General features: G+C 46.4%; 2 protein-coding genes across 3 annotated transcripts in view; both read left to right on the forward strand.

Annotated features, from left to right (window-relative positions):
- Positions 1-20515: 20515 nt before the first annotated feature.
- On the forward strand, positions 20516-61211 carry SP4 (Sp4 transcription factor). Of its 2 annotated transcripts, none has more exons than XM_075315387.1 (6): positions 20516-20821; positions 22423-22508; positions 25226-26780; positions 37495-37723; positions 57757-57956; positions 59968-61211. In XM_075315387.1, the coding sequence occupies exons 2-6, from the start codon at positions 22440-22442 to the stop codon at positions 60213-60215; spliced, it is 2301 nt and encodes a 766-aa protein (XP_075171502.1). In that variant the 5' UTR covers positions 20516-20821; positions 22423-22439; the 3' UTR covers positions 60216-61211. The 2 variants fall into 2 exon arrangements, with proteins under 2 accessions (XP_075171502.1, XP_075171501.1); XM_075315386.1 differs by lacking the exon at positions 20516-20821 and adding an exon at positions 20926-21212.
- Positions 61212-110764: 49553 nt separating this feature from the next.
- DNAH11 (dynein axonemal heavy chain 11) overlaps positions 110765-144179 on the forward strand; it is a 498772-nt gene continuing 465357 nt past the window's right edge. The window contains exons 1-2 of the mRNA XM_075315388.1: positions 110765-110995; positions 118904-119047. Coding sequence (XP_075171503.1) covers positions 110765-110995; positions 118904-119047 — 375 coding nt within the window. The remainder of the gene's footprint in view (positions 110996-118903; positions 119048-144179) is intronic.

A 144179-nucleotide genomic window follows, 5' to 3' on the forward strand; every position in this document is an offset into this window, starting at 1 on the left:
CGTCCCGTGCCCGCAGTTTGTTTTTGCGTATTAAAGACGCAGATACAAATAAATAGCGGTGCGCCAACCCCCCTTCCACCCCCCCCCGAAAACACAGCTGATTTATTAGACTGTCTTTACGGAGGGGGAGAGGATGTGAAGAAAAAAAAATACTGACAGGTGCCTAGTGGCAAGTATGGCCCTGGTGGTGGGGGCCCCCTTGGAAGCTCTTTTGGTGGGGGCCCTGGGGCTGAAGCCCCGCCTGCCCCGCCTATAATCCGGCCCTGGGAGACGGTGTTGGTTAGGGTGTCCCTGCAAAACTGCAGGTCTGTGAGGAAAGTTCAGGTGGAGACATGATGTTGCCTTCATCCAAAGGTTTGCAGCATTGTCGCACACGGCCTTACCAGGCTGCAGGTTGAGTGGAGACAACCATTTATCAAACTCAGTCTCCAGAGCTGCCCACAACTCAGCCGCTGTGTGACTCTTAGTTCCAAGACATTTCAAGACAAAGACCGCCTGATGCCATTGCGCTCTGCTGCCAGCATAGTAATGAGGGGTGCGTGATTCCTTCTGCGCAGTTACAACGCTGGTGGCCTGACCAGGCAGGCTTGGGGCGGAGGTGGAGGACCCAGATGAGGTTGAGGAGGCAGAAGCAGTGGAGGAACTTGGACAGACAGAGGATTGACACACAAGTCGTGGGGACGGCAAGACTTGTGCAGCAGACCCTTCACCATCTATCACCATAGTTACCCAGTGCCCAGTCAGCGACATGTAACATCCCTGTCCATGCTTACTGGTCCAAGTATCGGTGGTGAAATGCACCCGTTCACACACAGAGTTTCTCAAGGAAGCGGTGATGTTGTGTGCGACATGCTGGTGTAGCGCAGGCACACCTTTCTTAGAGAAGTAGTGGCGACTGGGTATCTGGTACTGGGGCACAGCGACAGACATAAGGTCTCTAAAATCCTGTGTGTCCACCAGGCGGAAAGGCAGCATTTCGGTAGCCAAGAGCTTACAGAGGGATAAAGTCAACCTCTTAGCTTTGTCATGGGTCGCAGGAAATGGCCTTTTATTTGTCCACATCTGAGGGATAGAGATCTGGCTGCTGTGTGTAGACGGTGGTGAGTAGGGTGTCCCTGGAAAAATGCAGGTTTGTGAGGAAAGTGCAGGCGTAGACATGATGTTGCCTTCATCCAACGTTGGTGCTCTCGATGTCTGAGAGAGCTGTACACCAGCACTTGTTTCCCCTTCCAAACCAACTGACGACCTACCAAGCAAACTGCCTGTTGTGGTTAAAGTGGTGGAAGGTCTGCGTGGAAGAACAGGTGTGACAGCTGTCCCCACAGTCATAGAAGATGAAGAGCGCCCGCATGCACTGGAAGGGGCAGGCGGTGGATGGTCCGCTCCGCTAGGCTGCATTGTAGCATGGTGAGCTTCCCACTGGGACTTATGCTTGTTATTCATGTGACGATTCATGGAAGAAGTTGTCAAACTGGTGAGGTTTTGGCCTCTACTTATAGATTGCCGACAAATTTTACAGATCACATGATTTGGGAGATCCTTTGCAAGGTCAAAAAAGGACCAGGCTAGGCAAGGCTTAGAGGCAAAGTGGTGGCTGAGGATGCACTTGTAGACGTGCTTCCAGTACTCCGAGTCTGTCCAGGAAGGCGCAAGGTAACTTTGTCGTCAGTTGCATCCTCCTCCAGCGCCTCTGGTGACCTCCTCGAGTGCCCGACTGAGGGTTGACAGTATGTGGGATCTAGAACTTCATCATCAATCGTTGTGTTTGCACTCCCCTCGCCCTCAAACCTAACCTCTTCCTGCCCTGACTGAATATTTAAGTTGTCATCCCAATCTGGTATCTGCGTCTGATCGTCATCAGTATGTTCCTCATTGTCTCCACCAACAGGTGTTACAGTTTGGGAATGAGGGCCAACATTATGCTCAGAAACTTGGTCATCAGGGCCTGAATCTGACTCACAAAGCTTCTGGGCATCACTGCAGACGATTTCCTGGTCTGTACTCACTGTGGCTTGGGAGCAGACCTCTGATTCCCAGCCTATAGTGTGATTGAACAGCTCTGCAGACTCAGCCATCTCTGTTCCACCATACTGTGCAGGGCGGGTGGAGACTTGAGAGCTGGCAGAAAGCAAGTGCGATTGACAACTCAGAGGAATGTTGTGTTTTGGATTTTGAAGTTGAGGTGGAGGAGAGACTACTTGTTGGAGCACTTGAGATCCATTCAAGCATGTATTTTTTTTGTGCATCGTCTACCTGGGTTCCAGTTGTTTTGTTTCGTAAAAAAGGGAGCACATCGGATTGTCCACGGAAAGTAGTAGAAATCTTACTTTTGCTGGAAGATGGCCTATCTTCAGCAGATGTTAATGTACCTTTCCCACCTTCCCCACGGACACAAACTTTTTTTCCTTTTCCAACACGCCTGTTCCCCTTTCCACCAACATCTGTCCTTTTGCCACTCATTTTGTTAGCGACAAGATTGGACACTTAAAATGTAGTAGCAAAAATTGAGAGGTGGTGTAGATTGCAGAGGTGGTCTAGCTTTATTGACAGCTGAAGAACCAACACTGACTTTCTCTGACAATGCAACTATGGCCCTAAAACTGGCAGCACTGTTTACTATAAAAATAGCGTAGCAAAATGGGCAAGAAAGTAGAATGCAGAGGTGGTGGAACTTGCTTGGCACCAGTGGGACACTAAAGCCTGCTTTACACGGTACGACCGATTGTGCGATTTCACAATCGATCGTACCCGCCCCCGTCCTTTTTGCGTCACGGGCAAATCGCTGCCCGTGTCGCACAAAGTTACTAAACCCCGTCACACATACTTACCTCTCGTGCGACCTTGCTGTGGGCGGCGAACGTCCACTTCCTGGAGTGGGAGGGACGTTCGGCGTCACAGTGACGTCACACGGCCGCCGGCCAATCAGAGCGGAGGGGCGGAGATGAGCAGGATGTAAACATCCCGCCCACCTCCTTCCTTCCACATAGAGCCGGCGGCGGCCGCGGGAGGCAGGTGAGCTGCTCATCGTTCCCGTGGTGTCACACGGAGCGACGTGTGCTACCACGGAAACGATGGGCGACTAAAGTAACCGATATTATGGAACCTAACGAGCAGTACCCGACTCACGATTTGTGAGCGATACTGCGTCGCTAGGAGGTGTCACACAGGCCGGCATCGCCAGCGATGCCGGATGTGCGTCACAAAAACCGTGACCCCGACGATCTATCGCCCGATAGATTGCCTGGTGTAAAGCAGGCTTAAGTCACTATAGCAGACACTTTGTGGATGCCACTAAGTTTCAGCACTGTTTGCTATAAAAATAGCGTAGCAAAATGGGAAGGAGGGTAGAAGGCACAGGTGGTGGAACTTGCTTGGCACCAGTGGGACACTAAGTTAGTATAGCAGACACTTTGTGGATGCCACTAAGTTTCAGCACTGTTTGCTATCAAAATAGCGCGGCAAAAGTGGGCAGGTGGGTACAGTGGCCGGGTTCTGTGGGTCAGTGGACAGGAAAGGAACACTAAATTAGTATTCCAGACACTTTTAGGATGGCAGAAAAAGTGTCAGCTCTTTGGGCAAATAAAATAGCGTTCCAAAAAAGGCAGGGGAGTACAATGCCCGGGTTCTGTGGGTACCTGGACAGGAAAGGAAAACTAAGTTACTATTCCAGACACTTTTAGGATGGCAGCAAAATTGTCAGCTCTTTGTGCAAATAAAATTGCGTGGCAAAAGTGGGCAGTTGTGTACAGTGCCCAGGTTCTGTGGGTACCAGGACAGGAAAGGAAAACTAAGTTACTATTCCAGACACTTTTAGGATGGGAGCAAAAGTGTCAGCTCTTTGGGCAAATAAAATTGCGTGGCAAAAGTGGGCAGGTGGGTACAGTGCCCGGGTTCTGTGGGTACCAGGACAGGAAAGGAAGCCTCACTTTCTATCCCTCCTAATGATGAAATGCAGCAAGGAATTCCCTGAGCTTAGGTACACAGACGCTGTTATCTGAAGCTGTATACAGCGTTTCCACGGACCTGCCTGTCAGTTATGGCTCTAAGCGCCTGGAAATCAGCCCTGAAAAGGGCTGAAAAAAACTGCAGTCCCTAATCTCTACAGCGCTGTGTTTATAGCGCACACAGCAGGAGCGGCGGCAGCAGCAGCGAGAGCGGTGACCGTCACCCACACGCATAAAGCAGATAATGGCGGCGTGAGGGAAAATGGCCGTATTTATAAGGCAAGGACATGTGACATTCACAGCCTATGACACATGCCCTTGCTTGTCTGGCAAAAAGTACACTTAGCTGTGTGTGTGTCTGTGATTGGCTGGCATCCTGGCCCGCCCCACTGCACGCGTGCTTAGGAAAAAAAAAATGGCGATCGGCATTATCTTAGCACTCAGCTGCAGCACAGATCTAAACCGCGTCCCCCCGCACACTATACGCTGAAATTTGATAATACTGTGAATCACAGTGACTCACACTATTACAGTGAAAAGCCAGCTAGTAAATAGCTAGGCTTTTTGCTGATCGAACCGTTCTCGAACGTAACTCGAGCTATCGAGCTTTTAGCAAAAAGCTTGTGTTCGAGTTCGATCTTGAGCACCCCCCAAAATCACTCGAACATGAAATTGGCAACCCTCGAACCTCGAACATCGCTCATCTCTACACAGCAGGTCAACGCCCGAGTCTGCCTGCGTTGCTCCCAGACATTAGAGAATCTCTCAGGTACCTGAGTCTCAGAACCTGTAGTAAGAACAGAACCTGACACCGCCATGACAGTCAGTTGAAGTTAGAGAAAATTTCTGTGTGACACATTGTGCGCACATCACCTAATCCGGTCATCTGGCATTGAGTTCAATGACTCCACCTCAGGTCAGTTCACCTGAGGCCACAGCTGGGGAACTTTGGCAACCGTCAGCTGTTACGTCAGGTGAACTGTGTGCCACAGTGCGCAGTCAGGTTTTCTAATGTGACTGCGCACTGCGAGCTCAGATGTAGCAGAGCTGGGATCGTCATGTCTGTGGATTACATTGGATCGACCGGCACGTGGTTAATAAATTGGAGAAAAAAGGTGTTTTGGTTTTTTTTTAATAAGAAATTTTTCTCTATATTTTGTATTAATTTATTTTGACTTACAGGGTTAGAAATGGGGGAGCCTTATAGAAGTTTTGAGGATGCAAATGTGGCGCCCCTGGGCTTCAGGCGACACAGGGTATTACACCACTTTTAAGGGGTAATATCCATCCTGGGTCAAGAGGGGGCTAACTACCAGTGCCTTCACAAAACCACACACACAAAACAATAAGGTGCTTCCCACAGGGGGGAAGACTAGGGCAGACAGGGTAGTTACCCATCACAAAGCATGGGACTTCCCCAGTCACTAGGACAACCACTGGGGTGGGTACCACTTGGGGTAAGAAGTAGGTGCAACCATCTCACAAGAGCAGTCTTTTCCCGGGCACAGCTTGGGCTAACATCTGACACATACAACGGGAGTTGAGCGTTCCTCTCTCTACTTGGGCCTGTGGCTTGGAGCTGGAGGCTCAACCCGGGTTCCGGATAGCAACCGAGGGACACTTCACTAAAAAGACTTTCACGGGCACCAGCGGTGACCGCCAACTATCCGGGATCGGCTGGAGCCCATCATGGCAGAGATCGGTACTCTGGGGCAGCGCCTGAACTACCTGTGAGTAAAAGACCTCGAATCGCAACCCCTGCCTCTGATTTGCCAGCGCTGTGGCCCATCGCTGCCGCGCCAACGGGGACTACCACCAACCCCGTCCGTCCTCCGCCATCCTCCCCGGGGTAACCCCACTACTCCTGTGAGGAGCGACACCATCCCGACTGCGACCATTACCATCAGCCCCGGAGAGCAGCACCCGCAGCGGCGGCCCAACCCTTGCCGCATACCACAGGTGGCGTCACGATCTAAAAACACTTTCCTCACCGTCACTACTGCCCCGATCCTCCATCCTTCCTCCCATACACCGCCTTCCTTCCCCTCCTGTATGTCTCGGGGTCACGAAACCGGGTCAGGTTAACCCGTGACGATGCAGAGGATCTGCACCCCTGGCCCGGCGATGTGTCGGGTGAAAACCCCTTGACCACGGGGTGTTACACAATTACACAATGACAATGGCAGTAAAGGTAACTCCCAACAGAAAAATATTTTACACAAATAAAAGAGTAATGGTGGTATGATAAGAGAACTGCATAAGTGATTATAAAATGATGGATTAATACAAAGCAAAGGTATAGAAGATCTGAATTCAATCTTCCTATACGCTGTGTCTTATAACACTAAGAAATTAATATTACTAAGGTTAACTTAGCCCCCATCTCTCTGTCAGGGAAACATCAGCGTCACCCCAGCTTTTGTCACAGTTCCACTTATCGAAGTAATTCAATCTATCATCATACAGGCTCTAAAGGGACTGCAGTACAATCTGCTAAGCCGCAAGTCCAATTTTAGTGGGTAATTCCACCTCATTGAGTACCGTACGTTTGAACAGAAAGTAACAGACCAGCTCACACGAATCCTCCTCTAGGAACGATGTTCAGTCTTCGGTGTTCAGTCTTCGTGTACCTCATGAAGTCAATATTTGGTGTTCTTCCCAAAGTCATTATTCTGTATTAGGATCAGATTACTTCCAGGTACTTCTGCTACAGTGGTGACCACAAACTTGCCCTGCTATACACATGTCCGCTTCCCTACAAATCTTGACGACAACTCCTCCCCTAGAAGTTGTCCCAACCTTTTATATTTTGTAACGGCGCCACAGCTGTCACCTGACCTAGCATCCCCTTCCCAGTCTTCCCTAGAGGAAACACTCTCTCCAGTCTTCAGTTTCTACCTGCTCGATCCAACCAGCAGAAGGTGATGTTTACTTGTGAATACTGTGAGGTGTTAGTGTGGAGCCCAGCCCAGGTGTAGCGGTGCATTACCTTCAGGGACTCCACGTGAGATGGTCTGGTCACAGGTAGGTTGCTTCTTTAGGAGTTTTGTGACGCCACTCTCGGTATTGCGGTCAGGGGACCGCCACTGCAGATTAGGGGACGCCTGGGGCTGATGTTGGATGCAGCTAGATGTAGTGGCCTCCTGAGAGTGAGGCGGGCCCCAGGGACCTGTGTAGGTGTGTGGAACCATAGGTCGCAGAATGACTCGGGCGCAGTCCAGACAGTCTTTCAGGGTTTTTACTCACAATAGATGGCAGGGTAAGTACCCGGGCATAGCTGGGATTAACCAGAGGAAACCAGGCACTCCGTCAGGCTGACTTTTGAGGGTGACTACCGACTTGCCTTCTCTAGCCCTGATGTTTTTGGAGTGACCCCGACTTGAAGTCCCTACGGGGGTCACCCAGGTAAGTTGCTGCTGCCTGTTCTCCCCTCTTTTTGGCCCGTTTGCTTGTAGCCTGGACCAGGTCACTCCGGCTGCTTGCCTCTTGAGAGCTATGGGCGCTCTCGTTGCTACGTGGCTGCAGACTCTGTGGTGTTGTCTTCGGGGTCTGAAGTGCCCCCTCAGGCAGGTTTGGCAGGGAAAATTGAATGAATCTCTGCACTGGGAACTGTAACCCTTATGGGTCTGGTACCTCCCTGGCAGTCCCCGTACTCAGCCACCCCTTTGCTCTCTCTAGCCTTGGGTGGATTTCGGGTGGCACTACCAGGTGACCAATCTCCCCAGTCGATAGTCACTGGACATACGTTGTCTGACTAGTGGCAGCCTCAGGTATCCTCTTTGCGTCTGCTCTCCCTGAGCTCCACTTCAGACTGGCTCACTACTTCCTCCCCACTGTGCCTGCCTACGCAACCTAGCAACCAGGCTCTCTACCACACCCCTTGAGTGGACATGGAGGCCACGCCCTCTCCTGGATTCCCCAGGGGTCCCTCAAAGGTAGATGTGGGAGACCTGATTACTATGCCCGTGTAACCACACCTCGGTCAGCCTTCTGGATTACCTGTGTTGCACTGCCCCCAGTATGGGTGCAGTACTCAGTGGTGTCTGACCAGGTCAGGGGCGCCACATTAGCTGTGTACATGTGTATCTTCTGTTTACCACTTCCTTAGACAGCTAAGAACACTCAGAGCCAGTGGATGTTTTAGTGGGCGGCCATTGCATTATCTTAGGGTGCCAACATCTGCGGTCAGGCAGGGACAAATTTAGGGCTTCTCCTAGTCTGAATAGGGACCTGTGGATTGGAGGGATTACTGCTCTTTTGGTTTGTCCCTCCCTGTGTGAGTGGTAGGGTTCAGTCAATACTGTTTTATTTATTCCTGTGCCCAGAACCGGATTAATAATTGGAAAAACTGGGATATACCAAGTGGGCTGGTCCATGAGCATCCCTGAGCATCCACAAGCCATAGACTGCTTCACACATCTGGCCACAGGTTGAAGGGAAAAGGATCAGCTTGTGATGGGAGCAGGGCGAGTTGAGTTTCAGCTCCTTTATATTTATTCCTTTATTGTCAGAGCATGAGACGATATATGGGAGGGCAGAACTACTATTGCATACCTCCCAACTTTTAAAGAAGGGAAAGAGGGACAAAGTTTGTGGCGCACAACGCGCGCCGCGGCAATTTTTAGGCCATGCCCCTAACCACACCCATTTTACAAACGGACACACCCATATCCACTCCCCATCTACACCCATCCAGCAAACTGAAACTGCAGAAGCTGTCCGTGATCGCTCTGAGCCACCACAGATCAGCAATGTGCAGAACAGGCAGGGAGTTAACTACAGGGTGTGCAGGCAGCTAGGACCTAGGAGGAGAGCTGAACAGGGTGTGCAGCTAAGGGTATGTTCATACATCAGGTTTTTGCTGTGCGGCACAATACGGCGCTCTGCAGGAAAAACGCAACCGTTTTTTTTTGCCGCCGGTTGCGGTTTTTCCTGCATAGACTTACATTAGTGCAGTATTGTGCCGCATGGGCTTGCATTCGGTCCGGTTTTTGCCACATGCGGCAGATTTAGCCGATTCGGCGGCCGGATGGAACGGTGCCTGGCATGTTTTTTTGTCCAGCAAAAAAAAACGCATCGCGCTGCATCCGGCCGATGCGGCGTGATTTGCAATGCATGCCTATGCACGCCGCATGCGGTTTTTTCCACTGCGCATGCTCAGTAGCCTGTTGCAAGCAGCAAAAAACGGACGGGCCGCATGTAAAAAACTTATGCAAAGGATGCGGTTTTGTCGCCGCATCCGTTGCATAGGTTTTAGAGCCGGATTGGCCGGCTCTGCAAAACCGGAGGTGTGAACTTAGCCTAAGATGCAGCAGCTCTGCCAGGCAGGAGATCATGCGGACGGTAGCTGATAGAAGCATTGGCAATGCTTCTATCTTTGCATATTACCGGCCAGTGCTGTGCACCTGCAGGAGAGGACACAAGTGGTAAGTACACACTGTCCTGTCCCCAATGTCCTGATCTACTGTGGTGTGCCTGCAGCATTGAGAGGCAAACACTGCACACACGATAGATCAGGACACAAACACATGGGAGTCAGAGAAACAGCTGGAGGAGCACAGGCTCCGGACCGGAGGGGAGAAGGAGGGGGAGGGAGGGGAGGGAATCAGCGCTGGGGACATTCATTACCTTAGCAGCAGCAGCACAGAGACTAGCGCGCTCTGCTCTGTAATGCTCAAGACACGTGTTAGGATGGTAGGAGGGAAAAGCAGCGAGGCAGGGAGAGAGTGGGTGGGCGGAGCCACGGGATACAGACCTCCCGCCCGTGGCAACGGGACAAACTCTGCAAAGCGTGATAATCCCGCTGTATCCGGGACGGTTGGGAGGTATGCATTGTATAGAGGCACAAAGGGCACACAAACTGTAGGAGATTAAATTCCACAGCCTTCTGCATTTGTCCCACCATCTACCAATAACCTTCAATGGCAATTCAGGGTCCAGAAAGCTCCATCTTGTTTTGGTAACAAAAAGGCTGATCAGGATCATACTGCTGCTGTAAGCTTTTTACTGCTACGGTCCAAAGTCAGCTTGGATCCGTGGTTCTGGTGAACTCCATCCTGATCAAGTCTGCTCAGAAACAAGTTTCTTTTCAGCAGGTATGGACACTTCATAGGACTCCTGTGTTCATAGACATAATCCCTCCGACAGTGTGATCGAATACAACCCACATCCTTTCTATGTAAGCAGACTATAACACTGGTCCCCTACTCAGCCTAAAGTTGCAATTTCTGTGGTCCTAGGATCGCCCCTCGAATGCAATGTTCAATCGTGGGCCAGTTTTCCACTGCTTATAGAGTCATCTCACTTCTTTCTCTAGCCAGAAAGTTGTCTCTCTCCATCCTGGGTGAGGTACTGATGCTCTAGAGTTGCTATGCCTCAACGGAACCTTTGTCTAAGGTTCTGTATCCTGCTCTTCCTCTTCTGGCTCTTGTTCAGGGCTCCCAAACCACATGAATTCTTGGACAACTAATTATTCTAACTACACTCCATGTAACATGATGAAAAAATGTAGGCATAGCCTGATAACCCCTTGCTGCAGCCGGGTGGAGATTCTTCATCAACAGGAGGATGTAGCAGTGCTGGGTGAGACAAAATGACACTGGGAGGAGCAAAGTGGTGCCCGCAGTGAGTGAGCAATAGATGTGACACTCAGACACCTACTGTGTGTATCAGTAGACCTTAAAAAACCTTGAAAGATGAAGTCAGATAGGCTCACTGAGAAACTTGTGAAATCTGGTGTGAAGAACAGCAAAGGGTGGTGGTCATAGGGAAAGGGAGCAGAGCCTAAAGCGGGCTTTACACGCTACGAGATTCCTACAGCAATCTAGTTGGGGTCACGGATTTTGTGACGCACATCCGGCAGCTGTAGCGATCTCGTTGTGTGTGACTCCTAGGAGCGATTTTGGATCATTGCAAAAACGTCCAAAATCGCTCCTCGGTGACATGGGGGTCCGCTCCCAATTATCGCTGCTGTCGCGTGGGCGAAATTGATCCTCGTCCCTGCGGCAGCACACATCGCTACGTGTGACGCCGCATGAACGAGGAACCTCTCCTTACCTGCCAAACGCCAGCAATGAGGAAGGAAGGAGGTGGGCGGGATGTTTGTCCCGCTCATCTCCGCCCCTCCGCTTTGATTGGGCGGCCGCTTAGTGATGTCGGTGTGACGCCGAGCGAACCGCCCCCTTAGAAAGGAGGCGGTTCGCCAGTCACAGCGACGTCGCTGAGCAGGTAAGTACGTGTGACGCTGCCGTAGCAATAATGTTCGCTACGGCAGCGATCTTCACATATCGTTATAACGATAGGGGCGGGTGCTATCACGCTCGCCATCACTAGCATTGGCTAGCAATGTCGCAGCGTGTAAAGCCACCCTAACCCTGGAGTTGAGACACATATAAAGAGTGAAAGTACTTGGCAGACAGGTATCGAGAGTGGAGGGAACAGTGATGGTATATAGAGACAAAGGAGGTGGTGGGGAGGCTGCTAATGGAGTGGAGTGCATGGAGAAGAGAGGAAGCTCACATATGGAGAGGGGAGATGACTAGTTCGTGGGGTGAGTGTCTTCTAATTTTAAATGAAGGCTAGATATGTGGAATGGTAAGATGGAGTAAAAGTTGTCAGATCCCCCTATTTAAGGCCTCTTTCACACGTCCGTGAAAACCACGCACATTTTGCAGACATGTAAAAGGGGAGTATGGCCCTCCATGTGCCGTGATTTCGGCACACGAATGTTCTCCGTGTGCTATCCGTGATAACACACGGAAAACAGGAATTTTATGCTCAACTCTCCCAGGCACTGCTGTCCATGGTGCAGATGCCTTCCGCGCTGCTGCTTCCGGTCCTCGGTGCAATGAATATGCAATGAGCATAATGAGTGGGGGTCAGAAGCAAATGACAGCAGCGGCAGAGACAGTAGCGCTGGAGAAGGTGAGTGTAGAAATTCATTTTATTTCACAGAAATGTGGTTTTCTCCAGTACGCGTCATACTGATGTCACATGGATCACATCCGGTTGGACCATGTGACACTCGTGCTGCCGGAGAAAAACAGACATGTCAATGTGTGGCGCACACAGACACATGTATGCTCCAAACGGACACACGGTCCATGTGAAAACATACACGTGTCCGCAGATCCAAATTGTCTCTCCAGGGAGGAAGGAGACAAACTCTAGTGCCACCTATTGGAAGTAGCAATCCTAAAAGTAAAAAGTGGCTCTTTAACAAAACTTTTCATATGAGCTATGATTTATGCCAGATCAGAACCTCAATTTGCAGACACGATGTTTCAGGATGATTGCCCCTTGTCAGTGCAAAGTATGAGATCTGATCTGGCTATATGAGAAGCTATAGTGAGGTATAAGGGGAAAACTGTTCTCCAGTGATTTTTTTTTTTTATCATAAAGGTTTTTATTGAGTTTTCAGAAAAATACAACTTCTCATACAACAACATCAAGAACAGGAGCATTGAGTAGCAAGAGGTGGAATAGCCTCGAGCCATTATCAGAATATCAATCTGGGACATTAAATACCCCTTACAACAACAACCTGAACATAGGAGCAGGGAGGGAGGGGGGAAAGAGAGGGGGTGGGGGAAGCAGCTCTACAAGACATTCTTAGGCATAATCAATTTATTTATGGTGTAGGTGTCGGTATCTGGGGGAGGGCCGTTGCATAAAGGGAAGTGGCCCACGGGTGCCATTGTTTAAGTCTCACCGTTCTCTTCTCTAGGTTGGGGGCCAAGTTGGTTTCGTATAGCCAGTGTAGGTTGATCCTCTCAATTAGATCTCTTTTTGTAGGGGGGCTCACCGACCTCCACTTGTATGCCACACAGTACCTGCCAGCTATGAGAATGTGAGAAATGATGTTTTTTAAAAGATCCGGGATCCCATCTAAGCCAATGTGTAGCACCGCTAAGGTTGGGTTTGGAGAAAGGCGGAGACTAGTAACCTCATGGATTAGATTGAACACCTCCTGCCAGAAGTTAGATAACTTAGGGCAAAACCACCACATATGACATAAGGTGCCCCTGTGGTTGCAGCCCCTCCAGCACAGTGGTGACACATGTGGGGAAAAAGAAGCCAGTTTAGTAGGGGAGTTGTACCACCTCAGATGAACCTTTTTTAATTGCTCTATATGATTAAGACAAGAAGAGAACTTGTGGATCCATTTTGAGGCCGCGAACCATTCTTGCGGCGGAAGCGGAGAAGCTAGATCTTTTTCCCATTTGAGCATATATGGCAATTGTTTGTCCGGTTGTGGGGAGTTTAGCATATTATGGATATATGAAAGGCCTTTGATTTTGCTATTTTGAAAGAATTTTTTAATTGAGGCGTGGTCAGCTGTCGTGGGAGCCGGGAGATGAGGAGCGGACTGAAGAAAGTGACGTATTTGAAAAAACTGGAATAGACTGTGTCGGGGAAGGTTAAATTTATCACACATTTCTGAGTACGGGAGTAGGACGCCTTCTCTATAGAGATCTGCTAGGGTGATTGGACCTCCACGTGTCCAGGCGGCAAGATTCAAGTTTGGAATGAAGGCTTCTAGCGATCTAAGGGGAATGCTGGGACCTAAAGCATGTGACACTGGCTTGCTCCACAAGGACCAAGCTTTCTTTAGAGCTGCTGTGGTGGGTAGAAGATCGCCGGGGGACGAAGGGGTTAGGAGCAGGGAGTCTATGAATTGTTTAGGGGAGTGGACCTGTGCCCAGGTGTACTCAATCTGTAACCATCTTAAGTCTGAATCATTCCTCCACCAATCTCGAGCCGGTTCCAGGATAGCGGCTCTGTGGTATGTTAGAATATTAGGAATACCCATTCCTCCACCACTTAACGGGGCATGCATGCATCTCAGGGCTATTCTAGGTTTTTTCCCAGCCCATATAAATTTACTCATTAGCGAATGAATTTTGGTGAGATACCGTTGCGGAATTGTTAGGGGCAGGCACCGAAGTAAGTAGATAATTTTTGGGAGGCAGATCATTTTAAAGGTCTGCATTCTCGCCACCCAAGAGAGCGGGAGAAGAGAAAGGCGAGTAAGTTCTCTATCCAGTGAGGTGTGCAGGGTCAGCAGATTTTTCCGGATCACGGAGTGTAGCGGGGCCAGTATAATACCCAGGTAGGGGATACCCTCGTCTTCCCATTTGAAAGGGTAAAGATGAGAAAGAGTGGCTCTAGTTGAGGCGGGCAGGAAGAGCGGAAAAATTAAGGACTTGGTAATATTAAGCTTGTAATACGAGACTTGAGCGAAGGAGGACAGGATCTCCATTACGTGTTTTAGGGACACCTCTACATTAGTGCAGGATAAAATCACATCATCCGCATATAGACTGATCACATGGTTTGTACTCCCCACTCGAATCCCCGAGATCCGAGGGCATTCACGGATAGTCTGCGCCAGAGGCTCTATAGCAAGGGCATAGATGATAGGGGAGAGCGGACACCCCTGGCGTGTCCCATTGGATAATTCAAAACTCCGAGATATAAATCCGGATGCCAGAACTTTGGCGTTAGGGTTAGAGTATAGTGCCATTATGGCGGTAAGTATTGGGCCTTCAAATCCAAACTTGGCCAGTACAGATTTCAGATATCCCCAGTGCACCCTGTCAAACGCCTTCTCTGCGTCCAAGGACAGGAATACACTGGGGATTTTCCTCCCCTCAGCCACCGCAATCAGGTCCAGCATACGTCTCGTCCCATCTTTCGCCTGCCTCCCCGCCACAAACCCCACTTGATCCGGGGAAATCAGTGATGGAAGGACTTTATGTATTCTAGCTGAGATTATTTTGGCGTACAATTTTAAGTCGCAGTTTAGGAGGGATATTGGCCTGAAGTTTCCTGGTGATGTAGGGGGTTTTCCTGGCTTTGGCAGGGTAGTTATAATGGCCTCTAGATTATTTGGTGAAATATCTGCTGTGGCTCGCCAAGAGGAGAAAAGTCTCAGGAGGAAAGGAGACAGGGTTTCAGTGAATTGCCTATAATAGGAGTTAGTGAGGCCGTCTGGGCCTGGAGCTGAATTTCTTTTGGCTGTGATCACCGCCTGGCGAACCTCTTCCAGGGAGAAAGGGGAATTTAGTTGCTCTAGATGTACTGTAGATAACCGAGGAAGATTAATATTGTTTAAGAAGGAATTAATTGCCGATTGGGTAGGCTTTGGGGCAGTGGGGTCATTTTTAAGGTTGTAGAGAGACTGATAAAAATCAGCGAATGCATTGGCTATTTCCGTTGGGTTGCGTATTGTGGCATTAGAACCCGTCACGAGGTATTCAATTTTGTTTTGCATTTCTCGTTTTTTAACCCTCCTGGCTAGTAAGGCACCCGCCCTGTCACCCATCATATAGTACCGCTGTTTGAGGGATCTTAAATTTTTCTCATAGTCTACCATCAGCAATTGGCGGAGCTGTGTTCTTAGTTTCCTGAGTTCGTCAGATGTTGACATGTTTGGGGCAGATTTATTGTGGGCTTCTAAAAGCGCTATGTGGGACAGTAGAGCTTTGGAAGTTGCCTGACGCCTCCTTTTCTCCCTAGTGGCAATTTTGATAAATGACCCCCTAATAAAGGCCTTGTGTGCAGACCATAGCGTTTCCTCTGTCACCTCCTTGTTGTCATTAAATTTAAAAAACTCTGCGAGGTCGGCCTGCAACTCCTCAGAGATTTGTCTACAGGCCAGGAGGGAGTCATTCATGCGCCACCGGGTAAAAACGGGCGTGCGGCTTTGCTCCTGGACTGTCAGGTATATGGGGGCATGGTCCGACCAAGCTATAAGTCCAATTTTTGAATCTGAGCAATCCAAAATAAGTGAGCTTTCAACCAGAAAGTAGTCCAATCTGCTGTATGAGGTGAACCGAGGTGAGAAGAATGTGTAGTCCCTCTCATTTGCATGTTGGTATCTCCATATATCATGGAGATGCCTTTCTGAAATTATTGTGCTCATTTCCTTCCTCTTTACAGCAGTATTGGAGCAATCCAGAGTGCTGGACATTAACATGTTAAAATCCCCGCAGATTATTTGCTTACCCTCTGTAACGGATGAAAGCTTGGAAAGAAACCTCCGCAGAAAGCTGATCTGACCAGAGTTGGGGGCGTAAAGGGTTGCAATAGTATACTTAGAGCCATTTATGGAGCAATTAATAATGGCGTATCTACCTTCAGGGTCTAAATGTTGGGAATGTAGTGTGAACGCAACAGTATTTTTTACACAAATGAATACTCCAGCCTTTTTTTTTTTCCCACAAGCCAGCAGTATGAAAGGAAATTTAGCATTATTTAACCTGTGCGAGTCCCCCTGGAGGAGATGAGACTCTTGACCACAAATCACGTCACATTTGGATTTAACCACTTCCCGCCAAAACATGGATCTCTTGGCCGGCGAGTTCAGGCCCCTAACATTTATAGACATACAGTTCAGTACCATTGTACATGAAAAAAAGTCTCTTGCCTAGAGCTGCGGGGGGAGAAAGGAAGGTTAGGCAGGAAAGAGGTAACACTGACAACATTAACATCACTAACATTACTGATGTAGGGAGCATCAGTCCACATAGAAAAAAGCCCAAAAAGGGGGCCTGCGGTATGGTGGAAATGTACCGCCATGGGGGCTCAGGGTCCTGGTTGAACAGAACCAGCGGACCTTAAAAGTAGCAACTAAGTCTCAGCCGCGACTCAGACATATCACATAACTCACGCAACAGACCAATCTTCATTCACTTTATCCCTTTGGGATGATCCTGTGGCTCTTGGAGATCTGGCCGGGAGATTTGCCATGTTCCATGAGGATAGGAGCCTTGCCAACTGTTGTGGGGAATGGCAGACGTGGGTGTTTCCTGCACGGAAAAGCAGGATCTTTACAGGGAAACCCCATCTATAGGATATAGCTTCATCCCTGAGAATTTTGGTATAAGGGGCAAATTCCCTCCTTTTTGCCAGGGTTCCTGCAGACAGATCCGGAAAAATGGACAGGTGCCGGAATTGCTCAGACAGAGGCGGCCTCCTTCTCAGGGCTTGCAGCAGGGCTTCTTTGGTCTTGTAAAAGTGCAGGCGAGCCAAAGTGTCCCGGGGGGCATCAGCACTGAGGGATTTAGGCTTAGGGACTCTGTGTATTCTGTCCACCAGGAAATCAGTTGCAGACAGGTCTGGGAGCAGCTCCTGCAGCAAGGAGCCTAGAAAGCTCTGCAGCCCCTTGTCTGGTATGGCCTCTGGAATTCCTCTGATTCTTATGTTGTTTCTGCGGGACCTGTCCTCTAAATCCAAGACCTTGGTATGGAGCTTTTGCACTTGTTCCTCCAGTGCTGCATTAGCATCAATGAGGCTATTGTGTGACTTTGTCAGCTCCTGCATTTTAGTTTCAATGTGTGCTGTGCGACTGCCTATGGCAGTGATATCTCCCCTCAGCTCAGCCACCATATCTTTCCAATCCTGCTGCAGTGATGAGCGAAGGGCACTGAGCAGTTTCTGCATGGTACCCTTGGTAAGCGGTATATCTGCAGCGTCTGTGTCCAAGTCTGGGCCTGCTGTGGATCCCCTCCTGGATGAGCGTGAGGAAGCTGTGGAGGAGGATGCTGCTGCCATTTTCCCTCGTCCCGTGCTGGAGAAGAAGTCTGTAACTTTCGCCGGGGACGGCTTCTTCTGAGACTTTCCCCTTGGCATGCCACGTTCCTGGGTACCTCCGCAGCACTTTCCCCCCGTGTGCAGAGAGATTGGTGCCACTGGTGAGCCGCAGTGAGCCGGTTAGGAGTCGAGGTGGCTGGAGCTCAGCAGCTAGGTGACCGGTGCCATTAGCAAGCAGGCCACGCCCCCTTCTCCAGTGATTTTAATGGGTCTACGTGTGCCCGTCTCTCCAGTGCGTGTGAAAACGGACGTCACAAGTACCGGAGACACGTATATGTGAAGGAGGCCTAAAATGTACAACTCTCCGTGGCATGGTGCAGGAGGTGAGATGCAATTGCTTCCTGGGAAGAAGGTATGCCATTAGAGGAGGTGCTGGTTGCAAGTTTATAATCTGGTGATCTGGTATTTCTTGTGAATACAAAAATCTGCCCCATTTTTATTTCCCAATAATCCAGTATTGTTAGGCTGCTTTCACACATCCGGTTTTAGCAGAGCCGGCCAATCAGGCTCTAAAACCTATGCAACGGATGTGGCGACAAAACCGCATCCTTTGCATACGTTTTTGACATGCGGCCCGTCCGGTTTTGGCCGCTTGCGGCACGCTGCTGAGCATGCGCAGTGGAAAAAAACGCATGCGGCGGCCGCATGCGGCGTCCATAGGCATGCATTGCAAATCACGCCGCATCGGCTGGACAAAAAAACGTGCCAGGCAACGTTCCATCCAGCCGCCGCATCGGCTAAATCTGCTGCATGAAACCGCAAAAACGGGACCGAACACAAGCCCATGCGGCACAATCCGGCACTAATGAAAGTCTATGCAAAAAAAAACGCAACCGGCGGCAAAAAAAAAAACGGTTGCGGTTTTTCTGCAAAGCACCGGATTGTGCCGCACAGGAAAAACCGGATGTGTGAAAGCAGCCTTAGGAGAATCCGCAGCATAATCCAAACAATATATTGTAGCACTTTTATAAGAATTGCTGCTTGTAGAGCCTTCTCCTCACACAGATATATTCCAGGCCACCAAGTCACATTATATTGTGGGCTGTGAGGCCAGAGAATCACTAAACACAGGGACGCAGCCGCCCAGGTGTCTGCAGGCTGCAACTGACACATGGGGATGTTTATCAGTGTCCGAGGTTACACGAGGAAAGGGAGGACATTGGGAAGATCAACTCCCTCTTCTACCACCCCCTGGAGCAGCCCTACTCCCACTGCTGACAGCTGGCCCGCCTCGTCCATGCCTCCCAGAGAGGACAACACCTCAGTCCCGCCTGCCAAACCCTGACACTGTCTACAAGCAGAAGAAGACCTGCGTCAGTCCATGGAACTACAGTTCCCGGCATGCAGTGCAGTGCCTCCATTTCAGCCAATTCCTAGTCAGGATGGCTGTGACGTCATTTTTGTCACTTGATGGTTAAACTCCAGTATAGCAGGGGCGGCGCAGGCTGACTGTACTTCTACGTATAGAACATGGCTCCCCGTCACTGACTGTACTTGTAATGTTCCCGCCTGCAGCCATGTCTGACATCCACCATATATATGTACGCACAGCGGGGACTGAGGCACGACTGCCCTGAATAAATCCTATCTATACAACACAAACTGCTCCTCCGTGGTGTATAGTATCCATCCCCCATACACCCCGCAGGTGCTGAAGCCTTCTCTATCCTATGGTGGGTACCCAAGCACAGGGATCCCTACAAAAAACGACCAATCGGTTCCTATTTTAGAGAAAAATCGTCCAAATCTGCCAATTTCTGTGTAATTAGCCCTCTGTCTTGTGTATGGCACACAGGCGGAACTATGGTGGGTGCCAGGGGCCCCCCAGTAATATTGAACCTTGGGGTTCATTGTTCAAAGGAAACAAATATTACATTACCCTAACCTGTGTATAAATATAGACATGCCGCTTCTGTCTGTACATAGCGAATCAAGTGTATTGTGACAACTACTGCTCATACAGAGGGGGCCCCCGGGAGATTGCCCTGCTCACCTGTGGGCCAGTCCGAGAACAGAGGTCGCATGCATACCCTGACACAGGAGCCACAGAAAGGTCTGCAACTTGTGGATGTGACTGGCCTGATTTGCAATATGGTCATCTAGGCCTGACCTTGCCTGTTGATCTCCATTATAAAATAATTTATGTATGATGCTTGCTTATATAACGCCATTAATTCCTCAGCGCTGTATAGTCATCACTGTCCCCATTAGGGCTCACAATCTACATCCCCTATCAATATGTCTTTGGTGTGTGGGCGGAAAGCGGAGAACCAGGAGGAAACCCAGGAAATCTCGGGGAGAACATTCACCCCTGTCTTTAAGGAGTCTGTAACTACAATAGGTGCTGGGGTTGCAATTGCACCAGGGTCCTGGAGTCTAGGGGGGATGGGGGGGGGGGGGTCAAAAAGTCCTTTTGGCCTATAGAAAAAGACAATACTGTTGAATAACTGGGCCCCCGCTGGATCTTTTGCCTTGGGGCCCCTGAGCTTTACACTTGCAGATGTCCTTGGTGGGATTTGAACCCTGGACCCCAGCGTTGCAAAGCAAGAGCTAACCACTGAGCACATACCACACTGTATACATTTTATTATGGGATGTCGCCGCAGTAATTACAGTCAGTCATGATATATAATTTATATATTTTTATTAATTAAAAAACGGGTGTGCCATCTCTCAGCGCCACCATTGTGCCAAACCAGGACTAAGGGGCCTTGGGACAACACTTGGCATATGGAGCTTTCAGTTCACCCTTTGTGCAATGCAAATGAAGTGTGAATTGAGCTTTAAATAAACTTTATTGTTTATTCACATTACAATAAATACAATATGGTGCAGACATAATGTGAGGCTGTTGCTTACAGCAACCAATCAATTTCCTTCTTTCATTTTCTAACTTTTCCCTTATGCATGAAAGCTGGAAGCTGATTGGTTGCTATTAGCAACTGCTGCACTCGTACTTCTCCCTGACCTACACATCAGGCTGTAGCGCAGCCGGGAGGGAGACGGTTAATGTTCCCCTCCTCCTCCTCCTCCTCCCCCGGCAGTGGAGAGAGGGGGAGGGCGCAGTGTGCGCCACTACCGCCCCGCTCTCTGTATGTGTGCGGAGGAGGAGGAGCCGGGGAGGGGACTCGCCCAGCAGCTGCTGGAAAATAATAAAATAAATATTATTGCTCCACGACCCCTCGGAAAAAAGCCCTAAAAGCCCGCGGTAGCCTGCAGCAGCGGGGGCGGCAGCGCACCGAGACCGGCACTGAGGCGGAGAACAACAGGGAGGACGTGCGGTAAGCAATGGCGAGGAGGGGAGGGACCCGGGGAGGAGGCCGCACCACACACAGGGTTAGGGGCTGGATGGAGGCGATGGATCCCGTGGCGGGATGGACGGGGGAGGGTGGGAGGCAGAGGGGTGTCCGCCCCGGCCCTGGGCCCGGCCCCTCTCCGGGGCTGTCACTCAGGGGCCCGGCTGCGGGGAGAGACGGAGCTTGTACGCCACAGCCCCCTTCTCCAGCCAGCCAGCACCGCCGCCATCCGTACAGGGAGAGACCAGGCCCCCATCCCTCCTCCTCCACATCCAGCCGGCCTTTTATCCTCCCCCGTCCCATCCCCTCGCCTCTTCCCGTCCTCCTGATTATCAGTGCCACGAATAAGTAGTCGCATTATAATACAGCATGAGCGGTACGTAACACCCCCTCCAGCCCCTGCCATCCCGCAGCAGGCCCCCCGGAGACCCCCGGGCTGACAGAGGCTGACAGCAGCCATGGCTGTACTCCAGCATGTGTTACCATACTGTCCTGGGGGTGGGGTCTCATCAGACAGGTGCTGGGGATGACAGCAGTACAGGGGGCTGCCGGTGGGACGTGGTACAGGGGCTGCAGGCGGGACATGGAGCTGCCAGCTTTACGTGGGGCTGCTGGTGGGACGTTGCGCTGCCAGGTTTACGTGGGGCTGCAGGCGGGATGTGGGATTGCCATCTTTATGTGGGGCTGCTGACGCTACGTGGCATTATGTGGGCACTGCCAGCTTTACGTGGGACTGCTGACGGGACGTTGCTCTGCCAGGTTTACGTGGGGCTGCAGGCGGGATGTGGGGTTGCCATCTTTACGTGGGGCTGCTGGCGGGACGTGGCATTATGTGGGCACTGCCAGCTGTACGTGGAGCGGCCGGTGGGACATTGCGCGGCCAGGTTTACATGGGGCTGCAGGCAGGATGTGGGGCTGCTGACGCTACGTGGCATTATGTGGGCACTGCCAGCTTTATGTGGGGCTGCTGACGGGACGTTGCGCTGCCAGGTTTACGTGGGGCTGCAGGCGGGATGTGGGGTTGCCATCTTTACGTGGGGCTGCTGACGCTACGTGGCATTATGTGGGCACTGCCAGCTGTACGTGGAGCGGCCGGTGGGACATTGCGCGGCCAGGTTTACATGGGGCTGCAGGCAGGATGTGGGGCTGCTGACTCTACGTGACATTATGTGGGCGCTGCCGGCGGGACATTGCGCTCCCAGCTCGACATTGCACTGCCAGGTTTACGTGGGGCTGCTAACGCTACATGGCATTATGTGGGCACTGCCAGCTGTACGTGGGGCTGCCGGTGTGACATTGCGCTCCCAGCTTGACGTTGCGCTGCCAGGTTTACTTGAGGCTGCCGGTAAGATGTGGGGCTGCCAGCATAACGTGGGGCTGCTGACGGTACGTGGCATTATGTGGGCGCTGCCAGCAGTACGTGGGGCTACCGGCAGGACATTGCATGCCCAGCTTGACGTTGCGCTGACGGTACGTGGCATTATGTGGGGCTTCCAGCAGTACGTGCAGCTCACTGCAGACATCCCCTCCATCATTGTAATGTCTTGTGGAGTGGGTGACATATGTCAGTGTTCATTATGTTACAGATCAGGCGGAGGAAGACATGGCCAGCGAGGGAGGAAAAACCAATGAGACGGAGAGCAAGAAAAAGGGCAAAGGGTCCGGCTCACAGGTAATCTCCCTAAACATCTGCCATCACACACAAGATTGTCTAGACTTCCCAGAGACCCCAATGTCCGCAGTCACAGCCAGCTATAATATATATTCCTTCCTCATCTTAGTGTATGAATACAAGGACATATCACACCTGCTGCCTAATGTACATAGCCAACCGCACTAATGGTCCCAGCTAAAGTTGGTGCCAAACGATGGATAGGGCCCAGTCCATAGACCACGTCAATCTGTGGCAGGAGCGTTCAGAACCACTTATTTCCTCCCGACATCCGCTGCTCTTCTTTTGATTAGCCAGCCTGGCGCAATGTCATGGTCACAGTATGACGCACCAGGCCGGCTGGTCAAAAGAGAAGACGCTGATTTCTATCAACTCTAGATTCAGCATGAAGACCAAATTGCAGCAGAATATATGATAAAAGCTGAGGACGCATGGAATATGCAGAAGAAGAGGCCTATAAGGTATTATGACCATTAGGGCATACTGCACCGCCCACTCTGTATTTGGGCATGAAGAGATGCTCACTGACAGCTGTGCAGTTTTACCTATACTGCTTGGCTTGCAGATGTATTTCTTCTTGCTCAGTGTCAAATGGGGCAGGAGAGTATGATGCATGACAGACCAAAGATCGCTCTGTACCGTGGATACATCGCAGCATAATGCAGGTGAATGGGGTCACATTGCAACCCCCAAACTGCTATGACAGCCGCAAGCAAATCGAAAAAGTCAGGAACCACTTTGGCTTGTTGGGCCTGATTTATCAAGACCAGCATTGTTCACGCCTCAACACAAATCCATCTCTAGTCCTTGCTGGAGTAAGATTTGTGGTGTAGTGACCGCTGCTCATCATGAATTTGATGAGGGACTGTCCCCACCCCAGCTACACCCCCTTCGTTAGAGCTCAGTTACAATGGCGTGAGACCGCCAAAAGTCACAAAATTTAGCGCAGCCTCGACTTGTGCCAAAATGATGTCTTTCCAAAGGTTTTTACTCCACAATACTGGTGTGAAAGCTTTAGTAAATCGGGTCTTTTGCTTCTTGCAGTCCTAACCACCTGCAATATTCTGCAATGTAGCCGTGGCATAGAGCAATCTTTGGCCGTACTACCTGTGTCTTGGCCAAAGTCACATAGCTCCAGCCCCATAATCAGCAGTTGGAATATTGGTCAATATTCCTTCTAGCGAGTCTATCTCCTTTGATGCAGCGTAGACCAATTTAAAGGAGACCTGTCATCAGATTTGGCGACTATTATTATTATTATTTATTTATAGAGCACCATTAATTCCATGGTGCTGTACATGAGAAGGGGGTTACATACAGAATACATATACAAGTTACAGTAGACAGACTATAAGCTGCGGCCACCACCAGTGGGCTCTTATATAGAGCATTTTAGAATACGGTGTATAAGAGCCCAGTCCTCTCTGTAGAACGTAAAAATCACTTTTAGAATACTCACCTACAGGGTGGTCCGGTTCGACGAGTGTTGCTGCTCTCCGGTCCGGCCCCTCCTCTCTGTGGCGATTGCCATCCTCCTTCAACCCAGACCAGTATGGATGACGTGTCCTTTATCGCGTTGCGGTCCTGTTCAGGGCAGATCAAAGTACTGTAATGTGCAGGGGCAAGCAAAGGTGAAAGACCATATGCGCACGGACCTCAATGCTGGCTTGTGTGGATGACATAGGACACATCATCCATACTGGGCTGGGTCGAAGGAGGATGGCAATCCGAGAAGAGAGGAGGCGCCGAATCGGAGAGCAGCAATACCCATCGGCCCAGACCACCCCCCTAGGTCAGTATTATAAAAGTGATTTTTACGTTCTACAGCGCAGCATGGGCTGGAATGCTGTATAGAAGGGCTCACTAGTGGTGGCCGCAGGTTAGTCACCAAATATGATGACAGGTTCCCTTTAAGAAGATTGGTCAGCTCTTCTGCACACCGCTCTGCTGACCGGAAGGGTACATAGTCTATACATAAAAAAAAAACCAAAAAAAAAAAAAACACAACAACCCAAAACTAAAACCCATTGCTTTTGAAAAATGACAAAAAAAAAAGCAGTATGACTATATCAAATGAATAAAAACCACATATGAGGCCAGTTTCACACGTCTGACATTTGCGGTTTGCGTACGGACTGTGAGGTTCGGCCCGGCTGCTGGTTTCTCTGCCTGAACTCGGCAGACTTGGGCATATTTTTTGTGTTTTGAGACCTAAAACCCTCATCCAGTCCCCACATGATGGTTGTCAGACGTGTGAAATTTTGCCTAACCCAATATTTTTGCCTGATCAATAATTGTGGTGTCTAGGGGGCGCTAATGAGTCATTACTACAGATATGGTGGAGCAATGTAAAAGTCGTTTATTTAAAAAATGGATTAGCACTATGTGAGTGGCATAGCAGTGCCAGCTCTGAGCGTGGGCAGGAATTGTTGGTGAGGCATCTGGCTATGTATGTAGGAATACATCTTATAGTTTTCCTTCTTGAGACATGTGACAGATGCACGTCAATGCGTTGCTGTGACAGTTTGCATCTTAAATAAGTGAACGGTTTCTTAGTTTACTTCTTCAGCATTTCATTTTCTGCCTCTGGTTTCCTGCACTTGCAAATTTGCAGAAACCGTTCTAGGGCCAGGAGATATTTCAGAGGCTGCGACCACTTCCTGTGATGTTCGATCTGATGTTACTGCCAATCTAACTCCTCCTTTCTTTTTGATTAGGACTCGCAGCCCTCGCCCTTGGCTCTACTAGCTGCCACCTGCAGTAAAATAGGAACCACGGGGGAAAACCAAGGTGCTGGACAGCAGCAGATCATCATTGATCCCAGCCAAGGTTTAGTTCAGCTTCAGAATCAACCACAGCAACTGGAACTGGTGACCACTCAGCTGGCTGGCAGCGCTTGGCAGATTGTGGCGGCTGCACCCCCGGTTTCTAAAGAAGGCAGCATAGCACAACAAGGGATATCCATAGCTGCCAGTACAGCAGCGTCCTCAAATAATACCAACGAGAACGCATCGCCGACAAAATCCAAACCAAGCAGTTCTATTGCCACCCCAGGACAGTTCCAGGTGATCCAAGTCCAGACTCCCGGGGGGAACGTACAGTACCAGGTTATCCCGCAGATTCAGACTGTAGAAGGCCAGCACATTCAGATCAGCCCTGGAAATGCTACGGCACTGCAGGATTTACAAGGTCAAATACAATTTATTCCTGCTGGCAATAATCAGGCCATTATCACAGCTGGCAACAGAACAACATCTGGAAATATTATTGCGCAAAACTTAGCAAACCAAACTGTTCCTGTGCAGATTCGTCCTGGAGTGTCCATACCATTACAGCTGCAGACCATTCCTGGGGCTCCACAAGTGGTGACAACCTTACCCATAAACATAGGAGGAGTGACGCTCGCCTTGCCAGTGATTAATAGTGTAGCTGCTGGAGGAAGTTCAGCACAGATTGTTCAACCCACAGATGGTGGAGTCACCAATGGAAATCAGCTGGTATCCACACCCATCACAACTTCCTCTGTCAGTACCATGCCTGAATCTCCCTCCTCCTCCACATCCTCAACCTGTACGACCACAGTGTCTACAACTCTGACTAGCAGTGATACTCTCGTCAGCTCAGCCGAGACCGGCCAGTTCACCAGCACAGCGGCAAGTGGTGAACGGGCCACAGAAGAATCCCCGTCCTCTATCCCAGAGGCTGAGAGCCAGAGCGGCAGTCAGCTGCAGGCAAATGGACTCCAGAACGTGTCCGAACAATCAAATTCTCTGCAGCAGGTGCAAATTGTAGGGCAGCCCGTCTTACAGCAGATCCAGATCCAGCAGCCTCAGCAGCAGATCATACAAGCCATACCACAGCAGTCGTTTCAGCTGCAGTCAGGACAGACCATACAAACGCTGGGGCAGCAACAGCTGCAAAATGTTCAGCTCCAAGCACTAAGCCCAACCCAGGTTCTCATAAGGGCCCCGACATTAACCCCTTCTGGTCAGATCAGCTGGCAAACCGTGCAGGTGCAGAACATTCAGAGCCTTCAGAACTTGCAGGTCCAGAACGCTGGCTTACCGCAACAATTAACCATAACCCCTGTGTCCACAAGCGGTGGCACAACCATTGCACAGATTGCACCGGTTACAGTAGGTGGCACTCCGATCACGCTCAATGCTGCCCACTTTACATCTGTACCCAATCTGCAGACAGTAAGCGTTGCTAACCTTGGTGCAGCAGGAGTTCAGGTACAGGGAGTACCGGTTACAATTACCAGCGTTGGAGGTATGTGAAAGGGGCAAAACCTTGTTGAAATCCTATAAATTCTGTATGTGTTTGTATATGATTAGTTTGGTTACACACTTCCTACCTTCATGGGCTGAGTACAAATTGCAATGTCCGGCTGGACCCAGCCAGGTGTCCTGACACAACTCCACATCTTCATAGGCGATTATGAGGGTACGGAGTTCGAGTCAGGAGACCCATGACCGGTCCAGACACCATTGTCCATACACAGACTGTGAATGGCCATGTATTCATTGTGCGTAATGGGAAAAAATATATATTGTTCTGCACGCCATGGTTGTCCGGCTTGGACTCTAGCTGAGGCCTTGTTAATGTGGATGTCAGCAGTCAAATAGTATTAAGGGCCTTTTTTTCCCGGGGCACTGATCGCCTGTGCAATCATTTTGCGTGAAAATAATTTCAGTAAGCAAACAATGTTTGATCAGATAATTCGCCTTATTGTTTTAGTTGACCTAAAAATCATTGTCAGTTGACAGCACAACCTATGTAAACAAGGGAAGTGATTCTGACGATGATGTAAATGATTTCACACTTATTTTAATGCAAAAACTTCAGAATTACTGAAAAAAATCGTGAATGAGCATGATTAAAAACCGCTAATTTCACTATTATCTTGCTGTGTACAGGATGCTGATGAACGAGCAAAACGCCTCGTTTATTGGTATAATTATCTTTTGTGCTGAGTAAAAAATTTAATTCTCGGACGCGCATCATCCTGTGTAAACGGGACGTGCGCATCTCAGAAACATGGCAGACTATGCGCTCAGATCTATTACTGCTCAGTGGGCATCGTTTGCCTGCATCTGCCTACCTTAGATATGAAGTGCATTCATTACACACCGGCAGCTCACCGAGCCAAAACTGGATGAAGTAGCCTCAACTTTAAATGGACAAGCATTACTAAACTTTCTATGTCAGGTCAGGACACATTGCAGGCAAATTGTGAACCTGTGTTAAAAGAAAACAACATGTATATATGTGTGACCATGTATGTACGTGTATGTATATAATATAGGTATATACAGTGGATCCTTGGTTAAAGAGAACAATCTGTTCTGGGAGTGTGCTTGTAAACCAAGTTACTCGTCTAGCAAAGCAAGATTTCCCATAGGAAATCATTGGAATGCAGACAATTCGTTCCACAACTTGTTCAATGTCACATCCTGGTCCCCTATTGTGCCATTCCACACATGCACAAACACGCACAAACCTATGATGCTCACCTTACCTTCCGTTCCATCGCCGTCCTCCTGGTTCTTGTAGTTTGCCCGTACAGGAGGTGTATCGGGTAACCATCGCGACCGATGCCGCAACTTCCACTACCAGAGCGCTGATGTCAAAGGCAGGAGCCGCTTGCCTCTGATTGGCCATCGTCGCGATGGTTACCCGATACACATCCTGCAGCGGCGAACTGCAAGGAGCGGGAGGCCGGCGATGGAACGGAAGGTAAGGTGAGCATAATATGTGTGTGTTTGTGTGTGTTTTGTGCGGACTGCAAGAGCAGGTCAGAGCGCGGTGAATGTACGAAACCGAAAGTGTGTGCGGTGACTATTTGCTCGTATTGCAAAGCTTGCTCGTAAACGGAGTTACACATTTACAGCAAACGTTTTGCTTGTTAAGCGAAATACTTGCAAACTGGGTTACTCGTTAACCGAGGTTCCACTGTATTTACAGTATATCACACACAAATCCAATTCCGGTCTCTACGGCCAAGTGTCATAAAATGAAATTTTTACATAGCATGGGAGTTTGTGCTGTAATGATATTGCAGCCCTGCACTTCTCGGGCTGTTATGTCACTTGTACGAAATAATTCATTTAGCTTTTTAGGGTTTTTTTAAGGAACAAAACTTTGTTGAGAAGCAGTAAGTAGACTCCACTTACAGATCAGTATCTACAACGGCTGAAATGTACAGATGTGAGTTTGTCCTTAGGCATGTGATATCGGTGACATCAGCTAGGGCACTAAGTGATATTTAGCCACCGCAGTCCTGGTAATTAGAGATGAACGAACCCGATCAAAATCAAGGGTCGCTGATCGGATGCTGAACAAAATTCGTTCGAGCAACGCTGTGCTCAGGTGCGCTCGGTGCTCAGCCCAGTGTGAGCCGCTTGCAGTGTTTGAACAGCGCACACTGGGGGTAACAGCAGCGTGATTGGATGTAGTGTATAACGAAAAAAAAAAAGTTCCTAGTTCCTGGGTTCTTATTCCCTTAGGAATACACTAGATTGGTGGTGATGACTCGGCAGTACCTCATTGTCGCCATCTTGCAGCTCCAGCTTTCAGAAGCATCAGTCAAATGTTAAGCGATGGAGCTTGCAGACTTTAGGCTACTTTCACACATCCGGTTTTTGCTCTGCGGCACAATACGGCGCTCTGCAGAAAAACCGCAACCGTTTTTTTGCTGCTGGTTGCGTTTTTTTTTCATAAACTTACATTAGTGCCGTATTGTGCCGCATGGGCTTGTGTTTGGTCCGTTTTTTGCCGCATGCGGCAGATTTAGCCGATGCCGCGGCCGGATGGAACGTTGCCTGCAACGTTTATTGCTCCGGCAAAAAAAAAAACGCATCGCGCCGCATCCGGCCGCTGCGGCGCATTTTTCAATGCATGCCTATGGACGCCGGATGCGGCGCGATGCGGAAAAAAACGCATCCGGCCGCCGCATGCGGTTTCTTCCACTGCGCATGCTCAGTAGCGTGCCGCAACCGGAAAAAAACGGACGGGCCGCATGTAAAAACTTATGCAAAGGATGCGGTGTTTTCGCCGCATCCGTTGCATAGGTTTCACAGCCGGATTGAGCCGCACTGCTCAATCCGGATGTGTGAAAGTAGCCTTATCCAGTGCGGGCTTTCATCAGTCATGTTCAACTTTGCTCAGAAGTAATTTTTAGATCACAAAACGGACCAGTTTGAGGTGCAAGCCCTAATAAATATTCTTGAGAAACTCTACAACTGTTGCGCAAAATAATTTATCATGGTTTGGCAAAAAGTGGATTATTCAGGTTGCATGTTGTTTTTTTTTTTGTTTTTTTGCTGTGTGTGTGTGTTTATATGTATATATGTGTATATATATATAAAATAGAATGTATTAATAAAAATTTATTCTGCACACAATATCCGCTGCCTGGGATAGTAACTGTCTCTCTGTTTCTCTCCCATTCTCTGTCTGTCTCCCCCTCTGTATATATCTCTCTATCTCTTTGTCTGTCTGTCTCTTTCCCTGTCTGTCTATCTATCTCTGTCACTTTCGCTGTCTGTCTCTTTCCCTGTCTGTCTCTGTCCCTCTCTTTCCTTCTCTTTCCCTGTCTGTCTCTTACCCTCTCTCTTTCCCTGTTTGTCTGTTTCCCTGTGTCAGTCTGTCTCTTACCCTGTCAGTCTGTCTCTGTCTCTTACCCTGTCAGTCTGTCTCTGTCTCTTACCCTGTCTGTCTCTTACCCTGTCTGTCTCTTACCCTGTCTGTCTCTTACCCTGTCTGTCTCTTACCCTGTCTGTCTCTTACCCTGTCTGTCTCTTACCCTGTCTGTCTCTTACCCTGTCTGTCTCTTACCCTGTCTGTCTCTTACCCTGTCTGTCTCTTACCCTGTCTGTCTCTTACCCTGTCTGTCTCTTACCCTGTCTGTCTCTTACCCTGTCTGTCTCTTACCCTGTCTGTCTCTTACCCTGTCTGTCTCTTACCCTGTCTGTCTCTTACCCTGTCTGTCTCTTACCCTGTCTGTCTCTTACCCTGTCTGTCTCTTACCCTGTCTGCATTGTGACACGCCAACATTCCATATAAGGGCGTGGCTGCGCATTCTTCTGAAGTTCTGGCTGCACTGTGGCTCCCAGCTCCATTTGCTTTAATATAGGCAGGTCTTTTGGCGAATAACTGTAAAGCGCGGGGTTAAAACTTCCCCTCAAAACATAGCCTATGACGCTCTCGGGGTCCAGAGCGTGAGTGTGCAAAATTTTGTGGCTGTAGTTGCGACGGTGCAGATGCCAATACCGGACACACACACACACACACACACACACACACACACACACACACACACACACACACACACACACACACACACACACTCAGCTTTATATATTAGATATATGTGTGTGTATGTATATATGTCTGTGTGATATATAAATATATCATTGTGTACATATATGCAGTAATTGTATGTGTATGTATAAAATATATATTTGTATAGGTGTATGTATAACATAGATTGTGTGTGTGTGTGTATATATATATATATATATATATATATATATATATATATATATATATATATATATATATATATATATATATATATATATATATATATATATATATATATATATATATATATATATATATATATATATATGTACACAAAGGCCAGAGTTTAACAAGTGGTGCATGTTTCTTAATAGGTGTGGATCTTGGGCAGATAGTGTGTCCCAAAGTGTAATCTATGCCTGCTGTGATCTGGAAAAAATTTCTGCTGTGTTTTATGCCAGTTCCCCTTTTATTAAAAAAGGACTAAGGGCAAAAAAGAACAAAAAGATTAACGTCTACCTTGTAAGGCAGTATGACTTGGGCAACGCATGCAAATTTTTATTGGTCATGCACAGCTCTTCATAAATTCCATCTTCCCCACCGCCTTTGCCTTGAGGCTAGGATGACACTACTTCTTTTGTGAGTCCCAAGACATCCCTACCTCTCTGCGACTTCATTGTTTCCTTATAGCTCTAGTCTAAATTTTGCTTTTTTGCACTGACAGGTGAATAGTGAGCATTAATAAAGTGCTGCAAAGCTGGATCTCCAGAGCTACTTCTTCTCCTGTGTCCTCCACAATCATCAGACCTCCAGTTATAGCTTTAGTTTTTGAAAGTTTATTCATATCTCAGTTTCCCTGTTGCAATGTTTTCTGCATTTTTTTTTTTTTTTTGCTCATGCGCACGTTGCGTTTTTCCTTGCGTTTCCGCAGCGTTTTAAGTAGCAGCGTCTCATTGTCAAAATGGATGCGTTTTGGTATTCAAGCCAAATCTATGGGATTTTGATAAAATTCGTGCGCACGATGCTTTTTTTAAACGCAGCGTTTTTAGTGTAAAAAATTTGCCAAAATCTCTGCGTTTAAAAAAGCAGCATGTCAATTCTTTTGTTCGTTTTGGTAGCGTTTTATCATTGAAGTCAATGAGATTTTAGAAAACTCATCTAAACACAAAAATACTGCGTTTTACATGCATTTGTTACAATCTGCATGCTTTATTGACATCAAAAAAGCATGCGTTTTGGCCTGTAAGGGAGGTCAAGAGGTTTACTGTTGACCTCACAGCCAGCCCTAAATAAAATTAGAGTACTATATTTAATAATTTTAATCATTAAATATTATTATTTAATATACTTTTTCTGAATATTCACATTTATAGTGAATGAGTAGAATCAGGAAATGACATCAGTAGGTTTTTCCTTTTTTTTTTTTTTTTTTTTTTTTTTTTTTTTTTTTTTTCATGTTGATTGATTGAAGAAACTTTATTTTCCATTGACAAAGTTTTGGAAACGTATCAAAGTTTAACCATGGAAAAAGTGCTTAAAACGCACTAAAAAAGCATGCGTATTTTCAGCGGGTTTTTTTTTCCACACAGAATTTTGACTGCCAAATTCTGCCAGACGATGCATTAATTTCTGCAAGGTACAGGACGCAACATGCGCAGAAGGCCTGAGAGATGAGACATGAGGGTTTGGACACAAGTATCAGTTATGGTCTTGTTCATGTGCAGTCATTATAGGGCAATTGTGCAGTTTCACCACTAAATAATATTGGCTGCATTTCAATCCCTATGTGTGCCTGAACCTGAAGTGGATTATAAAGAAGCGTAAAACTTAAACAATCTAAAGATGATATATTCATGGGTTTAACAGTTTGCAAAGGATCTGTTTTAAAATTGGGGAACCCTTGTACAAAGAACTTTTCTTAGGTAATGATATTTTTCAGATAACCAACACTTAAAGGGAACCTGTCATGTGCCATATGCACCCAGAACCATGAGCAATTGTGGGTGCATATTGCTAATCCCTGCCTAAGGGGTATTTTGCACACTATGACAACGCAGGTGCGATGTCGGTGGGGTCAAATCGAAAGTGACGCACATCCGGCGTCGCTGTCGACATCGTAGTGTGTAAATCGTTTATGATACGATTAACGAGCGCAAAAGCGTCGAAATTGTATCATCGGTGTAGCGTCGGTCATTTCCATAATTTCGGAAGGACCGATGTTACGATGTTGTTCCTCGTTCCTGCGGCAGCACACATCGCTGTGTGTGAAGCCGCAGGAGCGAGGAACATCACCTTACCTGCGTCCCGGCTGCAATAAGGAAGGAGGTGGGCGGGATGTTTACATCTCGCTCATCTCCGCCCCTCCGCTTCTATTGGCCGCCTGCCGTGTGACGTCGCTGTTACGCCGCACGACCCGCCCCCTTAGGATGGAGGCGGGTCGCAGGCCACAGCGACGTCGCAGGGTAGGTAAGTGCATGTGAAGCTGCCGTAGCGATAATGTTCACTACGGCAGCGATCACAAGATATCGCAGCTGCGACGGGGGCAGGGACTATCGCGCTCGGCATCGCAGCATCGGCTTGCGATGTCGTAGTGTGCAAAGTACCCCTTACTGTCTGTGTATCTAGTAGCATAGATAAAGGGTTCTTTAGAAAAAGTATTTCTAAAGATCTTGTATAAAAAAAACTAAACGAAGATCTTCTATTGTACGCTAATGAGCGAGGGCAGTAAGCCCAAGGGCGTTGGTTCCCTTGCTAGTCGCCCCCATTAGCATGTTAGTACGTCCCTGTGGTTGTGCTAACATGCTAATGAATGCGCAGGGTCACAGGATGATCTCACTCACCTCTCCGCCGCCATTGCCGCTTGATGCTGGATTTTGTCTGTGTGCATGACCCCGGAGTTCATGCGCACTATGAAGCTGGGTGTACGCGTCCTGGCTTCAAACTGAAGTAGAACACATGATCAAACCCCCGGGGTTATGCGAACAGAGCCGAAATCCAGCATCAAGCGGAGAAGACTAATATAAAGAGTTCCACAGGATATTGAAAACTTATCCATAGTATATCGGTTGGGGTCCGAGACCCTCACCAGTCAGTTGATGTTGGCTTCTGGGGTGGTTGGATGTGAACAAAATGAAGAAAACTGCACAGTAAAGCTCCGCTATTGTGTAGCCGCTACTACTAAGTGCTGCTCTCCTAAGTTCATTGACGTGACATCTGACTAGACTGCACCTTTCATGAATTGTGACAGTTGGGGCCCTGTTGGAAATATTGCACTTAGTGATTCTATTGTTTATGATTTTAAAGAGGACCTTACACCAGTTTGAGCATGTTAAACTGGCCAAACCCCTGAATAGTGGCTGCAGGGCTGAGTGAAAAGTAGTTTTTAGTTTCGGATTTTTGTTTTTATTTTTTTTTAATTTTCTCTTTTCCATTGTTTGGATATTGGCTTGCGAAATGTAGCTTTTAGTTTGTTTTATAGTAAAACTGAGCATTACTAGAGATTTTTCTTTGAGGACGTGTACTTTTTCTGCTGTATGAGTATAACCAATAATCAGCGGGCAGCAACATACAGGGGAAAAAATGAACACACCCTCCTCTCCTCATTGATCTGTTTAGATAATGCATAACTCAGTTTTGTTGTATATTACAAACACTTCCAGTTCTCGTCTCACAGTACTGTCAGTTCTTGCCCTCCTTCACACACTGACTGCCATAAGATGAGTTCTGGAAGTGTTTGTAATAATACATAACTCAGCTCTGTTGTTCGGTATTGTGAGTTGTGTAGCAACAGGGCCTACCTCCTCTCCTACTACTCCCCAAGATGCCAAATTTTGGGATCAAGGGTATATCGACATTGAATACCCTCTCTATCAAGTTGCCTACCTTTTTCCCAGAGGTCTGTTTAAATAGGAGCACGACCAGAACATGTGATACAAATGTGCACCCCCTCTACTGCACCTTGGACATTTATCATCAGCTCTAAGGTTCATTTTAAACACTTTTGGGGTTCTGTAGACCCGGTGGACCAGAAATAATTGGGACCTCCTCTGGGGCGTATCAATGGAATGTGATTAAACACCTTCACGGCCAACCAATTTTGCACTTTCAGATTTTTATTTTTTTTTCGCCATTTTTTTTACAAGAGATGTATTTTTTTTTTATTTTTCAGTCAATATGGTCATGTGAGGGCTCGTTTTTTGCGGAACAAGCTGCACTTTTCAATTAAACCATAATTTTTCCCATATAATATACTGGAAAATGGCAAAATAAATTCCAAATGTGGAAAAATTACAATAAAAGTATGATTTTACTATTATTTTTGAGATTTTATTCAATGTTCACTAAATGGTACAACTGATGTTACTGTGATGCCTCAGGTCGGTGCAAGGTCATAGACAGCAAACATGAATAGGTTTACCCTTCTCTAAGGGGTTGAAATAAAATTAGAAGTTTGTCCAAAAAAGTGGCGTACATTTTGCGCTATTTTCCGCGAACCGTATCGTCATTTTTTGGGATCTAAGGCTCAATGAAGGCTTATTTTTTGCTTGCGTCTCGCGCTGATGTTTTTAACCGTACCACTTTTACGCAGATGCTACATTTTGATTGCCTGTTATTGCATTTTGCGCAAAATTTGTGGCGACAAAAAGATGTAATTTTTATTGCGTTTGGAATTTTTTTGCCTCTACGCCTTTTACCGATCAGATTAATTGATTTTATATTTTAACAGAACAGGCATTTATGAACGCGGCGATACCAAATGTGTGTGGGGGGGGGGGGTGGGGGTTTGTGTGGTGGTTTTTCTTTTGTTTTTTTTTTTTTAACTCTTTAATTTTCAATGGGGGGGTGATTTTAACTTTTTTTTTTATAATTTATTAGTCCCCCTAGGGGACTAATAATCAGCAGTCTGTTTGCTCATTCATTTCTCCTGATCAGAGCAGTACCGCTCAAACCGGGAGAAGTGATCATCTCTTGTAACAGCAAGTACTCGGCTGTTTTTGTTTTTTTTTACAAGACCTTAGTCATGTGAGCACAGGAGTCATCACATGACCTTGTGCTACCATGACAACCACCGGATCTACGTGATCATGTCACGTGACTTCCGGTGGAGGCCTGTGAGTAAAGTTATAGCACGATCGCTATTATAATGGCGCTGTCACATATTGACAGCGCCATTTAAGGCGTTAAAAGACACGGGCGGATAGCGATTCAGCTCCTGCCTGGCAGGCGCATATGTCGGCTGTACAAATCAGCTGAGATGTGTGCCAATCTCCACCGGCTGCCGGCAGCAGCCGTGGGAGATTAACACTATGACGTAATTTTACTGCTCGCGGTCATTAAGGGGTTAATGGACTCTAGAATACTTTCCCATTCATCTGTGGTAATAGGACCAACATCTCTCCCACCCTAACTTTGTGCTACCCCAAGATGCCCCTCAGCAAGGAGTTATACAAAGCTGAGCATCTTTTAATGATGATAACCTGCAGATAAATCTATTAACCTGCAGATATAGGATTAATCTAAAGTGACAGGTACCCTTTTATTTCTCATCTCCATTGTGGAGATATTGTCCTAAATTTAGATTCCAATTTCCCCTTCAAGTTAGCAGATTCGTCTCTGGGGGAGTATACTTTTTCCCCTGCGTGACACTGACCAATCAAAAGCAGGAGATAATGTGCAGGGGAAAAAAAACAAACAAACATCTCCTCCTTTTAGAGAAGCTTGGAGCAACTTTCTCCTAGGAGACATGTCACCACCCTGTGATCTCTGTACCTACTGTGCAGTGCGGAGCTGTGTGTCATTTCAAACACCTCTTGCATCTTTCATGTGACAGCAGTCAGTGTGGAGAAAAGCGGAGTAGAGCAGAGCGGACAGAGCCCTGAGATGAAAGCTGCAAGAGATGTTTATTATTACAAACCACTATGCTCTATTCCCCTCCCCCACCTGTAATCCCAGTGGATGCCGGCAGTCAGATCAGTGAGGAGAGCAGAGCTGTGTGTCATTACATGTCTATTTCAGAGCATGCCAGTTTTAAGCTTCTCTATGGCCAAAAAAGTAACCACCCGAAGTGAAGAATCTCTGCTAATGCCCTTTGGTTGAAGGGAAAAATTAGAATGTAATCTTTGCAAGTATGTTGTATTCAGCTGTGCAGCCTCTATTCCAGGATGTGGCCGGTGTAACATGCTCAGACTGGTGAGAGGTCCCCTTTAGCGGGCTGTTTCAGGACTGATCGCTCCTTTTTACATTGCTGCCCCTGAGGCTACAGCTTCACGTATTGCACTTCCAGGAAATGGCTGATTTTGTTCAGAAAATCCTCAGCCGGTCAGACATTTCTTCAATAGGTGCTGCTGAAGGGAAAATGTAGTGTTACATGGCAGCCATTCAGCTATATTACCATCCATGTAATACAAGAGCAGCTCCAGTTTGCCAGGCTGTGAGCTGATCTCCATTGGATCTCTATAGATGGGGAGGGTGATCTCAAGGAAGTCCACATGCTCCAAGAGGGAATGCATTTTGTTTAGGCTACATGGATCTTGCCTTCACTTTGCATGTGTACATGCCCTTTTGCCATATCATTCTTCAGTCAGTTCCAAGATGTCATACAAATAAACCTGTGACAATCTGCCATGTTGTCCTTCTACATTGACCTGTTCAGACCGTTATTTTTGTTTAATTCCTACAGGTCAACAGCAAGGGGCTGATGGCGTCAAAGTTCAGCAAGCTACCATAGCGCCGGTGACCGTGGCTGTGGGCGGACTAGCGAATGCCACCATCGGTGCGGTCAGTCCTGACCAGATAACACAAGTGCAACTTCAACAATCCCAACCATCCTCAGATCAAGAGGTGCAGACAGGAAAGAGATTAAGAAGAGTGGCGTGTTCATGTCCTAACTGCAGAGAAGGAGAAGGAAGGTATGTAGCACTGCACATGCAAAGGACATGTTTACCTTCCACGTGGCTGATGGATATGTCCTCTAATATTCTAATTTGGTGTCTAAATCTCACTCACAATGTTTGTTTGTTTTTTTTATTCCTTCAGACATACCTGTACATATTACCATTATACCATTTTAGGCTGCTTTCACACATCCGGTTTGAGCCGTGCGGCTCAATCCGGCTGTGAAACCTATGCAACGGATGCGGTGAAAACACCGCATCCTTTGCATAAGTTTTTTACATGCGGCCCGTCCGGTTTTTGCCGCTTGCAGCATGCTACTGAGCATGCGCAGTGGCAAAAAACGCATGCGGCGGCCGGATGCGGTGTTTGCCGTATCCGGCATCCATAGGGATACATTGGGAAAAGCGCCGCATCGGCTGGATGCGGCGCGATGGTTTTTTTTTGCCGCACAAAAAAACGTGCCAGGCAACATTCCATCCGGCCGCCGCATCGGCTAAATCTGCCGCATGCGGCAAAAAACCGGACCGAACGCAAGGCCATGCGGCACAATGCGGCACTAATTAAAGTCTATGCAGGAAAAACGCAACCGGCAGCAAAAAAAACGGTTGCGTTTTTCCTGCAAAGTGCCGGATTGTGCCGCATAGCAAAAACCGGATGTGTGAAAGCAGCCTTAGTCAGACTTTTTTTAACATCCGTCATGAACATTTTTTTAACGCAAAAACGGATCCAGTGCAAATGCGTTTTCATTTCAATGCATTTACAATGGACTCGCGTCAACATGCGTTTGCGTGCGTTATAGTGAGGATCCAGCGGCTTGCAGTTTAAGTTTTTGGTTTTTTTTCAAAAACGCTACTTGTAGCGTTTTTGAGCTGCCTCCAAATACAGCAAATTGCTGGATCCTGACTAAACAGCACGCAAACGTATGTGAATGCTGGCATGCTGATAGACAGGATCCTGATTGCTCTACTGAGCATGCCCAGAAACCAGCCTCGGGTGATCAGTCTCTCCCCCTCTCCCCCAGACATATAGAATACACATAGAAAGCAAACGGAAATATAGAAAACAAAACACGTGGGCTCCACTGTATATTTACCATCCAGCCGAGGTAAGCACACAGCAGCGGCCCGGTATTCTCAGGCTGGGGAGGGCGAGGGGCAGGGTTAATGTCCCCCGCCTCCCTCCCCCCTCCCTCAGACGAGAATATCAGCCGTAGCTGCCCTGGGACTGTCGCATGCATTATGCGGCAGTACCAGAGTGTTCCCAGCTCTTCTAGATGCCGTGATGCAGTGGCGATCCAGGTAATAAGGAGTTAATGGCGGTGGATCGCCGCCACTAAGTCCAGGCTTGATCATGGCAGCGTCTATGTGACAGCTGACATGATCAACACGTAAGTAAAGTGAAAAAACACACACACCGAAAAACCCTTTATTTTAAATAAAACACAAAAAAGCCTCGTTCACCCGTTTATTAACCCCCTCGAACAAAGCTCCGACGTAATCCACAGGTCCTGCGCTGCTTACATCCAGCCGCGACTGACACTGTGGTGAGGGGTGAGGGGACTTATAGCTGCAATGCCCCTCTGGGAATAGCTGTAAAAATTGTATTAAAGTAAATCTGTCAGGTCCCCCAAGCACACAGAACCAGGAGCATTTCTGAGTGCATATTTCTAATCCCTGCCATACTGTCCCAGCATATACCATCATACATGAAGAGACTTTAGAAAAGCTATTTCTAAAGATCCTTTATGATATGCTCATGAATGCAGGAATTAGTCTCAAGAGAGCTAGTTCCTGCGCTCATTCCGCACTCTCGGCCGAGTGCACTTCCAGTCATGTGCAGTATGAAGCCAGGTGTGTGCATCCCAGCTTCCGGTCATGCGCACAAGCTGTCTCTGAAGTGCCGGGCGCTCTGATTATGCGCACTGACTTTAAATCCTGTGTTCTGAGGCGGTGACAATGGATACGGGTATGCACGTAACCCTGATAACGCTGGGTAGTGGGCATTGAATAGCATGTTAGCACACCCCTGTGTGAACTTGATAAGAGCGCGGAATGAACGCAGGAACGAACACCCTTGTGACTAGTCCCTGCACTCATTAGCATATCATAAAGGATCTTTAGAAATACTTTCTAAAGATCCCTTTAGCTATACTACTAGATACAGGGACAGTTAGGCAGGGATTAGCAATATGCACCCAGAGCTGCCCGTGGTTCTGGGTGCATATTGGACCTGACAGGTTCACTTTTAAAGGCCTGCAGGTTAAGTTAGATCAAAATTGGGCACATGACCTTTTGTGGTCCTGGGTGTACATTTCATAGTTGTACTACTTTGCAATAAAACTTTTAAATTCTATACAATAGATAGGTTGGAGTTCCCCTTGTTAGAAGAATGTGTGTCCTTTTGGTACTTTTTCTCACTCCATCAAGGCAATCAGCCTTGTAGCTTCAAGAAGTTACCATATTTTCTGCAACTATCTTGTCCCTTCCTAGAGTGCCGAAGAGTGGAACAGCAGACCCATTTTCCTAGAATCCTTCACAACTTTTAGCCGTACAACTGCTGAGTGAAAACCACAGCATGGCCGCATTTTCGTAGATATAGTGTGACTGCATCTTTTGCCAAAGTTGTAGAAAATTCTCCTAGAATTAGTCATATAGACAACTACAAAAGGAGTTCATTAACCCCTTAATGACCGCAGGCTGTAAATTATGCCTGTGCCGTTTAACCCCTTAAATGGCACTTCAATAAGTGACAGCACCATTATAATCGGGATAAACATTTACAACTGCCGAAACCGGAAGTCACGTGACTTCCGGTGGTTGTCATGGTAGCACAGCTACGAACTCACAACGACCTCAGGCATCACACCCACTCATCAGTTTTATCATATCGTGAACACTGAATAAAATATCTCAAAAACAATACTTATTTTGCAATTTTTTCACATTTGGAATTCTTTTTGCCGTTTTTTTCAGTACACTATATGGTAAAACTCATTGTTTCATTTAAAAGTACAGCCTGTTCCGCAAAAAAACGAGCCCTCACATGACCATTATTGACCGAAAAATAAAAAAGTTACGTCTCTCGGAAGAATAGCAAAAAACGGAAAGCACAAAAATGGCCAGTCGGGAAGGGGTTCAATTATTGCCATGCCATAAAATGTTGACCGTTAAATCCGCTCCTCCACCTTCCTGGAATGTGGGTAAAGCTTTGCAAGAGGGCATAGCCTTTACCTACAGATTCAGTATAATTTGTATGCTACAAAGTGGCGTACGTTATAGAGGCGATGTGTTCCGGCCCATGACCGAGTGCATTTTATAACTTTGGTGACCATTCAGACTGAGTCACCAAATTCATGAAGGGGGGTGTGCACCTCTTATTACATCTTGCGCATCTTCATTCGGTGGAATTTTCATATTAAACACCAGTCTTTATTGTCTCGCTACAATGTTTTTTTTTTGTTGGTGAACTTTTTTCTTTTTGCCTTACAAGTGAGATTGTCATCAGCCCTAATTACAGCTGATTAATGCTGCTGGACAGGAGAGCCCCTGCTTGTGTTTCCTTTGTTTCCCTTGCAGATGTGAAACTGTACCCCCACCCCTTTAATAACCTGCTTGTTACAGGTGAAGCAGATCTGGTGTCGGGGCGTGGGGGTTTTTTGTTCTTCATGGTTTTGGAAATGCACGCTTCTCTTCATTCACACCTGTGTCTATTTTGTTTGGATGCCACTATATATAGATAGACTATATTCTGCACATTCAGAGTTTTCAGGCTTTTTTCCCACCATCACATGGTTTACTTCTTGCATTTGTAGAAATTCACAAGAAGAAAATTAAATTCTGTTGTAAAAGCAGCCAAACTTCGTGATATACTGTAATTGTGATTACATGTCTTTGCAGGATTTTTTTTTTTTGTTTCATTTGTAGCTCCCTCATTATTGCTAAGGCTGGACTCACACGAGTGTATGGCATCGGATGTAATATGCTAATGACCCCTCCCCCCTGCTCAGTCATGACTGTGACCAGATCTTGCAATCAGGTCACAGCTGTGAAGCTGAGGGCGGGCACTGCGGAGGAGAGGGAGGAGTTAACCCCCCCATCTCCTCTATTATCAGCCTGTGCGTATATCGCACTGCACTGCGATAACATCCGAGTGCAGTCCAATGTTTCTCTTGCACCCATACACTTGAATAGGTGCGAAGGATACGGCTCTATCAGAAAATCGCAGCATGCTACTTTTTTCGCATCCAGAATCTGTATACGAGAAAAGCTGACAATCTGCTCTCCCTCATTGAGTAACATTGGTCAGACTGCAATGCAAGATTTTCTCGCATTGCACTCGTCCGATTTCAACGCTCGTGTGAGCGTACCCTTATAAAGGGACTCTGTCATCAGGTTTTTGCTCACCCTCCATCTGAAAACAGCATGATGATGGGGCAGAGACTGATTCCAGCGATGTCGCTTACTGGGATGCTTGCTGGACGTTTCATAAAATCCGTTTTCTCTGCTTTAGATCTGCCAGTTCTATAGAGACAGAGAGCCTGATTCCAGTGTCAGTTGCTAAGCTGCTTGCTGTAATTTTGATCATTTCCTGCTGATAAAACAGATTTCTTTGTCGCTCCTAATTGGGAGACCCAGACAATTGGGTGTATAGCTACTGCCTCCGGAGGCCACACAAAGTACTACACTTAAAAGTGTAAGGCCCCTCCCCTTCTGGCTATACACCCCCCCGTGGGATCACGGGCTCCTCAGTTTTATGCTTTGTGCGAAGGAGGCCAGACATCCACGCATAGCTCCACTGTTTAGTCAGCAGCAGCTGCTGACTATGTCTGATGGAAGAAAAGAGGGCCCATACGAGGGCCCCCAGCATGCTCCCTTCTCACCCCACTTTCTGTCGGCGGTGTTTGTTAAGGTTGAGGTACCCATTGCGGGTACGGAGGCTGGAGCCCACATGCTGATTCCTTCCCCATCCCCATTAGGGCTCTAGGTGAAGTGGGACTTTACCGGTCTCCGGGCACTGAGGCCGTGCTCCATCCACAGCCCCTGGAGGATCTGCTGGATACGGAGCAGAGTTTCCTCAGGGACAGGACCCTGCTCCATCAAGGTACTCCGTGTCCCCGTGCTTATCGCACGCACACTGCAGCATTGCTGGGTGTGTTAGTGCGCCGGGGTAAACAGCGCTGCTGCGCTTGTGCCGTTACTCACTACAGCTCTGCTGAGTGAGGTGACTTAGTACGATCGGCCGATCCGGCCGCGGGGGTCAGTTTTTACTGCGTCGCGGCTGGGATTTGTGGTGCGCCGGGGACTTCCGCGCTGGCCGTGCATATATGACGGCCGCGCTAGATTACTACAGTCCCCGGCTTTTGCGGCCTAGTTCGTATCGTTCCCGCCCCCAGACCTGCCAGTCAGGAGGAGGGCGGGACGCTGTACAGACCAGCAGCGCTAAGAGCTGGAGTCTGTTTTACATACTCCAGCCCTCACACTAGGCACAGTGGGACGCAGTTTCCCGCACTTTTGTTTGTGACGCCCACGGTCCGCCCCTCTTCACAGGACGCCGGCAGCCATTCCTGCCTGCACGCTGAGCTGCAGAGGGGAGACGGGGAGACTCAGACAAGGGATTCTACGACCTCACACCCGCTTTTCAGCGGGCGGTAAGCAGCCCTCAAGGGCTCTCCCCCACTTGTGCCATAGTGTACTTTGTATTTTGTGCTGGCAATACTTTGCACTGTACAGTCGCTGGTGATTTTCTGCTATATACCCTCCTTAGATTTCTCAAGGAGACAACAGCATGTCGTCCGCAAAAAGAAAAAGTGCCAAGGCACGGACTTTATATGCTGCTTGTACCGCATGTGGGGCTACTCTACCGGCAGGTTCCACTGACCCCCATTGTGTGCAGTGCTCGGCCCCTGTGGCAATTGCTCAGCCGGGGCCGCTGCTAGAGGTGACCCAGGGAGAACCACCTGTGAATGCTGTCCAGGTGACAGGGACGGAGTTTGCAGCTTTTGCTGACAGATTGTCTATGACTATGTCTAAAATTCTTGAAACATTGCAGTCTAGACCAGTAACTCAGACCATGGGCACTGTTGATTCATTGCCACCTTGTCCCCCTCAGCTGGACCACTTCCTAGCTCCGGGGGTGTCACATGCACCCCAGGGTGACGGCTCTGACTCGGACGACAGTCCCAGACAACCTAAGCGGGCTCGCTATGAGCGACCCTCAACTTCATCACACTGGTCAGGGTCCCAGCGGGACGACTCTCTGTGTGATGAGGCGGATGTAACTGATCAGGAGTCTGATGCTGGGGCCGCTCTCAATCTAGATACCCCGGATGGTGACGCCATAGTGAATGATCTTATAGCGTCCATCAATAAGATGTTAGATATTTCTCCACAAGCTCCTCTTGCGGAGGAGGCAGCTTCACAGCAGGAGAAATTCCATTTCAGGTATCCCAAGCGTAAATTAAGCACTTTTCTGGACCACTCTGACTTTAGAGACGCAATCCAGAAACACCACGCTTATCCAGATAAGCGTTTTTTCCAAACGGCTTAAAGATACACGCTATCCTTTTCCCCCTGACGTGGTCAAGGGCTGGACACAGTGTCCCAAGGTGGACCCTCCAATCTCCAGGCTTGCAGCCAGATCTCTACTTGCAGTGGAAGATGGGGCGGCACTTAAAGATGCCACTGACAGACAGATGGAGCTCTGGTTAAAATCCATCTATGAAGCGATTGGAGCGTCGTTGGCGCCAGCATTCGCAGCCGTATGGGCACTCCAAGCTATTTCAGCTGGCCTTACACAGGTCGGCACGGTCACACGTACATCTGCTCCGCAGGTGGCACCCTTGACCTCTCAAATGTCTGCATTCGCGTCTTACGCGATTAATGCTGTCCTAGACTCTACGAGCCGTACGGCGGTGGCGTCAGCCAACTCTGTGGTTTTACGCAGAGCCCTGTGGTTGAGAGAATGGAAGGCAGATTCTTCTTCCAAGAAGTGCTTAACCAGTTTGCCTTTTTCTCGTGACCGATTGTTTGGTGAGCGTTTGGATGAAATCATTAAACACTCCAAGGGTAAGGATTCATCCTTACCTCAGCCCAGACAAAACAAACCCCAACAGAGGAGGGGACAGTCTGGTTTTCGGTCCTTTCGAGGCTCAGGCAGGTCCCAATTCTACTCGTCCAAAAGGACTCAAAAGGATCAGAGGGGCTCAGATTCTTGGCGGACTCAATCACGCCCAAAAAAGCCAGCCGGAAGAACCGTTACCAAGACGGCTTCCTCATGACTCTCAGCCTCCTCTCTCCGCATCCTTGGTCGGTGGCAGGCTCTCCCGCTTTGGCGACATTTGGCTGTCACAGGTCAAAGACCGTTGGGTGAGAGACATTCTGTCTCACGGGTACAGGATAGAGTTCAGCTCTCGTCCTCCAACTCCAACTCGCTTCTTCAGAACTTCCCCACCGCCCGACCGAGCCGATGCTCTGCTACAAGCGGTGTCCGCTCTAAAGGCGGAAGGAGTGGTGACTTCTGTTCCTCTTCAGGAACAAGGTCACGGTTTTTACTCCAATTTGTTTGTGGTGCCAAAGAAAGACGGGTCGTTCCGTCCCGTCCTGGATCTTATGCTGCTCAACAAACACGTAAAAACCAGGAGGTTCCGGATGGAATCTCTCCGCTCCGTTATCGCCTCAATGTCTCAAGGAGATTTCCTAGCATCAATAGACATCAAGGATGCTTATCTCCACGTGCCAATTGCGCCAGAGCATCAGCGTTTTCTACGCTTCGTTATAGGAAGCGAACACCTGCAGTTCGTAGCTCTACCTTTCGGGCTGGCGACAGCCCCTCGGGTCTTCACCAAGGTCATGGCAGCAGTAGTAGCAGTCCTGCACTCGCAAGGTCACTCCGTGATCCCGTATTTGGACGATCTACTTATCAAGGCACCCTCTCAAGAGGCATGCCAACACAGCCTGAACGTGGCACTGAAGACTCTCCAGAGTTTCGGGTGGATTATCAACTTTTCAAAGTCAAATCTAACCCCGACCCAATCACTAACATATCTTGGCATGGAGTTTCATACTCTCTCAGCGATAGTGAAACTTCCACTGGACAAACAGTGCTCGCTACAGATAGGGGTGCAATCTCTCCTTCAGGGCCAGTCGCACCCCTTGAGGCGCCTCATGCACTTCCTAGGGAAGATGGTAGCAGCAATGGAAGCAGTTCCTTTTGCGCAGTTTCATCTGCGTCCACTACAATGGGACATTCTCCGCCAATGGGACGGGAAGTCGACGTCCCTCGACAGGGAGGTCTCCCTCTCTCAGGCAGCCAAGGAATCTCTCCGGTGGTGGCTTCTTCCCACCTCATTGTCAAAAGGAAAGTCGTTCCTACCCCCATCCTGGGCGGTGGTCACGACAGATGCGAGTCTATCAGGGTGGGGAGCAGTGTTTCTCCACCACAGGGCTCAAGGTACGTGGACTCGGAAAGAGTCCACCCTTCAGATCAATGTTCTGGAGATCAGAGCAGTCTATCTTGCCCTACAAGCCTTCCAACAGTGGCTGGAAGGCAAGCAGATCCGAATTCAGTCGGACAACTCCACAGCGGTGGCATACATCAACCACCAAGGGGGAACACGCAGTCGGCAAGCCTTCCAGGAAGTCCGGCGGATTCTGACGTGGGTGGAAGACACGGCATCCACCATATCTGCAGTTCACATCCCAGGCGTAGAAAACTGGGAAGCAGACTTTCTCAGTCGCCAGGGCATGGACGCAGGGGAATGGTCTCTTCACCCGGACGTGTTTCAGGAGATCTGTCGCCGCTGGGAGATGCCGGACGTCGACCTGATGGCGTCACGGCACAACAACAAGGTCCCGGTTTTCATGGCACGGTCTCACGATCACCGAGCTCTGGCGGCAGACGCCTTAGTTCAAGATTGGTCGCAGTTCCGGCTACCGTATGTGTTCCCACCTCTGGCATTGTTGCCCAGAGTGCTCCGCAAAATCAGGTCCGACTACCGCCGCGCCATTCTCGTCGCTCCAGACTGGCCAAGGAGGTCGTGGTACCCGGATCTGTGGCACCTCACGGTAGGCCATGTCTATAATTAATAATAATAATAATAATAATAATAATTTTATTCACTTATATAGCGCTATTAATTCCACAGCGCTTTACATACATTGGCATAAGAAACTGTTTTAGTTCAAGCAATCGCTCAATCGTTAAATAAGTGCTGCCCCACAGAGTGGCTTAATCGACTATTGCCCCTTTCCCAGCACGTCTCTTCAAGATGGAATCAATTTTAGGGCTTCTGGCGGCAATAACCAATTTCCTCACTTTTCCAATTAGATTTCCAGCATGTCCCTCTTGCAGACTCTTATTGCCAGCTGCAGCGTGTGCACAACACAGCGCATGTGATGAATATGAACATGTTTTGAAGCAGCTTCAACAAGATCATCTAATCCTAAAGTATCATTTTGCTGTTCTTCTGTTGTAATATCTGTTTGTTCCTCAGTTACATGAACAGTACTGTGGCTCCATCTCACACATACTGAATCCTAAACTTTCTTCTAGCTGTTGTTCATTACTCTCATTCTTCAGTTTAAGGCTATGTGCGCACTAGAAAAGTGATTTTTCTTGAGAAACTTCTGGGAGTTGAAAATTACCGCACCTGCGGTAAAAAAACACGCCAAATTCGCTGGAAAAAACGCATGCGTTTTTGCCGCGGTTTTTCCGCAGGTTGGTCCCTGCGGTTTTTTTTTATGCTGAACAGAAATAAATAATATAGATAATCGATAGATAATGGATAGAGGGAAAGATAGATGAGAAAGACCTATATAATGTCCCACCCCCCCCTGCAAGCTGGAACCCTTTAGTGACTTTCATGTGGCACTAAAGGGTGCCTAGCCTTGTATTTAGCCAAAAAAGAAATAATAAAAAAAAAAATGACGTGGGGTTCCCCCTATTTTTGTAGCCAGCTAGGGTAAAGCAGACGGCTGCAGCCTGCAAACCACAGCTGGCAGCTTCACCTTGGCTGGTAATCCAAAACAGAGGGCACCCCACGCTGTTATTTTACATTAAATAAATAATTTAAAACAAAAAACGTGGGGTCCCCCCCAAATTGGATCACCAGCCAAGGTAAAGCGGACAGCTGGGGTCTGATATTCTCAGACTAGGGAGGTCCACTGTTATTGGACACTCCCCAGCCTAAAAATAGCAGACTGCGGCCGCCCCAGAAGTGGCGCATCCAGTAGACGTGCCAATCCTGGCGCTTCGCCCCAACTCATCCCGTTGCCTTGGTGCAGTGGCAAACGAGGTAATATATGGGGTTGATGCCAGATGTGTAATGTCACCTGGCATCAAGCCCTGGGGTTGGTGAGGTCAGGCGTCTATCAGATACTTGACATCACCAAACCCAGTCAGTAAGAAATATAAAATAGACAACAAAAAAAGTTTTATTTGAAAAAAAAAAACACTCCCCACATTCCCTCTTTCACCAATTTATTGATAAGAACAATCAATTCCACGTCCGGCGTAATCCAATAAAGGGGGGGCGTCCCACAGCGATCCATAGTCACTGTCCCAGTCCATGAAGAACAGAATGTTCCCCATTGGCTGGGAGAGCAATGCAGTGACCTGAGCTAACATCAATAGCCCAGGTCACTGCAGGGGATGACGAGCGCTGCTGTCAGGAGGATAGATGAGATCATTACCTCCTGCGATGATCTCCTGCAGTCCTGCCATCAGCGCTGTCACTGCCTTCTATGCCCGCCGCATTGTCAGCAGTATCGCGAGAGCCCGTGACGTCACCGCTAGTGATAGTCTCGGGCCGCAGGCATAGACTGCAGTGACAGCGGTGACGTCAGGAGGCAGGAGATCGTCACACCAGGTAATGATCTCATCTCACCTCCTGACGGCAGCGCTCGTCATCCCCGCGGCTGCACGCACTGCTGTGTGTCAGTCTCTGCCTGCGCTGGAGGGTGACAAGCTGCTGACACTGCGGGCAGACACTGACACTGCAGGGTAGGCAGCGGCGGGGCCGGAGCGGGACACAGACTGCACGGGCACCTGGAGGTCACACGGAAGTGCTTCTGTGCGGCGTCCAGGGAGTGTGACGTGTGTGTTTTACTCTGCTCCGCTTCATCACTTCCTGCAAAACCGCAGGGAGCACTGAGCATTACCGCAGGTAAATCGCGGCTATACCGGGGGTATACCGCATTTCATTAGCTACCTGCAGTATACCCCCGGAATTTTGCGATTTCATTACAGTGAATGGAGTGAAATGCCGGGGGTATTCCGCAGGTACCTGCGGAAAATAATGGACATGCTCATTTTCTCAAGAAATTTTCTTGAGAAAAATGCGCAGCGTGCGCACAGCTATTTTTTGTTCCCATAGGTTTTGCTGGGAAATGTCTGTAGAAAAGGTTTGAAATATTCTCAAGAAATTTCCGCAGCAAATTCGCGGGTAAAACGGCCTAGTGCGCACATAGCCTAATTGTATCATGTTTGAAGCATTGTCTGTTATTTCTTTGTCGCTCCATTGGGAGACCCAGACAATTGGGTGTATAGCTATTGCCTCTGGAGGCCACACAAAGTATTACACTTAAAAGTGTAAGGCCCCTCCCCTTCTGGCTATACACCCCCAGTGGGATCACTGGCTCACCAGTTTTGTGCTTTGTGCGAAGGAGGCAACACATCCACGCATAGCTCCACTTTTTAGTCAGCAGCAGCTGCTGACTATGTCGGATGGAAGAAAAGAGGACACATATAGTGTCCCCAGCATGCTCCCTTCTCACCCCACTGTATGTCGGAGGTGTTTGTAAGGTTGAGGTACCCATTGCGGGTACGGCGGCAGGAGCCCACATGCTGATTCCTTCCCCATCCCTTTTTACAGGGCTCTGGGTGAAGTGGGATTTACCGGTCTCCAGGCACTGAGACCGTGCTCCATCTACAGCCCCTGGAGAAGATGCTGGATGGAGCGGAGTACATCAGGGACATGGCCCTGCTTCCTCAAGGTACTCTGTGTCCCCGTGCATTTGGCGCTCACACCGCAGCATGCTGGGTGTTGTAGTGCGCCGGGGGACATCAGCGCTGCGGCGCCTGTGCCATGGCCTCATTCAGCTTTGCTGAAGCAGGCTCACTTATGGGAATTGGTCGCGCCGGCCGCTGGGACTGCGGCGCGGCTGGCACTTGTAGTGCGCCGGGGACTTCAGCGCGGCCTGCGCTTTTACGGCGGCCGCGCTGATAACTAGAGTCCCCGGCTTTTGCAGCCTGCTTCCGTTCGTTCCCGCCCCCAGACCTGCCAGTCAGGAGAGGGGCGGGACGCTGGCCACTTCCAGGAATCGGTCGCGCCGGCCGCTGGCAGCGGCGCGGCTGGCACTTGTGGTGCGCCGGGGACTTCAGCGCGGCCCGCGCTTTTACGGCGGCCGCGCTGATAACTAGAGTCCCCGGCTTTTGCGGCCTGCTTCCGTTCGTTCCCGCCCCCAGACCTGCCAGTCAGGAGAGGGGCGGGACGCTGGCCACTTCTATGAATCGGTCGCGCCGGCCGCTGGAACTGCGGCGCGGCTGGCACTTGTGGTGCGCCGGGGACTTCAGCGCGGCCCGCGCTTTTACGGCGGCCGCGCTGTTAAATCGAGTCCCCGGCTTCTGGGCCTAGTCTCCCTTCGTTACCGCCCACAGCCCTGACAGTCAGGGTAGGGGCGTGACGCTGCATAGAGCAGAGCTGAGAGCTGGAGTATGTTTTGCATACTCCACCCCTCTCACTGTGTGCACTGTGAATCCGGATTCCCGCACTTTCTCAGGCACGCCCACGGCTTCCTTCTCTACAAGGACACCGGCAGCCATTAGTGTCAGTTTCTGTACGATACAGAGACAAGTGTGGAAGACCCTGGCATTCTGATAGTCACACAATCGCTGTAACAGGCGTTAAGCAGCACCTGTGGTGCTAACCCCACTAGTGCAGAAGTGCACTTATAGATATGCTTGTACTATATACATTGCACTGTTTGGTCGCACGTTGTATATACCCTCCTGGATTATGCGGAGGAGTTATCAGCATATTCTCTGTGTAAAACAAAGGTGCAGAACCACATGTTTTTCTATACAGCTGGTACAGCATGTACGGCTATACGGCCGGCAGGTACATAGACTCCCATTGTATGCACTAATGGCCAGGGGATGAGGACGGTGTCTGCAGTATTTACTGACAGTTTTTCTGAGACTATGGCTATGATACTAGAAGCCTAGCAGTCCGGACATGTCTCTCACAATATGGGCACTGTTGAATCATTGATCCATGGCCCCCCTCAGTGTGAATAACTAACAGCTCCGGGAATGTCACACGCATCCCAGAGTCACGGCTCTGCACGGACGTCAGTCCCAGACAGCCTAAGGGGCTCGCTATGAGCGGCCTCGGTTTCATCAGGGTCCTAACAGAAGGACTCGCTGTGTAATGAGGCGGAAGTAGCGGCTCAGGATTCTGATCCTGAGACCGCTCTCAATCTGGATACACCTGATTGTGACGCCATAGTAAATAATCTTATAGCGTCCATCTATAGAATGTGGGTTATTTCTCACAGCTCCTCCAGTGGAGGAGTCAGCTTCACGTATTTTTCTGGACCACTCTGCCTTCAGAGAGGCAGTCCAGGAACACCACGCTTATCCAGATATGCGCTTCTCCAAACGGCTTAGGATACACGTTATCCCTGTCCCCTGACTTGGTCAAGGACTGGACCCAATGTCCCGAGCGGCATCCTCCAATCTCCAGGCTTGTAGCTAGGTCCATAGTTGCAGTGGGAGATGGAACTGCAAACTCAAAGATGCCACTGACAGACAGATGGATCTCTGGTCGAAAGCCATCTATGAGGCTGTCGGCGCACCGTTGGCTCCGGCATTCTCTCCCTTGGGGCACTCCAAGCTATTTCAGCTTGTCTTACACAGATTGACACGGTTACACGTACATCTGTGCCGCAGGTGGCATCCTTAACCTCTCAAATGTCTGCATTTGTTTCTTACGCGATTCAGGTTGTCCTGGACTCTGCGAACCGTGCGGCGGTAGCCTCCGCTACTCCGTGTTTTTAAGCAGAGCCTGGTCTGCTCGTTAAGTGAATGGAAGGCAGATTCTGCTTCCAAAAAAGGTTGCCTAACCAGTTGCCTTTTTCTGCTGACCGACTGTTTGGTGAGCGTTGGATGTAACCATCAAACAGTCCAGGGGTAAGGATTCATCCTTTCCTCAGCCCGGACACAACAAACCCCAACAGAGCAAGAGGCAGTCGGGGTTTTCGGCCTTTTCGAGGCTCGGGCAGGTCCCATTTTTCCTCGTCCAATGTGGACTCAAAAGGATCAGAGGAGCTAAGATTCTTAGCGGGCTCAGTCTCGCCCAAAAAAGCGACAGTCTGAAAACCCGCTTCCAAGGCGGCTTCCTCATGACTTGCGGCCTCGGTCGGTAGCAGGCTCTCCCGCCTTGGCGATATTTAGCTGCCATAGGTCAATGACCATTGAGTGTGAGACATTCTGTCTCACGGGTACAGGATAGAGCTCACTTCTCGTCCTCCAACTCGATTCTTCAGAATTTCTCCACCTCCCGGCCGGGCCGCTGCTCTTCTGCAAACAGGGTGCACTCTATAGGCAGAAAGAGGATGACCCCCGTTCCTCTTCAGGAACAAGGTCACGGTTTTTACCCCAAATTCTTTGCGGTACCTATAACAACGGGCCGTTCCGTCCCGTTCTGGATCTAAAAATGCTCAGCAAGCTCGTGGACACCAGGCGGTTCCGGATGGAATCCCTCCGCCATGTCATCGCCTCAAGGTCCCAAGGATATTTCCTAGCATCATTAGGCATCAAGGATGCTTATCCACACGTGCCGATTGATCCAGAGCACTAGCGTTTCTACGCTTCGTTAGGAGACGAACACCCTCTGTTCGTAGCTCTACCTTCCGGCTAGCGACAGTCCAACTGGTCTTCGCCAAGGTCAGGGCAGCAGTAGTCACAGTCCTGCACTCTCAGGGTCACTCTGTGGTCCCGTATTTAGACGATCTACTTGTCAAGGCACTCTCTTAGGAAACATGCCAACACTGCCCGAACGTTGCGCTGGAGACTCTCTAGAGTTTTGGGTGGATCATCAACTTTTTAAAGTCAGATCCGACCCCGACCCTATCGATAACATATCTAGGCATAGAGTTTCTTACTCTCTCAGCGATAGTGAAGCTGCCGCTAGACAAACAGCATTCACTACGGGCTGCAAGCTCTTCTTTAAGAACCAGTCGCACACATTGAGACGCCTCATGCACTTCCTACGTAAGATGGTAGCAATGGAGGCAGTTCCTTTCGCGCAGTTTTACTGCGTCCACTACATTGGGACATTCTCCGCCAATGGGACGAGGAGTCGACGTCCCTCAACAGAGTCGTCGTTCTTTCTCAGGCGGCCAAGGAATCTCTACGGTGGTGGCTTCTTCTCACCTCTTGGTCAAAAAGAAGGTCCTTCCTATCCCCGTCCTGGGCGATAGTTACGACAGACGCGAGTCTATCAGGGTGGGGAGCAGTTTTTCTCCACTACAGCGCTCAGGGTACGTGGACTCAGCAAGAGTCCACTCTTCAGATCAATGTTCTTGAACACAGAGCAGTGTATCTTGCCCTACAATCCTTCCAACAGCGGCTGGAAAGCAAGCATATCCGACTTCAGTCGGACAGCTCCACAGCGGTGGCATACATCAACCACCAAGGAAGAACGCGCAACCGGCAAGCCTTCCAGGAAGTCCGGCAGGTTCTGATGTGGGTGGAAGACACGGCATCCACCATATCCACAATTCACATCCCAAGTGTGGAAACTAGGAAGCTGACTTCCTAAGTCGCTGAGGTGTGGCCGAAAGAGTATGGTCTCCTCACCCGGACGGGTTTCAGGAGATCTGGCGCCGCTGACAGAGGCCGGACGTCGATCTAATGGCGTCACGGCACAACAACAATGTGCCAGCTTCATGGCACGGTTTCACAATCATCGAGCTCTGGCGGCAAACGCCTTAGTTCAGCATTGGTCGCAGTTCCAGCTACCTTAGGTGCCACCTCTGGCATTGTTGCCCAGAGTACTGCGCTAGATCAAGACCGACTGCGGCCGCGCCATCCTCGTCGCTACAAATTGGCCGAGGATGTTGTGGTACTCGGTTCTGTGGTGCCTCACGGTAGGCTAACCGGGGGCACTACCAGACCAATCAGACTGGCTGTCTCAAGGGCCATTCTTCCATTTGAATTCTACGGCCCTCAACCGGATGGTGTGGCATTGAGTCCTGGAACCTAGTGTCGTCAGGATTACCTCAGGACGTGGTTGCCACCATGAGACAGGCTAGCATACCAACGTCCGCCAAGATTGACCACAGGACGTGGAAGATGTTCTTATCTCGGTGCTCGGCGCAGGGTGTTTCTCCCTGGCCGGTTGCATCGTCTATGTTTCCTTCCTTCCTGCAATCTAGGTAGGAAAATGGGTTGTCGCTCAGTTCCCTTTAGGGACAAGTCTCAGCGCTATCTGTATTTTTTCAGAAACGACGACTTCCTCAGGTACGCACGTTCCTACGGGGAGTTTGTCTTCTCAGCACTCCGTACAAGCGGCCGTTAGAGCCCTGAGATCTGAACAAGGTTCTAATTGCTCTCCAGATGCCGCCTTTCGAGCCTTTGAAGGATGTCTCCCTTCACGTTTTTCACGGGAAGTGGCCTTCTAGTAACGGTCTCGTCTCTTAGGAGAGTTTCCGAGCTAGCAACGCTCTCATACAAACTCCCTTCCTGGTCCTTCACCAGGACAGGGTAGTTCTGCGTCCGGTTCCGGAATTTCTCCCTAAGGTGGTATCCCATTTTCATATCAATCAGGATATCACCTCACCTTCTTTGTGTCCTCGTCCAGTCCATCAATTTCAGAAAGATTTGCATCTGTTGGTTCTGGTGAGAGCACTCAGGTTCTACTTCCCGCATGGCGCTCCTGCGCCACCCGGATGCACTCTTTGTCCTTGTCGCTGGTCGGCGTAAACAGTCGCAAGCTTCCAGATCCACCCTTGCTCGGGGGCTCGAGGAACCAATTCTTGAAACCTACAGTTCTACTGGGCTTCTGGTTCTCTCAAGGCCGAAGGCCCATTCTACCAGAGCCGTGGGTGCATCCTGGGCATTACGGCACCAGGCTACGGCTCAGCAGGTGTGTCAGGCACCCACCTGGTCGAGTCTACTTACTTTTACCAAGCATTATCAGATGCATACCTACGCTTCGGCAGACGCCAGCCTAGGTAGATAAGTCATTCAGGCGGCGGTTGGCCACCTGTAGGAGAGGGCCGTTTGACGGCCCTATCATGAGGTATTCTTTTACCCACCCAGGGATTGCTTTTGGACATCCCAATTGTCTGGGTCTCCCAATGGAGCGACAAAGAAGAAGGGAATTTTGTTTACTTACCGTAAATTCCTTTTCTTCTAGCTCCAATTGGGAGACCCAGCACCCGCCCTGTTTTCTCGGGGTTTTTCTGTTTTTTCGGGTACACATGTTGTTCATGTGGTATGGTTCAGTTCTCCGATGTTTCCTCGGATTGAATTGGTCTTTAAACCAGTTATTGGCTTTCCTCCTTCTTGCTTTGGCACTAAAACTGGTGAGCCAGTGATCCCACTGGGGGTGTATAGCCAGAAGGGGAGGGGCCTTACACTTTTAAGTGTAATACTTTGTGTGGCCTCCAGAGGCAATAGCTATACACCCAATTGTCTGGGTCTCCCAATTGGAGCTAGAAGAAAAGGAATTTACGGTAAGTAAACAAAATTCCCTTCTTTTCTAATCTGCTTTTGCAATTGAAAGCATTATTTATGAGCTCAAAAACCTTTCAGGTGATGCGGTTTTTTGAAAAAGCTGATGATCTGCTTTTGCAGCTGAAAAACGTATCTTCAAAAAAATGCAGCAAAAACGCTGTGTGTGAATGCAGCCTTAGATCAGGAATAGAACAGGCATTTATAGGACATTTCCTAACTTTTCCAAATTCCTTTGAAAAAATATTCAGTACATTATGCATTGCACTACTAATTTATTATATATTTTAGGAGTCGGAGTCGGTCCATTTTATACCGACTCCGACTCCACCAAAATGAGCTCCGACTTCACGACTCCGACTAATTTTTGCAGCTTTTTCTTTTTTTTTTTTTTTTTTTTTTTCTTCAGCAAAACATGACCTCTTGGCTGTAAACAAGGAAAAAAATTTAAACTGTGTATTTTTTTTTTTCTTTGGGGGGGTTGCATTGTTGCTTAGGTTTTTTTTTTATGTGTAATTTGTCTATAGTCAATGTTTTAAATAAAGTTTAGTTTAATTCACCAAAAAATGCACTGCTTCGTTTTGTTCACCCTCATTGCTTTCAATTTTGGAAAAAAAAGCTATAAAAATGCTAGAAGAATTCATGTGACGCTTCTTTAAAAAATGCAGCATTTTGCCATTTCACTTTGGGGAAAAAAAAGCAGGTGTTTGAGTGCGAAAGACTTCTGAAATTTCATTAAGTTTTGTTGGTACAGTAAAAAGAAGCTTGATTATTAGCATGGATTTGCATACAACCAATGGAAAAAAAACGCACCAGAAACACGCTGTGTGTCCATAGTTTAGTAGTCGCCCAGTCATTCTTAACACCTAAAGATTCTCATAAGAAAGTAAATGAGATTTTGTCTTTCTTAAAAGGTTGTTTCTCACACATTTTTTATTGTCTAGATCAATATTTTATTGAGAAACAATGTTTCTCTCAAATACCTTGTGTTGGCAATAGTGCCTGTGAGAGGCGCTATTGCAGACTGCTGTTCCCCACTCTGGTGACGTCACCTCAAGCTTTGCACACGTCACATGCCTGCCGCTGGCTGCAGTCTTCCTGACTCACTGAGCTGTGGGCGGTATGTCACCGCTTGTCACAGCACAGCGCGTCTCCTGCTTGCAGCGTTCTACTGTGAGGGAGGAGGGAGCAGATGGGCAGTGACGGCTCAGTGAGTAAGGAAGACTGCAGCCGGCCGCAAGGATGTGACGTATGCGGAACTTGACGTGACGTCACCGGAGCGGGGAACAGCGATCTGCAATAGCGCCTCTCACAGGCACTATTGCCAACATAAGGTATTTGAGAGAAACATTGTTTCTCAATATAATATCGAACTAGACAATAAAAAATATGGATGAACCACCCCTTTATTTACTCAGGTTTATTAACTATTTGGATTGACCAAAGGCCCTGTAGTTTTTCAATAGTAAAATGAATCATTAAAAATACAAATTGCCTAATAGTTTTGCACACAGTATATACTCCCTCATGTAAACTAGTAAGTCTGTACTCTCCTCCGCTGTTGGCGCCTCACCAGCGATGCCAATCAGTGGCGGTTTCACTTTCACTTCCTTTGGAGAAAACCTGACATCTGCATGAAGTGAGATCTGCGACTCCTCTCTGACTTCAGTTATCTGTTTTGTCCAATGGACGTGACCATGACACATCCCATTATCAGTCACTGATCGGCTTCAAGGCTCTAGTGATATAATAATGTCATGCGAGCCTTGGTGCCATTCCAGAGATGTTTGCTCACCGGAGGGGAGTACGGGACGTTATTATTTTACATGGAGGAGTGTAGTATTTAAGAAGGGGTTATCCAAGCGGTGAATAAGCCACTTCAAGCATGTGCTCAATTGGATCAGCAATATAGGTAGAGGTGTGTGTGTGTGTGTGTGTGTGTGTGTGTGTGTGTGTGTGTGTGTGTGTGTGTGTGTGTGTGTGTGAATATAGATGTGATGTTGCGATTATGATACCTGTATATAGTTTGATACTGCCTGTGTAACGTTTTCTACATATCCAGTAGTCATAAGGAAGTAACTAGTTCTTTCTACAGTCTGTGGTTTTCATCTTTATTTTGGGATTATTTTTCTATGCTCTGGATGGTAGAATTTGTACTTACTGCAAACATAAGTCCACGTCTCCATGCTTGGTGAAGCTATGATTATGAATGTTGTTGTTGTTTTTGTTTTTTATTTCTCTCAAGGTGTGTGCCACAATGAACAACTTTACATATTCATCCGTTCCATTTTTATGTATTTGTTTTTCTTAGAGGCAGCAGTGAGCCCGGGAAAAAGAAACAGCATATTTGTCATATTGAAGGTTGTGGAAAGGTCTATGGGAAGACCTCCCATCTGCGAGCCCATCTTCGTTGGCATACTGGAGAAAGACCTTTCGTATGCAACTGGATATTTTGCGGAAAAAGATTCACCAGGAGTGATGAGCTGCAGAGACATAGAAGAACTCACACAGGTACCATGTTTGTTTATCTTAGAAGATCTACTCTATAAAAGCTCAATTTCTCATATGGGAACTATCTCAACCACAAGCAAAGACCTTTTATACTCTGCTAAAGTCACCATCATAATGGCCTACAAATGATATTCTAAGCACATAGAGATTTCTAAAATCTAGATAATAGAGTAAAATACTGATATTTCAGTTCTGAGGTCTGTCTATTCCACTACAGTCATCATGGAGTCTGTTGCGACTTGTAGTCTCTTAAACCTTTGCTTTGATTGTTAGTATGACGCAGGCTTAAGACTTTTGTCATCACATTTCACAATATAAACTGCACATATTAGGCCCGATGAGACTGTTGTTCTTACTTCGAAGTCCGTGTCTAAATGCCTGTTTAATGCTTTTTGAATGTTTTCCCATTTGTTCTTAAAATGATCCTTTAAAATATCAGGAGGGAATCTTTTATAAAAATTTGACATTTTGTCATGTACTTTAAAGTAAGTACACATGCCTCATCAGATCTGTTTTATTATATATGCAATACTTTGAAATCAGATGGCAGTGGTGTTCTCTAAAGTTTACCAGCCACCAGGATTTGCACATATAAAGTAAAGACAGTGCCATACTGGCGCTATGATGGTGAATAACATTTTACCTTCACTTTCCAAACTGGATGTTTCATTGCAGTAAAACGTTCTATCAAAGTTTCAGAAATCAGTGCAGCAGAGCGGGCCTATGGGGGTTGGGTCTTCCTTTATTATGCCCCCCGTCTCAGTGATTATAATTATAGCCAGCACATGCCAGTATGCAACTGGAGTATTTCAGCCACTTCAGTGAAATGGCGCCAGAGTCTGCATCTGTGCATACCGCTATCTCCGGCGTCATCTTATTGATGATACTGTCCTCTGACTTGTGACACGTCAGATGCTCGTTCTGAGGACTGAGCATGTGCCTTCTCACCCCCAGGTAAACACTGCAGGAGCACACGCGGTCACAACACAAATGGAGGCCTTCTACACCACCCCTCACACTCTCCACCCCCGCCCCCAACAGCAGCTCACCACACAAACAAGCTGATGGGATGGTTCAGAGGATGACATTTTTCTTAGACTGAGCATCCGACGCGTCACAAGCCGGAGGATGGCATCATCAATAAGATGGTGGTATACGCAAGTGCCAGTTTTGGCACTATTTTTTTTAAATGACTGATCTACTTCAGTTGTAAACTGTGCATGCGCTGGCCATATTCATTATCGCGGTGACTGGGGGGGATTCTATTTACATAGAGGCCATGAAACTACACAGGGGAGGAATAATAAAGGAAGACCCCCCCAACTACATGGTTCTGCCCCGTTTCACACACCAATCAACGGCTGGACTGATTTCTGCAATTTCATAAAACATTTTACTGCAATAAAACATCCAATCTGGAAAGTGAAGGTAGGATTTTATTCACCAACCTAACGCCAGTATGGCACTGACTTTACTTTATTAGTGAAAATCCTGGTGGTTGGTTTCGTTTAAAGATGTCTAAACACTATGAATCATTTCCAAAAATGAAAGTTTGTGTGAAGCAATTTAGCTGAAAGAAGGGAGTTTAAAGGGGTAATCTCAAGGTTGGTTGGTGGATAACTTCACGACCACTTGGAGGCCTACTGCTGGGAATCCCACCGAACCCAAGAACTAGGATGGTTCAGAGCACTGTGTGACTGTAGCAGTGGTCAATCATGCACACTTCTGCTTCATTCATTCTTAATCCGACAATAAGAGATTGTCAAATGCAGCACTCAGCTGGTCTTCCTCATACTCATGAGAATGAATGGAGCGGCAGTGGGTATGATTGACGATCGCTCAGTTCTCGGGATCATTAGTGGTTTCCTTTCAGCGATTCGGAACTTAATAGGGCCAGGTTCTGGTGCTGACTAATCAGCATCATTTGTTAATAACTTGGTTTTTCATGACTGCACTCATTTATGGATATATGGAAGCCTTTTATTCAAAGAAGGTTTGTTTTTATTTTCAGGTGAAAAACGTTTTGAGTGTCCGGAATGTTCCAAGAGATTCATGAGGAGTGATCATCTCTCCAAACACGTGAAGACCCACCAAAACAAAAAGGGAGGTGGAACGGCATTGGCTATTGTAACCGCAGGGGACCTGGATGCGTCTGTCACCGGAGTCCTTGGTTCCCCAAGAATTGTTACAGTTGCAGCCATTTCTCAAGATTCTAATCCAGCCACCCCAAATGTTTCCACAAACATAGATGAATTTTGAACAATGTCATGAAATATTATTTTTTTTTTTGCCACCACACTTAAATTTACGGATTTACAGAGTTGTGAACTATTCTGTAGAATACCTTTCGGAGGTAATAATGTTTTTGTTCCTTTTAAATATTCCAAGAATAGAGGGATAAAGCTAATGCAGATGAAGCTGTGAATAATATCCATTTTCTATTATTAGACAATAGAAAGCGAAGATATTTTATCTGTATCATGTATTCTACATTTTGTAAAAAGCCTTCAAGTTTTAATGAGTTTTCATTCATCTTCCTCTCAAGAAACCCGAGGTTTCACGATGAGCCACATAATTAAATGAATACCGATAGACTCGGGGCCACTAATATATTACAAACTCTTGTTTGTAATTGGCCATACAATCAGTTTGTATTTATGGTAGCAAACATTAGTCTGCAGTCACCTTTACAAAGAAGTAATTTTGTACGGAGATCTGATATTTAAACAAAATTTTCAGAAAATCTTATTTATATAGATGTAATGTTAAAATGATGCAAGCTGCATATAGTTTGATGCTACCTGACGTTGAATTTGCTGTTTCTTGTGTAACATTTTGTACATAGCCACTAGTCATCAGAAACTAAATGGTTCTTTCCACATTCCATGGTTTTAGTTTTTATTTTATGCTTTTTTTTTTTTTTTTTTTTTTTTATATATGATCTGGTTTGGTAGAATTTAGTATATATCACATCATATGAGGAGCAAAGACTTGATTGACAGAGTGAGATTAATCATATGTGTAATCATATGTGTTTAACAACCTCAAATAATCCTTGTTTATGTGATAAACTTCCAAAAAATGTCTTGCAAATTGCAATTTCTAGAAGCACAACATAATGTAAATCAGCATATATTCTTTATAACATATGGAAGGTCGCCTGCATATGTTCACTTTGTTTTCAAGTAATTTTAACAGGTAATGCAATTAATTTATATATATATATATATATATATATATATATATATATATATATATATATATATATATATATATATATATATATATATATATATAATTCACAAGGGTTAGTGGGTTATTAGAGAGCCATATATAAAAACTGTAAAAAACAAAAAAACAAAAACTAAAATATAAAAAATGTCTTCATCGCCAAATTTTTTTTAAAAGGGAACCTGTCACCCGATTTGGTGACTATAAGCTGTGGCCATTACCAGTGAGCTCTTATACACAGCGTTCTAGAATACTGTATTTAAGAGCCCAGGGCCTGCTGTATAACATATAAAACACTTCTATAATACTCACCTAAGGCTAGTTTCACACATCTGGCTTTTTGCCGGTTTGCAGGATTTTGGCGCACTCCAGTACAGTGTATACAGTACAATGGCAGTACAACAAGCTCCGGTCACATGCTGTCATGTGACCGGAGCATGTGACCTGTAAGTTGCCGCGCTGCCATTGTACTGTATCGCACTGTACTGGAATCCACCGAATCTGGCAAACCGGCGAAAAGCCGGATGTGTGAAACTATCCTAAGGGGCGGTCCGGTCCAATGGGTGTTGCTGCTCCAGTTTGGCGCCTCCTCTCTGCTGCGATCTCTGTCCTCCTTCAACCCAGCCCAGTATTGATTATGCGTCTACGTTAATCACACAGACTGACACTGCGGTCCTGTGCAGGCATACTTTGATCTACCCTGTTGGGGGCAGATGGAAGTCCTGTAATATGCCGGCGCAAGGAAAGGTTAAAGACCGCCCGTGCTTGCGCACTATAATACTTTGATTTCCCCTGAGCAGGGCAGATCAAAGTGCTCCTGCGCAGGACTTCCAATGCCGGCTAGTGTGCATGACGTAGGCCGCGTCATGCACACGGGCCTCAGAAGAAAGAGGATAACGTCGGACTAGAGAGAAAAGGCGCCGGATTGGAGAGCAGCGATACTCATCGGACCGGACTGCCCCTTAGGTGAGTATTTTATAAAAGTGTTTGTACTTCACAGCGGCCTGTGCTCTTATATACGGCATTCTGTAATGCCGTATATAAGAGCCTACTGGTGGTAGCCCCAGCTTAGATGCCAAATCTGGTGACAGGTGCCCTTTAAACAGGCAGAGCTGGTGCATAGGACAGGTTTTATATGCGTCGTGTTTTTTTGGGTAGGTGGGTATGTTTGTTTTCTCAATACAAGCCAACACACAACTGCACAAAAATAAAGGATTGGGGAGTGTTTTCAAACTACACTGGCAGATTTACTATCCTAAACTTGGATCACAGTCTCTAAAAATATACAACGAACTTCTCAAAGTGGCTCATGTAGTTTGATAAATTGGCTTAATCTCTAGACTGTCGGGTCCAAGCCTACCCAACCTACTAGTTGGCTTACTTTACGCTATATTTCTGGTAAATGTTTGGGGCACTGTGTTGCATTTTTGACTACACTCGAGTTCTTAAAAGCCCCTTTCCATTCCGCTAAGCCATACTCCCTTATTGAGTTGAAAGAAGTCTCTAGGACATATAGATTTTTCCAACCCTGTCCCTTTGTGTGACTTGGACATATAAAATAGTCATCCTCAAATTTTCTACTGCATCTTATTTTGTGTGGATATCCAAAGCTGGAAACTTTAATTCTGGACATAAAGTAAATTTAGGAGGGTGAAACTGACCAGATGAAGATTTGCATGTTGCTTTTCTGTAATCATTATACTTACATAGTCATGTCTGAATTCTTGAGACTAAAGATGGCACTTCTAACATCGGGCAAGTGTATGTGCGTGACTGAGTATGTGTATGTAGTTATGTATATACAATATATATAATATACACATTCATATTGTTTTAATATTTCACTGCTCAGCAAATGTAAGTACCATTTGAAAGTTAGACGATGTATTAGACATAGCTCCATAAATACAATATTTATTTATTTTCATAGACCGGAAATCAAATCTCAGTAACTCCACAAAGGTAATAAAGCTTCAACTTATGTACATATTACAGAGCGCTGTGTAATAAAGCTGTTATTTTAGGTTTCTATTAGTTGAAATTGTACTTATGAAATGCACCAAAGTGCATATGTTTAGTTTGCATGTTATTTTTTTTTTTTCATTTCTTTTGAGCACTTAAAGTGAACTTTGATTTAAGAAATTGTTGACATACCAACTCATGGCCAAGCCAGCCTCACCGATACGTGCTAGAAAAATAAGACCTTGGCACTCTAAAAACCCTCCAAACTAAACTGAGACCTGACTATAGATTTGAATGGGGTGGTAACGTGCGCCCATATTTCACCCCTGTTCAGTTTCAACCTGCCATCAATATGTAGCTCACGGGTCTGTAATCTGGGACCATGACACTTCAAGGTTAATTATATTCTTATATTTCAAATTGGCTATCCTGTTCATTACATTAGTTTAGCTAAATACTTGTTTACATTGCCAGCTTTTCTAAAACTAGATTCCACGCTTTTAATTCGTAACATTGACTTAATCTGCTTTAAGGCAGATGATGTTGTATGTTCTAAAGCGTAAACCTACGGCGAGTTTACTAGGAACCAATAGTAGAGGTGGCTCACTACTCTGCAGTAGTGGCCACCTCTCTGTAAAACTGATAAGGGAGGCTTTTTCTAAATAACTCGATCAGCGAATTCTTCCTGTGAGCGATGCTATTGCGGTCCGCTCATACCCATGCAGTGCCCCCCCCCCTCTCCCAGGGCTCCATGACCTCTGGGATCTGGTGATGTCACATCAACTTCCAGTTGACCTGACATCACCGCAGCCAGCCCCAGTCTTACTGAGTGACTGAGCTGTGGGCAGAGTTTTACCACTAATCAAAGCCCAGCATCTCTCCTGCTTGTGGCGCTCAGTGGTGAAGGAGAGCCCACGCACGGTGCTGGGCAGGGATGAGCAGTGAAACTGGGGCAGGCTGCAGTGATGTCAGGTCAACTGGAAGTTGAGGTGACATCACTGGATCCCAGAGGTCACGAAGGTAGGGGGGGAAGTCACCGCATTCGGATGAGCGGACTGCTATAGCGTCACTCACAGGCAGAATTTGCTGATCAAGGTATTTAGAAAAGGCTTTCCCTATCGGTTTTACAGGGATGTGGTCACTATTTTAGAGTAGTGAACCACCTTTTGAATCACTTCTAGTATATAATGTAGACAGTAAATTGTTCCTCAACAACAAAATGCCAATTGTCTAAGAGCAACTATGCCAGCATCATACAGGCCACCAGGTAAAGTCATTGCATTGTATAGGCCGCAGTCCTGTAAATATTGTATCCGAAGATAAATGGCACTCCTCACAATAGGTGAGAACAATGCTTAGAAATATTTTAAAAGCCTAAAATGTTAAAGGGGGTAATCCGGCCCCACTTCTTTCCACATCAGGTGGTCGTGTCTACACATTTCTGCCGGCTCGCGAACCTTTCTTATTCATTAGGGGTCATATTATCCCTTTTAAGATCTTATTTAAAAAAAAAAAAAAAAATGTATATTCTGTATATCAGAAAGATCAAAATCATTAGTTATATTTACAAAAATGGAAGAATTGTAAATCTAATTTTCTAAAGTGAATTAAAATTGAATCTGTGCATTTTTAGCGGGAAAAGGAAAAAAAACTTTGACCATCTAGAATGGCATTTCATAAGGCTCGAACTGCGGTGGGTTTATTGGATGTCTATACTCTCAAGATGCTTGTGTACCTTGTCTAATTTGATGTCATTTCACTGTCTACCCTTATGCCACTGTTTTATATAAACCTCTATTTGTTCAAGTATATTTATCATGTTTAGGATATCAGTGTTATTTTTTTTTCCAGTGTAATTGCGTAGTTGTCATGTGGATGTGCTGCAGAAATTTGCTTTAGAAATTTAACTTATTTATCACCTTTTTTCTGCTGTAGGATGAAAGTTCATTTTGTCACACTTGAGGAAGCATGCTTGGTCCAACGTTTCAATTTTAAGCTTTTTATTGCAACAATATTTGTATTTAATTTCAATGCCTTCTGTGCATGTCAAAGGGTGAGCACTTACACTGATAATACTATATATATGTTAATATATAGATATGCACCAGATATTCAATTGGACACCATTTTTGAAAATTAGAATACATGTTTTGGAAGGGATGTTTTTTTTTAGAGCCTATTGTACATTTTTCAAGGGGGAAATAAGTGGAAACAATCGTTTCCCTTTACATTTTGCCAGCATAGCCTCTAACTTGTCATTTTTACAGTGCTGATTTGTATGAACTTTTGTTCTTTATTGTGGATTTGGAAATAAAATTATGTGAAATTTGTTGTCCAAAATGCTTTTGTATGGCTGTGATTTTTCAGGGTAAAATCAAATCTTGTTTTGTATAAGTAATGTGTTAATGCAACTTGCAACCAATCATAAATGTACAAAGATTAATGAAAAGACTTTTAGGTTTAAGCAACTTTTTTTTATTTTTGGCGGATTGATATTTTTTTTTTTAATGTCTGTCTATTGGTGGCATTTTCTTAGTTATAGATTTTCTCGTAAACTCCCCAATATATTATCCTTTTTATCATGTAAATAAAGTATATTTGACGACCTGCCTCTTATAGGCTTTTTGTAACTCTCACCAGTGTTGGGGCAAGCAGTAGTAGGAGTGGACCCATTGGACCACAGGGCTTACCCTGACGTGGGAATGGCTTGACCACCAGGTGCCACTCCTGGAGTAGTGTCCAGGACTGTGGCAGCTGAGCCCCCCCCCCCCTTCCCCCGGGGCAGGGAATGAAAGGATTGAACACAGGTGCAGGTGGGTACAGATTCTAGTGTGAGTGGGTTCAGCCAGGTTGGCTGAGGCAGACAGGACAGCTTGAGCAGACAGGTACAGTTGGCATGGCAGAGTCAGACAGGTATGGGAAGGCGGACCCAGGTATAGATGACAGGACCTGACAAAAAGCTAGCAGACGGGTGTACTGACTAACTGAAGGCATTGCGCAGGCACCTCCCCTAGTGGGAGGATGCCTTAAGTACCTAGTGCTGCTCAGCCATAGGCTGAGAGGAACGTCCGGGAACTGGCATGCACCCTAATCGCATTCCCAGGGGACCTGTGTGGTGTGTACAGGCCCCAGGAGGAGGAGGCAACAGAGGAGCACATGGACGACCATGGGAGTGCAGGGAGGATGCAGGCTGATCGCGGCAGTGAGTGAGTTGAAACCAGGGTAGCGCAGGGACGCTGGCTCTACACTTTTTTGTAGATTAGAACATATTTTATCCCAACTGTAATGCTATGTTAATCGCTATTGTCGTTATTGGGGTTGTCTGAAGTTCATAAATGGGAAAAAACTACAAAGTGCTTGTAAAAATGAGCAACTGCGCAGTTTACCACTTATAAATTTTCTTTGTTCTCCCTCCTTCCTTTCAAAAAGGATTTTTAATTTTATAGTATACAGTTCTTGCCTTGGTTACTAGCCACCCTGCTGTACCAACCTAGCAGGACACCTAGGCTAGGAGCGTGTGGCATGAGCAGACTATGCTTTAAAGCCTGCTTGCGCTGCTCTGAAGATGGCTGGATTCGGTCAGCATCAGTCACCCTGCACTTCTCCCATGTTGCAGGGGGAGCCTGGGAAAAAGGACTGTTCAGACCAGTAACATGGTCTGCCACTGGTTCGAACGGTCAATCCTCGGGAGAAGCCAGTCCCCAACAAAGTAGGGATCAAGTGAGCGCCTTAATCTACATCTTAAGACAACCACTTTTAAAACACCATTTTTAAGACTTCTCACAAATTTGGAGCAGAAGCCACATATCACGGATTTGCCTAATTCTGGTGGTAAGGGTACGCTCACACGAGCGTGAAAAACGGACGAGTGCAATGCGAGAAAATCTCGCATTGCACTCTGACCAAAGCTAGTCAATAAGGGAGAGCAGTTGGTCAGCTTTTCTCGCATCCAGATTCTGGATGCGAAAAAAGCTGCAGCATGCTGCGATTTTCTGCTACAGCCGTATCCCTCGCACCCATTCAAGTGAATGGATGCGAGCGATACATCGGACTGCACTTGGATGTTATCCCAGTGCAGTGTGATATATGCACAGGCTGACAATGGAGGAGATGGGGGGGATTAAGCCCTCCCTCTCCTCCGTAGCGCCCGCCTTCAACTTTACAGGCGCATGACACTCGCCTCACGCTCGCAGCAGAGCCTGAGTCGGTGGTCATTAGCGTATCGCATCCGATGCTCTTGCATCGGATTCCATACGCTAGTGTGAGTCCAGCCTAATACTGTAGAATGTGTGGTGGTGGACTGTTTCAGCAAGTTGGTTCATTTGATTTCTCTATGATTTAAGATTTCAACTATATTGTTTATCTCTCACTTCACTAAACTACATGGTGTTCCTAAAAACATTATTTGCAATGGAGGGGTTCAGTTTATGGCTAGCTTTTTGCATAGCTTTTGCTCCAGGTTAGGAATTTAAGCTTTCGTTCTCATCATCCTGAGACTAATGGTCAGATGGACGTAATGAACCAAGATTATCGAAGTTGTTTTGTTTCATCTAATTTAGAGGACTGGGTGTATTATTTTTTTTTTTTTCTTCTGGAAGAGTGCGCTCTCAATAACCGCAGCTCTACTGCTACTGGTACCGCACCTTTTTTTGTTGTTTGTAGGGTTTTTCATTCAGTTTTTGGTAATTTTTCTAATTTGCAGTTAACTGTCCCAGAAGAGAAAGATATTCTCGTTTGATTTAAGGTCTGAATAGAAGTTACATAGTTACTTAGGTTGAAAAAAAGATCTAGGTCCATCTAGTTCAACCTTCTTCCCACAGTTCTACATTTTGTCCCCAAGTCATTAATAACCAACAATGTTATGTGTACTGAAGTTGAAAAAGGTCTTTTGATATCTTACAATCAGACGAAGAGAACTGCAAACCGCAGATGGAGGGCTTCTTTCTTTAACTCATTCACAACCGAGTGTGTAATGGTACGTCCTAAATTATGAAAGGGCGATTACCACAGACTGCTGCGGTGAGCCAGTGGTGATCCCCGCACATCTACTGATTTGTGCAGCAGACGTGTGTCTCACAGGCGCAGGTGGATCCATGATCCACTCGCGTCTGTTAACCCCTTTAAATCGTGCTGTCAAAATGTGACAATGCAATTTAAAGCGCCGCAGTGAGGAACACGTCTTTCCCTTCCTCCATCGGAGGCCTCAAGATACGATCACGAAGAGCCAATGGTTGTCATGGTAGCACAGGGTCATGTGATGACTCCTGTCACTATCATGATGTAGATCCAGCTGGCTGTAACAGTAACGCAGCATTTCTCCTGATCTAGAGAAATTTATAAGCGATCAGACTGCTGATCCTTATAGTCCCCTAGGGGACTACTAGTAAAATTAAAAGAAAAAAAAAAATTTTTTAAAAAAAAATAAACTAAAATTCAAATCACCCCTCATTCGCCCTATTGAAAATTTAAAGGGTTAGAAAAAGAAAAATATACACATTTGGTATCGCTGCATTCAGAAACGACTGCTCTATCAATTTATAAAACCAATTAATCTGATTGGAATATTTTTGGCGCTACGCTGTTTACCAAACGTCAAAGCTATTTTTTTTGTGCAAAATGCATTAACGGGCAATCAAAAGGTAGCATCTGTGCAAAAATGGTACTATTAAAAAAAGTTATGTTGAGACGCAAAAAATAAGCCATCACTGAGCCCCATATCACGAAAAATGAGAACATTACGGGTCGTAAAAAATGGCACAAAAAGTGCGCCACTTTTTTGGACAAACTTCTGAATTTTTTTTAACCCCCTTAGATAAAAGTACACTTATTCATGTTTGTCTACGAACTCGGACCGACCTGAGGCGTCACACCGACACATCAGTTTTATCACATAGTGAAAACGGTGAATAAAATACCTCCAAAACAATTGCGCAATTGCTTTTTTTTTTTTTTGCAATTTTTCCGCACTTAGAATTTTGTTGCCGGTTTCTAGTACACTATATGGTAAAACTTATGGTTTAATTTAAAAGTACAGCTTGTCAAGGAAAAAACAAGCCCTCACATGGCGAGATTGACGGAAAAATAAAAAAGTTACGACTCGGAAGAAGGTGAGCAAAAAACAAAAAATGGAAAATCACCTGCTGGGGAAGGGGTTAAGAAGGTTTCCCAAGAAAAGAGAAACTGCATCATCCAACTCGTTAATACCTGTGTATCAGACAAATAGCTAAACTGCATCATGGGAGCACCATGACAGTTGTAAGAACACGACATGAAGCCCATCCATCCATTCCAAAGCCAAGAGGTGGATATTCATTCAACGTTCCTGAGTCAACAAGTCAGCTCCTCACAAGGTCTATTAGTTCTGGCATGACAAACACGGGCGTGGAGGTGGATCATATGCTTTGTAATAGTGAGATCACAGACCTCTGTGCAAGCACTGTGCATCACATTTTAAACAAGTCTGGAATGGTGGCCCATAAAAAGTTGAAGAAGGCTCGACTTCAATATCATCATAAGAAGCTTCGACACAAGTCCGCAAAAAAGTATGAAAAGTTGACTGTAGAAGATAGGAAATGGGTAATTTTGAGCAATGAGATGAAAGTCAATAGACTAGGCTCTGATGGGTGCAAATGGGTCTGGAAGAAACAAGAGAAAAAAGAGCTCGTGGATCGAGAAATTGAAGAAATTGTTAAGTTTGGTGGAGGAAGACTGATGATATGGGGTTGTTTCACAGCCAAAGGCATTGGATACTTGATCAGGATTGCTGGTGGTCTTAATGCTGAGCTACATGTGAGTATCCTACAGTATGAGTTACTTTATACACTTGAGTACTATAGGTATGACAAGGATTACATAGTGCTCCAGCAGGATAACATCCTGAAGCATACGTTGGGATTGGCGAAGAAATGGTTCAAAGTCCTCAAACCTCAACCCAATTGAACACTTGAGTAGAAGAAAAAGCTGTATACGTAAACAATTGAGTTTACCAATATGGGAAATGTGTAGAAGAAAACTGGCATACGATTTTTGTCGAGACATGCTTGAATCTTATCAAAAGCATACCTAGAAGGATTCAGGATATTGAAAGCCAAAGGTGGATTTTTAAAACCCTAAGGCTATGTTCACACAGTGCATATTTGGTAAGTGCAAAGATGTAGCATTTTTGGCCCCAAAAAACACACCGGCCGTAAAAACGCATGCGTTTTTGCCGTATTTTTGGCTCGTTTTTTTGCCGCGTTATTGCCGCATTTTGCCCAATGCATTTTTTAAGCCAAATCTATTGACTGGAAGGGCTCAAAAACACTGGATTAACAAAAAGAATTTACATGCTGCATCTTCAAAAACGCAGACAAGAAAAGATTCATAACAGCAAAATAGAAATCTCACAGACTTTGCTGGGGGAAGGAAATGCATACATTTTGGTGCATCTTTGTGACCTCAAAAATGCAACAAAAGATGCACTGTGTGAACTTAGCCTAAGAAAGTGATAGAAATAAAAAATTTTTAGGAGCAAAACAGTTACAATGCAGCGACATGACAAGAATCTGCATAACCAATCATATGCTAAATAGTTGCAAGTCAAATTTATGTATGAGATAGCCAAGATGATTGTCTGTAAAATTATGGTAGTTTTATATTCGAAGCTCTAGTAGATGGTGAGATATGGAGCCTAAAAGGCAACAGTTCAAAACATTGTTACCCTTTTGTTAATCAGTGTATAGTGTCATTTCGTACTGTATAATATCCTCTTATGTATGATGCTATGCTGTACATTTTACTTTTCAATATGTACCCATCCTAGTGCATGGGGGGGATGTGGCAGATACTTTATGTGGGACTGTGGAGTGATATACTATAATGGGGGCTGGGGAGGATATCCTATTGTATTGGGTGCTGTGGGGGACATTATACTGTATGGTGGCTGTGGTGATCATGTGTGAGGTGCATTAGGGGCATCATTGTGTCGGGGGATGTGGGAGACAATATACTATATCTGGCTACGGTTGACATCACACAGTATGGAGGGCTGCGATGTTCCATCATACTGTATGCAGGACATTATATCGTATTGGGGCTGTGGGGCACATAATACTGTATGGTGGCTGTGGTGATCATAATGTGTGAAGGGATGTGGTGACATCATACTGTATGGGGGATGTGGGAGATGAAATACTGTATAGGGGCTGTTGTGGACATCATACTATGTGGGGTCCTGTGATGCCCATCATACTGTGTGGGGGACTGTGATTAACATCAAATTTTGATTTCCTCCAAGCAGGGTAATATTAGTAATGGAGAACTCCATCTTGGGAAGGCGGTAGGGACAGCATGGGCTAGTGTGCTCTGAAATCCCAGGGCTGAATTTCAATGTCAGTCTGGTTCTGGTAAACCACATGTGATCCATTGTTTGTAGAACCATTGACTTATAATGGATAAATTTGATCCAGAATATGAATCACAGTAGTGCATGCTGCGATTTTTTTTTTTTTTTAACTCGCAGACCATGGGCCCGTGTATAAATAATAATAATGTGAGCTAACAAATTGTCTTGCATTGATCGTCTCTTTTTCTGTATGCCACCCATTTTGCAAATAAACAGCACACGGACGTTTAATACGATTATCTGAATTAGTCCTTAGACTAAGCTCAAACACAGTATCTTGTGGGGGTGGGGGGTGGTATCTATGCGGTTTTTCAACATTGCAGCCACCAGTGTTACTTCAGAGTCTATAATAAAATATTTAAATAGAGTTTTGGTTTGTAGCAGTTAAAAAAAATCGCTTTAAGAGCATGATATATTCTACATGTTGTTTAGAAAGCGCAATATGTGATTAATGGGATTGTTGATTAATTAGTTATTAGAACAGAACCAATAAGATGAGACTTTGTTTCCAAGAATACAGAAGCCAGCACAACACAGTGCATTAGCAGATATACTGATAAACCACAGAAAGCTTTTCTGCTTTACATTAAGTTAATTAAATGTTTAAAGGCAAGCCTGTATACAGCATTATAATGATGGCTGATTTCACATTATTTAGGCGCAGGTACTTAGTTTAATCTTTATTCTCTACTCCTGCTAAACAACAAGTTAATCTGCGGTTCTAATGGTCCAGTCACACTAAGCAACTTACCAGCGATCCCAACAACGATAGGGATCGCTGGTAAGTTGCTAGGAGGTCGCTGGTGAGCTGTCACACTGCGACGCTCCAGCGATCCCACCAGCAACCTGACCTGGCAGGGATCGCTGGAGCGTGGCTACACGAGTTGCTGGTGAGCTCACCAGCAACCAGTGACCAGCCCCCAGTCTCCTAGTTACAGCACACATCAGGTTAATTAACCCGATGTGTGCTGCAGCTAAATGTGCACAGAGCAGGGAGCAGCGCACAATGCTTAGCGCTGGCTCCTTGCTCTCCTAGTTACAGCACACATCGGGTTAATTGCCTGATGTGTGCTGCAGCTAAATGTGCACAGAGCAGGGAGCAGCGCACACTGCTTAGTGCTGGCTCCTTGCTCTCCTAGTTACAGCACACATCGGGTTAATTACCTGATGTGTGCTGCAGCTACATGTGCACAGAGCTGGAGCCGGCAGCACAGGCAGTGAGAGCGGAGGAGGCTGCTATCAAAGGTAAATATCGGGTAACCAAGGACAGGGCTTCTTGGTTACCCGATGTTTACATTAGTTACCAGCCTCAGCAGAAGCTGGCTCCCTGCTCACTGCACATTAGTTGTTGCTGTCTCGCTGTCACACACAGCGATCTGTGCTTCACAGCAGGACAGCAACAACTAAAAAATGGCCCAGGACATTCAGCAACAACCAACGACCTCACAGCAGGGGCCAGGTTGTTGCTGGATGTCACACACAGCAACATCGCTAGCAACGTCACAAAAGTTGTTCGTTACCAGCGATGTTGCTAGCGATGTTGCTTAGTGTGACGGGGCCTTAACAAATAATGCTACTCTCTCAAACTGTACAACATGGATGGTGATAAACAGCAGGTCAATAGGCACATTAGGGTGCCTCGTTAGGCTATGTTCATATGCAGCTTTTTTTTTACTGCATTATTTTGCTGCTTTTTATGCACATTAAAGCTGCTTTTTACAGCAGCCATTTCCCAGCTGCAGTATTTTTGAAAACTGCAGCATATACATTCTTACAGTGTTTTTGCAGATATTTTTTCACCTATAGAAAGCAAGAAGAAAATGAAGAACCACAACAAACATTGTTACTGCATTTTTGCTAAATTTTTCATGCCATTTTTGAAGTATTTTTGGTGAAAGTCAATAAATCAAACATGTAAGCCACACTCAAAAAGCGCATCAAAAATGCAAATAAATGAGCATTTTAAATTCTAACATTTAAAAATTTTTAAAGATATTTTTGGAAATGTAAGAAGGTGGATCCTGGCAACTACCGTCCAGTAAGTCTGACATCAGTGATGTGCAAGGTTTGGGTTTTTTTTAGGGCATTTTAAGAGTTGACATGCAGCAATATATTAGAGAGCGTAATATAATAACTGATAACCAGCACGGAGGTAAGTGCAGATCTGGATATTGGTAATGCAGCTGATGTGATTTATTTGGACTAAGCAAAAGCATTTGATACTGTACCACATAATAGCCTTATACTGAAGCTCCAGAAGCAAGGAAAAGGGGAAACTATACGCAGACTGGTAAGGAATTGGCTAAAAGTAAACAACGAGTAGTCATAAATAGTACATTCTCTAATTGGGCTATATTCAGCAGCGGTGTATCGCAGGGGTCTGTGCTAGGCGCAATTATTTTTAATCTCTTTATAAATAACCTTGTGGATGGGATTGAGAGTAAAGTGTCAGATTATGCTGATTACACCAAACTATGTAGGATATTAAAAACCTTGATAGTACAATATTACAAAATGATCTGGATAAGATCTCGGAATAAATCAACACCAAGACATCAGATTTTCAGTAACTGTGAAATTGCAACACCATGAAGGAAAATTGTTGACTTAAGCTGGGGTTACACACTGAGACTTTCTAGCGATCCAACCTGCGATCTCAACCTAGCCGGGATCGCTACAAAGTCTCTGGTGAGCTGTCAAACAGGCAGACCTGGCCAACGACCTAACAGCGATCCGGACCTGCAGAGCGACTAGCTGGTCGTTAGGGACGTGTCAAAAAAGCAGGTGAACTTCACCCGACTTCATTTAATGCCGCGCGGCTGTGTGCCGTGTAAATAAATAAATAATTAAAAAATCTGGCGTGCGGTCCCCCCCTATTTTAATACCAGCCAGATAAAGCCATACGGCTGCAGGCTGGTATTCTCAGGATGGGGAGCTCCACGTTATGGGGAGCCCCCCAGCCTAACAATATCAGTCAGCAGCCGCCCAGAATTGCCGCATACATTAGATGCGACAGATCTGGGACTGTACCCGGCTCTTCCCGATTTGCCCTGGTGCGTTGGCAAATCGGGGTAATAAGGAGTTATTGGCAGCCCATAGCTGCCAATAAGTCCAAGATTAATCATGTCAGGCGTCACCCCGAGAAACCTTCCATGATTAATCTGTAAATTACAGTTAAAAAACACACACCCGAAAAATCCTTTATTAGAAATAAAAAACACTAACAAATTCCCTCATTACCAATTTATTACCCACAACAAAGCCCTCCTTGTCCGGCGTAATCCACGGTCCTCCAGCGTCGCATCCAGCTCTGCTGCATGCAGGTGACAGGAGCAGCAGAAGACACAGCCGCTCCTGTCACCTGCACGCAGCTAATGAAGAGAGCCGTGTGATCGGCTGAGCTGTCACTGAGGTTACCTGGATCCAGCGGTGGATGCAGCGGTGGCCGCGGGTAACCTCAGTGACAGTTCAGCTGATCGCGTTACTCACCTCATTTGCTGGTGATTTCCCCCCCCCTCTCTCATACTCACCGATCCCCGGCGCTGCACGGCTTTCTCACTGCTCCGGCGGCTTTTCCTTTTTTAAAAAAGCCGGCCGCTCATTGAACAATCTCGTATTCCCTGCTTTCCCCGCCCACCGGCAAATGTGATTGGTTGCAGTGAGACACGCCCACACGCTGAGTGACAGCTGTGTCACTGCACCCAATCACAGCAGCCGGTGGGCGTGTCTATACTGTGCAGTAAAATAAATAAATAAATAATTAAAAAATCCGGCGTGCGGTTCCCCCTATTTTAATACCAGCCAGATAAAGCCATACGGCTGCAGGCTGGTATTATCAGGATGGGGAGCCCCACGTTATGGGGAGCCCCCCAGCCTAACAATATCAGTCAGCAGCCGCCCAGAATTGCCGCATACATTAGATGCGACAGTTCTGGGACTGTACCCGGCTCTTCCCGATTTGCCCTAGTGCGTTGGCAAATCGGGGTAATAAGGAGTTATTGGCAGCCAATAGCTGCCAATAAGTCCTAGATTAATCATGTCAGGCGGCTCCCCGAGATTCCTTCCATGATTAATCTGTAAGTGACAGTAAATAAACACACACACCCGAAAAATCCTTTATTAGAAATTAAAAACACAAACACATTCCCTCATTACCAATTTATTACCCACAACAAAGCCCTCCTTGTCCGGCGTAATCCACGGTCCTCCAGCGTCGCATCCAGCTCTGCTGCATGCAGGTGACAGGAGCAGCAGAAGACACAGCTGCTCCTGTCACCTGCACGCAGCTAATGAAGAGAGCCGTGTGATCGGCTGAGCTGTCACTGAGGTTACCTGGATCCAGCGGTGGATGCAGCGGTGGCCGCGGGTAACCTCAGTGACAGCTCAGCTGATCGCGCTACTCACCTCATTTGCTGCGTGGAGCTGACCGGAGCGGCGGTGAGTAGCGCGATCAGCTGAGCTGTCACTGAGGTTACCCGCGGCCACCGCTGCATCCACCGCTGGATCCGGGTAACCTCAGTGACAGCTCAGCCGATCACACGGCTCTCTTCATTAGCTGCGTGCAGGTGACAGGAGCGGCTGTGTCTTCTGCTGCTCCTGTCACCTGCATGCAGCAGAGCTGGATGCGACGCTGGAGGACCGTGGATTACGCCGGACAAGGAGGGCTTTGTTGTGGGTAATAAATTGGTAATGAGGGAATTTGTTAGTGTTTTTTATTTCTAATAAAGGATTTTTCGGGTGTGTGTTTTTTAACTGTAATTTACAGATTAATCATGGAGGGTGTCTCATAGACGCCTGACATGATTAATCTAGGACTTATTGGCAGCTATGGGCTGCCAATAACTCCTTATTACCCCGATTTGCCAACGCACCAGGGCAAATTGGGAAGAGCCGGGTACAGTCCCAGAACTGTCGCATCTAATGTATGCGGCAATTCTGGGCGGCTGCTGACTAATATTGTTAGGCTGGGGGGCTCCCCATAACGTGGAGCTCCCCATCCTGAGAATACCAGCCTTTAGCCGTATGGCTTTATCTGGCTGGTATTAAAATTGGGGGGGACCTCACGCCGGATTTTTTAATTATTTATTTATTTATTTATTTTACTGCACAGTATAGACACGCCCACCGGCTGCTGTATTTGGGTGCAGTGACACAGCTGTCACTCAGCGTGTGGGCGTGTCTCACTGCAACCAATCATATTTTCCGGTGGGCGGGGAAAAGCAGGGAATACGAGATTGTTTAATGAGCGGCCGGCTTTTTCAAAAAAGGAAAAGCCGCTGGAGCAGAGTGAACGCCGTGCAGCGCCGGTGATCGGGGATCGGTGAGTATGAGAGAGGGGGGGACACTTCAGTCACTCGGGGGATTAGCGGTCACCGGTCAATCCTTCACCGGTGACCGCTAATCAGGACGCTACACAGACAGAGCCGCGGAGTCGCTGTAAAGTCCCCTTTACACACTGAAACTTGCTAGCGATGCATGCTGCACAGCGGGAAACAAAGGACCTAGGAATGGTCCTGAACGATTTGTAGCGATCACAACTTCACATCAGGGGCCAGGTCGCTGATAGGTTTCACACACTGCAATGTCGCTGGGGAGGTCGCTGTAACGTCACAAAACCGGTGATGTTACAGCGATGTCGTTTGCGATGTTGCAGTGTGTAAACCCAGCTTTATGGAAATCATAGGATGGATAGACGTGTTAATGATATGCAAATGAGGAAAAAGTGAAATAAAACATTCAAAACAATCTCAATTTATTCAGTATCGTTTCAAGTATGAGCAGAAGGCTCAGAAATCCCTGCACTTACACTCCTTGGCAACTATCAATGAAATTATCAATGGTTGTATGAGGAATAGTGGGACCAGGGGCTAGACGCTTTGATTTGGGGCCTGTGCCCTCAAATCATAAGTGCTTTGCTGTGGATTTCTAGTGCTGTGATTTTCAATTTTAAATGCGTTTTATTACACTTGTGTAACTAAGGAGTGTTGCTACGTTGAATCCTCAGTGCGCTCTGATTTCCTTCTCCATCTCGGCTTTTGCGGCATTGGTTGTAGTGTGTACCTCCTACATTCATAGCTCTTCCTTCCAACTCATCCAGTCTGCCACCAGTTTTGACATTGCCTCCTTCTCCCTGCACACGTCCAGCCTGTGCAGAATGGGATCTGCACACTCACAGCTGGAATAAGAAGTCACAGCTGTGCAGGATCTCACTGACCCCAAGACTCTAACCAGAACATTACGGCTGGGAATGTGTCACATTGTTTAGAACAGTAATGACAGGAGGCAGCAGTTAGAGATTACAAGGGGTGATTTACATACTGTGATCCTGAACTCTATGGCTTGTGACTATCCATCTTCCTCTTGATTACATTCCAGAGGTTTTCATTGGGGTTCAGGTCTGGAGATTTGGCTGGCCATGACAGGGTTTTGATGTAGTGGTCCTTCATCCACACATTGATTGACCTAGCTGTGTGGCGTGGTGCATTGTCCTGCTGGAAAAAAACAGTCCTTAGAGTTTGGGAACATTGCCTGAGCAGAAGGAAGCAACTATTTTTCCAGGATAACCTTGTTTGCAGCTTGATTCATATGTCCTTCGCAAAGCTTAATCTGCCCAATTCCAGCCTTGCTGAAGCATCCCCAGATCATCACCGATCCTCCACCAAATTTCACAGTGGGTGCAAGACACTGTCTTGTACGCCTCTCCAGGTCTCCGTCTAACCATTAGACGATAAGGTGGTGTGCAAAGCTGAAAATTAGACTCATAAGAGAAGATAACCTTACTCCAGTCCTCTATCGTCCAATTTGGAAGATTAAATTGTAAGTGGAAACTGACTCATGATAACTACAGGAGTCATCACATGACCCTGTGCTACCATGGAAACCATTGGCTCCACATGATCACGTCACGTGACTTCTGATGGAGCCAGGTGAGCGCTTACACTGCACTGTGAAAATGTGACAGCACGGTGTACATCCCAGCCGTGGTAAGGGGTTAACAGGCATGAGTGGAGAGTGGATCCACTCATGCCTGATAGCTGCACATGCCACCTGTTCAAATCAGCTGACATTAGCGGGAACTCACCCGCGGCAGCCAGCAGTGAGTATACCAACATGAGGCAGGATGTGCCTAGTACGTCCAATGTCGGTGAGAGGTTTAAGAGATTTGCTACAAGTTTTGTAAATTAGTGCTAAAGGAACTCTGCTCAAATTTAAAAAGATGACCACTTGTCGCTGTCTGTTACACCTAATATCTGGCCTCAGCAGCCACAGGCAACATATGTGCAATAAACCACCACACTGTGTCCAGACCACTTATTACCACCACATAGTGACTAAAAACCACAATACTAGTAACACTAATATTTCCACTAGTGCAATTATACATTACAGCTGTGTATATATTGTACAGTGTTCATGTAATACAGCAATCACCGGTGACATTATGCACAAGAGCTCTGTATATAATGTACAGTTAATATAGTGATCACTAGTGCCATTATACACAGGAGCTCTGTATATAATGAATAGTGTACAGCTAATACAGTAATCATGGGTGACATTATACAAAGGAGCTCTGGATACAGGTAATATAGTGATCACCTGTGACATTATACACAGGAGCTCTGTATATACTATATAGTGTACATATAACACACTGACTTAACAGTGACCTCTCTAAGTGAAGTCATTCATCTTCCCTTTTCCTCTTCATCTGATGCACATCACTATCACTTCTTCAAGCCAGGACTTGTTTCTGCAAAAAATAACACAAAGACATCTATAGCTGTTTGTTTCTAGATCACATTGCCCACTTTTTCCCATGAGTTCTACACTTTACCAGATGAAAAAAAAGCAACATATTCCACCTTGCACAGTACCTCCCCCATTGAAAACAGTATCCTCAGCCATAGCCCCCCACTACATCACTTATTTAGGAATTAAAATAGGCAGTGACTCAATGTCATGATATAGACTTAACTATCCACACCTAATTGAAAAAATAACTAAAGAGCTAGACAGGTGGAAAAATCTTTCCCTGTCCCTGTTTGGCAGAGCACATCTGATAAAGATGATCAGCTTCTCCTGTTTGCTCTATCCTCTACAAACTATTCCTTTACTGCTGAAACACACCGATATCAACAAGTTGCAAAAAGCGTTTGTACATTTTTTATGGCAGGGAAAGAGATCAAGAGTAGCCTACTCAAAGCTGTGTCTACAGAAAAAAGATGGAGGGGTACAAATGCCCATGATTAGATTGTACAACTTAGCGGCGCTTGCCAGACATATAAAAGACTGGATCAATGGCACAACCTTCTTTTCTAACGTTCAGCTGGAGAGGGAGCTAACAAGCCCTTTTAACTTGGTAGCGGTATTCCATATGAAGCTAGATAAAATACCAACGTACGTGAAACAGAGCTGTTTAATAAAGGACATGGTGGGGGCCTGGAGAGCACTGAGAAAACTGTATAGACTCCCTTTTTGTCTTTCAAAATTTACCCCGCTGTGGGAGGATCCAAATTTTATTCAAGGATCTCAAAACAAATTATTTCAAGGATGGAAGCGGAGGGGGGTACGGAGGTTGGGTGATTTACTGAAAACAGAGGAGGGGAGAGTTCTGAGCTGGGCGGAGGTATCGGAAAAATTTAACATGGAAAATCACCATTACCTACAATATTTACAAATAACAATACATTACACATCAGTGGTAAAAGAGGTCGGGAAGGCTGAGAAGAAGGGGAATTTTGAAGTATTGATTGGTCAGGGAGCGGGACATGAATCCCTTTCGATCATATACCAACGATTGAGAGATCAAGTACAGGGCCCTTGGAAAGAGCAAATATTTAAAACCTGGGAGACTGCTCTGGGCGATCCGGAAATCTATGATAAAATTCTATGGGGGTTGGAATCTGTTAAGAAAGTAATGATAAATGAACAATGGAGGGAGATGCAATTTAAGCTAGTACACAACGCAACATACGCCTTTAATATAACACATAGCAGCTCACCAGTGCATTTCTTGGACCATTGCCCTAAATGTAGACTCCATAAAGCAAAACTGTTTCACTGCATATGGGAATGCCCACAGGTGAGGGGGGTATGGGAGGAAGCGGTGGCGTACATATTGAGGATTTGGAAAGTAGTTATACCCGTCACCCCTCAGGCCTGTTTGTTTCACTGTATAGAAGCCCCTACAGAAACTGACAGAGCAAGTGCTCACATTCCAGGTGTAATACACATAGTATTGCTTGTAGTCAAGAAATGCCTACTTAGGAATTGGCTGATAAGACAGACACCGAGAAATACAGAAATAGTTGATACCCTAAAAACAATAATGATGTACGACAAACTGGATTCGGAGAAACATAAGGAGAAGTCCACTAAAAGATTCTTCAAAAAGTGGAGAACATTTATTGAGCAAAGCTTCACACAGACGGAAATCACCCAGTTAATTAAAGCATTTGAACACACGTCTTGGTGTTGTGTGGAAGACATTGCAGGGACACTAGGGACACTGAAGGTGGGGAGCATCCAAAGGACCAACTGAAGGGAACAAATAGGTTAGGTTGTTAAGTTAGAGTAAATTATTGTTAAGATAATTCTATGGAGATGAAATTATTGTGGCAATGAAAAAGAAAATGATGTAACAGAAGCATTGTACGATCCGGAGAAATTTTATGGAATGTAACAACATGTTCTCTTGTTGATGATATGTGCTTGCTGACATCAAATAAAATATGTTTAAAAAAAAGAAAACAGTATCCTCAAAAGTAAAATATATTACAGCAGTAATTATGTGCCTTAATTGACCCTAAGGTCTCGGTTCCACTTGCGTTTTGCATAGACGAGTGCATTCCGATAAAACATTGGACTGCACTCGCACCAGTACAAAACTATGGGGCAGTGTCCATCTGCGATTGAGTTCTCATGCCATATCTGCATGAGAAAAGAATCGCAGCATGCTGCCTTTGGCAGGGAGTCTCGGCCCACACGCACCCATACAAGTCTATAGGTGCACGTCAAACATTGCACTACACACGCATGTCATCTGACTGCAGTGCGATGTACACAGAGACAGGCAGCAGAGGAGAGGAAGAAAGTGCTTCCTCCCAGTCTCCTCCGCAGCTCTGATGCAATTGCAAGATCGGATCACAGTCGCATGACACTCGGTTCACAATCGCAACAGAGGATCATTAGCATATCGATTCTGATGCAATCGCATCGGAAGCTATGCGCAAGTGTAACCAAGGCCTTACAGTAATTATGTCCCCCAATTACCACCATAAATAAGTTAATAATCTATGTTCCTCATTCTAGCCCCCATACAGTAATTGTCACCCGTCCTGGCCCCTTCCTGTAATAATGTCGCCATATGTCATCCTGGTCCCCATATGTGTTCTATCCTGGTGCTTATATGTCAGTCTGGTCGCCATATGTCATCCATTTTGGTCTGCATATGCCATCTATCCTGGCCCCCATATGTCATCCTGGTCCCCATATGTCATCCATCTTGTCCCCCATATGTGATCCTGGTCCGCATATGTCATCCATCCTGGGTCCCATATGTAATCCACCATGGTCCCGATATGTGATCCTGGTCCCCATATACAGTGCTTTGCGAAAGTATTTCAACCTTTTCCCACATTTCAGGCTTCAAACATAAAGATATAAATTTTAATGTTATGGTGAAGAATCAACATCAAGTGGGACACAATTGTGAAGTTGAAAACAATTTATTGCTTATTTTAAACTTTTGTAAAAACGAATAAACTGAAGATTGGGGCGTATATTATTTGGCCCCTTTACTTTCAGTGCAGCAAATGCATTCCAGAATTTCATTGAGGATCTCTGAATGATCAAATGTTGTCCTAAATGACTGATGATGATAAATTTAATCCACCCGTGTGTAATCAAGCCTCTGTATAAATGCACCTGCTCTGTGATAGTCTCAGGGTTCTGTTTAAAGCACAGAGAGCATCATGAAGACCAAGGAATACAACAGGCAGGTCCGTGATACTGTTGTGGAGAAGTTTAAAGCTGGATTTGGTTACAAAAAGATTTGCACAACTTTAAACATCCCAAGGAGCACTGTGCAAGTGATCATATTGAAATGGAAGGAGTATCATACCACTGAAAACCTATGAAGACTCGGCCGTCCATCTAAACTTTCATCTCAAACAAGGAGAAGACTGTTCAGAAATACAGCCAAGAGGCCCATGATCACTATGGATCAACTGCAGAGATCTACAGCTGAGGTGGGAGAGCCTGTCCATAGGACAACAATCCGTCGTACACTGCACAAATCTGCCTTTATGGAAGAGTGGCAGGGAGAAAGCCATTTCTGAAAGATATCCATAAATAGTGTTGCTTAAAGTTTGCCACAAGCCACCTGGGAGACACACCAAACATGTGGAAGAAGGTGCTCTGGTCAGATGAAACCAAAATCGAACTTTTTGGGCACAATGCCAAACGATATGTTTGGTGTAACAGCAACACAGCTCATCACCCTGAACACACCATCCCCACTGTCAAACATGGTGGTGGCAGCATCATGGTTTGGGCCTCCTTTTCTTCAGCAGGGATAGGGAAGATGGTTAAAATTGATGGGAAGATAGATCGAGCCAAATACAGAACCACTCTTGAATAAAACCTGTTGGAGTCTGCAAAAGACCTGAGACTGGGACGGAGATTTGTCTTTCAACAAGACGATCCCAAACATAGCAAAATCTACAATGGAATTGTTCACAAATAAACGTATCCAGGTGTTAGAATGGCAAAGTCAAAGTCCAGACCTGAATCCAATCGAGAATCTGTGGAAAGAGCTGAAAACTGCTGTTCACAAATGCTCTCCATCCAACATCACTCAGCTTGAGCTATTTGCAAATGAAGAATGGGCAAGAATTTCAGTCTCTCCATGTGCAAAACTGATAGAGACATACCCCAAGTGACTGCAGCTGTAATCGCAGCAAAAGGTGGTGCTACAAAGTATTAACTTAAAGGGGATGAATAATATTGCACGCCACAATTTTCAGTCTATTATTTTTTATAAAAGTTTAAAATAAGCAATAAATTTCGTTCAACTTCACAATTGTGTCCCACTTGTTGATTTTTCACCATAAAATTTAAAATTTTTATCTTTATGTTTCAAGTCTGAAATGTGGGAAAAGGTTGAAAAATTCAAAGGGGCTAAATACTTTTGCAAGGCACTGTGGCCCCCACTCTTTTCTTTATTATTAGAAAAAAGATTTTTTTTTTATTTTAACTATTGTGCTGCAGGAACCACAATAGTGCTGACTGTGTCCCTAGTACTGTCTGTGCCTCCATTCTCCTGTCCGTGCTCCCAAGTGCTGTGTACTCACCACTATTGTCCATTCCCTCCCAGTCCTGTCTGTGCCCCCCTAGTGCTGTCCATGCTGCCACCTATGCTGTCCGTGCCACCGCCAGTGCTGTCCGTGCCCCCTTAGTGCTGTCCGTGCCACTGCCAATGCTGTCCGTGCCCCCTTAGCGCTGTCCGTGCCACTGCCAGTCTTTTCTGTGCCCCCCAGTGCTGTCCGTATGGCCTGTGCCATTGCCAGTGCTGTCTGTGCTATCTGCGCCCCTCTAGTGATGTCTGTGCTCCAGACTCTCCTGTGATGTATATGTCCCAGCCTCTTCTGTGATGAATATGCACCAAGCCCCTCCTGTGATGTATATACCCCAGCATCTGGTGTGATGAAAAAGGTGGCCATAAAATAACATAAGGTGTTTGGAGCCGTGTGCAGACTGACCCAGTGGACATAATTGGCTGAAAATTGGTATGTATGCTATTCGAGGCATGGGGAAACGGAGGGCATGTTAAAAAAAAATTGATACCAAAACTCCCCACCAGGTGAAAAAAGTGTCACTGTACAGTGAGCGAGCAGCCCAAAAACTGTGATCGGGCAAATGCAGTGACCATGCGTTAGGGAAGGAGCAGCTCAAAATCCTGTCATTGGAAAAATGTGCATGCAGAACGTACGTCAGATGATTTGTGATGTGAGGAGGTGCGCCATCATGCATGAAGGTGGTCATCTGAAGACACTGCCGGTGTTGTGGAACGACCACTATTTCCAGCATTGTCTGGTATCTCGCTGCTGTCACGGAACAGGTAACAACCCCAGTTGGCCTCATTTCTGCTAAAAAGAACGGTCCGAGGATGAATGATGAGGTGAAGCCACACCAAACAGTGACCTTTGGCAAATTCAGCGGAACTCCCTCGACCGTATGCAGATTTTTGGTAGCCCATATGTGACAGTTTTGTGTGTTCACCGTTCACTCAGGTAAAAATGCGCTTTGTCACACCACAGAACATTCCATGGTCAATTGCCATCCACTTCCACTGTCGCTAGGAACATGAATGCAAATGTCATGCGGGTATCATTGTCATGAGGAAGAAGTTGTTGATGATGGCTAATTTTGTATGAGTATGCCCACAAGACTTTTCAGAGAACTTTCCACACTGTGCTGTACAGGAATTACCTGGAAACACTGCGTGCACTGCCCTTCCCGGCAGGGTTGTTCGTGCCCTGTTCCATGACTGTCTCCACAACTTCTCTGCTTACTGGTTGTCCTCCGCGCCCTGGCTGAACACTCAGTAACTCTGTTGCCTCAAAACGTGTCATCATCTGTCTCAGCGAATTGACAGCCATTGGACCGCTACGTTTGTGAAGGTCTTTTAAATGACAAAAGGCTCTCAGTGCAGCTGTAGCATTCCTGTCATTCTCATAAAAGCTGCAAAGCGTGCTCACTGTACAGCACTACTTTTTTTGGGGAGTTTTGGTATAAAAAAATTTATTAAGATAACTTCCATTTCCCCATGCCTTGAATAGCATGCATACCAATTTTCAGCAAATTCTGTCCACAGGGTCAGTCTAAACATGGCTCCAAACACCTTAGGTTATTTTATGGCTACCTTGTATATGCCCCCAGCGTCTGATGTGATTTATATGACCCAGCCCCTCCTGTGATGTACATGCCCCAGCCTCTCCTGTGATGTACATGCCCCAGCCTCTCTTGTGATGTATATTCCCCCAACCACTCCTGTGATGTATGTACCCCAGCCTCTCCTGTGATGTATATGCCCCGTCGCTCCTGTGATGTATGTGCCTCAGCCCCTCCTGTGATATATATGCCCCAGCCTCTCCTGTGATGTATATGCCCCCAGCCTCTCCTGTGATGTATAATCCCCATCCTCTCTCGTGATTTGTATGCCCCAGCCTCTCCTGTGAGGTATATGTCCCCTCCGCTCCTATGATGTATATGCCCCCTCCTCTCCTATGCTGTATATGCCCCAGTGTCTCCTGTGATGTATATGCCCCAGCCTCTCCAGACTGCGACACACCTGGAAAAGCAGTTGAGAAGCAACATGATCAATATCACCTAACATCACAACTGCACCAAAGAGAAGCCGCTCCTCCCTCCACAGTAGGGGTGAGTTAATTAATTGATTGACCAAATACAGCAGGGTAATTTTCAAGTTGATAATTTTGTGTGGCTCCCGAAGGTTGGTAGAAAATTCCAAATGGCCCCCGGCGGTAAAAAGGTTCCGCACCCCTGGTGTAAATCAGCTTGGCATCTTGTGAAACCTGAAGAAGTGGTTAAATAAAGATGCTCCAAAGCCTGCACATATAAAAGTTGTTTAAGGCCCTGTGCGCATGCTGCGGATTTTACCGCGGAATTGCTGCGGATTTCGCTGAAGGAATGCTGCAGAAAATGTTTATAACATTTCTGCTGTCCTTCTCCAGTAAAACCAGGGCCGGATTATAGCCGGGGCAGGCGGGGCTTCAGCCCCGGGGCCCCCACCAAAAGAGCTTCCAAGGGGGCCCCCACCACCAGGGCCATACTTGCCACTAGGCACCTGTCAGTATTTTTTTTTTCTTCACATCCTCTCCCCCTCCGTAAAGACAGTCTAATAAATCAGCTGTGTTTTCGGGGGGGTGGAAGGGGGGTTGGCGCACCGCTATTTATTTGTATCTGCGTCTTTAATACGCAAAAACAAACTGCGGGCACGGGACGCTGATTGACCCCGGAAGTACCAGCGCTTGCAATTCCGGGGTCAGAGGTGTGCCAATGCCCCCTACTAAGTGCTGCGGCCGTACCCAGCGAGGGGCAGGGGGGGCAGCTGCCCCCTCCCCTAGAAGCAGGGGCATGGTGTAGTGGGCCGCTGTATCTGTTGTCCCCGCTGCGCTCCTCCGCAGTGTGTACATGCCAGGCACACTAGCAGGAGCAGGAGGCAGCGCGCTGTGCTGTGCTGGCTCTGCTGTGTGCTCGGCATGTACACACTGCAGAGGAGCGCAGCAGAGCTGGTACCGATGACCGCAGCTTCCTCCTTCCGTTCCTATTCAAATGTATTTGTGTCTTTCAGACGTAAATACATTTGAACAGCGCGCCGGGACTGGGCCCCGCCCCCGACGTGCAGCAACGTGATGAGACTGACTGACGTCATCACAGTGCTGCGGGCGCCGGCACACAGGGGACATCAGGAAGCGAGCGCTCCATGAAGGAGCTGAAGAGACAGGTTTAATTAATGTGGATGAGTGGGGAGGGGCTGAGGACATAACGGGGAACATTTGTGAAGGAACTCGGCTTTGTGACAGGCAGAGGAGGAGTACTGTATTCCGAGGGAGGGGGGAGGCAGGAGTGTGTAGTGATGGGGCAGTGTAATTTGTGTGTGTAGGGAATGATGAGGGTTGCATTGTATTGTGTGTGGGGGGAGGGGTAATGGAGGGTGCATTGTATTGTGTGTGGGAGGGGGAGAGGTAATGGAGGGTGCATTGTATTTTGTGTGTGTGTGTGTGGGGGGAGGGGTAATGGAGGGTGCATTGTATTGTGTGTGGAAGGGGGAGGGGTAATGGATGGTGCATTGTATTGTGTGTGTGTGTGTGTGGGGGGGGGGAGGGGTAATGGAGGGTGCATTGTATTGTGTGTGTGTGTGTGGGGGGGGTGGGGAAATGGAGGGTGCATTGTATTGTGTGTGTGTGGGGGGAGGGGTAATGGAGGGTGCATTGTATTGTGTGTGTGTGTGGGCAGGGGATAATGGGGGGTGCATTGTGTGTGTGTGTAGGGGGTGATGGGGGGTGCATTGTAGTGTGTGTGTGTGTATAGAGTAATGGGGGGTGCATTGTATTTGTGTGTGTGTGTCAGAGCTGTGTGTGTGTGTGTGTGTGTGTGTCAGAGCTGTGTGTGTAAGAAGCAGTACTATGTGTATATATGAATTAGAGCAGTCTGTGCGCCCCCCCCCAGAACTATATGGGTCCCGCAGAGCGTATGTCACCCATCCCAGTAATGAGTACACCACCAGAGCTGTTTGCCACTCCAGTAACGTCTATGCCCCCTGCCCCTCCTGTAATGTATATATTGTAGCCCCCAGCTCCTCCTGTGATGTATATATGGCAGTGCTGTCAGTGTGCAGTCATGTCTGTTAGTGACAGCCATCGTGAAACACAGCCACATGTCCTGAAGGAGCTGGATGGAAACAAGCGGGAGAGGTGAGTGAGGCTGCTGGCAACTTCCCCATATTAATACCTGTAAGGGCTCATGCGCACGTAACTGCTGAATATTCTGCAGCGATTTGACAGCACATGTGCACGTCAAATCGCTGCAGAAACATGTGTAATGGATGCAGTTTTTCTGTACAAAAACAGCCAATTTCATGCGCTCTGGCTGCTGCCCCCACCATAGACAGAGTGGGAGCTGCATCCATAGCGCACGGAATAATTGACATGCTCATTTTATGAGCACACGGATTTGGGTCAACATTTTAGCACCCAAATCGCTGCGTTCATAAAAGAAACGTGCGCACGTATCATGCACAATCTTCATAGACTGTGCAGGGGATGCAGGACGCATGCATTTACACTGCAGCGCTATACGCAGCGTAAATGCATGGAATTACACAACGTGCGCACGAGCCCTAATGTGTCTGTGTCTGCATGTATGTCAGTGTATGACTGTGCATATATTTGTCTGTTTATATGTATTTTTCTGAATTTGTCTTAAAATATGTATATGTACGTATGCCTGTATGTGTATGTGCGTGTCTGTGTGTGGATGGGGTCCACTGAGACTCTTTCACCCGGAGGCCACAAAAACCTGGAGCCAGCCCTGGCTGCCTTAACATTGGGATCAATAAAAAAATATGTGAGTAAAGCGGGCTTTAACCCCTTCACGACCTTTGACGGATCTAGCCGTCATGGTGCCCTGGTACTTAAAGACCCATGACGGCTAGATCCGTCATGGCGGAATCGCGGCACCAGAGCACCGGGCACCGCGATCGGTTTTAAAAAACTGTAGATTCGGGAAGGAGAGGACTTGTACCTGACCTCAGGAGGGGTGGTGTCTCCTTCCCGGACCTACGGAGGCTGTGATTGGCTGAACGGCGTTCGTCAGCCAATCACAGCCAGTGTTATGTTTCAGCCATTGAAAATGGCTGAAGCATTGAAATCCAGCTATGTCAGTGCAGCTGCAGCACTGGCCATTGGCTGGAGCTCAGTGAGCTTTACTGCACCCGCCCCCAGCTCTGATTGGAGAGATCGGCCTTGGGACCGATTTCTCCAAGCAGCACCGTGCCTCTGGAACCGGGTGAGCTTGCTGTAGGAGATCGCTCTCCTTAGCTTCTCCTTCCGTGGAATCTGAGGAGAGCGATCCCTGCAGGCGCCCATCTGTGAGTCACAGCCCCCGATCCACCGCTGCCCTGCTCCATGTGCTTCGCCCCTGCTCTCCCACTGCGCCCCTGCATGTGACGCCGCTACTCAGCACTAAGAGCAAGCGGCGTCAGATGCAGGGGGTGGCGCAGCAGGAGGAGAGCGTCACGGCGGCCGCTGCACTCTCCCCATCAGCCGCTCCACCGCCCCAGCATCTGCCGTCCCCTCTCCCCATCAGTCACTGCTGTCGCCCCATCTGCTGCTCCACCGCCCCAGCATCTGCCGTCCCCTCTCCCCATCAGTCACTGCTGTCGCCCCATCTGCTGCTCCACCGCCCAGCATCTGCCGTCCCCTCTCCCCATCAGTCACTGCTGTCGCCCCATCTGCTGCTCACCGCCCAGCATCTGCCGTCCCCTCTCCCCATCAGTCACTGCTGTCGCCCCATCTGCTGCTCCACCGCCCCAGCATCTGCCGTCCCCTCTCCCCATCAGTCACTGCTGTCGCCCCATCTGCTGCTCCACCGCCCAGCATCTGCCGTCCCCTCTCCCCATCAGTCACTGCTGTCGCCCCATCTGCTGCTCACCGCCCAACATCTGCCGTCCCCTCTCCCCATCAGTCACTGCTCTCTCCCCATCTGCCGCTCCACCGCCCCAGCATCTGCCGCTCCCCTCTCCCCATCAGTCACTGCTCTCTCCCCATCTGCCGCTCCACCGCCCCAGCATCTGCCGCTCCACCGCCCCTGCATCAGCCACCTCACTCCCCCATCAGCCTCTGCGCCCCTGCATCTGCCACCTCATTCCCCAATCAGCCTCTGCGCCCTTGCATCTGCCACCTCACTCCCCCATCAGCCTCTGCCCCCTCCCTTATCTGCTGCCTGCTCTCTCTCATCCCCTTAATCCTCTGCCCCCTCCCCCCCTCCCGGATCTGCTGCCTAGATGCATTCTGTAAGGTAGCTATCCCCAATCTCACCTCCCACTCCCCTTCCACCCTTCCCCTCGCCCCCCCTTCCTCCGCCACTCCTGCATCCGTTGTGCCCGCACCCATCCTCAACCGCTCCTCCATCCGCCACGCCCTCCCATCCTCCGACGTGCCCCCTCACCAATCCTCCGCCCTTGGCTCCTCACCCATCCTCCGCCGCTCCTGCATCCGTTGCGCCCTCTTCTATCCTCCATCCATCTTTTTTCCATCCCACCTAGTACCCCCCCTTTTTGCAGTACATCTGTGCGTTCGTCCTAATTTTTTTTTCTGTAAACTAAGAAAGAAATACAATAAACTTAGTTTAGGGCCAGTAAAATTATACTGTAGTAATCATCAACTACAGTATTTTTTACTGAATATTGTAAGGGTCAGCCCAGTGCCACACATGAGAGCGATGCTCGAGTCTCACACCGCATCATCCGGCATGGTCGCTCTCTTCCAGACAGGAGTGTGCGGCTGTGTCGGGTGATGCGATGCGAGATTTGTGCATTGCTCTCACGTGTGGCACTTGCCTTAGTGTCAGTTGCAGGTGCATATATATTTTTTTTTTTACTGACGTCTCTATTTTTTATTATGCCAAACTAATATTTCTTTGTATTGGGGGGGGGGGTCTAGTTTCCAACATGGGGTCACATGTGGGGGAGCTCCACTGTTTGGGCATATCAGGGGGATCTCCAAACGCGACATGGTGCGGCTAACGATTCCAGCTAATTTTCCATTTAAAAAGTCAAATGACGCTCCTTCCCTCTGGAGCTCTGCCGTGCGCCCAAACAGTGTTTTTCTGCCACATATGAGGTATCAGCGTACTCAGAACAAATTGCCCAACAAATTCTGCAGTCCACTTTATCCTGTTACCCCTGTACAAATTAAAAAATGGAGCCTAAAATAACATTTTGTGGAAAAAAAAAAGTACTTTTTTGTTTTTATGCCTCAATGTATGAAGCACGTGAGGGTTCAAAGTGCTCATTACCCATGTAGATTTATGCCATGGGGGTTTAGTTTCCAAAATGAGGTCACTTGTGGGGGAGCTCCATTGTTTAGGCACCTCAGGGGGTCTCCAAACGCAACATGGCGTACGCTAATAATTCCAACCAATTTTGCTGTGAAATGGCGCTCCTTCTCTTCTGAGCCCCGCTGTGTGCCCAGACAATTACTTTCCACCACATATGAGGTACCTGTGTACTCAGGAGAAATTGCACAATACATTGTATGGTGCATTTTTTCCTGATACCCTTGTGGAAAAAAAAACTACCTGGTTGAAATAACAATTTCATGGTAAAAAAAAAATATATATATTTTCACGGCTGAACGTTCTTAACTTTTGTGAAGCCTCCAGGGGTTCAAAGTGTTCAGTAAACATCTAGATAAATTCAATGAGGGGTCTAGTTTCCAAAATGGGGTCACTTGTGGGGGAGCTCCATTGTTTAGGCACCTCAGGGGGTCTCCAAACACAACATGGCATCCACTAACGATTCCAGACAATTTTGCGTTTGAAAAGTCAATTGTCGCACCTTGCCTTCCGAGCCCTGCTGTGCGCCCAAACATTTGATTTCCACCACATATGAGGTATCTGTGTACTCAGGAGAAAATGCACAATACATTTTATGTTGCAATTTTTCCTGATACCCTTGTGAAAAAAAAAGCTACCTGGTTGAAGTAACAATTTCGTGGTAATTTTTTTTTTTTTTATTTTCATTGCTCAAAGTTATTAACTTTTGTGAAGCCCCCAGAGGTTCAAAGTGCTCAATAAACATCTAGATAAATTCCATGAGGGGTCTAGTTTCCAAAATGGGGTCACTTGTGGGGGAGCTCCATTGTTTAGGAACCTCAGGGGGTCTCCAAACGCAACATCACATCTGCTAATTATTCCAGACAATTTTGCTTTCAAAAATTCAAATGATGCTCCTTCTCTTCCGAGCCTTGCCGTGCGCCAAAACAATTGATTTCCCCCACATATGAGATATCGGTGTACTCAGGAGAAATTGCACAATTAATTTTATGGTGCATTTTTCCTGATACCCTTGTGAAAATGCTAAATTTTATGGCTAAAGTAACATTTTTGTGTAAAAAAGTAAAATTTTCATTTTTTCCTTCCACATTGCTTTGGTTGCTATAAAGCTCCTAAAGGGTTAATAAACTTCTTAGATGTGGTTTTGAGCAGTGTGAGGAGTGCAGATTTTAGAATGGGGTCACTTTTGGGTATTTTCTGTCACCTCGGCCTCTCAAAGTCACTCCAAATGTGATGTGGTACCTAAAATATTTTTTTTGTAAATTTTGTTGGAAAAATGAAAAATTGCTGATGAACTTTGACCCCTTCTAACTTCCTAACGGAAAAAAATTTTGTTTCGAAAATTGCGCTGGTGTAAAGTAGACAAGTGGGAAATGTTACATAGTAACTATTTTGTGTGACATATCTCACAGATTTATGGGCATAAAATTTCAAATTTTGAAAATTGCGAAATTTTCAAAATGTTCGCCAAATTTCCAAACTTTTCACACATAAACGCAAAAAATATCGGCCTAAATTTACCATTGACATGAAGTACAATATGTCACGAAAAAACAATCTCAGAATCGCCAGGATCCGTTGAAGCGTTCCAGAGTTATAACCTGTCAAAGTGACACTGGTCAGAATTGCAAAAAATGGCCGGGTCTTTAAGGTGAAAACAGGCTGGGGGCTGAAGGGGTTAAACGCTACAATATATGTAACGGTGTGTCGGCGGGGTCACGTCATCGTTAGTGATATTGTAGTGTGTGACAGCTACGTGCGACCCTGATTGTGCGTTAAAACGTTGATCGCATACACATTGTTTATTTTCTAAAAATTGAACGTCTGGTTGTTCAGTGTTCCCGAGGCAGCACACATTGCTCCGTGTGACACCCCGGGAACGATGAACATGTGGCGCCCCTGAGGCTTCCGTCGCCACAGGAACATTGTACCCCAGCCAGAGATGTGATTTCCCATCTTGGGTAAGGAAGGGAGTAAACGCCGGTCCACAAGCAAATCTGCGCTACACCCATTGCTAGGCACACACAGAGACCAGGGACAGTGGCAGCAACCCCCCAGGCTGCATGCAGGGGGGGCCGTAAGACCCATCCCTGCTCCCATAGGGTGGGAGCTTAGCAACAGGGAGGAGCCAACAGCTAGTGTTAGAGTAGAAGCAGGAATCAGTTAGTTTCAGTTTACTTCAGGGAGTGAGAGAGTGAAGACTGTGAGGCAAAGGAGAAGGAGGTAGTTACCTCAAGAAAAGTCTGAAGAGAGCTGAGTTCCTGGTGAAGACCCTGAGGCCCAGATAGGCTCAGGTGACACCACAGCAGAACAGAAGGATTCCAGGGCCACAGACAGCTTTCAGGCTAGTGGCCTGTTCCACAGAAAGATCAGGTGGAGGGATCAAGCTGCAGACAGGGGACTTTCCCTAGAAACTGGAGGAAGAGAAGTAATTTCCAAAAGTGAAAACCGAGGTCCAGGGTGGCTTCAAGCGCCCAGGGACACAGCCCACAGCAGAACCTCTGGAAAGGGGGTAAAACTACCGACAGGCAAGCCCCTGGCCTGGAGGCGAAGCTAGGTTCATCCAGCAAAGGCAAGGCTTAGAAGTCAGCTGAAGAAAGGAACACAATAGAGGGGTGCACCAGCTTTTATTCCCAGATCTACCCGGGATCAGCGGAGGTCCCTGACAGTGGGTTCCAGCAGTCTAAAGGCACCAGTGTGCTTCAACTCAGGAACTGTGAGTAAACAACTTGAAACTGCACCCTTGGTGTTGCCTCTATTATTTCGTCTGCACTGCATAGACTTCCATCACTGCATAGACTTCCATCACTACATTGACACTTACAAGCACCAACAGTGTCCCCGGGGCACCGCTCCACCTGTGGGGAGCAGGACCATCCAAGCTGCCATTCCACCAGCCCCGGAGGCCTCATACAGCAGCGGCGGCTTAATAGCTGCAAACCACAGGTGGCGTCACGAATATTATAAACTTTAATCACCCCCACTAAAGCAAGCCATATTAATTGACCCCACCAGGGCCACGGAGTCGGGCCCCGCCACCACTGACTACCCCCGGACTAGTCTGGCCCGGCACCGGGTGTCCTATAGCCCTGGGGTTGGGGAGTCAAACATAGCTTACCTGCGTCCCGCCGGCCATGCGGAAGGAAGGAGGTGGGCGGGATGTTTACGTCTCACTCATCTCTGCCCCTCCGCCTCTATTGGCCGGCCACTGTGTGACGTCGCTGTGACGCCGAACGTCCCTCCCACTTCAGGAAGTGGATGTTCGCCGCCCACAGCGAGGTCGTTTGGAAGGTATGTACGTGTGACGGGGGTTAATCGTTTGTGCGACACGGGCAACAAATTGCCGGTTCTGCAGATACGATGGGGGCGTGTGCGATCGCATACGAGATCGCATATGTAATTGAAACGTGTAAAGCAGCCTTAACTCTACTTTGTGTGTATATGTGACAGCTGTGAGTGATCCTGGACTGTGTCTGTATTGTACTGTGTATATGTGACGACTGTGAGTGATCCTGGACTGTGTCTGTATTGTAGTGTGTATATGTGACGGCTGTGAGTGATCCTGGACTGTGTCTGTATTGTAGTGTGTATATGTGACGGCTGTGAGTGATCCTGGACTGTGTCTGTATTGTACTGTGTGTATATGTGACGGCTGTGAGTGATCCTGGACTGTGTCTGTATTGTAGTGTGTATATGTGACGGCTGTGAGTGATCCTGGACTGTGTCTGTATTGTAGTGTGTATATGTGACGGCTGTGAGTGATCCTGGACTGTGTCTGTATTGTACTGTGTGTATATGTGACGGCTGTGAGTGATCCTGGACTGTGTCTGTATTGTAGTGCTGTAAATCTGAATGTGACAGAACAGGAGGAGATAAATGTTCATTGGATTTATATCTAAATGCTACAGCTATCGCGCGCTACTGTTATGGCTAAAAATGTTAACGTTATGGGGCCCCCACCAGATTTTCTGCCCAGGGGACCCCACCAACCTTCATCTGGCCCTGAGTAAAACCTATGGGATAAAAAAAAATGCTGTTTGCACACAGCGTTTTTTTGTCCCTGCGGGTTTTGCTGCGGAATTTCCACTGCGGAATTAATGAGCATGTCACTTCTTTTCCGCAGGTACCTGCGGTTTTTGCCATAGATAATGGTAAAAAAACGCAAGACCAACCTGCGGATAAACTGCACCAAAACTACAGCAATTGTGTACACAAACCGCAGCAAAACCGCATGAGGATTTCTGGTGTGTTGTTTTTGCCACGGGTGCGGAATTTTTTCAGAGGGTCCAGAATTTTCTTAAGAAAATTCAATTTTCTAGTGCGCACAGGGCCTAACATAGACATGATATGTTCTTTCTTTTGAGTATTTTATTGCAACTTTTTCAGGCAGGTTTCCGAACTGACCCATTCTGAAATATCCAGAAAAAAATCTTGTGTGAACATACCCTAATATAAACACTAAAATACAACCGTATTGCCACATGATTCTTGTACAACTCTCGATGCTTCTATGATCAATTTGGTCCTGAGAAAAAGCCCCGTTCCCACCTGACAGAAACCATGCAGCTTCTTTGTGCTGAAAATTCAGTGTTTAAGGCCATGTTCACACAGGGCATTTTTGAAGTTTTTTTTTTCATTGGTTTTATGTAAATATTTGCTAATAAAATGCTGCTTTTACTGTACCAGTAAAATCTTATATATACACACACACATACACACACACACACACACACAATTGCTTTTCTTTTACTGACTGAAATGGCAAAATTCTTGTTTTTTTGCTGCGTTTTTTAAAGAAGCAGCATGTCAATTCTTTCAGTATTTTTTTTCACCCATACAAAGCAATGAGGACAGAATTGGACTGGCTACCACAGGAACCGCCAGTAATATCAGTCCTGGCTGTGGTTAACTGGGTTGAACTCTGGAGCTCTCGCCTGAGCTCCGGAGTGCAGCCTTGACTGAACTCAAGGTTTGCAGGACTGAACCGCGAGCGCCGACTGATTCCACGGTGATTGCGGTTCAGTTCATATCACAGCAGCGGATAGGCTGGGCTGAACTCCGAAGCTCAGGTGACAACTTCGGAGTGCAGCCCAGCCTGTCCGCAGCTGTCATGAACTGAACCGCAAACGCCGTGGAATCATTCGGCGCTCGTGGTTCAGTCCTGCAAACCTTGAGTTCAGTCCAGGCTGCACTCCGGAGCTCAGGTGAGAGCTCCAGAGTTCAACTCAGGTAACCGCAGCCAGGCCTGGTGTTACTGGAGGTTCCTCCGGTAGCCAGTCCAATTCTGAATGAGGAAGTGTAAAAATGCAGCAAAAAAAAAAAAAAAAATGCCAGAAAAACCGCAGGTAATTTCCTGCAAGAGATGAGGTTTTGCTAGTTTAAGGCTACTTTCACACATCAGTTTTTTGCCATCAGGTTCAATCCGGAAAAAAACGGGTAAAACGGATCCGGTACCGCATCCGTTTTTTCCCCATAGACTTGCATTGGTACCGGATTGTACCGGATGGCTTTGCGTTGCATCCGTTTTTTTCCGGATGCGGCAAAATTAGTTAAAGCGGCGGCCGGAGGCAACGTAGCTTGCAACGTTTTTTTGTCCGGCAAAAAAAACGCATCGCGCCGGATCCGGCGCGATACGGCGTGTTTTACAATAGAAGCCTATGGACGCCGGATCCGGCGTAATGCGGTAAAAAACGGATGCGGCCGCCGGATCCGTTTTTCTAAACTGAGCATGCTCCAATGTAATTAACAAAACGGATCCAGCCAAAAAACGGACGAAAAGGATGCAAAAACGGATGCAAACCGTATCCACCGGATCCGTTTTTTAACGGATCCGGCATAACGGATCCGTTAAAAAACGGATCCGGTGGATACGGTTTTCACTTTTTTTTCAGGATCCGTTGGATCAGGAAAAAAAAGGACTGTGCCTGAATACAGAAAACTGATGTGTGAAAGTAGCCTTACTTCAGAAAAAATTGCAGCAAAAACGCCCTGTGTGAACACAGCCTAACAACTCAAGACGCTGCTGAACTTCGTGAGGTGAAGTTTCCCTATAGGCTTCTATGGGTGAGTCCGAAAAAGAAAAAAAAAAGAAAGGTACTGAGTTTTTAAGAAAGAATACATTAAAAAAAAAGCAACAAATAAAAAAAAATACAGCAAAGCCCACTATAATCAGAGCAGATTATTAACACCTGCAAAAACGAATTGGGGACAAATGCAGGTGAGGACACGGCCAGTGAGGGGGATTATTTGGCGCCATTTTGATGACACATATTGCTTGTGACTAAAACTGGTGACAAATATTGCCGTTTGGTGATTATAATACTACAAAGTAATGGTGTAGAGTCCCTGTGTCTCGCAGGCTGCTCCACTCCTTCCTGAGAGCAAACACTGATGGAGGAAGCTCGGAGTGACGGAGCGAGGAGGCAGCGCAGGGCGGGAGTGTTTACTGCCTGAGTCACAGCAATGTGTGTCCCTGGGAGACAGGACGCCATGCCGCTCCTCAGCCCGGTAACTGCTGCCTCCCGGGCACGCCTCGTTATTTGGGGACGTTAGGGATGAAGTGTCTGTAAACAAGCAGGGATTACAGGCAGATAAGAAGCTGCACAGAGTCATGTACACAGCGGAGTAGGAGAGAGCTCTGCAGCAGCAGGTGAGCCTGAGGGGGCGTGCAGCTCACTATGGGGGGATACAATGTAATGTGGTGAAAGGTGGGGTGCAGCCTACTCCTGTGCCGTCTGGCCATTGTATCGTGTGACTGCTCCAGAAGAAACTGACCATTCACTATACACACACCTGTGCTGATAGGGTTGTTTTATTGGGGAAGGGGGATAGACTTCTGGGGACTATTTTTTATTTTTTTTTAAATTAATTTAATCAATTAATTTATGGCTCAGTTCCCATGGGTATGTTCACACATCAGGTTTTTGCTGTGCGGCACAATCTGGCGCTTATTTTTAAAAAATCAGATGCAGCAACAGCTGTCGCCGCATCTGTTTTTTCCCCCATAGACTTGCATTAGCGCTGGATTGTGCCGCATGGCCTTGCGTTGCGTCCGTTTTTTTGCCGTTTGCTGCATATTTAGCCGGTGCGGTGGCCGGATAAAACAAGTGCTGCGTTTTTTGCTGCGGCGAAAAAAACGCATCGTGCCGGATCTGGCGCAATGCGGCGCCATTTACAATGCAAGCCTATGGACGCCGGATGCGGCGTCCTGTGGCAAAAAAACGCATCCGGCCGCCAGATGCGTTTTTTTGAACTGCGCATGCTCATTATTAAACCGGATCTGGCTAAAAACGGACAGGCCGCATGGAAAAACGTATGCAACGCATCCGTTTTTTCACCGCATCCGTTGCATAGGTTTTTGAGCCAGATTCGGCCACACAGAAAAAAAACTGATGTGTGACCTTAGCCTTATCATCCATTAGATCGGATCCAGCAGAGATCCGTTGGCAAAAAAGTTCTGCAAACACAACGTTCTGGTCCATTTTGAAAAAATTGATTTTTGCAGGATCCGTTTTTTTTTTTTAACATCGGAGCCTATAGAAACCGGATCCCATAACTGATTGCTATTTAGCCTTCTGTTTTCTTGTAACGGATCCGTTTTTTTCTTACTGGATCAATCCGTTATTGGATCCGTTTTCCATAGACTTCCATGTTAAAAAAACAAATCAATTTTTTTCAAAACTGATAAAGTTGTGTTTGCAGAACTTTTTTGCTGTTGGATCCTCTTAGGCTATGTGCGCACATTGCGTAACTGCATGCGTTCTGCGTCCCCTGCACAATCTATGGAGATTGTGCAGGAGACGTGCGCACGTGGCGTATTAGAGCGCAGCGCTTCGGCTGCTGCCCGAAGCGCGCGTTCTAAGAAGTGACATGTCACTTTTTTTCCTGCGCTTTGCCTGCATCCCCCGCTCTGTCTATGGGAGGGGCTGCAGTCAGAGCACATGGAATCTGCTTTTTTTTTCATTCTGGACTGTTTCTGCAGCGATTTGAAGCGCACGTGTGCTGTTCAAATCGCTGCAGAAATTTCTGCAGTGACAGTACGCAACATGCGCACATAGCCTAAGGCCCTATGCGTACTAGAAAATTGAATTTTCTTAAGAAAAATCCGCACCCTCTGAAAGATTACCGCACCTGCGGTAAAAAAAACGCACCCAAAAACCGCATGTGGGTTTGCCGCAGTTTTGGTGCGGTTTTGTCGCAAATTTTTCACAGGTTGTTCCCTGCGGGTTTTTACAATTATCTATGGCAAAAACCACAGGTACCTGCAGAAAAGAAGTGACATGTTCATTAATTCCGCAGCGGAAATTCTGCAGCAAAACCCGCAGGGACAAAAAAAAAACGAAGTGTGCGCACAGCATTTTTTTTTTTTATCCCCATAGGTTTTGCTGGAGAAGGATTGCAGAAATGTTCTAAACATTTTCTGCAGCATTCCTTCAGCGAAATCCACGGCAATTCCGCGATAAAATCCGCAGCGTGCGCACAGGGCCTAAAGGAGGATTACTAGACATGTGAACTGTGCCTTTAATGCGTGCATTTGGGGCTAAAAATCATCTTTTCAATTCGGTTTCATTAACACTAGAACTACTGAGGTAGTCATTTTGACTACTTTGCACTATGCATTTTTATATAGGTGTCACGAGTCCAGTAGTTCTAGTGTTAAAAATGTTACACCATGTTACGTTTATCAGCTTTTTGTTTCTTTGCACCTTCAACTTTGAGGTGGTTATAAATTAACTGAGAAAAGAGATGAAAAAGACATCCAAACTCTCCCGTCAGAATGAGCTCACTGGCTGTTTCTCAGTTAACCCATTCTATAGTCCGTAAGAAACGGAGGCTGCAAGAGGCAAACAGTGCAGAATTAGGGTATGTGCGCACGTTGCGTACTAGCCCAGCACCGTAAAAGGTGCGCTTCAGAGCGCAGCTGAAAAGCTGCGTTCTGAAGCGCATGGTGCCGGCGAGAACGTGCGCTCTGCCTGCAGCTCCTGCCATAGACAGAGCAGGGGCTGCCGACAAAGCGCACGGAAGAAGTGACATGTCACTTCTTTTTGCGCAGCGCTTCGGCAGTAGCCGAAGCGCTGCGCTCTAAAACGCCACGTGCGCACGGCCCCTGCACAATCTCCATAGACTGTGCAGGGGACGCAGGACGCATGCAGTTACGCTGCGCTACAAAGCGCAGCGTAACTTCATGAATTTAAGCAACGTCCGCACATAGCCTTATAATGAAAGTCAATTAAAAAAAAAGTGATGTTTAGGCAAAAATAATGTAAAAATAAAGGTGGCGAACCCCGCTACATTAACGACATTTATACCCTACAGCAATTCTCAGACCAGGCGCAGAGCTAAAAATCTGCGCTCAACGTTGCCTCAATTTGCCTATTCTTGAGCTGTGATTTTGCTGTAAATAAAACAGCAAAACTGCAGAGAAGTCGCATTGGTCTGACGCCAGAGACGCTTGTGACCAGCGGGAGAAAGTCCGACTCATTTATAAACATTTATGAGGTCACAATGTGACCCCAATCATTAGATACAATGTGCCCCTGTAGCCGCAGATGAATAGATACAATGCGGACACGTTGGGACTGACATGGACGGCGCTGCCTGTGGCTTCTCACCAGTGGGAAATCTTTCATGTGTCTTATTTTTGAAGTCTTCACTTTTGTACATTTGTTTTGTAAAGATCAAAGATTTATGTTCGTTTCTTCTGGTTTTTTTTGGAATGTTCAAGTGTAAATAAAATAATTCTGCTCCTCCAGATCAGGCTCCTTTTGTATCTTCTGTTTAAAAAAAAAAATAAAAGTCGCAATCTATATTTGTGCAAACCATAGGAAGGTGACTGTGTTCCCAGCACCCTTTATATCTGTTTATTCTGGGAAATGTTGAGGATGCTGGGAATGGCATCTGTCCCCCATAGACCCCAATAGTACAGGGAACTTGTCAGCTTCATATTACATATGGAAGTAGTTTTTGCAGCCGTATAGGCACTTACCTCCAATAACAATGATATCTTCTATGTAGAGATCCAGTGTGCGAGATGTGAGAAATCTAGAATAGAAGCCTCATACAAAGCAGGCTGGAAGTGCACTGGGGGCGTGTCCATGCACTTAGCTGCCATATGTCTTGACACACCCCCAGTGCACTCACATCCTGATTTGCATATAACTTATATGCCACATTTCACGTTTGGAACCATCGGTCTTTTACTAAACAACCATAGCACCATTTCCATATGTAAAAGATGCACTCGGTTCCTCTTTAACAGATACATTGTGAACTTTTCTATAGCTTTTCATTATGTACTTGTTTAATGTATACCATGATGTGAGGTATCTGTCACCTATAGCTTTTATAATCATGTTGCAGCTTTATGCACAGTAAGATTTCATAGATTCAGCTACCCATTAAATAATATTACAGCTTGCATCTGTGTGCTAACCGTTTCCCTTATTTTTATTCAAGGGGACATTGCCTTGCATTGTCAAGTGAGATCTGCAGCACAAATAAAAGTAAGACGTCTCAATTTTTTCGTTGTTTTTGCGGACAATCAGTCCACAAAGTAAAACGGATATATGAAAAGAAACATTAAATATAATGGATGTATAATCTATGCATAAAAATAATGGGCAGTATATGTACCAAAATAACTGATCTGTGATAAAGCACTCAATGAGACAACCACTCTAAATTGAAGCTAACATTTCCAATAATGCTAGTAACATGCAGATATAGGGTTAATCCGCAGGTTAATAGTGTGTGAAGGTGTCCGGCTGCAATACTGAAAGTGTGGCAACTAGGAAAAAATGAACTTTATTCCTTCCAGAAGTTGCCGGCTTTCAGTCATACAGGTGGAGCAGTTACACTGACCGCCCCCAGCACTGAGAGTGGCAGCTGTAAGCACACCCTGACACTGACTGATAGCCGTCTCTGTCTGGATGCACGGCAGGGATGGCTGTCAGTCAGTGTTGATGCTTATATCTGCCATTCTCCAGGCACGCCTGCATGACTGAAAGTCAGTGACACACAGGAGAAATAAAATGTATTTTCTCCTTGCGGCATTTTCAGTGTTGTAGCCGGGCACCTTTATAACACTATTAACCTACAGATTATCCCTATATCTGCATGTTAATGGTGTTATTGGATATGGCAGATTCCATTTAAGCAACTCAGTCCCTTTATGGGGTGTTGTCTCGCTCTGACACTTTTCCAGGTGCCCTATTAGTCGAATGGACTGATTTTACATGTCCTGTAATCATGCGTTAGAACGGATCCTGCAGAGATCCATTGGGTAAAAAGTTCTGCAGACAGGTGCAGTTGTTTTAGAAAATACAGCAGGAGTGATCATTAATTAATGGGGTAATGCAATAGGCATGTTTGCACTTTATATATAACTTTTTACTGTGCATTTTATACTGATTACCGATATTTATTGTTATTTATAGTCAGATATTTATGCGAAAAAATATACATTTGATTGGAAATTGATTGTCCTATTTTTGGCTTTGTTTGTCTGCTCCCACACTGGTGGTATTGTCCTTTTTTATTATGTTTTTAAAAAAAATTTTGAATAAAAAATACCGATTTTAAAATTATTATGAAAGGGTGTCAATTAATTCATATTGTTTAGGTCTTTTAATAGACATAAAATATTGAATTTGTTTTGATGAGATAACTTTTTAGTCTGTTGTTAAATAACTGATGTTTGCTGGATCCGTTTATTTTAACATTGGAATCTATGGATAACGGATTCGGTTTTCTTGCATTTACAATTTCTTACAGGATCCGTTTCAATTGGAAGATAAATAACAATCCATTAACAGATCCGTCCTCCATAGGCTCCCATGTTAAAAAAACAAACAAAAAAAAACAAACAAACAAACCCGGATCCAGCAGACATAATTTGCCAATGGATCTCTGCAGGATCTGTTCTAAGGCTGGAATCAAACTTGCAAGCGTAAAATCGGTCTGATTCGCATGCCAGAAAGTTGGACGATTTCTTCTCACATTTCATCAGTGTGCTGTCAGTATGCTGTCAGTATGCAATCAGTTTTTACCCTCAGCAGCTGCTACTCATGTACTGTTATGTGCAGGAGCATTTACATTGTTCTCTGCTACATGATAGAAATGCATTGAGAAAAACGGATGTCACTAGGATTATCCGTGTGCCGTTCTTGTGACATCCTTTTTTTTTACGCACCCATATGTGGAGACACGGGGCTCAGTGGGTGCTCTTGTCCGCTGGCCCAGCCGCTTTTAGAAAGACAGCGTGGCTCAGGGCTCATCCCAACTGAACGCACGACCTCCTTAACCGTGGGCGGAACACTACTCAGACAACACAGGGTGAGGGAATCACAATATTAAGACTTTATTGGATCCCCAAAATATTAACGGCACATAACACATAACCAGCAAAACACACAAATGTAACAGGCAACAGAGTCTCACCCTTCCGCTGGCTCACCAGGGATTTAGAATGTCCATGCCTCAGAGCTTCCAGGGCCACTTACTCCAATTCAGCAGCACCCCGCTTTTGGCGGGCACCCACCGAGAAAGGAATAGTGCCAGATTTAGGAAGCTGCGTGAGGTCTGCAAAGTCTGTAGCCAGGTGACCAAATTGTCCCAACCTGGGTTTCTTCCTTAAGTAGTCCTTGGTATCACAGCCGAATCCTTGCATTCAATGCTGAAGTCCATATAGTGTTATAATCCAGGTTATGGCTTGCCAATCGGATCCGCAGGTCCTAGATTGGTAAGCATGTAGCAAGAGTGTCCTTGAGCAATGGACAGTCCTCCTTCTTATACCCCTGAGCTCTCCATTCAGACCATAGGTTCTTCATGATTGATGGAAAAGACTGGGCTCTTATTGGCTAGATTTGAAGCTATATTCAAATATCCAGAGACAAGGGTGAGACAGGTATGTTACATCACATCTAGCAATTCACTTAGTAATACAATGGGAAGTTTGCATAATTGAGTTATCTGGGTGTCTGGCCTTCAGTGGCGAAAACAATTACATGAGTCAACAAGAGTCTTGTAGAAACAATGAGGGCTTATCCCCCATCTATAAACAAACTAATGTCATGTCTGGCTGGATTTTAAAAAATGTAACCCTTGCTAAGCATTGACAGAGTCCAGGTCGTCACACCATAGACTTCGACTGAAGAGACTCGCGCGAGAAACTCACCAAAACGCAGCATGCTGCGATTTTTTTTTTTTTAAATTTTTTTTTCTCTCAGTCCAAATCAGACTAAATAAAATAGCAGATCGGAGCTGCCTCATTGATTAACATTGGTCCGAGTGCAATGCGAGATTTTCTCGCATTGCACTCGTGTGAGTTAATTGCAAGTGTGACTCCAGCCTTACGGATGATTACAGGACATTTGAACTCAGCCTTAGAATGGTGATAAACTCCCTGGATCACCTTCTATGAGCCACAGCAGGTAGTCAAGGATAGTTCTCTCTGTTGAATAAACCCTGTACATGAAATATCAGGATGGTAACCAATTTTCCTGCAGATATCAGTTTCATAGATGTTATCCGACCAGCTAAAGCCTGGTAAGACTCAAGTAGCAACAATGATTGATCCTTACATCTGTAATACTGCTGTAATAGAAATCTATTGGCGCATACTCACACGAAGCTGTTTTATTAATTAAGTAGGGTACTTTCCATTCTTGGCCTCAACAGTGGAAAATCCCCATTGAACTCTGCACATATAATTACCCCTGTGGATTTTGATGTAGTAACTATGCAAATTTATATCGTAAGGCCACGTGCACACGTTGAGTGTTTAGTAGTTTTTTACCTCCATGTTTGTGAGGCCTCCTTCACACATCGGTGTCTCAGGTACGTGATTGGTCCATTTCCTCACGTGCCGGAGACACGGGCACATGTAGACCCATTAAAATCAATGGGTCTGCGCTCACGTCCGTGTTATGCTATGGACCGTGTGTCCGTGTGGAACATATGTGTGCCCGTGTGCTCCACACATAGACATGTCCGTTTTTCTCAGGCATCACGAGTGTCACACGGACCGCATAGATGTGATCCATGTGACACGCACCGAAGAAAACACACGTGCCTGTGAATTAAAAAGAATTTCTATACTCCCCTGCCTCCAGCCATGCTGTCTCTGCCGCTGCTGTCACTTGCTTCCGACCGCTGCTCATTATGCTCATGAATATTCACTCCACTGCGGGCCGGAAGCAGCAGCAGCAGCGGGGAGTCGGCAGGGACAGAGACCGCAGTTCAGCACCACGGACAGCAACGCCAGGGACAGGTGAAAGTTCCCATTCTCCGTGTGTTATCACGGATAGCACATGGAGAACAAACGTGTGCCATAAACATGGCACACGGAGGGCAAAACGCACCTTTGACACGTCCGTGAAAAACGTGCGTGATTTTCACGGATGTGTGAAGGGGGCTCAAGGCTGTGTGCCCATGATCACAGTTCACAGTGTTTTGGACACAGCATGTTATCACTGCGTCCAAAATGCTGCTATGTATAGTGCAAGCACAATGGATGGGATTTATAGAAATTTCCTACCCACTGTGCTTGTTTTGCACACAGCGTAAACTGACAGCTTCCCCAGCCACAGCTTGTCAATTTATTGCTGTGGAACCGCGAGTGTTTCCAGCAGGAAAACACAGAGAAAGTCCGCAGCGGCCTGAACCCTGATCATGGGCACGGGCAGCTACGGTCTCCTGCGGAGGAGACTCACAGCCCGCAGGAGAGGACACGCTGCGTCTAGGATCGGATCGTGGGCACGTAGCCTAAGCCAAAACAAGGAGTGAGTAAAAAATACAGAAGCGGTGCCCGTGTTTCCATTGTACTTTTCCTCTGACTATTGCACTTGTGGTTTTGGCTACAAATACTGTGGTGAAAAAATCACCAAATACTCAACATGTGCACGTGGTCCAAGGGTTGAAATCTGTTGCAATGTCTGCAGCATACATTGACACGTTGCACAATTCATTCCTTTAGCCCCAGACAGTTTTCAGTGTGAATATTCTCTCCTCATTCCCAGCGCTGATAGTGAAAAAAGCTTCAGATTTTTTGCCCTTTGTACAGATTCTCTTATTGTCAATTCAGCAAGAAAAGCACATTTCTTTGTGGAAAGTTCATACTGGGATTTAATGTAATTTTTAATAAAGCGTGAGTGTTTTTGTGCGGAGTTTTATTATGAGCATCTGACTGCAGCCTAACAGCTCATGTGTCTGTGATCTCTGTATCTAAGTCGTGCATAAGATGGGCTGCGATCACGTCCTGGGGGAGGCAGGGAGCGTGGCATCATAGCTACCTGTATACAATTGGCGTTTCCCACGTGGCTCACAAAGCTGATGCTCTGGAGTCATCTCCTAGTTAAAGTCATGATCTAGGCATCCTGTAAGTCTCATGATAAAAGAAAACTGCATGCTGCCCACACCGTGGATGGCAAGTATTAGTCACTGTATGACCTCAGCCTGGTATGCTTCACTGCCTATAGGCAGAGATCTGTCAGTCACTGTCAGCAGCCGGGGAGAAGCTGCAGGAAACCCCTACTGTACGCCTAGCAACCTGCTCAACTCTGTCCCCAGTGGCTATTAAAAGTATGTATTTCTCTAAAACACTTCGGCGTTTCAGCGTCAAACATACCTGGATGTAATCATACAGATAGTGTCTGATACATGCTGCCCACGGTTTGGGCAGCATGTATCAGCTGGCAAGTTCCCTTTAAAATAAGGCATTCAGTAGGTACAAAAAGGTCTGGGAAAATGCTAAATTCTTGTTTTGTCTTCAACATGCCTCCAAATACAAGTGCATCTCAATAAATTAGAATATCATCAAATCGTTAATTTATTTCAGTAATTCAATACAAAAAGGGAAACGCATATATTATATAGGGTCATTACACACAGAGGGATCTATTTCTATATATTATATAGAGTCATTACACACAGAAGGATCTATTTCAAGTATTTATTTCTGTTATTGTTGGCTTAAAGCCAATGAAAGCCCAAAAGTCATTATCTCAGAAAATTAGAATAATTACCACAAAACACCTGCAACGGCTTCCTAAGCATCTTACCTGGGCCAAGGAGAAAAAGAACTGGACTGTTGCTCAGTGGTCCAAGGTGTTGTTTTCAGATGAAAGTTGGAAGTCAAGGTCCCAGAGTCTGGAGGAAGAGTGGAGAGGCCACAATCCAAGCTGCTTGGGGTCTAGTGTGAAGTTTCCACAATCAGTGATTGTTTGGGGAGCCATGTCATCTGCTGGTGTAGGTCCACTGTGCTTTATCAAGACCAAAGTCAGCACAGCCGTCTACCAGGAAATTTTAGAGCACTTCATGCTTCCCTCTGCCGACAAGCTTTTTGGAGATGGAAATTTCATTTTCCAGCAGGACTTGGCACCTGTCCCGCTTAATGTAGGCAAAGAGATCCTGAATCCAATGATGTATCACTTAAATTACTGGGTCCAGCTGTTCTGACACAATCAGAATTTTTAGATTTAGCCATGTACCAAAGCTGAGAGAGCTTCCTCCCCGCCCCCACACCAGACTCTCAATATAGATTGCACATTGACATTGAGGTTTCAATCAGAGGAGGGGGCGTGTCAGACTGCCGTGTGCGTGACCTTGTAGTCCGAACAATGATAACTCCTGCTTTTTAAACAAACATAGCAAATAAACAACAGATCGGACCTTGATAAGACAGGCATCCCTGAATTCTTTGTTTAACCCTTACAGCACACTGTCAGCTTGCTTAGAAAAAACCTGCTGACAGATTCTCTTTAAAGGGGTTGTCTATGCTTGGAACTATACTCATTCTCCTTCTCTTATTAGAAGTGAATAGAAGTCAGATGAGTATAGCCGGCACATATGCAAGTTGATACCACTGACTAGAGCGGGTAGAATATCGGGGAATCGTAGCACTGCATTATCGTGATTCTTCAGGCATACAGAGGGACTGCAGACTTCTGTCCCAAGCCTAGGCAATTCCTTTACAGGTAACCAAGCAGCCCAAACCACAGGCAGCATGAATTAGAGTTCCTGTTGCATTATTGTAGCCTTATCTTGTCATGATGACTTTGCAATAGTGGGGAACCGTGTGGGGCTCCTAAGCGTCCCTCAAGCTAGGGGGCCCTATGCTATATCTAATCTCAAGGATTTTCCTAATGGTGGAAAACCATCAGTCTCCTTACTGGTCCTGTTCCTGACAAGTCCTGATCTGATTTTTCCCCCTTCCCCCCCCCTCCACCACAGGATTGTGTGGAAACACACAGATGAAAACCAACAAGAGAAAACCAAAACTCTGTCACACAGTATGCACACACATAGGTAAAGACAATAAGAGATTGAGGAGGAAAAACAAGATCAGGAAAGAAGTACAAAACAGGAGTAAACTCCACATCCGCTCCAAGCAATAGGCACAACTTTCACCAGAGTGTCTGGGACACCACAACTCACAGACCAACATAGGATAAACTATAGCTGACATGTTTAGAAAGATTCCGCCAGCATAAATAGGAGGGGAGCAGATGTGATAGCTTTCCCCACAACATGTGATTAAAGGAGAAAGTAGACTAGCAGAGATTAACCCTTGCTAGCCTGTGTATGAATCAGCACACAGCAAGTCAACACCCGAGTCTGCCTGCATTGATCCCAGGCACCAGGAAAACCATCTGGCGGAGTATCAGAATCTACAATCTGAATAGAGCCCCATACCACTGTGACGGTCGGCGAATTTTATGCAAAAGTCTGTGTGACATATATGTTTTACTCTGTGGCATTTCAGAGAGAGAGTACTTTTAAAAGGTATTCGAGGGGGAAGTCAATAGGATAACTAGTCCAAGACGCATGTCTCTTCTCCCCACTTTACTTCCATTGACTAACAGGTCTTGCCTCCTACACATAGGAAGAGACCTGTCAAGCTAGTTTAGAGGGGCAGGGTAAATGTTATGATCCGGTAGCCATGGAAGATTACAAAAAACTCCCATTGGTGGAAAAACACTAAGAACAACAAGAGTAGTTGGTACCTGGGCTGACTGCAATCCTGTATCAGACCACACTAGAAGTAGCTGTGGGGCGTTCCTAAACACCTAGACGACTCGTCATAGCCTGTGAAACCAGCTACGCCTCACAGATGAAAATGAGGAAATCTACCTTGCCTCAGAGAAGTCCCCAAAGGATGTAGGAAAACACAATGCTCAGATAAAAAAGTAGATTTAGCAAAGGTGAGGCCCGACAAACTAGATACCAAGGAAAGGAAACTGATTGTGGTCAGTACAAGATAACTGCAGAACAATACCAATCTCTTGATAGTAAAAATGGCCCTGGAGGTCGAACAACCTCACCCCCACTATATCAGGTACTCTTGTAAATAATGGGAGAACAAAATACCAAAGAGAACACAAAAATACAAAAGTGCAAATAATCAAGACAGGAAGAAACTCCCTTTCCTTGCAGCAGAGCTAGCAAAGGGGTAATCCCCATGCTCACCGCACAAGCGAAACAAAACTTCACCTGCAAGAAAACAGATACAAAGTAAGAAAAACAAACACCCTATGGTGTAAACCAGGAAGCAAGGGAAAAGATAGCAAACTTATCTCCAGAAGTCTTTCACAGGGAAACAGGGAAGGACTGAACTCCAAGCCAGGTTCAGAGACTGAGGAAAATTCAATATATAACAAATTCAATTATAACCGGCGCCAGCAAGGCAAAAAGTGCTCTCCTATATACACCAGGCTTGTCTGCAATAGGACTTCCTTAATTCCCAATTAATGCCAACACCTGTCTGAGTCATAGGCTCTGACTCAGCTCCACTACCATTCCTGGCCACCAGAGGGAGCTCCAAAACAGCACCCACACAGACGACATTCACAACAGGTGAAGCTGCCGGGTAGTGAATTTGGATTAGTCACTTCATTCATGGCAGGCTCCCACAACACAGTTGTTGGGTTCCGATGGGATGCTTTATTAGCCAGGTGCCTAATAGTTGCCCACAGATCTGTCTGCCAATTTAAAACTACCATAAGACCCTGCCAGGCACTACAATATACAGTAGATGTGTCAAAGTGTACTACTGTATAGCAGCCATAAAATATTCACATGATGAGGTCCATATATGAGATTATATATAGGTATTAAGTTTTGTATTTGTTTTAAGTCTGAGTAAAAAAAATGCCATCCTTGTACAGAATGCCTAAAACCAAAAGAAAAACTTCACATATTTGGTGTTGTGGTATTTTTAAACATCTAAACTTATCATATTTAGGGGATTATGTTCTCATTTTATATATGTGGGCAACATGGGCACTCAAGGAGTTTTTATTTCCTCCCTATGTTTGTGTGTGTTTCCTTCCTTAGGGTATTTAGATTGTCTGTCTGTAAAGCACTGTGGAAATTAATAATTTTCGGCAAGGATTGCAGCTTTCCGATTTCTAACAGTTTGTAAGTTACACACTGTTAGGATTCGCCTCTGCTCATGTGCCCAAACGATTCTCATCCTGTTTAACTGGGACATTGAGAGAAGACCTAGGTTAGGGAAGACATTTTTCCATTTTCTCTTGTTAAGTGATATTTATATTTCCATAGGTGATTACATAAGTTTTAGGTGCCAAAAATGGACATCGATGATGAGGAACCTCCAGTGCCTCCCTTTTGGGAAGATGAAAGAGTATCCTATGTTGGGAGTTACCTTCAAAGTACCTTGAAAGTCAAAGAAGATCGATGGATAAAGTTTGTAGAGGACGAGCAGAATGAGAAGATACTGAAGGATTTTTTTGATCAAAGAGAACAGATCATGCTAATGTTTTCAGCTGCCCCTAAAGGAGGGGTATCAGTGACTCAGGAGGTAAGAATTGAATACCAAAACTACTCTAATTTATATGTGGATTGATCCTGTTTAGAGAAGCCTTCGAACATTCTACACGCACAGATTCACATCTCCTGCGTACACGTGCTGCTGAGAATGAATTTTTATACTGGCATAAAAAGCATTGCACCCGACAAATGCGCTTTTTACCTTTTCATCTAGTGATAGGCCAATATATGCTCTTCTAAATGGTCATAACTATGAATGACATCATGAATAGGATGCACAGTGTAAATTCTGAATGAATAAAAAATCTTTATTATGGTCCAGATTTTACTCCCTTCAGTTTAACACGGCTGCCAACTACTTATATATTGATGACACATCCAAAAAATAGATAAGGGAGAAAAAGCGCTTGACAAAATATGGCACTCACTCAATGAATAAAAGTTTTATTTAGTGCATAATTAAATCCATACAGAAATACACAAAAACAGACACCACCATATAAACCAAGGGTCCCTTATGCACCTAAGTTCTTTAATAAATAATAATATAAATCTTGACAAAACCAAATAACAGAGAAGGCTCCTAATAGAGCACAAGAAAATATAGGGGAATATCTCAATACTATCAGACAATGCAAGGTAGGACAAAATCTACAAAGCAACCATATAACATATAGAGGTGAAGCACATCAAGCATATAATATAGCTGATATATAGTATATTCCCACTATAACCAGACAAGGTATAGAAAAAGCCTAGCTTGTGTCCAAAGAATAGGTAATTCGTAGTGATGTGACCACTACCATGCTGAGATCTCGTAAAGAGCAGTTGGATGCTTGGATATGTGCGACTTGAGTACCCGGAAATAATTAAAGTCAATGGGGGATTCAAGCACCGTTCTTCAAGATTTTGTGAGCAAATGCTTAAATTCCCCATTGACTTCCATTACACTTAAGGCCCCGTCACACTAAGCAACATCGCTAGCAACATCGCTGGTAACGAACAACTTTTGTGACGTTGCTAGCGATGTTGCTGTGTGTGACATCCAGCAACAACCTGGCCCCTGCTGTGAGGTCGTTGGTTGTTGCTGAATGTCCTGGGCCATTTTTTAGTTGTTGCTGTCCTGCTGTGAAGCACAGATCGCTGTGTGTGACAGCGAGACAGCAACAACTAAATGTGCAGGCAGCAGGAGCCGGCTTCTGCTGAGGCTGGTAACTAATGTAAACATCGGGTAACCAAGAAGCCCTGTCCTTGGTTACCCGATATTTACCTTTGATACCAGCCTCCTCCGCTCTCACTGCCTGTGCTGCCGGCTCCTGCTCTGTGCACAGATAGCTGCAGCACACATCGGGTTAATTAACCTGATGTGTGCTGCAACTAGGAGACTGGGGGCTGGTCACTGGTTGCTGGTGAGCTCACCAGCAACTCGTGTAGCCACGCTCCAGCGATCCCTGCCAGGTCAGGTTGCTGGTGGGATCGCTGGAGCGTCGCAGTGTGACAGCTCACCAGCAACCTCCTAGCAACTTACCAGCGATCCCTATCGTTGTTGGGATCGCTGGTAAGTTGCTTAGTGTGACTGGACCTTTAGTAACTTGAGTCGCACCCATCCAACTGCTTTTAACGACACCCGAGCATAGTGGTGCTCGCTTATCTCTAGTCATCAGTAGAAGAGTGTCCAACCTTTGGGACCCCCTACTGATCAGTGGTTATCACCTCCAGCAGTTAAATAGGAGTAGAGTTGCAGTACATGGCAGCAGCCACTTAACAATCCGCCGAGCAGTGTTTTACCACTTTGGAAACTCTTACATTTGGGTTCCAGGTGGTGATAACCACTGGTGGACACCAAACAGAAAAATGCAAAATTGCACCTTTTTTGGAGGGGGGAAGAGTCCCCCTTACCTCTTGGGTCCCAGTGCGGCTGCACAGGTTGCACCAATAATATGTCCCCTCCTGATAATAACAACTGATTGCTGCAGTTTCTGGATGTTGAACACTCACCAATCTTATGTGAATGATGTATCTTAGGGATTTGTAATCACAATAAAAGTGGTTGACAATCTCTTTTAAATATTTGGTGGCCAGATGTAAAACACAGAGATGCTGCAGTAAAGGGGGCTTTACACGCTACGATATCGTAAATGTTTTATCGTCGGGGTCACGTTGTTAGTGATGCACATCCGGCGTCATTAACGGTATCGCTACGTGTTACACTTACCAGTGACCTTAAACGTCCTCCAAAGTGGTGAAAATCGTTCACCATGGAGAGATTGTACTAAAACCAAAAATTGTTAATGGTTGTTTATAGATGTTGTTCCTCGTTCCTGCAGCAGCACACATCGCCGTGTGTGACACCGCAGGAATGAGGAACCTCACCTTACCTGCGTCCCGCCCGCAATGAGGAAGGAAGGAGGTGGGCGGGATGTTCATCCCGCTCATCTCCGCTTTGATTGGCCGGCCGCTTAGTGACGTCGCGGTGACGCCAAACGCACCTCCCCCTTGAGGGAGGGATTGTTCGGCAGTCACAGCGCCGCCGCCGACCAGATAAGTGCGTGTGACGCTGCCGTAGCGATAATGTTTGCTGCGGCAGCGATCACACGATATCACATGCACGACAGGGGTGGGTGCTTTTGCGTACGATATCGCTAGCAATTGCTAGAAATATCGTAGCATGTAAAGCCCGCTTAACATCCAGATCCCATGTATCCGAGTTGCACAGCAGAGGCTGCAAGATCCATGATAGTTTGAGATGGAGACATGAACATGAGGTGTGTGCAGAGATGTTCCTGGAAATACATGCGTGTGCTGCTCAGTCCAAGGCAGAGTCTAGATAGCAGAGCAGCCTGAGTAAAGAACCAGAGCTATGAGAGTTAAAGTCCTGTGATCATGGTGCAGAATATTTCCAACAGCCCGAGAGCTAGCAGTAGCAATGGGGCTTAATTTATGGAAACTCTTTTTCTTTTGCTCACCCTCTGATATGCAGTTTGTAGCCTTATCCTGGTGTTAAATTTTCTGGTTTTTTGTTTTATAGGCTTAATGTGAGTTTTCTGTGCATCCAGTGCACTTCTGTCTTCATTAGCTTATATATCAGCACAGCTTCTATCCTGAACAGATTTTCCCCAAATGTGCCTAACCCATTTTCTACAGCCATTTTTTTGCCCTCCCTGATTATAGAAACTTTATTCCCTCTCCACAACAGGGGTGTGTACATTCCCGTTCCTGGTTCAGAAGGTATATTTTAAGGGGCCATATACAGGCTGCAATGCCAAATGTGACCAGAGGTCTCCCAACCTGAACTTACAGCCTCATAAACACATGTGAGGCTGTAAGCTTGGATTGGGAGACCCACGGTAAGTCCATGCATTGTGATCTACATACAGACGCTAAAATCCTCCCATCTTAACCCAGCTTTAGACTGAGAAGGGAGCGGGAGAGCAGAGAGCCGTCAGGAGGAGGGAAAGGATTTGTAATATTTTTTGCTGATCATCCAGTTACATTAAGGACTTGGACATTCTGCAGCAGTATAAAGTAGGACATTTTTAATGAGGACTGTTTAGAAAGTTGTTTAAAGATGTTTTCTAAGTCAGTTTTTGGCAGCCACTGTATAACGCTGAATCCGAATTGGGTGTGATTATAAGAACTGTTAAGATTATAATATAAATGTTGCTGTTGGTTGTTGATCTACTCCATTCCTCCAATTATATACAAATATAGATGTACATGTTACTATATCTATACAGCTGTCGCAAAATTAAGAGACCACTGCACAGTTTTATAAAAATCAGCTTCTCTACATGTCTGACAGCCATTCCATTCCAGTGTCAGTTGAATTCCAACCAGAGTACACCTCATTCTGCTTAATGTGCTTCTGATTAGGTGATCACCTGAACCAAATCTTTAATGAGGGCAAGTATAAAAAACACGGCTGTAGTCTTCACAATCCTCTTGCAATAGGACAAGCTGGATGGCAAAACAAGTGCTAGTAATATCCCAAAAGTAAGAGGAATGAAAATAAAACTGTTAACCATGCCAAAGGAGTTGAAAAGAAAAGTCTTGAGTGAGGAAAAGAAGGTCTCAATTCTCGCTTTACCAGCAGAGGGATACAGTGAGCGTCATGTTGCCTCCATCCTTAAAATTTCTTATACGGCAGTCCATTACAACAAGGTCAAGCAGCAGACATTGGGGACAACAAAGCTACAGACCAGCAGAGGGCAAAAGCGACGCTCCACTGACTGGGATGACCGTCATCTTATTCGAATGTCACTTAGCAACTGCAGGATGACATAAAGTGACCTACAAAAGGAATGGCAAATGGCAGCTAGGGTGAAGTAAACGACAAGAACACTTCGTAACAGACTCAAGTCATGTAAAGCTAGAAAAAAGCCTTTCATCAATGAGAAGCAAAGGAGAGCCAGGCTAAAGTTTGGCAAAGACCATAAGGATTGGACCATAGAGGACTGGAGTAAGGTAATCTTCTCTGATGAGTCTAATTTTCAGCTTTGCCCAATACCTGCTCGTCTAATGGTTAGACGGAGACCTGGAGAGGAGTACAAGCACAGTGTCTTTCATCCACTGTGAAATTTGGTAGAGGATCGGTGATGATCTGGAGATGCTTCAGCAAGGCTGGAATTGGGCAGATAAAACTTTGTGAAGGATGTATGAATCAAGCCGCATACAAGGTTATCCTGGAAAAACAGTTGCTTCCTTCTGCTCAGGCAATGTTCCCCAACTCTGAGGACTGTTTTTTTTTCCAGCAGGACAATGCGCCATGCCACACAGCAACAGTAGGTCAATCAATGTGTGGGTGAAGGACCACCACATCAAAACCCTGTCATGGCCAGCCCAATCTCCAGACCTGAACCTCATTGAAAACCTCTGGAATGTAATTAAGAGGAAGATGGATACTCACAAGTCATCAAACAAAGAAGAACTGCTTTAATTTTTGCACCAGGAGTGGCATAAGGTCACCCATAAGCAGTGTGAAAGACTGGTGGAAAGCATGCCAAGACGCATGAAAGCTGTGATTAAAATCATGGTTATTCCACAAAATATTGATTTCTGAACTCTTTTTGAGTTAAACATTATTAGTATTGTTGTTTCTAAATTATTATGAACTTGTTTTCTTTGCATTATTTAAGGTCTGAAAACAATGCATTTTTTTTTGTTATTTTGACCATTTCTCATTTTTAGAAAATAAATACAAAATTTATTGCTTGGAAATTCGGAGACATGTTAGTTTTATAGAAAAAAAATTGCATTTTACTCAAAAATATACTTCTAAAGAGAAAAATCTGAAAACCTGACAATTTTGCAGTGCTCTCTTGATTTTTGACAGAGCTGTACTTGCATGCTAAGCTGATTTGGGGAATTTACTAGGGGGTAGAATGTGATTGTTTTTCATACTTTTGTGCATGAGCACCGTATTTTTCATTTTATAAGACTTACAGGATTATAAGACGCACTCCAAATTTGGAGAAAAAAAGGTAAAAAAAAAAATGGTGTCCGTATTATAATCCGATGGTGTCTTACCAGGGAGGGGGGCCGGCAGCGGAGCAGGGGTCACAGGAGGCAGGGCCAGTACGGAGTGGGCGATGCTGCGAGTGGTACGGACGGGGGTCCAGATACTCACTGCGGTGCGGCTCTGCTTGGCGCGGCTCTGCTCTGTTCGGGGCTGTGTGGCGTGGCTCTGCTCTGCGTGGGGTGGCTCTGCTCGCCACAACGCTGCTTTGTGCGGTAGGCGGTAAAGCACCAGCCATTCTGAAGATGTCGGCAGTGAGGGCGGTTGGAGTCCGCGCGTGCTCAGATGAGAGCTGGACCCGAGAGCTCCATCTGTGCATGTGCAGCGCCCCATGGAGCAGGGGGTTAACCCAATTGTTGCCGGGCCATTGCGGGTTGGGTCAGGCGATGTCACGAGTGGCCTTGACCAGTTCCGTTACCCCAAGGCATGCAGTAAATGAAGGGAAAGCTGGGTGATTGGGGAAAGGTTGTCGTGACGCCACCTGTGGTATGCAGCCAGCGAGTAGCTGCCGCTGGAGAATTCCTCACTGGAACGGGTGTTATGGCAGCCAGGATGGTGTCACTCCCCACAGGCGGAGCGGGCCCCGGGTGGGATGACAGGGATTGGCAGTCCCTTGGAAGCACCGGAGCACAGGGCGACGGCGTCGCTAATTAGAGTGTGAGTAGGCAACTGTGGTTCCAGGTTCTTTTACTCATTGATTTAAGGCTGGACCCAGGTGCTGGTCTCTGCCGTCGTGGGCTCCGGTCAATCCCAAGCAAGTAAGGGGCTACCACTGGTGTTTGAAGAAAGAAAGAGAGTGAGTTTCCTTTTCCTAGGATGTTCCCCTCAGCAGTTAGGTACCCGGGCTGAGCTCCCGCTCCAAGCCCCGGGCCTAGTAAAGCCAAAGAGTTCACAAAGCATCTTCTCAGAACGATGGTCCCGACTTGTCTGTCTGTATGAGTGTGTTGCGCCTACCTCTACCCCCAAGTGGACCCCGCCCCCCCGGGTGGCTGGCTTCAGTGACCGGGGGAAATCCCATGCATCGTGATGGGCACCCACCTACCTACCCTGAGCCATCCCACCCTGTGAGAAGGCTCCTAAGCTGTATGTAAAGTGTGAATGTGGAACACCGGTGATTAACCCCCCCCCCTTACCTGAGATGGGCACCGCACCTTAACTGAGGTGCAGTACCCTGTGGCGACCAGAGCCTCAGGTGCGCCACACATTTGCCGACTCTAGGCACCACTATTTGAAGAAGCCCTCACTGCCGACATCTTCAGAATAGCTGGTGCCTTACTGCCTGCCGCACAGAGCAGCCTCGCACAGAGCAGAGCTGCGGCGAGCAGAGCAACCTTGTGCAGAGGAGAGCCACGTAGAGCAGAGCCATGACAAGCAGGGCAGCCATGCACAGAGCAGAGGCGCCAAGCAGAGCTGTGGCAAGCAGAACAGCCCCGCACAGAGCAGAGCCGCACTGAGCAGAGCAGCCCCACACAGAGCATAGCCCTGTGGCACAATGCAGAGCGAGCCGCACAGAGCCAAGCCCCACCGCACCGCACAATGCAGAACTGAGCCCTGTCGTGTCGCACAATGCACAGCAGAGCCGCAGAGCCGCACCGCCTGACACACAGAGTAGCGCCGGCAGCTCACCCATAGCATTGATCCTGCCTTATTTGACCCCACTTCACCACCCCCTGGTAAGCTACATTTGGATTTTAAGGCGCACCCCTCATTTTCCTCCCTAATTTTTGGGAGGAAAAGTGTGTCTTATAATCCGATAAATAAGGTATTTTATTTTCTGTGGCAAATATTTTTAATAAAAATATTATCTGATTTTAAAAAAAGGACTTTAAGATTCTGCTCTGTTTGAGAGGTGGTCACATGACCATATATTTGTATACTTGCGGTCACTACAAACTTGTAAATGCAGTGTTACGCACTCTTACATCCATGTAATCATATTTTCCATTTATTTCCTCTGGCATATATAAGGCATTCATGTTCTCAGGGTTGTTCAGAGTTTGTTTTCATTGCCATGCGCCTCTTGTCTCTAATATGACTCATATTCTTATTTCCTTATCTCGCACTCAAACGCACACTAGAATTAATTTCATTGCATAATTTTAACGTAAGACATCTAGTGTTGCTGGCATAGTTACTAGTGATGAGCAAGCACTATCATGCTTGGGGGCTTGCGCCTCGTAATGAGCAGTTGGATGCTGAGCAGGCTCGACTAGTGTGCAGAGTGTAATGGAAGTCAATGGGGAACTCGAGCATTTTTCCAAAAGTTCTTTTGGAAAAATGTTCCCCATTGATTTCCGTTACACTCTCGTACAAGAGTCACGCCATCGTAGCACCAACTGCTCATTATGAGTACCGAGCACCAAAGCATGGTTGTGCTCGCTCATCACTAATGGTTACATAATAAGTTGATTTCTTTTTTTCCAGATTAATGTAAATGTGAGAGGCAAAACGGTTTACATCATGAAGAAGTTGCCAACATCTATTGAAAATGAAAATTACAAGAAAGCTCTAATACTTGGGGAATTGTCTGGTGTTTCTTTCATCCAAACATCTACACTTGTAGAAGAGGTGAGATAAAATTGACTTAAAATGGAAATAACATTTGCTGCTATTTGTATGCTTAAAGGCGATTCACAACTCAATTATTTTATAAAGCATGCAGAAGGTCCTAAAGTATAAATAATAAAAGCATACTCAACTAAAGCCCGCTACACACGCTTCAATATATCTCACAATCCGTCGTTGGGGTCAAGTTGTAAGTGACGCACATCCGGCATCGTTTGTGAGGTATCTGCGTGTGACATCTACTTGCGATCAGGATTGAACGCAAAACCGTTGATCGCAAACACATCGTATCATTCTCTAGAATTGAGCGTTTTGTTGCACGAACCTAGTGAATTGTAACGTGTGACATCCCTCATACGATTTCGGTGTCTGATGCTATGTGCGCAGGTGTGCGCTCTGCACCGCAGCTTAAAAAAGGTCCGCTTCAGAGCGCAGCTGAAAAGCTGCATTCTGAAGCGCCTCACAATGTCTGTCATTCACTAATCTCTGTCAGTCGGTCACTATCTCTGTCCCTCACTCTCTGTCCATGTCACTCTATCCCCCTCTCTCATATACTCACCGATCCCCGATCCCCGGCGCTGCACGGCATTCACACTGCTCCGGCGGCTTTTACTGTTTTGAAAAAGCCGGCCGCCCATTAAACAATCTAGTATTCCCTGCTTTCCCCGCCCACCGGCGCCTATGATTGGTTAAAGTGAGACACGCCCCCCACGCTGAGTGACAGGTGTCACACTGCACCCAATCACAGCAGCCGGTGGGCGTGTCTATACTGTGTATTGAAATAAATAATTAAATAATTAAAAAAAACGGCGTGCGGTTCCCCCCAATTTTAAAACCAGCCAGATAAAGCCATACGGCTGAAGGCTGGTATTCTCAGGATGGGGAGCTCCACGTTATGGGGAGCCCCCCAGCCTAACAATATCAGCCAACAGCCGCCCAGAATTGCCGCATACATTAGATGCGACAGTTCTGGGACTGTACCCGGCTCTTCCCGATTTGCCCTGGTGCGTTGGCAAATCGGGGTAATAAGGAGTTATTGGCAGCCCATAGCTGCCAATAAGTCCTAGATTAATCATGTCAGGCGTCTATGAGACACCTTCCATGATTAATCTGTAAGTGACAGTAAAAAAACACACACATGAAAAAATCCTTTATTAGAAATAAAAAACACAAACACATTCCCTCATTACCAATTTATTAACCCCCGACAAACCCTCCATGTCCGGCGTACTCCACAGTCCTCCAGCGTCGCGTCCAGCTCTGCTGCATGGAGGTGACAGGAGCAGCAGAAGACACCGCCGCTCCGGTCACCTCCACGCAGGTAATGAAGACAGCCGCGCGATCAGCTGATCTGTCACTGAGGTTACCCGCGGCCACCGCTGGCTCCAGTGACAGCGGGTAACCTCAGTGACAGATCAGCTGATCGCGCGGCTGTCTTCATTACCTGCGTGGAGGTGACCAGAGCGGCGGTGTCTTCTGCTGCTCCTGTCACCTCCATGCAGCAGAGCTGGACGCGACGCTGGAGGACTGTGGAGTACGCCGGACATGGAGGGTTTGTCGGGGGTTAATAAATTGGTAATGAGGGAATGTGTTTGTGTTTTTTATTTCTAATAAAGGATTTTTTCATGTGTGTGTGTTTTTTTACTGTCACTTACAGATTAATCATGGAAGGTGTCTCATAGACACCTGACATGATTAATCTAGGACTTATTGGCAGCTATGGGCTGCCAATAACTCCTTATTACCCCGATTTGCCAACGCACCAGGGCAAATCGGGAAGAGCCGGGTACAGTCCCAGAACTGTCGCATCTAATGTATGTGGCAATTCTGGGCGGCTGTTGGCTGATATTGTTAGGCTGGGGGGCTCCCCATAACGTGGAGCTCCCCATCCTGAGAATACCAGCCTTCAGCCGTATGGCTTTATCTGGCTGGTTTTAAAATTGGGGGGAACCGCACGCCGTTTTTTTAAATTATTTAATTATTTATTTCAATACACAGTATAGACACGCCCACCGGCTGCTGTGATTGGGTGCAGTGTGACACCTGTCACTCAGCGTGGGGGGCGTGTCTCACTTTAACCAATCATAGGCGCCGGTGGGCGGGGAAAGCAGGGAATACCAGATTGTTTAATGAGCGGCCGGCTTTTTCAAAACAGTAAAAGCCGCCGGAGCAGTGTGAATGCCGTGCAGTGCCGGAGATCGGGGATCGGTGAGTATGAGAGAGGGCTGCTAACTTCAGTAACTTAGGAGATTAGCGGTCACCGGTGAGTCCTTCACTGGTGACCGCTAATCAGGGCGCGACACAGACAGAGCCGCAGCATGACAATGAAGTCGGGTGAAGTTCACCCGAGTTCATTCTGACAGTGCGGCTCTGTCTGTGTCTGCTGGCATCTGCCATTCGGCTCTGCTACATGGCTGTCTGTGTCTGCTGTTAGCGGCCATGTAGCAGAGCTGAATGGCAGATGACATAGTAAAAACGCATCCCTACACATTACACACGCTTGGCAAGTCAATAAAAAAAAAAAAAAAAAAGGTGCCCAATGCATACGTCACGGAACACATGATCTAAAGGATCGCACACAAAATTGACCAATTTAACATAGACTACTAACGCTCGTGTGACAGCAAATGAACGACCAACGTGAAATCTCATAGATCCCGTATGCAACCTGGGCGTGTCACATCGCAAATGCGATTGTACAACTAATTGCAACGTGTAAAGTGGGCTTAACTTATGTCCTTCAAGCTGGATCAGGTATGTGACCTCTACAGTTAGGCTACAACCAAATGAAGATGAGCAGAGATGTGGCCTCTATATATCCTGCTCTTATTTAAAGGGAATCTGTCAGCAGGTTTTTTTCTATGTAATTTGAAGACCGCAAGAGATTGGGGTTTGATTTCAGCAATGTATCATTTATTAAGCTATGTGCTGTTTTTTGGTTTTTTTTGGGTTTTTTTTTACTTACAATGAAGGTTTTATCACTAGGACAATATCCTTGCTGTGACTAGCTGCTGGGTTATTGTAAGCCACTCTATCAAGAATCATCCAAAATCATGGATTTGATAAGCTTTTAAGGGTTAGTTGAAAAATTGCAGGTTTGCTGGGGATCCTTTCGATAGTGTATTCGCAAGGAAGTCAGATTCACACAACAGAGTGCAGATTTAGCTGCGAAGTAGCAGCATAATTGTAAAAAAAAAAAATAGACAAAACAAAATTGACTTTTTCGATTGATTTTTTTTTCTAGTCCCAGCGAAGCATTACACGGACACCGGGCCATGGGGTCTCCGCACTCCTTCGCCACAGAGAATCACTGTGTGTGTAGGTCTTAGCACAGTGTGTGTGACACTATTTTCTTCAGATTGATGTCCATCACCCTGCAGGTGGTCCTTGTCGTAGATGCAGTAAACAAACCTGTGACACTGGAGTTCTGTTGGCAAAAAAATTTGAACAGTGTGTTTGTTTTTTTTTCACCATTATGACACACATGTCCTCACGCCTATGGTTCTTCTACTGTTTTCTCTGGGGTATGTTTTGTCTGGGCCCGTTGGAGTAAGCCGTAGGCTCCGGACCTTTAGGAGGTGACCTCAGGGTTCTTTGACCAGCCTTTACTCCATGCTGCGTATTTAGTCCACAAACTCTTCTGCAGAACTAACTTCCCACAAGGCCTTCTCTCTAACCAACCCACTGGCCATCTGTCACTCCTCCTATCTTACCTAACATCTAATCTCACACTGTTCCTATCTGACCACTGTGTGGCGCTGGCCACTTCTTGGTCCCGGCACTACTACATCGGGGACCCATGCTTCACTAGCAGCAACAGTACATTTACCACATACACTGGAGATCCAAATTAGAGAATAACACACAATTTGTTAAATGTTCTGGTCATTTTGTCGTCCTATGTGATTATTTCCTAACATGAGTAAACTAGCAGTATTTTAACCTTATTTCATAAATTGATTCAAAAGCACATAATAAAAATGTAAGTGAGATACATGAAAAAGAACAGAGAACACTTTCATATACCTGCAAGTTATTGGTGTTCGAAGAGCCAGCACGATCTGAGAGTGGCATGCATCATATAAAAGTGCAAATTCACGGATTTATTCCAACTGTACTATAATAAAAAATGAGATTTTTAGCAAATAATTGATCAATTCTTTGAGCCACCCCTGCCACTTCACGGCAAATCTCGATAGGGGGGCCCTACTCTATATTATGTATATCATGTACCATGCGGCCTCCTAGATAAAAAGAAAAAAAATTAAAAGCAGAACCATATACTGAAGCACACATACCTGCAACCTGTATATAACCGCTTCCATGTCGCAGCAAAAGGCAACTGCGGCTAAAAGGCCAGCGCAGGTCCCAGCGTGTGTAGCAGATGCCACACACGCCAGGACAATATCAGAACTGGCCTTCACAGTGCCAGACCAGCAACTATAAATAAAGGCGGACCAGACCCAAGTATGGTGCTTAATTAGCATTGCCCATGGAAAAGGGCGAGGCAGCTGAATGTGAACAGCTACCAACAGGAGGAATATATATTGCAAACCAAAGTCAGACGTGCATGGTAATGGTGGTGGTCAGCCACCACACCAATGTAGCATAACTACAACCTAACAGAGAAAGAAGAGCCAGCACGATCTGAGAGTGGCATGCATCATATAAAAGTGCAAAAGTTATTGGTGTTAATCTGTCACTGTGTGCTAATTTCCTTAATTATCTCACAAACCCTATTTAACTGGCAGCCTAAAGCCTGCTTTACGCCTTACAATTCAGCATATGATATCGTATGCGATGTGACACGCCCCCATTGTATATGCGACACGGTCAATTTGTTGACCGTGTCGCACAAACTATTAATTGCCGTCACACGTACTTACCCTTCCATACGACCTCGATGTGGGCGGCGAACATCCGCTTTCTGGAGTGGGAGGGACGTTCGGCGTCACAGCGATGTCACAATGCGGCCGGCCAATTGAAGTGGAGGGGTGGAGATGAGTGGGACGTAAACATCCCGCCCACCTCCTTCCTTCCGCATAGCCGGTGGGAGCCAGGTAAGATCTGTTCATCGTTCCCGGGGTGTCACACACTGCGATGTGCGCTGCCTCGGGAATATTGTACAACCCGACATGCAATTTTTAGCAAATGAACGACGTGTATGCGATGAATGGTTTTACGTTCAATCGCAATCGCACGTAGCTGTCACACGCTACAACACCACTAACGATGCCGGATGTGCGTCACGACGTGACCCCCCCGACACATCGTTAGATATGTTGTAGCGTGTAAAGCCCGCTTTACTTTGCAGTTTGCACTGACTTTGCAAGAATGGTATGATGTTCCAAAGTGATTGAAACCCTCCAGCAGCAGGTTGTCCAGACGAAGGCCAAAGGGGTGACCCTATCAGCCATAGCAAGAGACGTTGGTCATTCCAAGTCTGTAATTATGAGAATATTGCATCTTTACAACATCACAAACTCTTTCAAGTCCCCCAAGAAGGCTGGGCACTCTCGAAAGACAAATGCAAGAGAGGACTGGATAATGTGGAGAATCTCCATGTTAATCATTTTAACACTGCAGCTAGAATTGCTCTCCACATTGGCTATTGAACAGGGTAAGGATCTGTCTCCTCATACAGCGTCACAACGTTTAAGAGCATTTGGCCTGAAAGCCCACTCTGCAGTGACCAAATCTCTCATTAGCAGAAAGAATCAAAAGGCTAGACTCCCCTTTGGTGAGGAGCATGTCAGAGGGGAAGTGCTCCACAGTTCATTTTAGTGATGAAAGAAAGTTTAATTTTATTTGGGTCAGATGGCAAATGTTATGTTATCTACAAACTGTGGAAAGACTGAACCCAAAGTGTGTTAAGAAGTCAGTGAAAGGTGGTGGAGGAAGTGTCATGGTTTGGGAAATGTTTTCTGCATCAGGAGTTGGACCTCTCCTAGAGCGACATGGCAGAGTGAATGCAAGTGTGTATCGGAACCTTCTTCAACAACACGTGGTTCATTACTTGCGTTCATCACTCAATCAGCCAACAATTTTCATGCAGGACAATGCCCCCTGTCACACAGTAAAACCAGTAAAGCAGTTCCTTGAAAAAGAAAACATTGAAATAATGAAATGGGCAGCCCAGAGTCCTGATCTAAACCCAATAGAAAACCTCTGGAAAATCCTTGGTAACAGAGTTATGGCCAACAACAGTCAAAGAACTGTGGAAGAGACTGGAAGAAGAGTGGACCAAAATCCCAAGAGAGCAGTGTGAGAGACTAGTGATGTCCTGTGGCTGCAGATGTGCTGAAGTCATTCAAAGCAAAGGCCTGTACACGTCCTACTGATTGGTGACTGTTGTTATTTTCAGAAGATTTAGTTATCTTTCTCTGTGCTAAAGTCACTGTTGTTCTCTAATTATGATCATCATGTTTTGGGCAAAATAAAGGTTTTATGTTGATAAACTTTGGATCTTTTGTAAAACACTGTTCTAGTGGCATGGTGTACCACTTACAAAAAACCTTCAAATGTTGATCAATGTAGATTACGTTATTTCTGTAAAAAGGAAGTGATCATGCATTGTTCTTTAATTTTGATCTCCAGTGAACATCAACAGCTTACTTGGTACACATTACTTTTTCAACACAGACAATTAACAGAAAACAGTAAAGGGGGAAGCTCTACCACATCCTACATCAGCACACCCGTGACGTTACAGCAAGTGTTTGGCTGCGACAGTTACATGGGATGGAACATGTACACAGGAGGCCAAAATGCGCTAAAGTCAGAGAAGCCCCTGCAGAAATGTGTATATTGTATATATTTTTTTTAATTTGCATTTTTCTTTCTAACATCTTTACGTGCAGATTTTGCTGCAGGCCTCCTGCCCTATTGTGTTGCATATTTATTGTGGATTTTAGACACAGATTCTTGTCTATAAGGAAAATGTGCAAAAGACGTGTATTATTTATTCTGGCAAGAGTCGCATGCAACAAATTGAAAAATTTGCAAAACAGGTTAATTTGAAAATCTCAATAACTTTCCTAGGACTGTATTTCAATGCAGCTTTTCCTTCTAAAAATGCAGAGTAAGGCTATGTGCCCACGGGGAACGTGTCCTGCGGTTATATCTGCAGGACATTCCGCAGGAGCTCCCAGAAATCCGCAGCACAACTTTGTCTGTTTCAATGCTGCGGATGTGCTGCGGAATGTCCTGCGGATATGCTGCGAGCATTCTGCATTGAGGATACAGTACCATTGCTTCGGCACTGCATCCTCAATGCAGAACAAGTGCTGAGTGATCGGGGAGTTCATACTTACCTCCATCACGCAGCACTTCTCTCCGGTGGCCGTGTCTTTCAGCGTCTGCACTGTGCAGGAGAAGGTGGGCGGGCCTGAACTAGCTCTGGCTGTCACATGACCGGAGCTTGTGCAGGCCCCTCCCACCTCTTCCACCCTGCTCCTAGCTCTACTGCCGTCCTGTCTCGAGTGTCTGCTATCAAGGCAGGTAAGTATGGGACCAAGGCAGGTAAGCCTCTATCTCCATAGTGGAGAGACTGGATTTCCGCAGGTAAATCCGCAGGAATAATTGACATGCAGTTATGTGCGCTGCGGGGCATTCGCAGCATATTCCGTAGCCGCAGATTCCGCAGCGTGGACACAGACACTCCCCACATCCCATAGGATAACATGGGGAGTGTCTGTACTTGCTGAAACCTGTGTATTTATCTGGAAAATCCAGAAAAATCCGCAGGTTTTCTGCGGCAAAATCCGCAGAAGCAAGTTCCCGTGGGCACATAGCCTAAAACTGCTGAAATATTTTACGTTTGTACAAACCTTTACTGTGGAGCCTTTGAAACATTTTTACTGTAACAATTCTCAAACTAGTCTATGACGGTACACGTATTCTCCATGTCAAGGGACGCTTGTGCAATAAATTATCTCTTGTGGCTTCTGAGCTTCTGTTCGCTTATAAACTCACTACCTTCTGAACATATATTTAAAGGGGCTGTTCCCTTTCAAATATAATTCAACTCTTGCAGCATCATACAGGTTATTCTCCACCAATACTGTCAGAATGTGGCATTGGCTGCGGCGGTGATTGTCACCTAGACCGTGTGATGGCCACCGGTGAGCTCCGCGGCTGTGAGGGGGACATTCCAGTGAGCTGCTGAGCTCACTGATTGGCTGTTGATGTGACGTCAGCGCCACAACAAATGCCAACTACCGGGAGCAGCGGCAGAAACCTGTCAGTGGACAAGCGGAAGGCAAGGTTTTTTGTTTTGTTTTGTTTTGGTTTTTTTTCAAACAAATGCTGCAAGGGACAAATTATATTACAAAGGAAACAACCCTCTCTTTAAGTCTAAAGTTCTGGTTAATTACACTTAATTAGAAACATTAAATTTTGTCCGTTCATTAAGGGATTAGCATAAAGTAGATGCCTTCTGCTTCTATGAACTGCTTGAATAAAGTCTGGGTATTGGAGAAGAGAGTGGCTTTGGCTTTTATCTGTTGCTAAGAAGACCCAATAAACAAGTGTGTGGCAATCCTAACAAGTGAATGGCATGTATAACAGTTTAGTCAGTGTTTCCCGGGCTGCCAGGATAATGCCGTCCTCTCCAGCAATATATCTCTCCACGTTCATTTCTAAACATTTCACAATAGCTGCAGAGCACACGACAAATATTTGTTCTGATTTTTTTTCATGCATACATATATAATCAAGATAAAGGAACAATTACTGTGAGCTTTTTTTATTTTCTTCTTCAACTCGATCTTTTGTACTAAATTCTTCAGCCGCAGAAGAATGATTAGAGTTATTCAACTTTAGTCAGCATTGTGGGAGTGCTGCACCGTCTGTATTGTCCACCCAGGGTTACCGCTGTTGTAAACTGTCGATGGAGCTTGAGGTGACCGGACTTGCAGATAACTGGGACCGGCGGGTCCCTGTTTTCTTTTTTTAAAAATCCGATTCCGGTCCACAATCCGGTCCCCATATAAGTCTATGAGTATCAGAATTCGGAGACTAAAAATGTTGGTAGAAGGGATGGGGAATAGGAGGGCACTCACTGTACTCGCCGAGTATCCGTCATGTCGGCACACTACTTCCAGGTCATGCATTCACTTCTGGTGCTGCACATTGGGCTCATATGCTCTGCTTTCCCCACCCACCGGCCGTCCTGGCATCCAACATGCCCCCAGCTTGTGTGACAACGTCAGACTGCAACCACTCACTGGCGTTGTTAGCGTATCAGTATCATGGTATCAAAATAAATAAAACAGTTGCCATAGGGTCCCCCCATATTGATACACAGCACATATAAAGCCCATGGCTACAGGCTGCAGTTTTCAGCCCTGCGCTTATCTTAGCGGTGTATGATAATAAGAGAAACCACATGCTGCTTTTTTTTTAATTATTTATATAATTTAAAAAAAAATATATACAGTCCCCCCCCCAATTTCGATACTTAGCCAAGATAAAGCCCAACAGCTAGGGACTGATATTCTCAGACTGGGGAAGTCCATGCTTATTGGACCACCCCCCCAGCCAAAAATGGCAACCTGCAGCCGCCCAAGATTGTCGCATCTAATAGATGAGACAAAGCCCAGCGCTTTACCCAGCTCATTCCGATTGCCCTGGTGCGGTGGCAATCGGGGTAATGAGGGGGTTAATAGTAGCCCACAGCAGCCACTAAGTCCTAGATTAGAAATTGGGATGGTCCTCTACGATACCTCCATCACTAATCTGTAAGTGAAAGTAAATCAATACAAACACAGAAAAAATACTTTATTTGGAATAAAATACAAAATACACCCTCTTTCACCACTTTATTAACCCTAAAACACCCCTGCAGAACCGACGTAATCCACATGATTCAGCTCTGCTGCATATAAGTCACAGCGAGTGGCCATAAAGCATGACTGTCCGCTGTGACTGCAGACAGAGACTGAGCCACGATCACCAATGACGTCACTTAGGTTATATGTGGTAACAGGTGGGAATGTCCAGCTGTGACTGCAAATCACCTAAGTAACATCACCGCTGATCGCGGCTCAGTCTCTATCTGCAGTCACAATACACAGAAAATATAGATTAGCAAAGGTGAGGCCCGACTTACTAGATACAACAGGACAGGAAAGATAACTGATTATGGCCAGCAAAAAAACCTGCAAAAAATACCAAACTCCTGATAGAAAAAAAGATCTAAGACCACACGGTCTCTCCCTCACTATATCAGGTACTCTTGTGCCAGACACTTTAAACAGAACTGCAGATATAATGGGAAGAAACAAAATCACAGAACAAATAATATTCTAAACTGCAAATAATCCAAACATGAACAGGGAGCAAACTCCCTTTCTTGCTGGGGGAACAGCCCTGCTCACAAAAGCAGAGAGACAGATTCTCACAAACAAGTAACCAAAATAGAGAACAAAATGGAATAAGCAGAAACACCCTTAAGTGCAATTCCAGCAATTAAGCACATAAACTAGTAAACTTATCTGGAGTAGATTCAGGCACAGAATAAATGGGAGAAACTGAAGGGAAAACTCCGAGCCATCTTCAGGAGCAGCAGGAAACATGAATCACCATCGTCCGCCAGGTAGAAACTGCTCTCCTAAATACACTAGGCTGATCTGCAATAGGACTTCCTGGATTCCTAATTAACTCCATAACCTGTTTGAGTCACAGATTCAGACTCAGCTTCATTACCATTCCTGGCCACCAGAGGGAGCTCCACACCAGCACCCACTCGGATGACATTCACAACAGCTCACGGTGACATACATGTAGCAGAGCTGAATAGTCGAGGGACCTCGTATGGATTACATGGGACCTGCAGGGGTGTTTTAGGGTTAATAAAGTGGTGAAGGGGGGTGTTTTTTGTATTTTTTGTGTGTTTATTTAATTTCACTTATTTCACTTACAGATTAGTGAAGGGAGTGTCTCATATACACCTGTCATTACTAATCTAGGACTCCGTGGCTGCTGTGGGCTGCCATTAACTCCCTCATTACCCCGGTTGCCACCACACCAGGGCAATTGGGAAGAGCCGGGTAAAGTGACGTTCTTGTTGCATCTAATAGATCTTGTGAGGCAGTCGAATAAGCATGGACCTCCCCAGTCTGAGAATACCAGCTGTCGGTTTTTATCTTGGTAGACTGCACGTCATCTTTAAATTTATTTAAATAATTAAAAAAAAGCCGCATGCAGTTCTTATTTTGATACACAGCCAAGATAAGCGCAGGCCTTTAGGCTGCAGCCTGTAGCCATGGGCTTTATCTGTGCTGTGTATCATAATAGGTCGGACTTTACGCCAATTGTTTGATTCATTTATTTATTATACACGATACTGACCCGCTGACAGCGCCTGTGATTGGTTGCGGGCAAACGCTGTCACACAGGCTGGGGGCACATCTGACTGCAACCATTTAGAGACGCCGAGACGGCTGGTGGGCGGGTAAAGCAGTGCATATGCGATGAGCCTAATGCGTGGTACCGGAAGTGAATGCGCAACCTGGAAGTAGTGTGTCAACATGACGGAGCCTCAGTAAGTATGATGCGCTAGCTTCATTCTTATTTTCATTTATTTTTCCTTTTATTTATTTTTTTTAATTTCTCAAGTCACATCGTAATTCTCAGAATAGTCATAAATAAAAAAAATCATCTATGCAACTTTTCTCTGACTAGCTGTTATGAGACTATTTTAGAGCCATGATTTTGCTGTAAAAAAAATAAATAAAAAATGGCAAAGTCACAGAGAAATTGCTCACAAGTCACAGTTGCATGTCACATTCATTGAAGTCTATGGAATCCAAGTCCTATTTGTGTTTCCAACTGTTTAGGAAACATCTCAGTATTGCAGTCGCAATGCATCCCCATAGGAAACCATTAGATGTGATATCATGGTGTGCTGTGAGGCATGTGTCGCCACTTAGCCTTAGCCTAAGATAAACCATTCCTGTGTAACTACAGTATATTACGGTGATTGTGTTATTGATTAAAAATTATATTCAAGTTTAAAGAGGACATGTCAGCAGGATATTCAACCCATAACTAGACGTACAGTGCCTTGCGAATTATTCGGCCCCCTTAAATTTTTAAACCTCCCACATTTCAGGCTTCAAACAAGTAAAATATATCTTTGTACCATGTTAGCCAGTAGAGATAAAAAAAAAATGTTTAAAAGAACTGAAGTCCTCAGTGGTTGATACCTTTTAATGGCTAACTGAAAAGATGGTAATAATTGCAAGCTTTCGAGACTACTCAGGTCTCTTCATCAGGCATGGTATAACACAAAATCTGAAGAGTCACATATTTATACACAACAGGACTTAGAATAGTGCAGTAAAAAAAAAACAAAAAACAAGTTCTATAAAACAGAACTATCTCTATGGCAGGGGGGCAAACATGACCCTTAGGGTACCTTCACACTTTAGCGATGCAGCAGCGATCCGACCAGCGATCTGACCTGGTCAGGATCGCTGCTGCATCGCTACATGGTCGCTGGTGAGCTGTCAAACAGGCAGATCTCACCAGTGACCAGCCCCCAGCCAGCAGCGACGTGCAAGCGACGCTGCGCTTGCACGGAGCCGGCGTCTGGAAGCTGCGGACACTGGTAACTAAGGTAAACATCGGGTATGGTTACCTGATGTTTACATTAGTTACCAGCGCACACCGCTTAGCTTTGCTCTCCTAGCTACAGTACACATCGGGTTAATTAACCCGATGTGTAATGCAGCTACATGTGCAGAGAGCAGGGAGCCGCGCACACTGCTTAGTGCTGGCTCCTTGCTCTCCTAGCTACAGTACACATCGGGTTAATTAACCCGATGTGTACTGCAGCTACATGTGCAGAGAGCCGGAGCCGGCAGCACAGGCAGCGTGAGAGCTGCGGAGGCTGGTAACTAAGGTAAATATCGGGTAACCACCTTGGTTACCCGATGTTTATCTTGGTTACAGCTTACCGCAGCTGCCAGATGCCGGCTCCTGCTCCCTGCTCGCTTCATTTCGTCGCTCTCTCGCTGTCACACACAGCGATCTGTGCGTCACAGTGGGAGAGCGCCTTTGAAGAAAACGAACCAGGCCTGTGTGTAACGAGCAGCGATCTCGCAGCAGGGGCCAGATCGCTGCTCAGTGTCACACACAGCGAGATTGCTAATGAGGTCACTGCTGCGTCACAAAAAACGTGACTCAGCAGCGATCTCGGCAGCGAGCTCGCTGTGTGTGAAGCACCCCTTATCAGAGGACCCTCAAGGTACCGTCACACATAACGAGATCGCTAGCGAGATTGCAGCTGAGTCACGGTTTCTGTGACGCAGTAGCGATCCCGTTAGCGATCTTGTTATGTGTGACACCTACCAGCGATCAGGCCCCTGCTGTGAGATCTCTAGTCGTTGCAGAATGGTCCAGGCCATTTTCTTCAAAGGCGATGTCCTGCTGGGCAGGACGCATCGCTGTGTTTAACACTGTGTGACAGGGTCACAGTGACTGCTGAGATCGTTATACAGGTCGCTACTGCGACCTGTATTGTTCCTGCATCGCTGGTAAGGTCTGACTGTGTGACATCTCACCAGCGACCTCCCAGCGACTTACCAGCGATCCCTATCAGGTCGTATCGTTTTCGGGATCGCTAGTAAGTCGTTGTGTGTGACTGTGCCTTTAGACCCTCAGACCCTTATCAGAGGACAATAAAACTTTCACACTGAACTGTAGCAATTTATGGCCACAACAGTTTGCCCCCCTGCCATAGAGATAGTTCTGTTTTATATAACTTGTTTTTTTTTTTTTTTTTTTTTACTGCACTATTCGAAGTCCTGTTGTGTATAAATATGTGACTCTTCAGATTTTGTGTTATACCATGCCTGATGAAGAGACCTGAGTAGTCTCGAAAGCTTGCAATTATTACCATCTTTTCAGTTAGCCATTAAAAGGTATCAACCACTGAGGACTCTCAAGGCTTCAAACATGAAGATAAAAAATGTAATGTTAAGGTGAAGAATCAGCAACAAGTGGGACACAATTGTGAAGTTGAACGAAATTTATTACTTATTTTAAACTTTTTAAAAAAATAATTAACTGAAAAGTGGGCGTGCAATATTATTCGGCTTCTTTAAGGTAATACTTTGTGGCGCCACCTTTTGTGGCTCAGTCGCTTGGAGTATGTGTATCAGTTTTGCATATCGACAGACTGAAATTCTTGACCATTCTTCCCTTGCAAACAGCTGGAGCTGAGTGAGGTTGGATGGAGAGCGTTTATGAACAGCAGATTTCAGCTCTTTCCACAGATTCTCGATTGGATTCAGGTCTGGACTTTGACATGGCCATTCTAACACCTGGATACGTTTTATTTGTGAACCATTCTATTGTAGATTTTGCTTTATGTTTGGGATCATTGTCTTGTTGGAAAGACAAATCTCCGTCCCATTCTCAGGTCTTTTGTAGACGCCAACAGGTTTTCTTCAAGAATGGTCCTGTATTTGGCTCCACCCATCTTCCCATAAATTTTAACCAACTTCCCTGTTCCTGCTAAAGAATAGCAGGCCCAAACCATGATGCTGCTACCACCATGTTTGACAGTGGGGATGGTGTGTCCAGGATGATGAGCTGTGTTGCTTTTACGCCAAACATATCGTTTGGCATTGTGCCCAAATAGTTCGATTTTGGTTTCATCTGACCAGAGTACCTTCTTCCACATGTTTGGTGTGTCTCCCAGGTGGCTTGTGGCAAACTTTAAAGGACCCTTTTTTATGGATATCTTTGAGAAATGGCTTTCTTCTTGCCACTCTTCCATAAAGACTAGATCTGTGCAGTGTACGATTGATTGTTGTCCTATGGACAAACTCTCCCACCTCTATATGGAGAGAAGGTATGCACACCAGTAACTATGTAAGGGGAATATATGAAAAGCAGAAACTGCTGTGTGAATACTGACGTGAAAAATCCAATAGCTATATGTAAGAGTGAAAGTATGAAAAATGGAATCTGCATTTCTGCCATGAACCTATGAATAAAGAGAAATTTAGCTACTGAATTGATCAATGCAACAGAGCCTCAACACTACGCCAAAGTATTTCTCTACGTTGGGGTCCCTACCTAGTGTGTGTCCTCTCATGCAGTTAAAAAAACTTACCGTGTATGGGAAGCTGAGACCAAGGCTATATATGCGTATAATGTGGACTGGCAATAGGTGTGGGTGGGGCCGGGTTCACAAACGAAAGACTACAAATCAATCAAGAAATAATGTCTGGAACACCATTCTGAATCTGACCTGGGTGTAAAAACCTAAAAAAATCTATACTATATGGAGAGAAGGTATGCACATCCACACCTATTGCCAGTCCACATTATACATATTGTTACGTCACCGCCGGAGTCTGCTCCAGCGACTTCTGCTCTGATCGCCAGGCGACGCCGTGTTCCTGCCGTGGATTGGGCAGCCGCTCAGTGACGTCGCTGTGACGCCGCACGGACCGCCCCCTTAGAAAGGAGGCGGCTCGCCGGTAACAGCGACGTCGCCGGGCAGATAAGTATGTGTGACGGGTCTGCGCGATGTTGTGCGGCACGGGCAGCGATTTGCCCGTGTCGCACAACAGATGGGGGCGGATACCCACGCTAGCGATATCGGGACCGATATCGCAGCGTGTAAAGTAGCCTTTAGACATAAAATATTTTATCATATATGTAAGGTGTCACTATTTGACTATTTTGTATCTCTTTGCCTGACTCCACAGCCTAACTGTATTACATCTAAGCTACATGCTTGGACTATGTATGCCTATGTACTGATACTTTTGTTTATCGCCCACTATATTTGGTGATATATGTGTCTTAAAAATATTTCCTTTGTGGGTATACCTGGAATATAATATTATAAACCTGATTTAAAAAGGTGGTTTATATTAAATAGACTAAAAACTTAACTTTTAATGTTTTCTGTGATTATTGTATTGAAAAGGAGAATAATTAATATAATATACTGCTTCAGTGATATGTGTTTGTGTATGGTTAAAATAGCAAGTTACACAACTTATTAATATATCACTCATTCATTTCTCACAGATGCCCCATGTTATTATAGGCACTTTTGGCTTGTTCTCACAACAATACAGCGTAAACCTATGTCAGCACATAATTACTGCTGTTTTTAAGTTGTTTTCCACGTTTTTTTTTTTTGTTTGTTGTTGTTTTTTTAAAGTTAACAGAGAGTTGCCATTCTTACAAGAGACACAAGGCCATATTTACTGCCAGGAATTGTCCCCTGCTCTAACTGCTGTCGCAGGACTGGAGGCAATGATGTCCCCACCTCCACCATCACTAGTCACCCTCTGTTTATTCAGAAAAAAATAATATTTTTATTTGATTAGCTGTCTCCTGCTCAATATCACAGCCGAAGTATAGACAGAAAAGGAGACTGACTTGGCTGTTGAAATGACCTAGTCACCTACTACACACAGCACTGATTACACACTGATGTACTCAAATTGTCTCTTCAGGGAGGAAGGAGATGAACTCTAGTGCCATCTATTGGAAGTAGCAATCCTAAAAGTGAAAAGTGACCCTTTTAACGTGCCTTTTTATATGACCTAGGATTTATGTCTAAACCTCAATTTGCAAACATTGTGTTTCGGGATGAGTGTCCCTCGTCAGTGCAAAGTATGAGATCTGATCTGGCTATATGAGAAGCTATAGTGGGGATTCGTTTGTCAGTCTCCGCAAAGAGAAAACATTTCCCCTTAGACACTGATATACGAAATTCTCAACTGTGTTGAGCTCAGACCATTCGAGGACTAAGAAATAGAAATGTTTGTTTCAATGCAAATTTAATTCAATATGAATTTTATTAAATTCACAGGTGAATTTGAATAATTTTTTAATTTAATTTCTGCAAATCCCCACCAAAAGGCCCACTTTTTGCACATTGCAGAAGTTGCATCTGCATGAGCTTCCCTATAAGTCAGAGGTCCCTAACCTTTTTGACCTCGAGAGCCACATTCCGCTCCAAGAGAGGGTCGCGAGCCACATTCACCTCCCACCCCCTCCACAGTAGTGACAATCAGAGACTCCATTACAGTATAATGACAGCCAAAGCTTTTATACAGAAATCAGACTTAGCCAGCATACCAAGATTGAGGGATTCCTCACAACAGTCACCATCTGGAGACCTGCTCTTCATAGTTGTTTGATAGACCAGGTGCTAATGAACCAAGCAGGCAGACAGTCGTGAGCCACACATCACAGGCCTGCAAGCCACATGTGGCTCCTGATTTATGGGTTGGGGACGCCTGTTATAAGGCTATGCAGCTATCACATCACATGGTATAGTACATCCAGTCAGGATGAGTTATCATAGCATGAATAATAGCTTAGGTGGAGAATGCAGCAGCCATTTTAGAGTCATTGTAGGAGAGTGAGAAAGAGTTAGAGCTTGCAACTCAGAAATATAGATAGAAAGTGAATACCCTAAAGCAGGGGTGGAGAACCTTTCTTCAGCCAAGGGCCATTTGTAAATTTCTACCAACCTTCGGGGACCGCACAAAATTATAACTTGAAAATTACCCTGCTATAATTGGTCACCCTTACTGTGGTGTCTGGAGCTCCTTCTCTTGGTGTGGCTGTGATATAATGTGACATTGATCATGTTGCTTCTCACAACTGCTTTTCCAGTTTTGTCTCAGTCTAGAGTGCACTCAGCTCTTAGTGATAAAAAGATTGGTACATCATATACATCACATAGGAGACACTGGGAACTGTTGTATACACATTACATCAGAGACGCTGTGGGCACATATATCACAGGAGGGGCTGGGGGCATACACATCACTGCAGACATGGGGCTACAGTATATGCATCCCAGGAGAGCCTAGGGGCATACACATCACAGGAGAGGCTGGGGCATACACATCACAATGAGACGCTGAGGGCATATAGATCACAGGAGATGCTGGGCGCATATACAGCACAGAAGGGGTTGGGGCATATACATCACTGGAGAGGCTGGGGCATAGACAACACAGGAGACATTAGGGTTACAGTGAGAGCCTGAACCACTGAAGCATAGATATCACAGGAGGAGCTGGGGGCATATACATCACAGGAGATGCTGGGAACATATACTTTAGAGGAGGGACTGGAGGTATATACAGCACAAGAGGGGCTAGAGCCTTATACAGCACAATAGGGCCTGGTGGCATATACATCTCAGGAGATGCTGGGGGCATATTCATCATAGGAGATGATACTGGTGGCATATTCATCACAGGAGACGCTGGAGCACACACATCACTGGGATGCATAGACATTACTGGAGTCTATATACATTACTGGGAGACATACACATGCCTGTGGGGCACAGACGGCACTGGCAGAGGGCACAGACAGCACTGGAGGAACACAGACATCAAAAGGGGGGCACGGACAGCACTGGTGGGTGGGGCACATGGCACTGGGGGCCACACAGTACTAGTGGTAGTCACACAACATCAGGAGGCATGTACAACACTGAGGTCGGTGAGGCGGTTGCTGCTCCTCTTCTTCTGTGGGATGGGAGTGCATTCCACGATAACTATGCCCACAAAGTACGTCCTCAGCATGCTGGCACTGGCCTTCGTGATCACCTAATAGTATGTGTACTGAGTTTTGAGTAGGGGACGCTTCACGTGTCCTCCCAGTGCACGTGGGGGGCCGGCAGCTCTCAAGATGCGGCTGTTGGCCCAAGCACTGTGGTTCCCAGGAATCTGTCCCAAGGGCCGCAGAAAAGATCAGTCTGCTGGCTGGAGGTTCCCTGCCACTGTCCTAAAGGATTGGACAAATACTCCATACAGTATTTTGTTGTACAACTGCAGCAGTGAAAATGAAGATGCATAATAATGTAACTTTTTGCAAGTGCTAGGTTTTTGGATGTGTACCTACTTAGCATTTCTTATGTTTGCTATTTTTTGTGGTAAAAAAAAGTTTAAAAAATGTATGCATTTATATACATTTAACTGTGCATGTCTGTTTTAGCACACCTGTTTTACTAATCCAATTCCACAATCATACATGCCACATTTATACTGTAGCTTGCTGCTGAATTTTACATCCTATATGTGTACCTACCTCACTTTTCGTGTTATGTGCTTTCTGGAAAGGATTGAATAATTGGGTTGAAAAGACTGTCAGAAGTTTTAATTTTAGGGTTGTACAAAATATATGGTTAAAGAAAAAGTGGCAATAGCATTGGTCAGAGCTAGTGTAAAAGGAAAAAAAAAACATGCCACGGCTCCGAATGTCAGAGCTGCAGTAGCATACCCACTGACCGTAACAATCTGGTAAATAGTGTATTACCAAATGCAGGCCGTAATTGGCCTCTTTTGCCTCTAACATACGTATTAGTATGAAGTAGAGCCCATCATGGAATGTATGACATATCACTCGTCTCAGTCACATCAAGAGCATGTTACCTCTGAAAGGAACAATCCGTATCTTGTAAAGAATGATTTGCCTGACTGTAAATCACTAAAAGAGATAATTTTTAGACCTTTTTTAATGAAAAAAAAGACATGTTGGTGCACGATGCTATTATATAGGCTGTTGGTTACTACCAAGTTATCATTATATGACATTACTAAGACTGTGTTTGTGTTGAAGAGCTTGAAAGGGTTAGATACAGTCCCAAGAAACTTAAAGGTGTTGTTCAAAGGTCAAAGAAATTTTAATCTAAATCTATTTAGTTACATATTCAAAAGAAATTTCTAATATCCTTGTGTTAAAAATTCCCTACTGTTCCTTAACTATGCCATCTAACTGGAATTGTATTTTTTCCCTTCTTCCTCTCTGATGATGCTTCGTTTGAGATTCCCAGTGCATGCTGGGATACTTAAATAAAGCTTCAATTGGGGTGCAGATGCTGCGCTCACTGCCCTAGCTAAGCTGGTCTCTGAGTGCCGCCAGATATTTTGATCTGACACTGTGTAATGATAGTGTGCACTGCTCTGTTGCTGGCTCTACTGCTCTGAGACAGCAACATGGAGGGCGCTATTATTGTGCAGTTGTACAATGACATCTCGCAGAGACCAGCCAAACCCCTGAAACGAGCGTCACTTATGACGCTTCATTTCAGTGATAAAAGCTGACGGGAACAAGTGCAATAGGGTCTTACCCAACGGACATATAAGAGTAATAAGGGAATCTGCTCACCTTAAGGGGTTGTGTGTCACACAACCAGAATTAAAACATGTAGTCAGGTGCTGCAGGGTCCACGTGCTAAAAAAGCCGAAGCACATCAGGAACAAAGTAGATGTGGAACTGTTACTACGCTGCTAAAGAAATTACATAAAAAATGTAATATCTTTTATGTCATATATTCAGCAGCGCAGTAACAGTTCCTCATCTACTTTGTTCCTGATCTTCTTCATTTCAGGGAGGGGCAGAGGCTGCAGCAGGAACTGCAGCCTTTGCCTCCTGATGATGCTTCGTTTGAGTATACCAACATGTACTGGGATTCTCAAAAGAAGTGTCATCAGGCAGCATGTAGGTAAAAAAAAATGCAATACCACTTAGTGTACTTAGGGAACAAAAGAGAATTTTTAATGCAAGCATATTAGAAATTAGATTTGATTATGGCCCTAAATAGATAGGGATTTAAATTAAAATGTATTTGATTTTTGGACCACCCTTTAAGAGTTTTACACACATCTTTTCAGGACAATTGGAGTCTTCGCAGAATTCCAAATCCGTACAAATTTAATTTTTCGAAAAAAATTGATGAACTTAGATGATTGAATTTCTTGTAATTCAATTTCTCTACCAGAAGCCAGTGCAAATATCTTCAATTTTGGACACCATATGATAATTGAATTATCCTAGAAGCAGGGGCGTAACTACCGCGGTCGCAGAGGTCGCGAGTGCGACCGGGCCCGGCAGCTTTTAGGGGCCCACTCTGCAGATCAGCAAGCAGCTCCTTTCTGTGAGAGGAGCTGCGCTGATCTGGCGCAGACCACGCGGCCGCTGTATGATCTGGTGCCTCCTGAGCCCGTTGTCAGCGGCGGCAGCATCGTGCCCCCTTACCAGTCATCACACACCGCAACAATGAAGGAGCGTGGAGTGGCCCGTGCAGCTTCACGCTCCTTCATTCTCTCTCTGTGCCTGCGCGGTGACATCACTCCTGTGCGTCTGCTGTGCTCAGAGCGCAGGGCAGGAGGACGCCGACCGCAGCTGCAGGGCAGCGGAGGAGAGATGAGGATGGAGCAGCGGGGAACGAGGACACGTGAGGACAGCAGTGGGGGAACAAGGAGAGAGGTAAAAACGTGTTTTGTTTTTTTTTTTTTTTTTTTTTTTAAAAATCAGTGCATGGCCGGGGAGGCTGCCAGCAGTATATAGGGAGCATGGGGGAGGCTGCCAGCAGTATATAGGGAGCATGGGGGAGGCTGCCACCAGTATATAGGGAGCATATGGGGGAGGCTGCCAGCAGTATATAGGGAGCATGGGGGAGGCTGCCACCAGTATATAGGGAGCATGGGGGAGGCTGCCAGCAGTATATAGGGAGCATGGGGGAGGCTGTCAGCAGTATATAGGGAGCATGGGGGGAGGCTGCCAGCAGTATACAGGGAGCATGGGGGGAGGCTGCCAGCAGTATATAGGGAGCATGGGGGAGGCTGCCACCAGTATATAGGGAGCATGGGGGAGGCTGCCAGCAGTATATAGGGAGCATGGGGGAGGCTGCCACCAGTATACAGGGAGCATGGGGGAGCTGCCAGCAGTATACAGGGAGTATGGGGGAGCTGCCAGCAGTATACAGGGAGCATGGAGAGGCTGCCAGCAGTATACATGGAGCGTGGGGGGGCTTGCATTATACATGGAGCATGGGCAGCTGGCTGCATTATACATGGAGCATGGGCAGCTGGCTGCATTATACATGGAACATGGGGGGCTGGCTGCATTATACATGGGGGGCTGACTGCATCATACATGGAGGCCTGGGGTGAATTATAATACATGGAGAACTATGGGAAATGCATTATAATACATGGAGGACTATGGAGCTGCATTCTAATATATGAAGGGTTATGTGGGACCCTTTATACTATAAGGAAGGCTATGTGGGGGCCATTATAGTATTTGGAGAACTTTATACAACAGGGGACAAAGATACAAGCATGGGATGGGAATGTTTTGTGCTGAGGGAAAAGGGCTCTTTACCTCAGCATCCAGCTTTCCCATGCTCTGATGTGCATATAGCAGAGCATGGGGAAGCTGGGTGCCGATGACAAGATGGATATCAGAACATAGGGAAGCTGGGTGCTGAGGGAAAGAGCCAAGTGTCAGCATCATTATCCCATACCCCAAGTGTCGGTGTACGTAGAGGGGGGGGCCCAGCTCCAAACTTTGTACCGGGGCCCATCAAACTCTAGTTACGCCACTGCCTAGAAGGTTGCCCACATTTAAGAATACTGTGTTTTAACTGGACAACCCATTAATGATATATTTACTTTAGCTATCAGTTGGAGGAAAAACGTCATGTCTGTAATGCAATACAGGAAGATTTAGCAGAGCACCGAATCCTGCAATAGGTGGGGGTCAGCATTTTAATTGAGACAGTACAGTGCTATATGAGACTTAAAGGTGTTGTCCACTATCTTTATATTGATAGCCTATCCTTAAGGGTGCTTTACACGCTGCGACATCGCTAGCGATAGCTAGCGATGTCGTGCGCGATAGCACTCGCCCCGTCGTTCGTGCGACATTTGGTGATCGCTGCCGTAGCAAACATTATCGCTACGGCAGTGTCACATGCACATACCTTTTCAGCGACGTCACTGTGACCGCCGAACAATCCCTCGTTCAAGGGGGAGGTGCGTTCAGCATCATAGCAACATCACTGCGGCGTCACTAAGCGGCCGCCCAATAGCAGAGGAGGGGAGGAGATGAGAGGCCGGAACATGCCGCCCACCTGCTTCATTCCTCATTGCCGGTGGAAGGCAGGTAAGGAGATGTTCGTCGTTCCTGCGGTGTCACACATAGCGATGTGTGGTGCCGCAGGAACGATGAACAACCTCGCTACTGACCAGACAACGATTTTTGGTAAATGAACGACACGTTCCAGACAAACGATTTTGAACTCTTTTGCGATCGTTTAAGGTCGCTCCTAGGTGTCACACGCTGCGATGTCCAACATCGTGACCCCGACGATTTATCGTTAGCGATGTTGCAGCGTGTAATTGGCCCTTTAGGATAGGTCATCAATGTCTGATCGGCTGGGGTCCGACACCCTGCAACCCTTCCAATGAGCTGTTCCCGCTCCTGGCGGCGGCAGCAGGCAGCCGGAAATGCTCAGCTCCGGCGCTGCTCCGTCTTCTGATAGCGGCCACATCCGAGTACTGCACATCTGCCTCATATTGTTCTGACTGGGAGGCGGATGTGCAGTACCCGGTCGCGCCCACTATCAGAAGATGGAGCTGCGAATTTCGTCAGCCTGCTGCTCCCACTGGGACCGAGAACAGCTGGTATGCGGGGTGTCAGTGGATAGGCCATCAATGTAAAAAATGTTATCAACCCGTTTAAATAACCCACTGCTGAGGAAATAAGGGCACTGTTCTTTGGCATCCAGGGTGATCCAGTTAGGGCTCGTGCGCACGTTGCGTAATTGTATGCATTTACGCTGCATATAGCACTGCAGTGTAAATGCATGCGTCCTGCGTCCCCTACACAATCTATGTAGATTGTGCATAATCCGTGCGCACATTGCTTTTATGAATGCAGCGATTTGGGTGCTAAAATTTTGACCCAAATCCGTGCGTTCATAAAAGCAGCATGTCAATTATTTCTGCGTTCTGGATACAGCTCCTACTCTGTCTATGGTGGGGGCAGCAGCCATAGCGCATGAAATTGGCTTTTTTAAACAAAAATACTGCATTCATTATGCAGTGTTTCTGCAGCGATTTGATGCGCACATGTGCTGTCAAATCGCTGCAGAATATTCAGCAGTTCCGTGCGCATGAGCCCTTAGAAATTGTGAAATAAAAAGGAAAAGCAGTAATATTTTCTCTCCGGTGTAGCACTTCAGATTAGCAGCACCGTGAAGTGGTATGTCGCGGGCGGGGAGGAGGGTGTCAGCACACAGCGCTCACCCCTTCTGCTCGGGTCCGGCCGCTGCTGCTCAGTGGTGGCTCGAGCGGTGGGCCGGATCCCGGGGGTTCTCGAGCGGCACTCCTCGCCCGTGAGTGAAAGGGGGTTGTTGGGTGTGGGGATTGTTTATTGTCCGTGACGCCACCCACGGTTGTGGTGATTTCACCACCGCTGCTCGGTGTGGGGATCCCGGGAGTGATGTGGGGGAGCAGCTAGTTGTTGTGTTGCCCCTCCGTGGGTAGGGGTTGGTGATCCCGGGGCCCGGTGATGAGATGGGAGATGCAGGGCCTGGTGGACGCGGGGGCAGCGCTGTGCCTTGCGGCACTGTGGTACTCACTCAGCCTGAGATGTTGACACAGTTTTATGGTAAACCACACGGCTGGAAAGACGGTTCCCACGGACGGCTGCACTTGCTCTCCCAGTAGGTGACGGTGATGTCCCTTTTCCTTGCACCTTTGTTTCTGTGTTGGTAACGATGGGTTCCCACCGGTAACCCGCTCCCCGGCTTCAAGCTGGACCGGAGGAGCTCTACTCTTTGCCCGCAGGCGCTGGCCCTGAGAAACTGGTGCCCTGGCGGTGGCGGTGTTTCTACTGTAATGGTTGGGCTGTTGCCTTCAATCGGGACTTGGTTGTTGGGGGATCTGCGTCCCCTTCACTGACGGATTTGTCAAATTATGTCGACTCCTAGCCTTGCCGGGGTCCGAGAGGCCCCTGCCCTGGTGCTGACTGTCCTTTGGTACACTGCTCCAGACCGCCGGGCCACTACCCGTCCGCGGTCCTTCCAGGAACCTCCAAACGGTCCCCCTCCAGACAGTCACCGCCGTTGCTGACCTTGCTGACCCTGTCCTGCACACAGCTGGACTCTCTCTTCAGGCTTTCTTTCTGTCACTTTTCACCTTTCTTCCACTTCTCCTACTCCTCCTTTACCACTTCCACTTCACTTCCTTTCACTTTCACCTCCTAAACTCAACTTCACTCTAGCCCTGCCTGGGCTCAACTGCTGGGTTTTCCCGCCTCCAGAGCTGTGTCCTCCTCG

The sequence above is a fragment of the Anomaloglossus baeobatrachus genome, chromosome 6 (genome assembly GCF_048569485.1).
Source record: "Anomaloglossus baeobatrachus isolate aAnoBae1 chromosome 6, aAnoBae1.hap1, whole genome shotgun sequence".
Lineage (NCBI taxonomy): Eukaryota > Metazoa > Chordata > Amphibia > Anura > Aromobatidae > Anomaloglossus > Anomaloglossus baeobatrachus.

Coding starts and splice junctions, on each gene's coding strand:
- SP4 (XM_075315386.1), top strand. Junction 37,724..57,756: donor TGCAGAGAAGGAGAAGGAAG/GTATGTAGCACT, acceptor TGTTTTTCTTAG/AGGCAGCAGTGAGCCCGGGA. Junction 57,957..59,967: donor ACATAGAAGAACTCACACAG/GTACCATGTTTG, acceptor TTTTATTTTCAG/GTGAAAAACGTTTTGAGTGT.